Source organism: Megalobrama amblycephala, linkage group LG19, assembly GCF_018812025.1.
Source record: "Megalobrama amblycephala isolate DHTTF-2021 linkage group LG19, ASM1881202v1, whole genome shotgun sequence".
In the NCBI taxonomy this organism is placed as follows: domain Eukaryota; kingdom Metazoa; phylum Chordata; class Actinopteri; order Cypriniformes; family Xenocyprididae; genus Megalobrama; species Megalobrama amblycephala.
In genome coordinates, this window is record NC_063062.1 from 33,098,166 (window position 1) to 33,242,344 (window position 144,179).

The following is a 144,179-nucleotide window of genomic DNA, read 5'->3' on the forward strand; positions in this document are numbered from 1 at the left end:
GCAGCCATTAACACTATCCTCCACTATATTTAAAGGCCTAAAAATACTTTTAAAACCCTTTTAAAGTTTTGGCTTATGTAAATTTCCACAAATGCCAATTTTTATAGGCTGTTAAAATAAAGTTATGTAGCATCATTGACAACTAACATGAACAAACATTAACAATGGACAAAAGGTTTTTTTGTTTGTTTGTTTTTGCCCTTACTCTCTGATCCCCTGAAAGCCGCTGTGTAATTCACACCCTGACTAAGACACGTTGAGGGAAGCATTTCAATATCCCTATAAATGCATATTAAAATGCAGAATCGAATCAAATTAATCGAATCGTATCGCATCGAATTTTAATGTGAATCATCTCGAATCGAATTGTTCTGAATTTGCAAAAATCGTTCTTGAATCGAATCGAACACCTATAAATCGTGAATCGAATTGAATCGCTGTCTACCTAAAGATTCACAGCCCTAGGTTGTAAGAATCTGAAGGATCAGCCTGCAATAGTACATACATTTCAAAATAAGAGTCCTGGTGTATTTCGGGTTTGTTTATAATTAAAAGTCACACGCTAAGTTTTTTTTTTCTTTTTCTTTTGGGCATTATTGGTATTTTGGTTACACAATAAATTGTGTCAAGAGTGGACATTAATCCTGTTATCAGCATGTTCACAGAGGGTTTTTTCACATAGCCTACCTGACTGAAAGAGCTCATTAATATGCAGGTCATTATGCAAATCTTTTGTCTTCTCAGGTGTGAATCACAGCATTATTCATGATGATTCACGCCTCTACGCATACTGTGTTTCTTGACAAAGGACAAAGTGTTGTCTTACAAACTGTAAATCAATATTTTATATTAACGAGTGGGCAGAATAATTTTTACATAATTTTGAAGCAAAAACTCTAGTCTATAACCTCCAGTATGTTTATGCATGAACAACTGAAAAAAGCACAAATGTCAGAGCATGTCAAAACTTCTCCAGGGCCCAAAAATCCTCAGACCCCAGAGGGTTAATGACTCACATGTTGGTGGACATCGAAATATCATAGAATGCATTGTATGTTTGTTATATTTATCAGAGTATAAATGGACACAAACCTACAATCCCAGGCAAATGAACTCACTTTCAAACATGGCTCATTCCCCCGCCAGAGAATGGCACCTTTCTCGTTGGTCAAGCCAAGATTTGAAGGTGTCGACTGTCTGGAGAGTTCAAAAGCCCCCACAAATATCACACTCAGTTAAGTTTAGTTTTAGTGCTTATGGACTTCTAGTTCTTCGCTCTGTTCCTGTTGATACAATGAGGGCCATCCGGCCCGAGCTGGGCTGGTAGGCCTCCATTTCACTTCAAGCCATGCACAACTGCAGTGACCACAAAAGAGTCAAATTAACAGCGCAAAGTTTGTCTTCATTTTCTTCCTCAACACCGAAGATATTGATTACAACTTTCACGCCAGCAAACCAAACCACCAAGGATTTTCTCATGAGCCTGCAGATCCAGACAGCTAAGGCATTTGCAAGTATCGTTTGAACACTAAATGGCAATTTAGTATTAAGATTGTGAACCCCTTTTAACAAAGGTGCTTTATAATATTGAAACTGATGGCTCATCCAGCAATTGTTAATTTACTCTTTCCATTGTTTCATTCCCCTGTTATGACACGGTTCAAAGTCATTTTCCACTCTCTCACTGCGTGAATGGTATGTTTGTGTTTGTTTAGTTTAGTTATGTGTTTGTGATTTAGTTAAATAAAACTTGTGTGCACACTCTTGCGAGTTGATTCTGGTCTGCTTATAAAACCAATGTCCCTGATAACGATTCGATCACAGCTATGTGCTAAGAAAGTGATATTCTGTGGCCACGGAAAATATCCTTTCCATAAGAGTTGATAGACAATTAATAACTAAGATAGAACTAAGTGTTCGCTGGCCGAACAGATTAATTGATTGTAATATTAATTCAGCTACATTAAGTTAATTTGATCAACTGATTAAAATATTTATAATTAATCATAGCGAATTATGATTAATTATTAATATTTCCCCTTTTGAGCTAATAAATAAATATCGTTACATATGTCAGAGCTCGACACTAATATGGAATTACATTTGATCCAAAAATAATGAACGTAACTTTTCAAAAAAACTAATAAAAATATAAATTGAAACTGAATAAAATGTCTTTGAAACTTAAAAAAATAAATCGCAGGCAAAATGTTTGACTTTGTTTTTAATACACTGCATGTTTTGCTAACAGTTTCTTTTCTTTCTTTCACTGATCTTTACTTACAAAAGCATTTCCAGAGTTTTCATTTATGCTTCTGAAGTTTTCATTTACGATCCCAGAGTTTTCGTTCATCTTTCTGGCACAAATCTCTCGCGGGGGCGGGGCCAGCAGTGGTGTGTTCTCATTGGCTACTGATTTTTTGATTGACAGCTTCTTCTTGACCTGGAAGTGAAGACGTCAGTGTTGTGTTTACATGTGTGGAGGTGAGCGTCTGTAAGCGGCTTCTTATTTCATTTTAGTGATGTAAAGATAGGCGTTTTTATTATTTTATCTGTAGCTGCTGCTACTATAGTGAGATGATTTTTTAGGCCTAGCACAGACGAATGATATAATCACCATTATCATCAATCATCGTCGTTATCTGGATACTCGCGGTAAGTCAGTATTTTTTACGTTTTCAAAATCAATATAAGTAACATTACTTGCTTTTGCTTTTTCAGATGGAGAGGTATTTTAGAGCTCATTTAGGGCCCACTTTATACAGAAGTGTTGTCTTGATTTAATTACAGGATCTGGTTATGTACTGTAAATACAGCCTTGGATTAGATCATATTTAAAGGGGAAAAGGGTAGTCTTTAATAATAATACATATAAAGTACTGTGCAAAAGTCTTAGGACACCATTAGATGTTGTTTTAGCAATGGTATAGTGACCATATAATTTTTTTTCAGACTTCTTATTAGAATATGACCAGGAAATACTTTAAATTTGTAAGCATTATTAAAAAACAGAAAAAAAGATTTCTACAGGCTAAAGTGGCAAGTATTTAGTGACCTCTCCTTACACTTGAGAACCTGGCTTTCTCAAACCTAAATGGAATGGAAAATGACTGGAAGGCCAAGAAAACTTTCAATATCTGATCAGAAGTTTCTCCTTTGAAAAAACTGGAAGTCTAGGAGGTCACGTTAAATACTGATTTTTGCTTATAGAATCAATTTTGTTCTGATTTTTTTGTGTGCATATTTCCTGTATTTTCTGTTTGCATTGTAATAAAGACCAAAAAATAAACATGGGTGGTCATTAAAACATTGCTAAAACAACAAAGCTAAGACTTTTGCACAGTACTGTATGGCCAAATGCAAAACCTTATACATGAAAGTAATTATGGCTGAAATTATATATAATTTGTATGAAATAAATATTTTAAGTCTGCATAATTTGTTATGTGTGAATTCAAAGCAGTTTGTATTGTTAGATTATAATACATCTGATTTCTTATTTTCCAGGGAGTGGAGCAACTTTTCCATTAACACAATTCTGATGCTGACCCAGAGGAGGGAGTGGTAGCCCCAGAGATCCACTGTCCCCATCAGACAAGAATCATATTTTGTTCAGACACATCACCTTTGACTGACTGGGATCTTGATCTTCAGACACCTGATATTATGCAAATATTTTAATTTCTTTGGAGCTCTAGATTAAAACAAGACACAGTTCACAAACACAAAAGAGGTTGTACTTTATTCTTATTAGTCCATACTGATCTTGGATTAGCATACCAACAACATATGAATGTTAAAGTGATAGTTCACCCCCAAAAAATTCTCATATATTTTACTCACCCTCATGCCGTCCATGATGCATACTACTTTCTTTCAACAGATAAACATGAATTAGGATGTTTAGGAAAATAATACATGTCTTCGAGTCCTAAAGACACAGTAATCCATGCGACCCCAGTGGATGAATCAATGTCTTCTGAAGTGAAACAATAGATGAGAAAAATACTAATAATTTAAACTGTTTTAATTATTAACAATCGTTTCCCACCAACCATCATACGTGTATGGGTTACAGTCCACTTATGGGCTCACAGAGATGGACTATTTTCTTAAAGATATTTCTGCTTATGTGGAGAATGAAAGTCATACAGTCAAACCAAAATGTATTCAGACAACATGAACATTTCATTCCATTCATTAATACAGTTTATTCACAATATTTAAAAAAAAAAATGGTAATAAAATGAATTTTACACATGTATTCTATAATAGGTGCTTGTGCATTTTTATAGTAATGTACTGTATATCATGAGAATACTGTGCATTACATGAATATGCAGTTAGTGTTTTGTGGATTTTGGTCGTTCCTTTCACAGCATAATTGCATCCAACACTTTCGCTTTGATACCTGTGTGTATGCTGTAGTGACAATAAAGAATTTAAATTTATTTGAATTGATTCATATTTTCATTTACATTTATTCAACTGTTTTTTTTTATACAAGTCACAATTGAAACTGTTGATGATTGTTAAAAAAAATCTACTTTTATATGTTAGATGATAATGTTAACTAAATAAAATAACTAAATAAAATTATTAGAATGATAAAAAATGGCAACAAGATCATTCTTTGTGTGGAGTACTGAAATGCCCTTTGAGGTCTATACCTTCTTACAGCAAGCCACAACTGTTATTTTCATATTGTTTAAATCCTTCAGAATTGAGTGATCATTAATTGTGATGGTGTATGTGCATATGCTAACAATGGGTAGAGTGATGGCCATGGTTGCCAACCTTGATTACCTGGTTGGAGTGAGACTTTCTTGACGGCTGAATATATACATGCATATGATACTAGTATTCTCTTTAAATTGTAACAGCAACCTAATCAGACCCAACAATAGAGAAGAATCATCAGAAATGATCAAATATTCTCCAAACACATTGGACATTATGCAATATCTTCAGTATTATAACCTTTAATGTACAATTAAACCTCAAGACATTCATTTTCTCTCGCGTTTGATCTCTTACGCTCCTAAAAGTTTATGTCGACAAAGTAGAAGCCGCAGATAAATACAGATAAAATTTTTAAAAAAGCTTTAAATGAAATAAGAAGCCGCTTACAGACGCTCACCTCCACACATGTAATTGTAAACACAACGCTGACGTCTTCACTTCCAGGTCAAGAAGAAGCTGTCAATCAAAAACTCAGTAGCCAATGAGAACACACCACTGCTGGCCCTGCCCCCACGAGAGATTTGTGCCAGAAAGACGAACGAAAACTTTGGGATCGTAAGCGAAAACTTCAGAAGCATAAATGAAAACTCTGGAAATGCTTTTGTAAGTAAAGATCAGTGAAAGAAAGAAAAGAAACTGTTAGCAAAACATGCAGTGTATTAAAAACAAAGTCAAACATTTTGCCTGCGATTTATTTTTTTAAGTTTCAAAGACATTTTATTCAGTTTCAATTTATATTTTTATTAGTTTTTTTGAAAAGTTACGTTCATTATTTTTGGATCACATGTAATTCCATACACTAACGCTTGTCAGTTAGTCCGGGATAAGTGGATTTTTTGAAGAGGAAAGTGAAAGAGAATTTTACTTGTCTGGTCGGACAAGGAGCCTGATTAAATCGTCAATAAAAAAACAAACAAACTTGGGAATTACCAAAACACAAGAATGACAGATTTGATTACATTTAGTGTAAGTGGCGATCGATAGTGGATAATAATAGGTTGTATAATGGACTGACGGTTACAAGGTTTCTCACACAGCCTTGTTTTCATTAGCCTGCTGAATGATTCAGTGTTTTGAACGAATCGGTTGAGTCAAGCATCCCAATGTGCATACTATCCGCCCTATCCACCCTAAATAGTATTGAATATTATTTATGTCACATACTATTTAGGATGGATAGAATGCACATTGAGACGCAGGCAATGAGTCATTCATAAACAACTACCTCATTCTTGAATGAATCAGCCATTGGAATGAATCGTTTGAACGAATGACTCAATGACTCACTTATTAAGATAGTTACTTGTCGCCACCTACTGGTGGTTTAGTTTCATTTTTAAAAGTATCACTTTCCCCCAACATTTCTTATTTGAATTTTCAAAAAATATTTAAAACAATCCCATAACATTATCTAATGCAGTTGTATTTTATTTATTTATTTATTTATTTTATTGTAAATGATTTAATTTGATTAGTAACAGCCCTTAGTGTCTTATTCTAATTGAATTTATTGAGCAAATTTAAGAATTTAAAAATAAAAGATGAATCATACATTTTACATTGTTGTGAACAACAGTCAAGATGGCATTCCAGGGACCAGTTTACAACAGGGCCCCTCTCTAACTGCTGGTTTGTAAGAAGATGTGCCACACTGTGATTGGATCTTTGGTGAATGAACATAAACAAATGTTCAGCAACATCAGATAAGATGTTAGGACAACTACCAGACACCTCTTCCAGAGCAGGAAGAGGGACCTTCTGCACACACCAAAACCAAGGAGAGGACTTCTCATTGGACGACACATTGACTCTAACCACCAAACTCATTCCTAAGGTTTAGGCAAGGACTGCCATAAAAATTCCTTCAGGACCTCCTGGATGGAGCAACAGTGACTGAAATAAAGAGAGGCCATAGAGATCTATCTGAATCCATTCATACCTAGGTTTGGAGGCCTTAATTTGATCTAAACTGCGTCACATCCACTCCGTCTTCATGTGAAGCACAGTTTGTTAATGATTACTGACTGTTAAAACAGCAGGTCATGGGACAGACCTGTTAACAAATGATTTAACCATTTCATATCGTGTTTGGTGTCTATCTGTTCCCTACGATGCCTTTAATAATTTGAAAGAGGTTTGGTAAAGAAATAATGCATGGGTAAAAGGTTAAAGACACTATTTTAACACTGTACTTTATGCTATGCAAATGAGTTCCACACTAGGGTGGGCAACACCGGGGCTGCTTCAGATAACAGTAGCCAATCACACTCCAGGATCAGCAAGGTGCCACATTTCAATCTCCTCCTCATCAGAAAGGGAAAAATATGTTCCCCGGGTAGACACACCCTGGTTCTGCATTTCCAGCTCGACGGGGAAGGAGACATTAACAGACACTTCACGTCCTGAGCTTCTGACCTGATGAGGAAAGAGACTACAAAACGGTTAAGGTGAAGCTTTTGCGAGCAAAACCTTTATTTACCATTACTTCCAGCTGCACTCTAGCTGCCAAAAAGGGCCCCAGCATTGAGGGACTTCATCTGACCCTTACGGCTCCTACAGCAGTGCAGCCCAGTCTGCAAAGGACCTCAGCATCGGCAGACATTGCCTGTGCCACACGGCTCCTCAGCGACGCAGCCAGCCTGCAAAGGAACCTGTGAAGATTCATCTGACCCAGCTGCCCAGTCCATCCTAAAGGACCCTCTTGGCGCAACCGAAGTTCAGCATCCTCCAACCCAGCGTGGCACGACTACTGGATCGCAACTCCGCACCCTCCCACTGAACGCAGTGTTGGAAATCTCAGAAGCATAGACCAGGAGACTTTGGGATCTCTTGAAGCAGAAGTTACTCTTTATTGAGAAACACGCTGTGCGTCGCTGTGGTCATCCAAAATCTAACTAAGGCAGTGACTTGGTAGTTCATATACATTCAAGGGGGAGGGATACATAGAGTAGAGGTGTGGACAATCTAAACAAAAGGATGCAAATGCAGTACAGGAATCAGATCATTGCCTACATTTCCCAGCCATGATCTAATCAGCATAACTGTGTCATTCAAATGCATAGGTGCTAATCCAATCAGTCTGGCAGTATCACCTATACCTTTACATTATCATAGAGACAAAAGCACTGCTGTATCTTGAGCTTGTCCTGCCAAATGGTCAGGATGTAGGATCCGCAGATCTTAAACAGATTCTTAAATTTGTAATTCCACAGTTCCCCCTTTGAGAGTTCTAATAACTCTCCCATAATACAAATTTAAACCTTCTTAAATCCCTTCTATAACATATGTTTGTTAACATAAGTTCCATCTTCCAGTCATGCAACTTGTAACAGTTACAGGCACATACATCTTATTCTGTGTCGTGTCCAACATTTACATAAGTGTTGTTCTTTAACTTGAGTATACTGTTGACACACATATACAACGCAGGGTGGTAACATGTTGTATTAACTACATGATGACACAGAAAAACCATGTAGCATAAGCGTGGAAGTCCTAAAAGTCCATGGCGCCTGAATAGCTGTGGAGTCTGTTCCCGGGAGAGTCCATTTCCATGTTTGTCCCAAGATGATTATTTGTCATCGTGCAACTCCAAGTTGCTCTGATGAGTCCGTCATCATGAAGGTTGTTCATGGATATCTGAGGTGATGCTTTACACCAGGTGCTGCTTGTGAGACGTCATGGCATATACACATACCTGCACACAAGAAAACAAAGAGACAGCAGACCAGCAGTATTCATGCATAGACTTTAGTACGTTAGACCTCTGATGATCGTATAGTTTTTTCTGTCTAACTCTGATCATCATAAACTTCTAGTGATCGTATAGTGGTTTTGTTCTTCTTTTTCTTAACCTAGTCTTAATCAATTTGACACCTATAGACCAGTAAGGTGGGGATAAACTGAGAGAGGGGGAAACCTATGAGGAAGTCTTCACCACAGGGTTAACCCCCGAGGCCTTTTGCACTTCGGTTCTTCCCTGGGCTCCTCACTGGTCTGTGTGTCCTATTCTCTCCCTGTAGTTAGTTTGCAAACTTTACTGTGCTACATCTCCATCTTCCATTGAAACATCAGTCATAGCAGACATCATAACCCATTGAGGATGGATAAGTGAATGGAGTGTGCTGTAGCATACATTTAAGGCTGTGAGTGTACTTAACCTGTGTCCCCAAATGGTGGAAGTGATAGTCAACTTTCTTTTGTTCAGAATGAGTCTTTCAGCTTTCTTGTAAATGACTGGGGAAATTAAGCACTCACAGCCCAAATGGTTAGCATGTCAGCAAGCTGCTGCTCCAAGAGTTTGGAGAAGAGGGGAGGGGCAGTTTCAATGTAGCAAGTAGACTGAGTAGGAGCTGAGTAAAGCTGTTCATTTCTTTAAATGTCTTTTTGTTTTTCCTACACTCTTTCATCCAATGTCCAGGTTTACCACAGTAATGACAAGTGCCTTCTCTCTTAGGACATTTACGTTTCTGTCGATTCTCTGTGTTGACCTTAAAGGATGCTGCTGCAATTTTTACTCTTGTCTTGACATCAGAGTCTCTTTCCCAAACAGCTAACCTATTAAAGTTGTTTTGCAGAGTTCCATTGGACCATGTGAGGTCTAAGAAAGGCAATGCATTTCTGTATTCTGATGAGAGCCCATCAAACCACATGCGGACCAGTGGTCCATTATCCTCTAACACCTTCTCTGGAGTGTCAGCTATTCCACTGTATGCTGCAGCTAACTGACAAAATCTTTCAGTGTACTCACTTACAGTTTCATCCTTCGTCTGTACACAACTAGTGATCTTTGACCAGTCTACCTTTGGTCCAACAAGGTTCTGTAACACTCTCAGAACTCCTTCTCTCAATTCACCTTTGCTGGAATGCTGAAACTCAGAACTATTTACAGCACTTTCAAAATCATTGAATTCTGACTCTTTCAGGATTTGTGACATTAGCTGTGTGACTTCAGCTAGGGACATATCATAGAGCTTCATTTTTCTGGACAACTCTGTCCTAAACTCAGAAAAGTTTCTATGCACTGATGGCAAATTCTCAGCAATTCTTTCTATGTCTTCAGGACCTATAGTGGTACTGACTGCTTGTAACTGCAGTATGGGGGTTACAGATGGAACTGTGTCAACCCCTTTTGCCCTACTCTGAGCCTTTTGTCTCACTCCACACACTTCAACTGCATTTACATCTTTATCCATGAATCCAGTATTGCTATTGTCCTCTAGTCTACAGAAAGACTGTATGTCAGGATAGCTTTCATCTGACTGTTGGTCTTTTGAGTCACATTTGGTTGAGGCTTTGTTAAGGCCCAACTTCTGAGTGAGATGAGACACTCGAGTGTGCAACTGTTTGTTCTGCTCTTCTAACTTAGTAATACGTTGGATTTGTTCTTGTGCAATGGATAGAGTAAATTCTCTGTGGCAGCAGATAATGCCCTTCATATTTTTCTTCCGAATACAAGCACCAAGTACCTTTTTGCATTCTTCAATGGACCAAACTTTTTCTGGATGAATCCCAAATTTCTTTGTCAAATCCAATCTGACTGACTCAGTCACTATTGAGTCCATGTGCTTTCCTAACAATGATTTGAAATCACTATCTGTCCATAAAGGGGTAGCTAGTCCACCTTTCTCAGTTGTTGGAATTAGTCTAGCGTTCTTTCTCAACATTTTGCAATGTCTTTCTGGCACAACAATACACTTCAACACTTCCCTGACAGAGCAGAGGTTAACCTAGTTAATACACATCGTAATGTATTCAACCTTCTCTGGTGAGCAGAGTAGAACCAACTTGCTAACACACTGTAACAATTATAACCTTCCCTGAATTAACAGAGGATGAACCTTCTTCTCTAGCAAAGTAGATGATGGCTATTCTGTTAACACACCACCTTCCCTGATAAAACAGAGGACAACACAAATTATTAGCACTTTACACTAATTCTTCCCTGCCTGAACAGAGGATACCTAATTATTAGCATGTGATGCTAAACTTCCCTGCCTAAACAGAGGATAAACTTCATCTCTAAAAGAACATTTTTAGAGGATAACTTAGTTAACCAAACCCTACAGCTGTCTGTTAACTCTTCTCTGACGGCGCAGAGGATAACACATTAGTACTGGTCTTAATGGTTCTTTTGGATAGAGTATCACTCACCAACCCTTGGGTGCACAGGAAAATTCAGCCTGGATCTTCTTTTGGATCAGATCTTTGTTGTGCTTGAAGTTTCAATCTGAATTGAGGTGAGAAGCTCTATCCGGGTCACGGCACCAAAACTGTTGGAAATCTCAGAAGCATAGACCAGGAGACTTTGGGATCTCTTGAAGCAGAAGTTACTCTTTATTGAGAAACACGCTGTGCGTCGCTGTGGTCATCCAAAATCTTACTAAGGCAGTGACTTGGTAGTTCATATACATTCAAGGGGGAGGGATACATAGAGTAGAGGTGTGGACAATCTAAACAAAAGGATGCAAATGCAGTACAGGAATCAGATCATTGCCTACATTTCCCAGCCATGATCTAATCAGCATAACTGTGTCATTCAAATGCATAGGTGCTAATCCAATCAGTCTGGCAGTATCACCTATACCTTTACATTATCATAGAGACAAAAGCACTGCTGTATCTTGAGCTTGTCCTGCCAAATGGTCAGGATGTAGGATCCGCAGATCTTAAACAGATTCTTAAATTTGTAATTCCACAGCAGCCTACATCATCAGTGGAAGGATTGATCACCCGACTGTGTGGAACGTGAATACAAACTTACCAAACCTCTTTTCTAGAGACCTTGGCATTAGTTTATACATGCAGCATATATGTTTTTCCAACCTGTTTAGATGACAGACACTTGAGGTCAGCTTGTGACAAGTAATAGGGATATTATTTGTTGAATGGTAAATAAGCAATTATTTATCACCATTTTACCAGAGCCATTAGGTGGCTTCCATAAGAAGCATTCCCATATCTCTTCCATTCTACATTCAGTTCAACAGCATTGCATTTATCCATTCTGTGTTCACTTCATTTATATTTCTTTGATTTAATTCAGTATTCTCCTTTGCTTATTATTTGACTATCTTTTAGAAGTGCATATTCATTATTTCATTATCTGTTGTTAATAAATTTAATTGATTTTATTATAACTGTGTCTTCCTTGTGTTGATGATCAAAGACTCTTAAGTGACACATGATCAAAAATCACTACGTCACCGGTGAATGGAGTAAAAATTACAACAACATGAATCATACAGGATTGGGTGGGGGGAAATTGACCCTTGTAAAGGTAAAAAAAAAAAAAAAAGCCCTCAGTGTAAATATCTGTATGTAGACTGTATGTAGTCTTAATGGGCTGCATTTCAGACACCATTTCATAGTGTCTGACAACAAAGCAGACTTAATGACATAATGAATATTCTAATCGCCGCATGACTTCATCTATTGACATTTATCGACATTTATTATTTGTTATTCCTTTAATCGCAGCACTAAAACGTCTCCTAAGCAAAGTGGTTGAGACGGACCACGGAGTGAAAACAATGAAAACAGGTGCGCTATTGGCACGGGGGACAGGGGGGTCAGGACCCCCGCAGTTTTGAAAATACAGAAATCGACCCTCGCACTTTTGATAAGGGCTGCTTCAATCATTCACAATATATCATCTTTTAGTTTAGGATATTTTTCAAATGAGACCATTTTCACATTTCTGTGAGCTTTTGTTTGTAAATAATCAACTGTTTTTTCGCAGATGTGAACAGGAAATGCGCACTCGAACGGAGAAACACGCGATCTCCAAGCAATCGATCACAGCGTGCTAACGTTTTAGGACAGGTCGATGGAATATAAATCGCGGCCCAACGTTAGCGTTTGTCAATCAAGCCAAACTGTCCATTTAGAAACCTAGAAATTTGACACTTTAAGATAAGGAGGCTGATCTCTCAGGTTGACGCGCGAGCTGGCTTGTTTTGATTTCGGTAATTACATCTAGAAAGTTAAAAGCATTGATGGCATCTATAAAAGAGATATCTAGCAAAACGAAAGGTATTGCCTCGACCGGCGACACAGTGGGGAGGACGCACGAGAGGAGACCTGTGCATTTAATTGATATATACTGTAATACTGCATTTACAAAGCTTATCAGTGGCATGCACTTTGATCGCGAAAGTGAAAGTGCCGGTCGCATCGCGGTGTCCCCGCGTTCCCATTTTTCTCGATGGGAACCATGAGCTCCAGTCCATTACAATTTAGAGCCCTGGTATACTTCATTTCCCGCATTCCGCTCAGTCTTGCGCGCGAGCCTTTCAAAGAAACTCCTTTGCCCATGAGCGTGGAAAGACGTGTTTGGTATGCACACGTGCACCGTCTGTGGTCATAACAATAACTTGACCCCACTCATGTGTACATTAAATAATAATGTACTGGACATTATTATTTAATGTACACATGAGTGGGGTCAAGTTAAACATTTTAGTTTGAATTTTATTTTATACTGTGCATTGTTGCAATGTGCTAAATGAATATTTGCATAATTTGTAATTGATTTATTCTTTGAAACTTTAATTAATTTATGCAATTGCAATGCCTTGATTTTAGTAAAGTTAGTACACAGTCATAGCCATAAATGCAATGGTACTAATAATTGGCATAATTTCTTTCAGTGTTTCGGTTTTCGGCCTTGGTTCCCTCTTTTTCGGTTTTCGGTTTCGACCAAGAATTTTCATTTCGGTGCATCCCTAATATATATATATATATATATATATATATATATATATATATATATATATATATATATATATATATATATATATGTAACAGAGTTTAAAAATAATGTTAGTTAAATTCAGCTTAAATTGGGAAACTCGCCATTGGCTGTTACGTCACTCGCGTTAGTGCACATGATATTGCTGTAGTCTGATATAATCAGAGTCTAATAGCTCGTCCTGCTGGTAAGTCGCATAAATGTTTGCTCCGTCTTAATAAATTAAGTCTGGATCTTTTTCAGGCCCAAGTTTGAATTATAAACCACACAAAAGGTTACTCATTTTGTCTATCAAGTCCTAGTTGTGTTATTTGTGACTATACGATGAAGAGTGTGTTAATTGGCCTGATTGTAATCTTCAAACTACTGTTTATTTCATTTAAGACGTTGTATGCGACATCGATGTGCTATATGCTGTTTGCTGATGAGCCTTTTGGTGCTGTTTTCCCAGGTATGTGTTTTATTCGAGTTTTTGTCATGTTCTATGTTAAAATATTAGCCCCAGCTGAATGTGTCACGGCACGAAGAAAGACAGAAGGTAGATCCAATAGCAGCAAATATTTAATAAGGGCAATTCCAAAAACGTAGTCCAAGATACAGGCAGGGGTCAGAATCCATAAACAACAGTCCAAACATAAAACAAGAAACAGAAACACGAAAACCGGAGAACCAAACAGGAGGGTGACAATCAACAATGAACCACAAGAACAGACAGAAACAACTCAGATTAAATACACAGACACTAATGACAAAATATACAACAGCTGGGTGCAATGATGAATAGTGATTAGTCCGGGGAGTGTGTTATGGGAAATGTAGTCCATGAAATGGGTGAAACCGAGAGTCCGGGAAGGAGTGCCCTCTAGTGGCTGAAGGGCACTCTCACAGGTGATCGTGACAGAATGTTAGCTTTTAGCACATGTGCTGTGTCGTCTCGCACGTGCTCTCTGCTGTGTGACTGCGCCATCTAAGGGCTGCGTTCTTCTATCCTCATTTCATTTATATAAAATATGTAAAATGATGGTTACTTGAGTTTATATTTTCACTGTATTAATGTGAATTGTCTGTATTCGTGATTTATATTTTATTTTCATGGATGTATGCTTTAAGAATTTTTCCACTATATGTTCACGCTCAATTTGAGAAAATGTATATAATCAGAGTCTAATAGCTCGTCCTGCTGACGTTAAATGCGACATCGATGTGCTATATGCTGTTTGCTGATAAGCCTTTTGGTGCTGTTTTCCCAGTCTTCTTGTCGCAAATACAGTAAAGAAACCCTGAGTGACCATCCACCTGATCTCTGAGTGAATCTATTCCATCTACACACACACACAGTCACATATATATATATATATATATATATATATATATATATATATATATATATATTTATACAACAGTTCTGTCTGGTTCTCGAATCTGATTGGCTGATAGCCATGCGATATTTCAGTGATAACAGCACTCCTACTGCCTTTTCACCGTTTGTATCACTCCGCTTGAAGTGACCGTCATGGCGGCCGATCAAATCAACCGTAATTTTACAAATACTACTTCTTGTACCACGAACTGTAGTTTTAATAGTTTTTTAGGCGAGAATGTAGTTGTTTAGATCTGAAATATGTGACTCATATTTAATAACAGCGCCTATTTTACAATTTGTTTTGACGTTTTTGGAGATGCGATCTCGAGTTCGTCAGCGGCCGTTCAGTGCTTCTGTAACCGCCGAGAACAGCTTCATCTCAGCCAGTGCCTCGGGGATTTGCCGCTGGCTCTTATAGTGGTTAAACACGAGACATAATTCAATTTGAGTACACAAAACGGGCAATCTTTGGTCTTATTAATCTATTATTTGTTCCAGAGCAAGTCGAATTGTGCTATATTAAATTTGATAATAATAAACGTTACGTTACATCTTTATATAGCACATATGACCTTTTTTTTTTTTTTTTTTTTTTTAAATAGTGGGTTATATTTGACTGAACTGTACAATTGTGCTTATTTGTTGTTCAATAAATATTATTTTATATAAATATGTCCATTAAGTAATATGGATTGAGTGAACATTACATTAATACGCCATTAGATGGCGGCAACACTTTACAAGAGAATGAGTCAGTGAAGCACAAGAGACTTTTAAATTGAAAGGAACTTTTGCAAAAGGAAGTTGTTTTAGCGCTGTGGTGTAATGGATGCTATGGAAAATTCCCAAAGCTGTAAAAAAGACAAAGATCGCTTTCCTCAGCGGACATTCAAACGGACTTGTATAAAGGATATAATATTATGGACATCGACTTGAAGAATGAATGTAATGCAGTATATCAGACACAGGTAATAGCCTACTCTCTCTCTCTCTCTCTAATACTGTACAAAATTCAATGTGTTTCAATGAAGCGACTCAACGTTCCTTCGTTACTAGTTCTAAAGTGACGTTTTAGAATTAGTAACGGAGGCTTGGTCCAACTGACAACCTGAGATTTGAATCCGTGGCGGAAGGAAGTAGTGCTGCACAAAAGAGGGTTTTAAAGACACTCCGTTGTTGTTCTTATTTATTTACACACTCGTGCCATCGAACTGTTGTATAAACGCAATATCACACTCGTAGCCGTGCGATATGGCTGTATATCAGCACGCTGTGATTACCTACGGCAATTACCTACGTGCTGATATACAGCCATATCGCACGGCTACGAGTGTGATATTGCTCCAACTGACAACCTGAGATTTGAATCCGTGGCGGAAGGAAGTAGTGCTGCACAAAAGAGGGTTTTAAAGACACTCCGTTGTTGTTCTTATTTATTTACACACTCGTGCCATCGAACTGTTGTATAAACGCAATATCACACTCGTAGCCGTGCGATATGGCTGTATATCAGCACGCTGTGATTACCTACGGCAATTACCTACGTGCTGATATACAGCCATATCGCACGGCTACGAGTGTGATATTGCTCATATATATATATAATATATATATTAGGAATGCACCGATACCATTTTTTAAGGACCAAGCACGAGTACCGATACTTTTCTAGTACCTGTACATTTATTAATTTCTCTCTCTCTCTCTCTTTTTTTTTTTTTGGTGATGTTGCAGTTTTCCAACCACAACACAGTGAGACTAATGAATGTAGGACAGCTTCTTTATTATTACTCTAATGAAAAAAGTAATAATTTTTATGTGCTTAAAATTTGTTCTTTCTTGTGTTATTTTTCTGTCGGAAAGCATTTTGAATTATCCATCTATGTTTTTAAGATTCAATAAATGACGGACGCTTTACAGTTAACACAACCCCTCATTATATGTCGGACTAACTTTTACTTGATATTCTTGAATACTCAATACATTTTGCTCCTTTTGGTCCTGTATATTCATTGTCAACTGTTTGCTATAAATATGTTTGTATTGGCTAATGTTTATTCAGCAAATGTTTCTTGTTTATAATGTGCAATGATCAAATGCAAAGACAGCACGTTACAAATCGAAACCCTTTTTTTCTGTGGGATTTAGTATCATTGTATATTGGAATAATAAATTATTTTAAATGAATCACATGTAAACCCAATGTTTTTACTGTTTTCTAAGGGTTTCTTAATTTTAGACTAGTTGTCATTACAAAACCTGTCTAAACGACTGTCAGGTTAGTCGTAGTATGTAAATCTAGCCTACTTGAAATTTCAAACAAAAAATAATTTTAGTTCATATTAAATAATTGATTCACTTGTGGTTGTCAGTTTGTATAAGCACACATTATGCAATGCAATATTAATCATGAATTTATAAAATGCTTTTGAGCAGGTGTGAAATTTTTGAATTCAAAAAACTTTAACAGTCAAAATTAGATTTACGAAGATAGGTATGTGTAACGAATCATCACTCTGACAGGGATCCATTTGCAGCGTTTATTAAAGATAAGCGTCGTCGTACAAGCAGGGTAAACCAGGGGCAAACAGGAACAGCAGAGGGTAGACAGAATCGTAATCCAGGTACAGGCAGAGGTCAGAACGGGCAGATAACATTCACAGGTCGGTAAACAAAGCAAGGGTCAGAGGTAGGCAGCACAGGATCGTGAAACAGACAACAGGCAGGAACGGTAACACAGGACAGGCAGACAAGGAATAACGCTTAGAAATGACACATTGGGTAATCAAGACTTAGCCCCGAGGTGGTGTGTGTGTGAGTCCTTTATAGTCCTGGTAATGAGTATCAGTTGGGTGTGATGATCAGTGTGGAGTGTGCATGGCTGTATGTGGCAACAGGTGATAGGTGAAATGAGTGCATGTGATTGACAGGGAGGATATTGGGAAATGGAGTCCGGAGTGAACAGGAACAGATGGTGATCGTGACAGGTATGTGTGTGTGTGTATGTGTTTGTGCACGTTTTTGTGACATATCAGGACACAAATTTGTATAATGACATGGGTATGACATAGGTATTACAAGGAGAGGGTGACTTATGAGAACATTACCCCATGTCCCCATTTTTCAAAAGACTTATAAGTGTATAGTGTAGGGGGATAGAAAATACGGTTTGAACAGTATAAAAACCATTATGCCTATGGAATGTCTCCACAATTCAAAAAAACAAACCTGTGTGACTGTGAGTGTGTGTTTTGTGTATTGCATTCTCAAAAATGTGAAAAAAAATATGACAGTGCTTCATTCAAGAATCTGTAACGAAAGCTAGTTATGTACTGGCACATAAAATTATAAAGCACAGCAAGCCTTTTTCGGATGGGGATTTTGTGAAATACTGTATGGTGGAGACTGCTGACATACTTTGTCCTGGTTCTAAAAGTCAGTTTGAGAAAATTAGCTTATCGCGGAAAACAATTACCAGGTGCATAGAAGTGATTGCCGAGGAGCTGCTCTCGGAACTAAAAAAGTACTTACATTAAAAAAAGTGATGAATGTACTGACATCAGAGACACTGCTCAACTTTTAATTTTTGTCAGAGGAATAAACAAAAATTTCAAAATAACAGAGGAACTCCTCGGGATGGAATCAATGATGGGAATGACCAATGGCATGGATTTGTATGACATTGTGTCCGTCTGCATGGAAAAAAATAGCCTGCCGTGGACAAAGCTGACAAGAGTCACAACAGATGGATCGCCAAATCTAACCAGTAAAATCACTGGACTGCTAAGAACTGATATTTCTTCACTATATTATACATCAGGAAGCCTTGTGTAAAAGTGTGTTGAAGCTAGAAAATGTTGTCAAAGTTGTTTTGAAGCTTGTCAACTTTTTTTTACGGGCAAGAGCACCTAACCATCGGCAGTTTATTCAGCTCCTTAACGAAATGGAGGCAGAGCACCATGACCTCTTGTACCATTTAAATGTGCGCTAGCTAAGTCTAGGCAATGTGTTTCACTGTGTCTGGGAACTAAAAGGTGAGATAGCAACGTTTCTCGATGCGGTTGGTAAAACTGTCGACTTCCCTGAATTAACCCTCTGGAGTCTGAGGCTGATTTGGGGCCTGGAGAAGTTTTGACATGCCCTGACATTTGTGCTTTTTTCAGTTGTTCATAAACATATTAATGGAAAAAGTGTCATTACACTGTATTCAGCACAAACTAGGCTACAATAATATGTGAGGAACATGTATGTACATGTTTGTGTTTTTGAAGGAATAACATTTATGCATGGTTATTGAAAAAACAAAAAAACTTAAGTCACTGAAATAAGGCCAAAAAAAGTATAGTAAATCTGTGTTTACAATACTTTAGGGTATTGGAGGTTGTAGACTAGAGTTTTTGCTTCAAAATTATGTAAAAATTATGCTGCCTACTCCTTCATATAAAACAATATATTGATTTAGTTTTTGTAAGACACTTTTTGCCAAGAAACACAGTATGCGTGGAGGCGTGAATCACCACTGAATAATGGGCCATTCTCACCTGAGAAGACAAAAGAATTTCATAGTAATGAGCTGAAATGACTTGCATATTAATGAGGCATTTCAGTCAGGTAGGCTGTGAAAAAAACCTTCTGTGATGTCTCAAGCTCATCATGCTATATGAAACATACAGAAAAATATTATTACAATATAAAGTAATGGTTTTATATTATACTTTAAAATATAATGTATTTCTGTGATGCAAAGAGTCTGAATATAGGCTTTTAGTTTAAAAGCATGCACATTTGGAGAAATATTGGATTCTCATATGCTTATGTCAATTTTCTATACAGAGGAGTTATATTTATTTAATATTCATTGTCATTACTATGAGCGCTGGTGTTTTCAATTCATACTTGAAGTCAGAGGGCGCTCTCTGTGCATTTTTAGTCCACAAATTCATCTAAAAGAAGAAGAGGCTATTCCATGAATGGAGTTTCCAATTCATACTGCAGCCGGAGGGCGCTGAAGAAACAAAAACTCATCTAAAATTCATCTATAGAAGAAAAGAAAACAGGAACTAACTGCATGTCTTCTAGAGCTCCCTAACCATGACTTTTACATCCAGATAAACACTTTTCAAGACAATAAATACACGATTGAGACGATGAATGCATGTATTGACTGAATTTGTGTCTGAATAGCGCTATATATTGCCTCTGAATTTGCGTCTGAATAGTGCTCGCTCCGTGGGCGTGGCCGTGGCCGCATTAGCGGATAATGAGCTGAATCACGGACTTCTGACATGGCTCTCTTTTCATACAGATTACATAAACACAGAAGGTTTGTTTTCGATTTGACTTACATGATTTAAAACCTGACATCTTAACGTTTTTTTAGACATAAGTGTAATTTTTCTGTGATTAGTATTCACTAAGTTACAGTTCATTTTCTGAGAACTATCAGATTGGACTTCGTTCAGAGGGAGAGGAGAAATCACGCATCATGTTAGTTTTCTTTATTTTACAAAAAGCACAACATTTTGTTTTTACTCTGAGTGTATACAAATAAAAGAAGATATTCTATGGTTTCAATTGATTGAAGGAGGAGTTTCAGACATCACCAGTTAACCATTTTTACGCCTCACTGGATGAAAAAAAATATTCCCAAACATAAAAACGCTTGCACAAAGAATGCTTGTTTTATTTGGATCCACATATGTGTGTGAACAAACCTACTCAGTCATGAACTACAACAAATCCCAGCGCAGATCAAATTGTACAAATAGCCACCTGTCAGCTATCCTGAGGATCTCAACATCAAAGATCACTCCAGACTTTGACACCCTTGCAAGGAGAGAGGACCAGGCTCATTGTTCACATTAAGGGTGTACTTACTAGGCACGGTTGCCTTGAACCGAGCCCGAGCGTGATTGCCCCCCCTCCCCTCTCCCCAAATACACTAGAATAACATGAATTGATAAGTGTACTATCATAGTAGTAATAAAGATGTTTGCCGTTGTATTGATGACAGTAGCGCACACAAAAGTAGTAGCTGTTCCATGCTCAGGCACGGTTTGCGCTCACACTGCATGCAAACCGCGCTCAAGCCCAACTGAACCACGCTCTGGCCCACCTCTTCCAAGCGGGCCAGGGCCGGCTAAACGAACCATGCCAGGGCACGGAACGGAGCACTCACACTTGTCAAACGAACCGGGCTTTGAGGGTTAAACGCGCTCTGGCACGGTTCAGAGCACCTAGTGTGAGTACACCCTAACACTTTCATTACCATGACTAACACATAGACTAAGGTTCTCCCTCAGTTTTAATCAGACATAGTTTTATGATGATTAATATGTACATAGCAATTGCAGTCACATGAGATTATATCTGTTGTAAGGTTTAATCAATAATATATATTAAATAAGAATTGTTGTTTATGTGACAGATGCCAGCCATCAGCGCAGTCATGTCTGAGTCTTCGTTGATCAGGATTGCCAATTTAAAGCCTCCAGTTGGTAAGGATGAAACCTTTCAGTCTTCAGCCATCACGGACACCATCACTGTGTTTCCTGGTGTCGTTGACGCAGCAATTGAGGATGCCAAGGCCTCCTATCCACATTGGGGCTTGATAGCTAATTTGGCAGATCCACTTCTGAGAATGGTCAGAACAGCTGATGTACCAAAACCGTTACCGTTGAATATTTCTGCTGACGCTTCTCTGGTTCCTGAGATCATCCCATTTTCCTCTATGCTCCCAGTCATGGCAGTGGCATTTTGGTGTGTTTGGGCGACACTTTAAAAAGTGGCTTTAAACAAGACAGCTGCACCAGCTCTAGAGCATGCTCCAGTCCATGAATTAATTCCAGAGCATGCTCCAGTCCATGAATTATTTCCAGTTTGTTCCAGGCCATGAGGTCATTCTAGAGCCCGCTCCAGTCCATGAATCCTCTCCCGAGCTTACTGTAGTTCATGAAGTCATTGCTGAGCCTGTCTCTGAGCCTGTTCAAGTCTATAAGTCTAAGTCTGTTCCTGAGGCTATGTCTGTTCCTGAGGCTGTTCGAATCTATGAATCTGTTCCTGAGTCTGTTTCTGAGCCTGTTCAAGTATACGAGGCTGTTCCTGAGAGGCTGTTCCTGTCAATGAGTCTATGCACTCTGAACCTGAGCCTGTCCACGAACCTAACACAAAGCCTACTCCTGAGGTCAGTTCAGATCTTGTACTTCCTTTTTAATATTGCCTTGTCTACATTAGCTAACTTTCCCGCCCCCAGATCCGCCTCCGTTCCACCTCCCACCAGTTCTTCTGTGTTGGAGCGTCTGGAAGCTGCTACTTCGAGGAGGGGATGTTACATCTGTCAGCTGTGGTACCCTTAAGTACCAGCAGAGAGCAGCCTCGTCCCTCACTGTTTCCAAAGACTCTGTTATTCCCGGACTTAATTTCCCAGAATCCTCTGCTCATTATTAGTTAACCTGTTTCAGCTGTGTCTTGTTTTCATTTATTACCCTGTCTAATTAAGTGCCTTTTGCCCTGTATTCTTTATGAAGTCTTGTTGGTTTTGGTTGTTGTTTTCTGTTGGCATTTTGAGCAGTTCTGGTGTTCTTTTTGTTATTCCTGAGTTGTGGATTCCTTGTTCCTGTCTGCAGTTCATGGAGTGTATGTACGGACTGATTAAATGTGCTTGACCCTCTGCCTGGTATGGACTAAGGCCTTGGATTATAACTATTATTAAACTGCATTTGGATTCTCACTCCTTCTGCTGTATGCCTTCATTCCACCTCCACCAAAACATTACAAGGTCACTGTACTATAAAAAAATACTGTAAGTTTTAGACCTCAGAAATTCCTCTGCATAAAGAGCACTTGTTGAAATTAAACTGCCGAAATGACTCGTTTTTTTTTTCACTTCCTCTACATTATGATGTCACACTATGGTAGACATTGGCACCTGACTGGCTCTATAACAACAAATTAACAGGTACTTTTCACTTCCGTTGCCCTCCCAGCAGTCAGGTGACAAGGAGCATTGTGCAATTATATTCTGAGAGATGGTCAGAATGAGGGTGGAAAATAATCATGTTTTGCAAATACAAACATTACTAACATTTTGTCTGAACCTGAATGAATGAATGAATGAATGAAAAATTGTTTATTTCAGTTGCATAACATATGAATGTATGATTTACTTACCTAAGCATAAAAATATAAACAGAATCAACCGAAAAGGTGTAGGCTGAAGCCATGGCTTATTACACATACCCTTATTACAGCGTCACATACCCTCCAACTAATATTAGATATGCAATTCCATCATTACAATTAAAAAATTTTTTTTACACATTACCATTCACAACTTAAGCTTCAATCTTATAATTCATATATATTTTGGATGTGAAATTTTTTTTACACTGAAAAATAGTGTTACTTCTCTTAAGGTTGTCAGTTAGACCGTTCCACAAATCGACCCTTTGAACAGAAATACAATTATTTTTTACATTAGTTCTGACCACTGTTTTTTTAAACATATCCTTTCCTCTTAAATCATATTTACCTTCCTTAATTTCAAACAAACACAATATATTTGCTGGCATAATTTGTTTTTTAACTTTGTACATGAACAAAGCTGTGTTAAGACTAAGTCGTAAAATTTTAGTGCTTTAACTTTAAGAAATATGAGTTTAGTTGATTCATTAAACAAGGAATAATTAACAATCCTAATTGCTTTTTTTTTTTTGCAAAGTAAATATAGATTTTGTATTTGACTTATAGCTATACCCCCAAATTTCAATACAATAGGTCATATATGGTACTAAGAGAGAACAATACAAAATATACAATGTAAATATGTTTAGGAAATACTTAATTTTATGTAATATAGCAATGGTTCTTGACATTTTTGACAGTACATGTGTTATGTGCGGTTTCCAGGATAATTTATGATCTATTATTACTCCAATACATTTTATTTCCATTACTCTTTCCAAAACCACATCATCAGTCTTTAAGTTTGTAATATTATGTATTTGTCGATTACCAAATATAATATATTTGGTTTTGGTAATATTTAAAGATGGTTTGTTTGCATCAAACCACATTTAATTTGATGTTTAATTTGAAATAGTTCTCTCGATACATTTGTGAGAAGCTGGTGCAAATTCTCACCAGAACAGTATAAAGTTATGTCGTCCGCATATAAGACACACTTTAGCAAATCAGACACTTTACAAAGCTCATTTATATATAAAATAAACAATTTAGGACCTATCAGAGACCCCTGGGGCACCCCACGTCACCCTACACAATTCAGAGTTATTATTAAAGTGTACATACTGGTACCGATTGTCAAGATAACTCTCTAACCAAGAATAAGCGGCCGCTCTAAAGCCATACCTTTCCAACTTATTCAGTAATATTTTATGATTAATAGTGTCAAAAGCTTTTTTTAAATCAACAAAAACACCCACTGCATATTTTTTATTTTCTATTGAAGAAGCAATATCATCAACTAATTGCATTACTGCCATTGAGGTAGGTCTGCCTGCCCTAAAACCATATTGTTCCTCCTGCAGTAAATTATATTTTTCTATAAAATTATCCATTCTTTTAACAAAAAGTTTTTCTAATATCTTAGAAAATTGAGATCGCAGTGAAATATGCCTATAATTACAAAATAAATGACGGTCTCCACTTTTGAAAATTGGTATAATTTTTGCCATTTTCATATTATTTGGGAATACAACCGTTTTAAAAGACTGATTGAATTAATGAATGTTAATGGTTAATGGTTAATGGTTCGGCAATACACTCAATAGTGTTTTTAACTAATAACATGTGTAACGATGGGAGACTCAGATAGGGATCCAAATGCAGAGCTTTTATTAAAAGTGAGCGTGGTCGTACAGGCAGGGTCAAAACAGGAACAAACAGGAACAGTGAGGAACAGGCAGAGTCGTAGTCAGGGTACAGGCAAAGGATCGAGGCAGGCAGCAATGGGTCGTAAACAGGAATCAGGCAAGAACAGTAACAAACAAGAAGACAGAGAGATAACGCTTAGAATTGCACACTGGGGAAACAAGACTTCGCGGTGAGGTGGTGTGAGTGAAAGTCCTTTATAGTCCTGGTAATGAGCTGCAGCTGGGTGTGGTGATTAGTGTGGAGTGTGTGAATGTGCCTGGCAGAGAGGATGATGGGGAATGTTGTCCGGGAAGAGACAGGAACAGATGGTGATCATAACATAACGCCCCCCTCCCGGAAGGCGTGTCCTCGCGGCGTAAAAGGAACAGCTAGGGAGGGGGGTGGGTGCATTGGAGACCTGCATGCAGACAGGAACGGGGTCCCCAATGCAGATCCAGGAACTCGGGCAGCCACGGAGGGTCAGGTGCCACGGGTGGCCATGGCGGGTCAGTTGCCGTGGGCAGCCAGGGCAGGTCAGTAGTGCCAGGAATCCACGGCGTGTCAGGTGGCCTGGGCAGCCACGGCTGGTCAGGTGGTTCAGGCAACCACAGCAGGTCAGGTGGCTTGGGCAGACACGGCTGGTCAGGTGGTTCAGGCAACCACGGCAGGTCAGGTGGCTTGGGCAGATACAGCAGGTCACGTGTCTCGGGCAGACACGGCAGGTCAGGTGGCTTGGGCAGCCACGGCAGGTCAGGTGGCTCAGGCAGCCACGGCAGGTTAGGTGGTTCGGGCAACCACGGCAGGTCAGGTGGCTTGGGCAACCACGATAGGTCAGGTGGCTTGGGCAACCACGGCAGATCAGGTGCAGTGGCCGGCCCTGACAAAACAGAGTCTGTAGATGACCACGGTGGGTCAGAGTCCATAAATGGCTATAGGGAGTTATAGTCCATAGACGGCCATAGCAGCTCAGAGGCAGTTGCTGGCCACGGCCGTGCAGGGTCCCCACCCGTAGGCTCCCCACCCATAAATTCCCCACCCTCAGGTCTATGCCCCCCCCAAAAAAAGTTCTTGGAGAATTCAATGGAGTTCGTGGCGGGTTCGTGGACAAGGGGATCGGGTGGCGCCGGCAGGGCAAGACGCTTGAGCGGCGCCGGCAGGGCAAGACGCTTGGGCGGCGCCGGCAGGGCAAGACGCTTGGGTGGCGCCGGCAGGGCAAGACGCTTGAGCGGCGCCGGCAGGGCAAGACGCTTAGGTGACACCGGCAGGGCAAGCAGCTTAGGTGATGCCGGCAGGGCAAGATGCTTGGGCGGAGCAAGAAAGACCTCTGGAGTGGTCTCCAGGCCCACAACGGGCTCTGGGAAGGCCTCTGAGCCTTGCAGAATGAAAGAAGCCTTCTTCCTCCTCCTCCTCCTCTTACGTGGATGAGGCAGTGGCTCTGTGTTCACCTCTTCTGTGGACACTGCAGCGAGCTCACGGGCTGAGCGGACTCACTGGCTGGAGCCGGCTCTGGAGCGGACTCAACGGCTGGAACAACCCCTTTGTTCACTGACACTGAAGGGGCGGCCATCTTGCCCATGGGCACTGGCGAAATTGCCATCTTGTCCAACGCATCCAGAGAGCTTGAGTACGTTGCAATCGGCGAACTCGAGTGCGTTGCAACCAGTGAACTCGAGTGCATTGCAACTAGAGTGCATTGCAACCGGCTAACTAGAGTCCGTTGCAACCAAAGAGCTTGAGAGCGAAGCGGCCGACTGGCTTGAGAGCGAAGCGGCCGACTGGCTTGTGTGCGGAGCGGACGGCGGGCTTGAGAGCGAAGCGGCCGGCGGGCTTGAGTGCGAAGTGGCCGGCGGAGGCTTAGGAATGCCAGCCGCTCGTGTTGAAGTCAGCGGTGGATCAGCCACACTGGAACGCAACCCTCTTCGCTCCCGGACAGACCCAGAAACGTGACGTGATTCTAGACGATCAATGGGGACTTGACTTGGCTCAGGAAGATCAGCGAAGACGTGATGAGATTCTGGGCATTCAGCGGTGACTTGACTTTGCTCCTGAAGATCAGCAGTGACTTGACTTTGCTCTGGGCGATCAGCGGAGACGTGGCTTGGCTCACAGAGATTGACTGTGACTTGACTTGATTCAGGATACGCAGTACTGACTTGACTTGGTGTTGTTATTATGGTAGCCGCCATTTTGTGAGTGTCCTCTGGCACGGCAGCCATTACATGACTAGACGAGGTGTTGCATTCCTCCGCGACACCCACAGTAAACGGAGAGCCAACAGACAACAAAGCATAGTCCATAAAGCTGCTAAGTGATGAACAAGGTCCCTCTCGTCTTAATTCATTCTGGAGAGGTTGGTTGACGCAATCACAGAAAAAGTCAATCAGTGCACAGTCAGGCAGATCAGAGAAGTAAGCAATGTCCAAATATTCCTTCACATATTCCTCTAACGATCGTGTGCCCTGCGTACTCCAGTCAAGTCAAGTCAAGTCACCTTTATTTATATAGCGCTTTTTACAATGCAGATTGTATCAAAGCAGCTTTACATTGATAACTGGTACATAATTTTTGCTGCACAGCAGCTCTTCAAGAATAGTGTCAATGCAGGCAGTTCAAAGCACTGTTGAATAAATGTCAAGAATACTGTTGAATATCAAATGTCAAGTCAAATGTCAAGTGTCCCCAACAGAGCAAACCAAAGGCGACAGCGGCAAGGAACCCAAACTCCAACAGGTGACATCAGGTGGCAAATAGGTGTTAAAATGGAGGAAAAAAAAAACCTTGGGAGAAACCAGGCTTAGTCGGGGGGCCAGTTCTCCTCTGGCGAACAGTGCTTTGTTACGAATCAGGTTGCTATCATAAATCTGATAGGATCGCAACATTCAAAGTATTTATTTCAGTTCCATCCAGTTGAGGATCGTATTCATCACGCCGGTATAGACGGTTTGTTGAGGAACTGTGCTACTGGCTGTCGTGTCAATGAGGCCTTCACAGTGGATGATCTAGTCGACTCGATCTCTGCTGATACTTCAGGGCTGCGTTGTGGTCATGTCTAATTGAGGATCGTATTCATCACGCCATTATGGTCTGTTTGTTGAGGAACTGTGGCACTGGCTGTCGTGTTGATGATGTCTTCACAATGGATGATCTAGTCGACTCGATCTCTGCTGATACTTCAGGGTTGCGTTGTGGTCGTGTCAAGGCGCAGGTCCTTGGTCTCACACTCAAAAAAATAACTTGTTGGTCTAACTTAATCAGAGGTGTCAAGTAACGAAGTACAAATACTTCGTTACCTTACTTAAGTAGAAATTTCGGGTATCTATACTTTACTGGAGTAATTATTTTTCAGACAACTTTTTACTTCTACTCCTTACATTTTCACGCAATTATCTGTACTTTCTACTCCTTACATTTTAAAAATAGCCTCGTTACTCCTATTTCATTTCGGCTTGTTTTCATTCCGGCTTGAAAAAAAAAAAAAAAAAAAACAACTATCCAGATAAATCGCGCCATCTGGATTTGATTGTGGTTGGATGAGAATAAACATATACCATTCTGACACCCTATTGGGTTGTAAGCGATCCAGCGCACCTGCACGTCACAAATCACGTCATATCACAAATCACATCACACTCCAGCAAGAACGACAGTGCTGGGGGTCGTTACTCGAAAAAGATTATTTCTTAAAAGTTATTATTTCTCCACTACTGGCTCATTTAGGCTATCAAACGGGTGCTTTCTCTTCGTCCTCCGCAAATTAAGATAGGTAGTTCGGTAGAGAGATGTTTGAATAAATTAGCGTATACACCGGTTTTTAAACTTTTTTTAGCGCGACCCTTTTTATTTATGTGACCCATAGTCATATACAACCATGTAGCTAAACAAGCCAAAACTAATTAATATAAAACGAAACTGAAGGTAAACCTGCGTTGCTCTCATGGTGTTATACCTCTCTTTCAGTGAAGTGGAGCAGTGCTCTTGCTGAATGGCACGGATTGCACTACGGACTATTGTTCCTTTTATATGTTTTTTTTTTTTTAAACTGTATTTTATTTTTTTATAACGAACAAGCTGCGATGTCACGTTTCCAGTGCTTTGTTGTGTGTGCGTGAGGCGCGGGCGCGATCAAACAGCTGTCTTTGCCGGGGACTTGCCTCATCGTCATGGCAACGGTTCGTGGCCAGGTCAGATTACGTCAGGCCCTGCGTTCCATTCGGAGGGGCTCATCCCTATGCCCTAATCCCTTCAAAGGGTTTACCCTCCGGAGTGAGAGCTTTGAAGGGATGAAGGGTGTAGAGGTCCTACACCCTTCACCATTCACTCCTTTTTTGGAACGCACTTCTGCGTCATCTTAATGAGACAGTCAAGGAGGATAGATTGCGCAAGCTGCGCCCTTTGTTTAACGTTAGTTTATTTATTTATTTTTGGTTTATCGCACCATAATGTATATTGTGGCTATGTATTTGAAACATTTGAATGGACTGATAAAGGGAGCTGTAAAGTATTTTTGTTGAAGTACAATGTCGTTTTGACCATATTAATGTACCAAATCTAACTCATATAAATATTACAGTAGTATAGAAAAATACTATACATTCATATATAGGTAAAATCGAACTCCGAGCCTCCTGTACCCATTATGTGACGACAAACAACTGTAATGACTGAGGCAAATCAGACACAATTATTGGTTAGTTAACCAATAGTTTTAAGCTCACTCTGGAGTCTGTCCCCATCCCCCAGGAAGTTTTCAGTTACAAGTTTATTGCGCTGAGGAATGTGGTTGCCGCATGGAGAACAGAGTAGAGACACAGAAAATCTGCATCTTCCCTTCATTTTCCACACAGAACACAGACTCTATGGCATTAATGTATAGACAGACTGTGCTATAAATGATTCCTTCTCAGGAAATGGTATCCATTATTACTGATGTTGTATTGTACTCATTGTATTTACATGTTTGATGATTGTTAAATGTTATGACCTGCACGGTAACTTCAATCATGCCATGTTTAGTGTCTATACGTTCGTAGCGGGAAGATTTAAATGTTTGTGTATGCGGTACATCCATACCTGTGCAACACATCAGTATTAAAAGAATACTTAATAGTTCTGATTCAAGAACTCAGCTTGTTAATCTTTCTGGGTTGTAAAAGCCCTGACAGGAGGGGTGTTGCCACCCAGAATTACAACATCTTCATTGGTCCGGTCAACAACTGAGAGGTGTGACTTTGACCAGAGGTTAAAAACCAGCGAACAGTGCCACTCCCTCTCTTCTTCTTCCTTGCTTCTGGACCGAACAAATCTCCTTGCGGCCGGCCTCTCTAGGCCCGGCCGCAAGGCTGGTAGGCCCCTGGCCTACAACACCCAGCCATGTGCTCATCACCCAACAGACTGGCAACAACTTCAGATGATAACTTCAAGAGTTATCCTCAACCTGCAGATCCGACGCTCTTCAGCCTAAAGGCATCTTGCAAGTATCGTACATTTTAATGCTAAACAGCGATTTAGTATTGATTTGTAAAGACTTTACCTTTGCTATTGCTAAAAGAAACTGATGAGTCCTTTCCAGATTGCCTTTGACATTTCATGTAGCTCTAGTAACAGCATCTCTTCCGGTTCAACACTATCATTACTCATTCTGACTTGCGTGTGTGTGTGTGTGTGTGTGACCCTTTATGTATGTTATGTTATGTGTTTGTTAGTTTAGTTATGTGTTTGTGAGTTAGTTAATAAAGATTGTGCACAATACACGTTTGGTTCTGACTCCGTCTGCTAATGAATTGCCTCTTAAGTGATAGATCCGGACTACGTGAGTAGTACAGTACAATAAGAAATATTATTTTTCCATAACTTGGAAATTGACATTTCTTAGAATTAATAAACAATCAACACTGAGCGTTCACTGGACGAACAGGTTAACAGATTGTAATGTTAATTTTAATGTAGCTACGTCCAGTTAATCTGATTAACGGATTTGCATATTCATAATTAATCATAATTAATAATCATAATGACTTATGAATAATTATTAATATTTCCCCTTTGAGTTAATTTTCGCTACATATTTGGTGGAGAATGCGGGCATCATTTTAAGCAATTGTTTGCAGATGGACCAGTAATCAATTATGTGTTTTGGCATCATTTTTGTTAACATCTTATACATGCACAAACTGGGGGCTTCAATGCACATTCTCTTGAACGGCAGAACGTTCCTCGATGCTATAAGGCATGTTTAAATTGTATGAAGAAGCTAACCTGAAATTATCGAAGAAATCATAATTTCAGTTGCTAAATGAGCGTAAAACTTTTCTGACGACGGAATCGCAGATTAGTAGCGCGTACAAAAGGGTATTGAAAGTAATTAACCTGAATTTGGGCGTAGAAACCCCCACTTTCAGCTTTAAATGCATAAGTCTTTCTGACGATGGAATCTCAGATTAGCAGCACGAACAAATAAACTAACCTGAATCTGGGCGAAGAAATCTCCACTTTCAGCTGTAAATGCATAAGCCTTTTTCTGATGACGGAATTCCAGATTAAGCAGCATAAATTTACCTGTGTGACGAAGAAATCTCACTACAGCGTTTGTAATGGTGTTCTGGGCGAGACTCCCCAGTCACCGATTAAAGGCCTTTTTACTGTTCGTTCCGTCACTGTATTCATATTCATGCGCGGGACCGCACATATGAAACACACGCAACGAACCTGTGGTGTAAATTCTAGCGTAGCTAACTAGCAATCACCACTGTCTGTGAAGTGATGTGCTGTTGTGATTTGTGAGTTATGCGTGACCACACTGGAGTTCTTAATGCGGGCTTGCAACGCGGTTAGAATTCTGCTCCATTCTGATCGTGTTGCGGGCTGGCATTGGTCTCCTGGCAACGCATGACAACAGAGCGTGTAGAGCAGACACCTCTGAAAGTCTGATAGCAGCACACCCACATCACAGACTGTTGTGCAAACAACGAATCACGCGTAGCCGAATCTAGCTCTATAGAAACCCTACGCGTATACCCTACGAGTTAAAACCCTTTACCTCGACTAAAAGCTGCTAGCACCCTGCTAGCACCTAGACATGTGCAAGCATGAAGCATTCAAGCCAAAGACTTTATAGACTTTGGGATTCCCTTTAGGAGGGATTTTGATTTGAACCGCTGATGGGAACACAATGCGTTGTGAAGCTCCGAATCAAATGAATCAATTGCGTCACAAACGATTCACTGTTCGAACCGCTCAAAGCGCCCCTTTGCGAGTCAGAACAGTAAGCGTAGTGAATACTAGAGACACATGAATACGAATAGCGAATATGAGACATCTTTAATAAACCATTCACAAATGTTATCAATTAAATGTGATCAATGAATCATCTAATATCCTTAAACCTGAGGTTTCTGTCAAGACATGATATTTCAGTAAACTGTAGCGCTTATTGAAACACTTTGAAACTGCTAGGACGCATCACAAAGCCTTGTTTACTGAAATCACGTGACTGTGGCAGTTTGACACACGCTCCGAATCACTGATGCAACACAAACGATTCATTTGAGTTCCAAAGCTTCACAAGGCATGCCTCAAAAGGCACCCATCTCTGGTTTAAACCGTTTGTATGTGTGCGCGTGTGTGTGCGTATGTGGCGGCACTCACGTTGTCAAGTCTGAGTACCTCTATTCAGTCAAGTTGAATTTAAATTAAATTTAAAATTTAATTAAATCAATTTGTTTAGTTGCCTATCTCTACTTCATGCTAATACTTTGTTCACCTGACTATCCCTATGCAGCCAAGTTGAATTTGGTTAAAATTTGAAAATTTAATTAAATCAATTTTGTCTGTTTAACTTTCCTTTTAGATTTCTAAATCTACTAGGAAATTCTAATTTTATTTTGTTCAACTTCATTCCTCCTCTACGTGTCATTTTATTTCCTTCACTTTCTTTCTATATCTCTGTTTGGCCAAGTTGGATTTAATTAAACTTAGCATTTAATTAAATCAACCTGGGTATTCACATTCCCTAGGTCTAAAGGGACCTTCTGTTTTTATTTTATTTTTATTTTTTATTTTTTTGTGTTATTCTACTATCACCCTCTTCCCTTTATCTATAGGATTACAGTAGTTCTAGAAACTGTTGTTTCCTTAATGAGGCATAATGAGTTATAGGTTATTACTACGCTAACACCTATCTCTCAGCTCCCCCTCCTCACTCCTTAGTGCTGAGTACATGAAGTACGGCCACCGTCCAGTGCACTTGGGGCTCCGGAAAGGACTAGAAACTCTTCCAGTTGTTTCTTCTCCTTTCGACCTCAAGGCATCTGGTCTTTCTCTGTTAGTCTAGAGATTAGGTCATCACTTGAACCAGTGACACCTGCTTAACCATATCTCCTAGCAAGACTAAATGGGTAAAAAAAACCTCTTTCCTTCCTTTCCCTTTTCTTATTTCATTTTTTTCTCTCTCTCTCCCTCTACCAGTTTGTTCTATTCTTTTACCTTATGGTGATAATTTCTGGAAAGGAATCATCTGTACTCTGAGTAATAGTTTAATGACGTGTACCAGCCCCGTCATCAGTCAACACAGCTTACAGCTGTCATCCAAGATAGTTAAACACCTTAGTCTCATGCTGGCTTCCCCCACTTCAGCTAGTCACTCCCTATACGGCCCACATAGCTGTACGAACTTGCATTTGCCTGTGCTATCTCTTTCTCTCATGTCCCCATAAGTGTGCCTGTCTGCCCAGTACATCCAGCCCTGCCATCCAGGACCCCCTGGAGACCCAGCGGAACAATGTGATGGTTGCCCTTCAGCTAAAGCAGTCAACAACCTGCAACCGCAGAGCAAGGGACAGCGAGATCGGCAGCACCAGCACACACGTGACACCTGACCTGAGCCACAAAGAGCTTCATCCTCTCCTTAGCCCATGCTCATACGGGCTTCCAACAGGAGGTAATTGAACGAACGCTGCAAGTCACTGAGTTCCACAGAGAACCAACCCACTCAGCATGAGAAGACACAGGACAGATGCAAGAACCATGACAGAGCAGAGCAATTGAGGGAGGTCACCAGTCCTCAGGAGGCTCTGACAGCTGTTGAACTTTGCCAGTTAAAGAACGTAAGGAACGTAAGGTTTGAATTTAAAGAGACACTAAAGCTAAGGCCCTTGAAGGCCACCCGCATGCAGAACTGAAAGTCAAACACTGACTCCACAATTCAGCAGCGTGAGAAACAAACACATTGTGGTCCGAAAAGAACTGAAACAGCCCGAACAACTAAGAATGGACCACACAAGGAACTTGCAACCTGATGGACTTTGCAGCAGCAGCAGCGAGAGCTCCCCCAACCCTTCACAAAGGGGGGAGGGGCCAGAGCCTGCAGCTTAGGAGACCACAGCAATGCCAACATAATAGACATTCTCTTTCGTTCCAAAGTCCCTGACTGGTGTGATCCACCAAGACAGGCTCTCTGTTCTGGATCACACCCCACCAGATTCACTATGAGTTTTGACTTAACAGCCAGAAAAACTCCAATTAGACTATCAGCAGCTGAAGCCAGTCTGCATAAAGGATTTCTCAGACCCAGAAGCCTGAATGCAGATTGAGTGCTACCCCGACACCATGCAGGGCAGATCTGAAAGTCCCAAGGTTACTGCCACCGACTCAGACAAACCTGGAATGAATGGAGGACACCAACAGGACCTTTGCCTCCTACAACAGCTAGTCACCCCTTTGGACAGCACAACCTGCCCTCACACAGTACCACTCATGTGACCTGACACAGAAGGCCTGTAACACACAAGGCCCCTCAGCAGGGGGTTCTCAAGACCCCAATGACTTTGAACTGCAAACGCAGTGCTTTACCCATAGCTTCTACAAAGGTTCCTAGGCAGCATAGGGCATAAAGCTTTTAAAGTAGATGAAAATGTGTGTTCGCAGAAATGCAGGAGTCTGCAGTAGGAGTGGAAGGAAACCTTGTGTGAATGTGTAAATCTCAAATGCTCATGACTATCCACGACGAGCTATTTTGAAATATGACACTAGGTTGAGCCGGTTAAGCCAGCATGGCCTAACGCCACTCGCTTAAACCATCGTCCAAGTGTGTTTAATAATTGATAATTCCGACATGACGTTTGACAACGTTGATTCGCATGTAGATCGATGGTGCTGGCTTGTTAGATGCAGATAAAACTATAGCTTGAAGTGACACCTCTGCCGTAACAGAAAGAGTCTTAAGACATTTTAGCATATGTTCAAATGGTATCAGTGTAAAGTTAATCTGATTTTAGCGAAGAAATCCTAATCTCAGTATTAGAGCGTAAGCCTGTGTTGACGAAGGAATCTCAACTCAGCGGCATGTAAACTGTACCAGAATTGATTATTCTGCTTTGGTTGGAGAAATACCAATTGCAGTATTGCTTAACCTGTTTCTGATGAATGAATCTCAGTACAGCGTTATATAAATGTAGATTTGGGTAATGCTCCCCTTTTATAGTTAAGATTGATGTCATTCATCTAAACTTTGGCTGCATCTACAAGCATAGCTACCTCTTGACCAAAACTGTGTTTCACTCGCTGAAAGGAATATCAGTATACCTGCACAAGACGGACTTAACTATATATGCTTAAACAAGCTTGGACTTACAGCAAACTGTGTAATTACCCTTTAAACAAGTACAAGACGTTGTTTAAAGTAGAGAGAAGAGTTTACATGAGTAAAATTTGCAAATGCCAAAACATATTTGCATTTTACTAAATGTAATATCAAGTTTTTGAAAATCTGAAAGTATAAGCGTCACATTTTAACTCTGTACGTAACTAGTTTGAAATGAGCAGACCGTCTTCATGAACTGTTTGAATTGCTGTGGTGTGCATTGGTTCCCATGACAACGACTTGTCACAGGAAGTGCTAACTCATCACCTTGTGATGCCATGGTGTAAACAAACCAGGCTAGGTGGCTAAGCTAACCCCACCTAGCAACCCTTCCGCTCAGGCTAAGCTAACTAATAGCTTCTACAGTTAGCGGTTAGCATCATTTATGTGAAGCCTTTAACTACAGCTTGTGTGTGTGCAGTGTGAACTGATCTAAACCCATTCTGCTGTTTTAGTCACTTCTTTAAATCTTTTTATTGATTTTAATTATAATAGCAGTCAGCTATTAATTTTTACTAGTATTATTTCTTTCATCTTTGTGATTTACTTACATCTTCCTTTTTTTCTTGTGTGGTTTAATTTCCCAATATAACCACAAGCAACTAGACATACTTTCCTTCTTGATTTTGTTAATTTACAACAGTTGTTTCAATTTTATGAGCCAGTTACAAAAGTAATCTGAACGATTGCTATGGCATAATTTTGAGCACCACTAATGAACACAATCCAATGGGAAGCTCTCCTCCTCCTCTCCCTTTCTCTCTTCCATTCGTTCAGAGGTCGAGCCCGTTGTGAGCCATCAGTACGTTCTGATAAATAATTTGACATTAAGAACCATCTTAAGTCATTTATTAAACCTAGCTTTATACACCTGGCTGCTCACTGTGCCTTTAGCCCTAAATTCTGTTTGATCGTGCAGTAGTCTCTTGCCCTTACTCTCACCACAAGCGTGCCTAAATGTTGCAGATGCTCAGCCTAACTGCCCAGATGGCAGACCGAAAGGACTGGCTAGGTGTGGTGAGGAACACCCTCCTAACCAGGGCTGCTGATCCCTTACAGCATCAGAGCCAAAAGCAACTGGACAAAGATGGAAGAGAAGTAAAGGCAGATGACTCAAACCAGGGGTATGATCACGATGATCTGACTGAAGTCAACTTCTTCCTGGCCCACAACCTCACTGGTTTGAAACAGGAGGTGAACACCCTCCAACTCCAGATCACAGAGACTCACAAGGAGCTAATGCATGCTAAAAGCCACATAGACCAGCTAGAGATGGAGGCTCAGGACAGACCCTGACAGAATAGAGGCACAGAAGAAAATCCACAAAACCTCAAAGGCTCTGACAACGAGAGCAGCTGGAAAAGGCAGCCAGAGAGGATTTGGTAAAAGAACTCTGTCACAAATAGTCACTGTTAAAAATAGCAAATTCTGAACTCTAGGACAAAGATGACAGGATCAGGACCTGTGAACGTCCTCTGGATGTGTCCAGACCTGGGACTGAAGCTCTGACCCAGCAGCTGGACAACACCAAAGATGAACTTGACATGGCCCAAAGAGAACTGAGACTCTCTTGCCTGCAGCAGAAGAACCTCCCCCAGCCAAGCACAGAGGTACAGAGAGGGGAGCCAAAGCCTTCTGCTTGACACCTCATCAGCCAATTTCCTGAAATCCTCTAAAGCTACAGAAGGAGAAGGATTAATTCAGACAGACCCAGGCACCAGACCTACCACAGGGAGAAGCCATGGATGGAAACATCCTCTTCCTGCAGACACCGCATGATCTCCAACAGCAGGTAGCACAAGGGCGACTGGACATGCCTGCATCGAACCTGTAGGAGCTTCTAACGCTAGTAAGGAGCCCCATGAACAGTACTTACTTGAGAAGTACTCAGAAGCACAAGCTTCTGACCACTCACACAAGACAACTCAGACCTGCTCAAGTCGGCGCCGCCACCAGAGCAGAGGGACACAGCAAACTTCAGACTCCTTTGGACTGAGAGCAGAGGTAACAAATGCTTCTGTCATCAACCCTAGGTCAGTCTGAAACACTCTTCACACTACAAATCCCATAAACTCTTCCTGCAACCACCTGCTTCATGGGTGTCCGAATGACAGGTGACACTGTCATGGCACCTGCAACCTCGACACCTGCTGAGCAAGCTCAAAGCCCTGAACCTTGCCACCAGCAAACGTCTCGCCCGCACTAACTGACTTTAGGGTGACAGGTGACACACCGTCAAGGCACTGGATGCGTTGATTCCTGCAGCACCAGCTCAGAGAACTTAGCTTGCCCACGGTCTGCATCAACGACCACCACTCCAGGAGACACATACAACCAGGGCCCATCACAGCCTTCCAACCTTGTGTGTCAGTGATGTGTCTGATCTTTCTGCACCTTCAATGTCGCTCACTGTTGCCATAAGAGAGACAACAACGAGCGAAAGGGGGGGAATTATGTAATGACTGAGGCAAATCAGACACAATTATTGGTTAGTTAACCAATAGTTTTAAGCTCACTCTGGAGTCTGTCCCCATCCCCGGGAAGTTTTCAGTTACAAGTTTATTGCGCTGAGGAATGTGGTTGCCGCATGGAGAACAGAGTAGAGACACAGAAAATCTGCATCTTCCCTGCATTTTCCACACAGAACACAGACTCTATGGCATTAATGTATAGACAGACTGTGCTATAAATGATTCCTTCTCAGGAAATGGTATCCATTATTACTGATGTTGTATTGTACTCATTGTATTTACATGTTTGATGATTGTTAAATGTTATGACCTGCACGGTAACTTCAATCATGCCATGTTTAGTGTCTATACGTTCGTAGCGGGAAGATTTAAATGTTTGTGTATGCGGTACATCCATACCTGTGCAACACATCAGTATTAAAAGAATATTTAATAGTTCTGATTCAAGAACTCAGCTTGTTAATCTTTCTGGGTTGTAAAAGCCCTGACAGGAGGGGTGTTGCCACCCAGAATTACAACATCTTCATTGGTCCGGTCAACAACTGAGAGGTGTGACTTTGACCAGAGGTTAAAAACCAGCGAACAGTGCCACTCCCTCTCTTCTTCTTCCTTGCTTCTGGACCGAACAAATCTCCTTGCGGCCGGCCTCTCTAGGCCCGGCCGCAAGGCTGGTAGGCCCCTGGCCTACAACACCCAGCCATGTGCTCATCACCCAAAAGACTGGCAACAACTTCAGATGATAACTTCAAGAGTTATCCTCAACCTGCAGATCCGACGCTCTTCAGCCTAAAGGCATCTTGCAAGTATCGTACATTTTAATGCTAAACAGCGATTTAGTATTGATTTGTAAAGACTTTACCTTTGCTATTGCTAAAAGAAACTGATGAGTCCTTTCCAGATTGCCTTTGACATTTCATGTAGCTCTAGTAACAGCATCTCTTCCGGTTCAACACTATCATTACTCATTCTGACTTGCGTGTGTGTGTGTGTGTGTGTGTGTGTGTGACCCTTTATGTATGTTATGTTATGTGTTGTTAGTTTAGTTATGTGTTTGTGAGTTAGTTAATAAAGATTGTGCACAATACACGTTTGGTTCTGACTCCGTCTGCTAATGAATTGCCTCTTAAGTGATAGATCCGGACTACGTGAGTAGTACAGTACAATAAGAAATATTATTTTTCCATAACTTGGAAATTGACATTTCTTAGAATTAATAAACAATCAACACTGAGCGTTCACTGGACGAACAGGTTAACTGATTGTAATGTTAATTTTAATATAGCTACGTCCAGTTAATCTGATTAACGGATTTGCATATTCATAATTAATCATAATTAATAATCATAATGAGTTATGAATAATTATTAATATTTCCCCTTTGAGTTAATTTTCGCTACAACATTTACTGTAATAGCATCATGGCATTGACATTGTGATTACAGTGTTAATATGTTATACAAGAGTGATTTAGAAGTCTACCCATTTTGAACAGTAATCTCTTTATATTCTGATTGGTTGAATCTGGGGGAGCATTTGCAAATGGAGTTGAGGTATTTCACCTCAGGTGTGTTAACTCAGGTGCTGTGGTTACTGTTTAGTAAAAGAAAATTCAAGTTCCCCTTAATGGTCTGTAATTAATATAGAAGGATGTTACATTTGTCAGCAGGTTTACCTTTTTCTTCCTCTTCATTCTGACTGAACTCCTCTTGCTGCTCCTCATCAGACTCCTCTTTCTCCAAGGCTACGATATAACAGTGAAAACCACTTGGGTAAAACAGGGTTAAAGGCACACCTTAAATCTGCTTTTCACTACTCCCATATTATTTAAAGTAGATTGTTTTGTTTAATAATATAAATTTATTAGGTGGTGAGGATGGCCTTATACTTTTAAAAGTCTCACCAGCATGCACCTAGTATTGATACAAATACTAAAGTTATTTAAATCTAAAGTAATATGTTTTGTCTATTAATACTTAATGTTAAATTCTACTGGAGTTAGACAGCATGTGTCAGGACCCATTCATAGTCGTAATCATACTTTAGATTTAATATTTTCACATGGAATCGATGTTGGTGATGTTGAAATTCTGCAGAAAAGCGACGCAGCAGCTCCATTTAGCCAAAGCTGCAAAACCAACTCCTTGTTACAAATATGGTAGAACTATCACTTCTACCACTAAAGATTGCTTTATAAATAATAGTCATGATTTGTCTCAACTCCTCAGCATATTTTGCAACAAAAACTATAGACCAGGGGTGTCTGGAGGTTCACTGTCCTGCAGAGTTCAGCTCCAACCCCAAATAAACACTGCTGAACCAGCTAATCAAGGTCTTACTAGGCATAGAAACTTCCCAGCAGGTGTGTTGAGGCAAGTTGGAGCTAAACTCTGCAGTACAGTGGCCCTTCAGGACCGAGTGTGGACACCCCTGTTGGAAGAAATCAAAACTAGAGGTATTTTGCAATGCATGGAAGGATAGTGTTTCTGCCTAAAAAGGCCTGAAAAACTGCTAGATCTGCTTACTATTCAACTCTTTTAGAAGAAAACAAAAACACCCCTAGGTATTTATTTGATACAGTGGCTAAATTACCAAGAAATAAAGCTTCAACAAGTTCAGACATTTCCCAACAGCACAGCAGCAATGACTTTATGAATATCTTTACTTACAAGATTGATACTATTAAAGAGAAAAGTATAACCATGCCACCATCTGCTACAGTATTGGATCAGATAGAGCACTGTAGACCCCCTGAGGAACAATTCCAGTCATTCTTTGCTACTTAAAAAGAGGCTTCCAGAAGTCATAGATCCTCTTCTTAATACAAAGTTCTGTTACAAAACTCTAAATAGCACAAGCTGCTAGGTCCTTAACTCAATCTGTTAGTAATTAACTTAAGACTTACTGTAAGATAGGAAGATTCTGTAATACACATTTTTTCTATATGTTTTAAATCAAAAATCAGAGAGATCGAGAGATCTTGAATGTATGCACTGTGTCAAACAATTGCTCAATGAGATTAAATAAGCAGATGGTTAGACAGAATATTTAAGTCACAGAGTAAACCTTAATAGACTTATGGAAGTGAACTAATAATTACACAAGTCAAGCACAAGCTTGATATTTCATGCAAACATAATTCAGAAACTGTACCCTCTTGTCTGTGCAATTTTCTATTGGCTTTCCTTTGCTCTTCTTGCTCTTCTTCCTCTTGACGTTCATGGTCTCTCAGGGCTGCCTTGGAGCCTGCCGTCCAAGCCTCATATGCCAACTGTTGGTGCAAAAGAAAATGACCAGTCGCTGTATTTGCTTCTGTATTGGTCCACTGTACAAAGGCTCTTACGAGTTAATTATTTAATGCACACATGCAGTTACAATTAAATGTTTTAACATTGTTGATGATACTTAAAGACACCTGTGCAAAACATAATGGATTTAGGATCACCCCCTCATTACAAAAAAAAAAGTACCCAGCACGACCACCGGACTGCTCACTCGAGCACGTGGAACATAAGTATCACTTAACCAAATCTTTCCAGAGACCTTGGCATTGTTGTATATTATTAGTATATGATTTTTTAATTTACATTAAATGTTAGCGGCCCCATCAGTACATAAACTGAGACAGTCCTTCCTATTCAGTTTCCCCCACTTTTATTACACTTGTGACCGCAGGAACCGCCCTGCAACATCGAGCCCCGCCCCCTGATACAATATGTTCCTGTGGCTGTGCTTGTTGATAATGCAGCTTGAGGCTCTACAAGTTACAGATATCTCACAAATCCTTCAGATTGGTCAGATGACAATCTCCCTTCAATTTATATAATTTGAATTTAACAATCTTCCTGGATTGTCTTTACTCTCTTTGCCTGGTGCCCTGCAATTAAACAATGAAAGAGTCATCTGACACTCTCACACTTACCTTAAGTGACGAGTGACCAAATCACAAAATATATTTGGTGCCATGTGTGAGAATCCCTATAATGGTGTTAAATGTACTCACTGCAAAATATATGAATTCATATCTATAAATTGTGTTTTGCATTCCTCTCTCTCTCTCTCTGTACCTGAAAAGCAGTTTTCTTCTTAGGTAAAATGTTTTCCTGTGTCCTGTCCTTCACATCCTCTTCCTCTTCCTCACTGTCAGTTTCAAACAAATCATAGCCGCAGTCCCCATCTGAACATACAATCAGACACACACACACAGAGACATCTCAGTAAGCTCTTCACATTAAAGAGATCACAGTCACATTTTACAACATGTTCTCCAGACAATACGCCTATATAGGTCGTTTGTTACTTCCCTGAAATACGACCCATAGGAGCGTTTACTAAAGTTGCGAGAGTTCCCTATCAACAACAGGACACTTTCATTTCAATGCATTGTTCCCTTTTATCTGCGTCATATTTTGGGTTTCGCGTAGCTCAACTGGCAGAGCATTACAATATATAACAATATGCAATCATGTGATCATGTGATCGTGGGTTCAATCCCAGGGAACGCATGTGCTCATAAAGTATATATCCACTATAAATCACTAAGGTTAGGTTTAGGGGTGGGGTAGGTGTAGTCGTTAATAAAAAAATTAGTTTTGCTAAATGGAAATAAGACAAATGGTGTAAAAAGTGCACGCATTGCATTTAAATGAACACACATTTTGATTGGTAACGACAATCATACATCATGACGACAGACGTAACACGACACTGTCATTATTTTTACGCCAGCTAGAGGGCGCATGACTTTAAAATGTAAATACAGGTCATAATAAGGTGCTTGAAAAACGACCTATATACGACCTATTTTTTTTTTTTTTTTTTGGAGGACAGTCTGACACTTTATTATATGATGTTCATTAAATTTTATTCTGAAGTTTGGTGATATTGTGATATGGTCTGGCAGATTAAATAAGCACCAGTGAGAAGATAAATTAACTTATGGTTCATACTGACATGTGGATTTCATCACAACTAAATAATATTAAAATATCTGTTCAAAATACCATTCCGCTTTGGGAAATGTGAGGATTCAGGATGAACAGCAGATGATGTATCTTGCTCATGAGGAGCATTCTTCTGTTTTGACTTGATTTTCTCCATTCTGTGGGACAAGAATGAAACCAGCTTTAAACTAATATACAATATTGACATATTTCATTAATCATTAACAAAAAAAGGTCTCCATACTGTTTCTTCAGAATCTCCACAGATTTTAGCTCCATCTCCAATCTTGCTGCCACCTGTTTCTTCACTTTGGCTTCAAACAACTCTGCACCTCTTAAAATAAAGAAATATTAGAATAACCCTAGATGTTAAGTTATTATTATGTAGGACTACTTTGGTACTGCATTTTGACTTTTTTTTTTGTAATCATTTTTATGTGTACTTGAAATACATGGTAATGTTTATGGGTATATAATAATGATAAAATATGTGATATGTTTAAGGGTTAGATGTTGTCAATACACCCATGTTGTACGCTCCTTTCTCACCTTGAAGCAAGGATCTTAGATGTCTGAAGGTCAGACACGACGTAGAGGAAGTAGTAGCTGAGGAAAACTCTCCTCTGAGCCAACAGCACAGTGAAACAGATCGCATCCCAGACGATACCAGCTTCACCCTCCGGCAATTCACACTGATTGTCAGGCTTGGCTATACAAACACATTCATGTTAATGATATAACACAAATCTGATTGAGGTCTGTCACTGAACCTCTGTAATGCCTCTGGTCAACTGCTTTCCCATTATGCTAAGTTTAAGATTTTAGAACGGATCTAATTCTAATCTCTGCTGCAGAATCTCTTCTCTTCTTGAAAATTAAATCTCCAACATTAACCTGCAGTACATTTAATGTAGATTTACACTTTCTGAAAATGACTTTTTATATACTGTGCTATATATACACACACAACCAATAGCCAGCCAAAATAAATAAACAGAGTAAATAAATCACAGAACCTTATATTGTAATGAAAAGCTGTATTGAGATTCATTACTGCTTGTTTGTAAAGGTTATAAGTCGCTAGAACTTAAGGATAGTATGAAGTCTTCGGTTATTTTTTACAGTTTACAAGAAAAAAACAATTAAAAGCACTAGCTTAATGAACACAAACAACAGTTTACAAACCATTTCCAGACAATAACAGGACTCCAGTAACTAATGTTAGTTTTGGGAACAATAGCTTACACTATGCTGTTCTTACTTAGAATTAAGCAAAATAATTAAAATAGCAAAATAACCTTAAAACAAGCAAAACAATCTGCCAGTGGGGTAAGCAAAATAATCTTGATCCAAACTGAAAACAAGATTATAAAGCTTATTTTTGGTTTGTTATAAGATTATTTTGCTTACCCCATTGGCAGATTTTTTTGCTTGTTTTAAGGAAAAACTCGCTTAATTTTGACTTATTTTTTCTGAAAACAAGAAAATGTTACTTGATTTAAGAACTTTAAGATATTTTGACTAGAAACAAGACAAAAACTCTAAGTAAGAACAGCATTTTTTGCAGTTAAACTGGCATCTGTGTTTCTCATTAACAGCCATGAAATGCCAATACATTGGTATATAGTTTTGTCATCCATCGTGGTTCCTGTATTTATTATACATATGCAATGAATTACTGATGACGAATCATTGAATTATTGAAAATGTATGTACAGCTGAGGTGGTAATGTGGCCACAATGTGAAGCAGAACTGCCATTACACCTCAGGTGTGCATTAATAAATGCAGTTGTCACTCCCAAAACTTTGCAGTGATAAAAGATTTGAAAATATAATGAAATATGACATTTCCAGTGGTGTACTAATGATATATTTGGAATCCTTTTCCATGACATTACTTACGTAACGTGTAGCCTTTGATGGTGCAGAACATGCTAAATGCTTGAATGAGCCAACAGCCGTGCTTTTGTAGACTCTCCAGATAAGCACAAGAGCCAAGCTGATCACACACACATAAACACAATAAGTAGTTGTATTTCAGAGGAATACCAACTATTTTCAGTATACATGCCCCTAGGTAACATTAGAAAACATAAGATTAGTTTCTACTGTTATGGGATGATATTCCATTAAATATTTCAAGACCAGATTTCTAAATTATCCAAGTTGACAGAGTGTGATATAAGATATAAACATGACCTGTAATTTTCTTCTATTAAATTAAGATAAAATAGAGGTATTACTTATTGGATCAAAAACCTGTAAAAAGAATCTCTTAGAATATAATCTGCATCTAGAAGGATGTTCTGTTACTCCATCCTCTACAGTTAAAGACCTGGGTGTTATATTAGACAGCAACTTGTCTTTCGAAAATCATATTTCATATGTTACAAAACAGCCTTCTTCCAAAACATCACCAAGCTATGGGATATGTTACCTGTTTCTGATGCAGAAAAGTTAGTTCATGCATTCATGACCTCTAGACTAGTTGTCCTGCATCCTCAATAAACAAGCTACAATTAGTCCAAAATGCAGCTGCTCGAGATCGTATCGATTACAAAGTCGAAGTGAAGTCCACTATGTTATGGACAGAAGTACGGTAATTATTCTCCATTTGACTTTCTGTTCCTAAAGGTGCGTAGACTTTTTACATCCGCTGTAGTGTGTTTGGTATTTAATAAAACTATTTCTATTCATTAATCTGGTTTTATCTATGCATGGAATTTAATAAGACTTTATAATCTAAAACTACATTTCTGAATCCTTTGTGTTGACCTTGTAAAAATTGCCTTTAAATGGTAGAAATGACAGAATTTCCCTGTGTGAAATTCCCAAAGTGGCACAGTATGTTTATACTTGTCAAACTCTCTTGGTCACAGTATCATCCCATGGGGCGTGACAGAACACTTACTGAGAGCATGTTCTTGAGGCTGATGACCACGCAGGTGTACGCTATGAGACAGTCCCACAGTCTGAGCACATACTGCACTGGCTGCAGCAGTAACGTGCCTCCAAACAGCATGAAGTAGAAACAGGCCATCAGATAACCCAGACAAAAGATGTTAATTCTTGTGGTTCCAGTGATGAAGATGAGACATAAAACCAGCCAGAAAAAATAACTAAACACAAACAGCTTCACCATGTCCAGGTACGACCTGAAGGCACACACATAAAAGCATAACACATCACAACATTGTACATATAACACAACATGTATTTACATTAGCTTTTAGGCTAAAACAAAGCAATAAATGGCATTGCATTTTGCACAAACTGAAAACCTCAATTTTGTTTTCTTCTTCTTTTTGTAATGTTACATGTTGAAAGTTCTAGGTTAAGCTACAAAAGGACAAATGAAAGTCACATTCTAAGCATCAATTCAGTCATTGTGAAACTCCACTGCTTCCATTGGTTACTTGTTTGTCTTTATTCCGCACATTGACAACTGTCATTTACTGTCTGTCTTACATACCCATCCATATTCCTTTAATTTCACCCTGTTTACCCATCTTTGCACCAAATGTATTTTTGCATTTTTACAATGGTGGCTTTTGATTTCTGGGTAAAATAAGGTATGTTATTAACATTACTTGAAAAGAAATTTATATTTTGTTCTACATAAACTGCAGACAGTCAAACATCAAACTTGATAAATACAGACTACAGCTAGTGAAAACACTTACAAATAATTATGAAATAGTTATGATGCAAAAAAAAAAAAAACACAAAAAAAAAAAAACACACAAACAACAACATTTGAATGCATTCCATCTGTCCTCTGAAGTGGAAAATTCCTAGTTCCCAGTAGAAACTTTTAACTGGAATGCCTCCTCAAGTCAGAATAGTGATATGGAAACTCAGGGGAACTGCAACAACCCTGACCTCAAATCCCAATATGGCTGCTCAGTGCATCAACCGTAGTGAAACAGTAATAATATATACTTCATTAGCACTGTGTCTCAAACTCAATGGTGTACACAGTACTATCCAACCTCTATTTGTGGGCATGACTCTTTGGCATTGTCTGTGCAAAATACCGCTATTTATGTGTTTGTATTCAGAAAGAGCAAGCACAACAAAGGTTTGCCTGAACAAGTCCATCTTAGTTTTTTTCGACCTGTGTACTGGAACGTGGTCAACTCGGTGTGTGTAGAGTTTAGAGAAAAGAAGCCACATTTTCAGAAATTGTAAGCAACTGTCAAAAACCGTAACTAATGAGTTATTAAAGGTGCTACAGAGGATGTTTTCGATGACTGAGAAACCAAAGACTGTTACTGAGTTTTTTAAATGAGTGCATGCGTAAGAACAACCCCCCTCCTTCACAGCTCATTTCGAGGGAACGCCTCCCAAAACTCGTGCACGAGTATTGGAACATGAGTGTTTACCACCGGCATTCGCTGTGTCGTGTTAGTGGATTCATTATGTCGGACTCACCGCAGGTAACTCATAATCTGCAGTTGTTACTCCTGACAAAAACATTGCATGTGGCGCCTGTGGACAGTTACTGGAGAGCGCAGCCGCACTCGTCTCTCACAAGGAACATAATGGCAGTGATTGACAAGCCAGAGGGCCAATCGTTTATGCGATGATTGGCTGATGTTTTTAAGGCCCTACCTCATGTGCGGATGATGTATATTGATATTATTCCTTTCAGTGCACCTAATAAATAGTCTTTTATCAGTTAGTAAAGACAGTTTCAAGTAATATTGCAAAAATGTATAAAACAAAACATCCTCTGTAGCACCTTTAACACATACAACAGTTTTATTAAGCTTTTAAAATTGTATTATCTTATACTTTGCTAAGGACCAATTACAGTATACATTGTTTAAAATACATTGTTTTGTTGAGAAAAATGTACACTAATGGAAAACCAACAAATACCGGCAATGAAGGTAGTTGTTGACTGGAGTGTACTGGTTGAGGGCTTGAGGATCCAGATTTCGACTGATCTCCACATTCTCTCCTGCCAGGAGTCTCACGCAAGCCTGATTTTCATCCTCAAAGACCTGCCACTGCAGAGACGCTACCAACAACAGCATGCAGTCATCTGATCGAAAAGAAATGAGAAAATTAGAGTGATACACACATTTCTCTTGGAAGAAAAGCTTATTAAATGAGGTGTGATGAAGTTAATCACAAAGGATGAAGGTGGCGTTGGGTCTCATGGCGTAGTCTGGTAGATACAGCCACTTTATCAGATTAGAGCTCAAAGCCGGAGATGACTTCCTCCAGAGATAATCTAGCAGAGAGTGGAAGTGTTTCATTAGGACACATGCTTTTTGGAAATTGTGCTTTATAAAAAAATTACTTTTGATTCTAGAATGATCCTGGCCCTATTCTTGTATGTTCTCATGATTTCACTCATCAGCTAATTAATAGAGACATTTTTTATCATTAAATCTAATTTTCTCTATATTGTTCTACCACTGGGGTTGCACAAGCCGGTGCTCTCTCAGTGTCAGTCCCAAGCTCAGATTAAATGGGGAGAGTTGTGTCAGGAAGGGCATCAGGTGTAAAACCTGTGCCAAATGAAATGCTGAACATAAACCAGATTTCCATACCAGATCAGTCGAGGCACAGGTTACCAACGACCGCCACCAGAACTGTTGACCAGCAAGGTGCCAGTGGAAACTATGCTACTGTTGGACAAAGGAGAAAGGAGGAGGAGAAGAAGAGGAAGAAGGCATGTCAAGAGACAGCGGAAAAAGGAAGGCTAAGAATGTAGAGGTAAGAGTCTGAAAGACGTTATGGAAAGAGGAATGGTGTAGGGGTAACCCTGTAGGAAGAGTATGTTAAGAGTGTATTGGAGAGGAAGTGTCTGGCAGAATAATGCATTTAGAGCTGGAAATTAAAGGGGTGATGATAAATGTCACCAGTGGATATGGAATGTGAGATGAAGAAGAAAGAAGAAGTCTCCTGGTCAGCAAGTGGCGCCTCTCGCCAGACAACTGCTGAACACTACCACTCATTAAGCTTCATGTGTGACACCTGTGTTTTGCCCTGTATAAGTGGGTTTTTTGCCATGCCTTTTTGTTCAGTTTTGAGACTTTGTTACCTGTTGCCTGCTGAAAAGCTAAGTCTGTTTCATTCTTTGTTTTTGGACCCTCAAATCTATTTTATTTTTCTCTGTCTTGGGAAGTTTGACTTCTTTGTTTTGTTTGTCTTTTTTTTATTATCTTTTGTTGAATACCTACAACTCTATGCTGTTGTTACCTCTGCTCTTGGATTCACTATTGGGGAGTCAGCTCAGTCAGTAAATTAATTGACTTTGAACACAAGAGACCCAGGTTCAATCCCCATCTTGACCAGACCCATTACATATGGTTTATGCCAGAGTATCCAAAGTTTGCTTTGGCAGTGCTGATGACAAAGTATAGAGAAGGCCAGAAAGAGTTGCATTATGTGTTTGTAGACATAGAGAAAGTTAATGACAGGGTGCCAAGAGAAGAATTGTGGTATCGAATAAGCAATTCACGAGTGGCAGAAAAGTACAGCATGTATGAGGGCAGTGAGAGGTGTGCAGTAGGAATTACAGACTGCATCAAGGATCTGCCTTTTCCTGGTTGCAAAGGTGATGGAAAGGATGACAGATGAGATCACGAAGAGTGATGTTCAAAGATGACATTGTGATCTGTAGTGAGAGTATAGAACAGACTGAAACAAGTTCATAGAGGCGGAGTTACACACTGAAGAGAAGGGCAATGAAAGTCAAGAGCAAGACAGAGTACATGATTCATAACACCCTTAGCCAAAGGTTATTCATCAGATTGGTAAATAGTAAGTCACGTCTTCTCATGTGTCTTTTTGTCTGTTTCTCAGTTACACATTTAACACATCTGACACTTTTAGCAGTAAGAAAAATTAAAAACTAGCTAAATTATGGAAGGAACTAGTTAATATAAGCTGATGTTTGTGTTACATGAGCAACCTTGCTGGGTTAAATCCGTAACCCAACCTAATGTTTTTGTTGTGAAACAGCTATTTATACCGTTATACTGTACATTTGTTTGTGTGTAAATTTAACTCCCTGAACATTAAATTCCTCAGCAACAGACCTGCAAATATATGTATTCCTTTTTTACGAGTCTACTTTGCAGTAGTAATGTTGAGTAACTGACCAATGCAGAGTGCTGGTGGAAGGCCAATGCACAGCAGGTACTGCAGCACCATGAAACTTGCGATGAAGCAGCAGTATTTTGGCCACACTTCTCCTATGGCCTTCCTACGACGACGCGCCAGAACAGCCATTAGAGCAAAAGAGTGCAGAAGCGCACAGATATCCATCCGTTGGCCAATGACATTTACTGCTACCACAAAACAAACCTGATACATAAAATAAAGTGGAAAATGTAGTAGATGTATTTCAAAGATGATGCTAGTTTGAAGCCCCATCAGCATCTGATTTGCATTCTCAGCAAAAGCTGGAGCGTAAAATACTGAATGATTATTTTGCTATAAAATTTGAATTCAAAATAGTTATTGATATTGAATCTGTCAAGTTTAAATCAACAGGATTTCGTGGGACTTTTTTTTTCCAGATTTTTGCAGCCTAAAATGTGGTGGCTTATCTCAAAATTTGTGGAATATTTGCACCATTCAAAAATATACAGTGGGTATGGAAAGTATTCAGACCCCCTTAAATTTTTCACTCTTTGTTATATTGCAGCCATTTGCTAAAATCATTTAAGTTCATTTTTTTTAACTCAGGTGCTGTCCATTTCTTCTGATCATCTTTGAAATGGTTCTACACCTTCATTTGAGTCCATCTGTGTTTGATTATACTGATTGGACTTGATTAGGAAAGCCACACACCTGTCTATATAAGACCTTACAGCTCACAGTGCATGTCAGAGCAAATGAGAATCATGAGGTCAAAAGAACTGCCTGAAGAGCTCAGAGACAATTGTGGCAAGGCACAGATCTGGCCAAGATTACAAAAAAATTTCTGCTGCACTTAAGGTTCCTAAGAGCACAGTGGCCTCCATAATCCTTAAATGGAAGATGTTTGGGATGACCAGAACCCTTCCTAGAGCTGGCTGTCCGGCCAAACTGAGCTATCGGGGGAGAAGAGCCTTCATGAGAGAGGTAAAGAAGAACCCAAAGATCACTGTGGCTGAGCTCCAGAGATGCAGTCGGGAGATGGGAGAAAGTTGTAGAAAGTCAACCATCACTGCAGCCCTCCACCAGTCATGGCTTTATGGCAGAGTGGCCCGACGGAAGCCTCTCCTCAGTGCAAGACACATGAAAGCCCGCATGGAGTTTGCCAAGATGGTGAGAAATAAGATTCTCTGGTCTGATGAGACCAAGATAGAACTTTTTGGCCTTAATTCTAAGCGGTGTGTGGGGAGAAAACCAGGCACTGCTCATCACCTGTCCAATACAGTCCCAACAGTGAAGCATGGTGGTGGCAGCATCATGCTGTGGGGGTGTTTTTCAGCTGCAGGGACAGGACGACTGGTTGCAATCGAGGGAAAGATGAATGCGGCCAAGTACAGGGATATCCTGGACGAAAACCTTCTCCAGAGTGCTCAGGACCTTAGACTGGGCCGAAGGTTTACCTTCCAACAAGACAATGACCCTAAGCACACAGCTAAAATAACGAAGGAGTGACTTCACAACAACTCCGTGACTGTTCTTGAATGGCCCAGCCAGAGCCCTGACTTAAACCCAATTGAGCATCTCTGGAGAGACCTAAAAATGGCTGTCCACCAACGTTTACCATCCAACCTGACAGAACTGGAGAGGATCTGCAAGGAGGAATGGCAGAGGATCCCCAAATCCAGGTGTGAAAAACTTATTGCATCTTTCCCAAAAAGACTCATGGCTGTATTAGATCAAAAGGGTGCTTCTACTAAATACTGAGCAAAGGGTCTGAATACTTAGGACCATGTGATACTTCAGTTTTTCTTTTTTAATAAATCTGCAACAATGTCAACAATTCTGTATTTTTCTGTCAATATGGGGCTTTGTGTACATTAATGAGGAAAAAAATGAACTTAAATGATTTAGAAAATGGCTGCAATATAACAAAGAGTGAATAATTTAAGGGGGTCTGAATACTTTCCGTACCCACTGTACCACAGACAACATTCTTTTAACATTTTTATTACGTTTCTCACTTCAAGAAACATTGGGCTCTGTAATTAATAAAAAAAGAACACTGACAAGAAACTTAAGTGTTGTCCTCTTAACTCTATAAATATTACTGTATCATATTTAATGCATTTACATGGCTAATAAAAAGCTAGTAGATTTTTAATATAACAAAAAGAACTTTTGAATAGAAAAGAATACACAAAATGTATAAAGTGTATAAAGGTTAGGTTTAGGGGCAAGGATATGGTTAAAACTAAATTTTCAGACAGGAATATTGTTCCAGGATCAACTAAATATGTTCACCCAGGAAGGCGTCTAACTCTGCAAAATCAAGACGTGCTTATTTCTAATAGAATGTTTGAATTGAACAATAATGAGCAGACACTAAGATAATGCAAAAACTAATTTCAACATGAAAAGACATTACATGGCTCGAACGTAATTATTATGTAATATATGCTATGTACAAGTATTGTATACTAACTTTACGTACCTCCAAACCAAATTTGTAGAAGAAATAGTTAGCAAAATATTTTAGGGAGGGCAGAATGCCTTGGTCCAGATAATGATGCGTCACACCCTGAAATATGGTGCTGCTGTATGATGCTTTAAGGCCATTTTGAAGACGGTGATGCAACTGGTGGCGATGGACAGTCACATCAAACACAAGGAGGCCTAAAATTAACAGGTGATTCTATTGGAATCACCAATGAATAAAAACATTATTCTTCTGTGTGCATATATAGATAATTCAGTTGAAGTCAACAATAAGCACCATTCATAACCAATTTAAATTCTGTATTTAAATAACATATTGCTGATATTTAGATGAGCAATATAAATCTTTTTATTATTCAATAAAAGAAAAAAGGAATGTAATTCATTATTATTTAAAAAATGTTAGCAGAATACCCAGAGACAGGGCAGGATGCGATCCTCACACTTCCTCAGTCCGCCGACCCACATCGCTGGATCTACTGGTGCCACATACAGAACTGAGTTCCTCAATAGCTCTTCTGTGTTACCAGCAGTCCAACTCTCATTAGATGATGACAGGCCCTTTGGAAAAGTTGGACTGTTAAAGAATTTGGACATAAAAATTTGGACATTTAAAAGGACAAAAAATTGTATGGATCACATATTTAACTTTTGGCAACATTAGGAATATGAATAGTTACTGTGTGCATGAAAAATGATCTGTCTATCCCTAACAATGCCAGTCAAATAGCCAGAAATGAATACTGGGCATTCTCTATAAAGAAAATGTTGTACATTTTAATATTAAATGCATCAATCTTTGCACTTTAAAGGCTAAATTGAGCTCCAATCACTCTTCATTGACCATTTTTAGAAAAATACTGTCTTTGCATTGACTTGTACCTGGACTTTTAAAGGTCTCAATCCTCTTTTTAGTTGTGATGGTGCCTTCAGGTTTAGCTTTTTCTTCACCACGACGGTCTAGTACATGACCGCATTACTTCTGCCGCCGCACCTATAAACCTGTCTATATCATGCTCTGACCTACCCACACCTGTGAACAAGACCCAGAGGTACTTAAACTCCTTTACTTAAGGAAGCAACTCACTCTCATACCCAAAGCAGGAAATCCACCTTTTCCAGCTGAGAACTATGACCTTGGATTTGGAGGTGCAGAAGATGACAGCCTGATAAAGCCACAGGACAACATCATCTGCAAAATGCAGAGATACCACCCAAAGATCCCCTGTACCCTATCCTCCTGAAGCGCCCCCCACAAGCGATCCCGGGAACATGGTCATAAACCTTCTCCAAATCCACAAAACACATGTAGATTGGATAAGCAAACTCTCATGCCCCCTTTGAAGTTCTTGTCAGGGTAAAAAGCTGATCCACTTTTCCACGTCCGTGACAAAACCTGCATTGTTATTCCTCCAAACAAGTTTCGACAATTGAACAGATTCTCTTTTCCAGCACTCTTGCATTGACTTTCCCATGCAAGCTGAGGAGTGTGATTCCTCCATAATTGGAGCATACCCTCTGGCCCCCCCTTTTTTTTTTTTTTTTTTTTTTTAAAAATGAAACCACCACATCCACATCTGCCAATTGCCAGGCAATGTCCTGGATTCCCATGTGATGTTGAACAGGCGTGTCAACCAAGACAGCCTGACTACATCCAGGGCCTTCAGCATCTCAGCATCCCCCAGCGCCTTGCCAATTCTGAGCTTTTTAACTACCTCAGAGACTTCTGCCAGGAAAATCGGCCAGGGTTCCCCTGAGTCTTCCAACCCTGCCTCAACTTGTGAAGGCATGTCCTCTGGGTTCAGAAGATCCTCAAAGTGTTGCTTCCATCTCCAGACTACATCACCAGGTGAGGTCATCAAGTCCCCGTCCTGACTTACCACAGCCTGAATCAACCCATGCTTTTCCCACCTAAGCCATTTGATGGTTTTCTAGAACCTCTTTGAAGCTCATCTAAAGTCCTTCTCCATGGCTTCCCCGATCTCCCCCCATACCTGAGTGCTTTCCTCACAATACAGTTTAACCAAATCCAAAAGGCCTCCTTCCGCTTGACGGGCTCCCTCACACCCAGTGTCCACCAGCATGTCCTTGGGTTGCTGCTGTAGTGGCCTAAGGTAGTCTGGTACCAAGTACACTTATGAATCACTTTATGTTCAAACATGGTGTTCGCTATGGCCAATTCAAGACAAACACAGAAGTCCAATAACAGAACACCACTTGGGTTAAGATCAGGGAGGCCGTTCCTCCCAATCAACCCATTCTAGGTTTCTCCATCATCCCCAACATAAGTGTTTAAGTTACCCAGCAGAACTATGTAGTCTCCAGGTGTTAAACATGGAAGCTTGTGTGTGCGTCAAACAAACCTCATTGACATGCACAAGTTTCTGTGGTAACCAAGTGCATATGTATGCGTGTAAAGCCGAATTTAAATATCACCATTTTTTTTTTGATTTTCGGTTCATCATGAAACTGTAGCAAGACAGAATAGACTATGGTGGGCCGCTACGGTCTAAGAAATGAATAGGAAACACTGCGTGTGTGTGCATGTATATAAGAATAGCTGGTGCATTAGTAATATAATAGTAAAATTTTGTTCCTAATGCAGCATTCACATAATTAATACTTACAGCAGTGCAGTTTGAAGAATACTCGGAAGGTTTGATACTTTTTAGCTGGTACATCATTTTACACACAACCATCACACAGGCCCAAACAGAAGATACATTGAAGGCCAAAGGCCTCAGTTTTGGATATGGCAGAGCAAATGTCCACAACACCAAAAACACAAAGTTCATCAGCGATACCTGAAATACACATAGCATGTAAGAGTGTGTGTAACAGCATTTAGGTGCTAGTCAAAGTTGACTGACATGTCCAGCTAATCTAACGTGAGGTTTGTGTAGGATGTACACTGGTTTATGTCTTACCTCCTGCACGCAAACCCAGATGATGCCTGTTGAGACTACTTTGAAGCTGTGAAGCTCCAGTATTCTCCAGCACAGCTCCTGACATCTCCATAACAACAGAACAGCACGCAGGATCAACTCATGCACCCTGTCCACCACCACCAACCACTGGTTCACTGCATCCACTACAATACATGCACACATTCTGCTTATTTCAATATACTGCATTACATAATTTTTTCTTGTACCTGTCTTGTGGATTTTTCCCTCTGCTTGTTCAGTTTACTTAATTTCATTACACCCAATTAATACACAAATTAATTTCATTACTCCTAATCCTTTTCAGTGTGCAATTTTTTTTTCTTTAGACAACTAAAACTGGATAGAGGATTTCATAGGACTGGATCAGGAGAAATTTATATAAGTATTATTTTATGTGTTTTTGTGTAAATGGAAAGACTTTTAATGCTTAATGTTCAGTTATGTTTGCATTTTTGTTGTTACCATTGTGCTGAAGGTTGACGACTGTGGTGTATAGAGTTTTATTCAGTGAGCAATGTACTAATGTCAGTTCTCTGACAGATATCTTCACATTTGCAAATTTGCATTCCATACATTACATAAATAAAGTTAAAGTTTATGTGCTATTGTTGACTAGTAGCTTATATGTGCTAATGTTAGTCTGTAGCAGTTACTTTGTAAATCTAATGTTATTGTCAGATTTATATTCTGTTCTATGGACTTTTATTTTGTATTACCATGTTTTCCTGCATTTCTGTTCCTGTTTCCTTTGTTCCCACTAGATCCCTGCGCAGGACAGATTTTTCAGTCCTGCTCCTGCAAAAATATGTTACCTTCTCCCGCTCCCACCAGCATCATTCATGTTTTGCAAAATCATGCAAAAGCCTGCAGGTAAAAGTTTACCAATTTTTTCAGTGCATCAATGAAAATAATTTCAAGTTACGTGTCGCCTAGCCACAGTTCACACATCCCAGCATAAATGCTCCCAGAAAGCAAAGGCTACTGAATGCGTGATTTGGCATGGCAGAAAGTCTGCAAAGAGCGTTCCCTTTTATAATCACAAAAAAGCTGTTACTCATTTTAGGTAATCGCACTCTGATAAAGTTCCATTATAATCAGAAGCTGTTAACACTGCAGAATAAATTATTTATTTACATTGTTTCTACACTTCATTTGTGATAATGAGAGGATTCGCAAGCATTCAGAACTTAGAACTGAACAAAAACGCCTGCATTTTGACCAGTGAGTGGACTCTAACTTAAACACATCTGATTGGCCACTGCGTTCAAGAAATCAACAGATATGCTTGGGATTGGCTTCAATGCTGCAAAAACATGTTATAAAAAGAAACCTTTGATGCTCTCCAGAGCACAAACACAGATACGCACTGAATCTCTTGCCAAATCTGTTTCGCCAATAAGCTATTATTACGGAGGAAACTGATCCCTCTAAAAGCAATCACAAGCAACAGCAGGCAGGGGAAAGCTAAGCCTTGCCCAGCTTTACAAACACTCTGCCTATGCTTGCGCCTGTAATTCTTTTTATTTTATTTTAGTTGTTCTTGTTGCTTTTGTGCAATAGATGAATAATATTTTTTCTTTTTTGTCGTCATAGTTACTGATTTGGTTTCCCTTGTTATTGATTCCTTTCACCTGTGTCTCATGTAATTTCCTTTCTTAGCACTGTGTATTAATGCTGCCTTCCTGTGCTATCGGAAATTCGCCGTGATTACGATTCAAGTGCTTTGTTGTTGGAAAGAGCAGGAATCATGCAGGACACCGGGTTTACTCTTGCCTATTTATTGGCAAAATCTTATTATAAACAAAATAACATTTAACATCCCAATTACTGACAACCATATACACATTCACTAAAGTTCATGACCTGCCCAACTCGGGAACTTGGGTATGAAAATTATTCCAGAGCTTCTCAGTGGACTTGAGAATGCGTTTATTTCTCCTATTTACGATAATTCTGATAGCATGTGAAGGCAGTTTTAGTCGCTCCTGGTGGGTTCTAGTTTGCATTTTGTATGGCTAGTGGTTTTCTTGTTTCTACTATTTATTCTCCAGCAATCTCCTGTAAGTTTAATTTGTGTGTGTGTGTGTTTTAAATAAAGACTATTTTGGTTTTACACTCCCAGTCTTCTTTGTGCATAGCTTTACTTCAATAATGTTTCTGTTAAAAAAGAACTTCAATTAGTTCAATTTGATTCGCAAAACATCATTTGTTTGAATGCACATTTGTTTGAATTATACTCTCTACAAAATTTTCCACACTAATTGTGCTCATCGAACACATTATTTGAGTGTTGTTGGAGGGAAAAAATGCAGAAGATTTCCAGTAAATGATAGCTTTCTCAGACAGAATGTGTTGCATGGATTACATGTGTGGTTATTTTTTAACCAAATTGTTCAGGTAGGAATTGTACTTACCATCATCATCTAATTCTATTTCTTGATGTTTGTCCAAGGAGGAAGATGAAATATTCATTTGATCACCAGATTTTCCACGGAGCTGCCCTTCCTTCAGCCTTTAATGGAGAAAAGAACACACTATACTAAAGACAGAATCATGTATACCTCTCTGGTGAAATGAGTTGTGATTTTGAAACAATGCAGTTCAATTACAAGCAGTTGCTTGATTTATTCATATGGGAACAGAAAATGTGGTACAGCGCCACTTGGCATTTTCTAACCCCATTTACTGTTGTTAAAAGAGAAAGTGCACCTGGGTCAAAATGTTTTTGGAAAAACAATACATTCTGGAAGGTGAAGGGGGAGATAGTAACATAAAGCAACCTGTAATGTGCTGCAAGTGTCTTTAAAGCACTGTCAGTTTCTGTGACTTGAATAGCTCTCTAATAAACTCTCACTTGAAGTCCTGCAAACCTGAAAGAAGCTCACTCACCATTTTTTGAGTTTCTCAGTGTTTTTCTTTATCCTGCAGTAAATAAAAAACAAAGTCAGAGTTTGTAGTTCTTATAACACTCAACATATGAGGGTGCTTTGGAGAGGAAGGATGAGGAATAACTTTATGAGCAATCATTTTTAATGAAGTAAAAAAAGAACAATTTAAAGCTGCTGCAAGAGGTGAAATACTCACATATCAAAAATCCCCCTCAGTGTTTCCTTCAGATCTTCTTCTCTGAAATTATATATCAATATCATAAGATATAATTTTATTTCAAAGAATGTATCATTGATAGAAGTGTCTTGATTTTGTCTTACTGCACTGGCAGTTTCAACAAGTGGAAAAAATCAGCAGTACAAGACAGTGCCAATGCAGTAATGCAAAATACACTAAAATTAAAGATACATATACACATTTTTTTCCCAAAGACTAGTCTTCAAATCTTGGGCAATGTTGCTTCAAGTAAATTCATTTTGTTTTATTTGGAAAATTGTAAAACTATTTCCTAAGAATACAGTTTTTCAGTGTAAAAGGCAGGTGAATGAGCATTAGACACAAGAGGCTGTTTGTTCAGTTCAGTGCTGATGCAACTGGTTGACAGGAAAATGAAGATAAAATTAAAAGAAATATTTGAATGGAAGCTATGGAGTATGCAGGGGTCTGTGTGGAGTTTTTATTCTGATGGTGTTAGATTTTTATTCTGATGCTGGTATATATATATATATATATATATATATATATATATATATATATAAAATCAGAATATAAATTCCACACAAACTTTATTTATTGAGTTCTAATTACTTTGAGTCCAAAAGACAAATGTGCAATGTGTGTCTGCGTATTTTGACACACCTGTTTGTTCTGTTCTTTGTCGAAACTGTCTGAAGATCAGTTAAAGAGAGGAAGTCACAGTTGAAATAATGCAGCTGAAGAATGCAGGCCAGAAGGAAGAAGGCTGGCCGTAAGATTCGTGCAAATAGTTCAACGGTGTCAAACTGTTCCAGCCCAAGGTCTCGCAACCTGACAGAGCGAACACACAGATTTCATGTCTCATAATCATATGTACATGCTATCAATAAACTAATTTATGAACATTAACAGGGCTTTGGGGCAAAAATGCCACCAAAAATGAATAAGAAATTATCTTCATAGCAGTACTTACCTTTCCTCTGTTATGCCTAAAATCTGTTGGAACAGTTTACAGACACTTTTAAACTGATACACGTAGATCAGGATCAAAACTAGCATTGAATATCCAACCACAACCACCCAGAAATACTTCAATTGACTTCTCCATACTTGATAATGCACCTGGACAAAACAGTTACATCAATTTTCAAGTTAAACATAATTCACAACCCATTTTACTTAGGTAATGTGACATTTCCATAATTAAATTCAATGAGAGAACAAAACTAACCAACAAAAAATATGTAGGGACTTTATTTTATGCATCTGGAAATGATTGGATGGTGAAAAGTGAGCATTCCATTTTCAAAATGTGAAAATTCCAGTCAAATTTGAAAGTGAGTTTGCTCGTTAGAATGGCCAAGGCTGGGTTTCCCAATAATGATGTATCTTAGCTAGTAAGAGCACTCTCTATGTGCAAGGTTATGAACAAAAAATGCACTTAACATGAACACACGCTAGTTAAGAGTTTCTGTCCATTTGTGACGTGCTGAAATATAATCTTATATGGAACAGTATCCTGAATGTTTCACCTAATAACCGTCATCTGATGTGGATTAGCAATCAAGACATGCCTATATAAAGCAACTACCTACAGGCTGAGGCACTGACAAAATGGCTGAAAAAAAAAAAAAAAGATACCTTTCAAAAAGATGAAACAGATGTCCTTCTAGAGGAGGTGGAGCAGAATAAAGATGTTATTTTCACCAGATTTAAAGGACACCATAAAAATAAGGAGAAACAAAAAAACATCTGGGAGGACATTGGTACCAAATTAACAGCAACCAGGGTGGTTAAAAGATCAGGCAAGGAGGTCCACAAGAAGGATTTTGCAAGTCTGGCAGAACGGAAGAGGGCACTGCAGAGGACTCCAATTAATAAAACAGGTGGTGTGATCAATGAGTCCCCCCCCCTTCACACAGCAGAGGAAGAGAAGGCCTTGTCAATACTTGCCACAATACTTGGTATTGACATCCATGGAGGAGTAGGGGTAACTCAACCTGAGCCTGAGCCTGAGCCAGGTCCTTCATGTTCAGAGGAACTATCAGTTTCACCTGCCATCTCCCAGCACCTATCATCTCCTAGTCCTCCAAACAACCCTCCCAGGCCTCAGCCTTCATCTTCAATTGTCCAGACTGCAGACACAACACCTCAGCAGTTTGATAATGTGTGAACTTGTAGTCAGGACTTATTTCAGCTGGAGAGGGAGATACTAGATATCTTGAAAGACATTAGAGAATGCCTTAAAGAAGCCAATGAGAGGGATGACAATTTTCAACAGCAGCTAATTGAGCTCAAGAAGGCCAAGCTGGCCTTAGAAGAGAGGAGACTTGCACTAGAGGAGATGAAGTTTGCAAGGCTGTGCCAATTATCTTGCCAGAAGAGTCAGGTAATGTGATTATTGTTCAGTGGGAATTGATTAAGTTTCTGTCATTTCTTGTGCAATGTGAAATGTTTTCTATTTGTAGTTATGAGTCATTCCAATGTACAATGTCTTTTGCAGGTCCTAGGGATCTGAATAACCCAAAGTAATACAACTCAGAGAAAGACAAAGACAGAGATGATCACAAAGTAGATTGGTGACTTTAAATGCCATCATCAGACAGCATCAAAACCCTGGGATATCCTTGATGGCATGGCTATAATTGGGAGATATTGTCTGCCAAGGGGACAAATAGCCCAACTGATGAATAGCATTGGACCTCTGCTGATGTGTGCCACCAGGAGAAAATTTGCCTTGTCCCCTGAAGTCCAACTCTTAGCCACCTTGAGATTTTATGCAACAGGCAGTTTTCTCCAGGTACTTGGTGATGGGCTTGGACTAAGTAAGGCATCAGTGTCAAGAGCAGTTCAAGCGGTCCCCAATGCATTACTTCCACTTGCTGCGGAACACATTAAATTTCCAGCATCAAGACAGGACATCACAGAAATACAACAGTATTTTTTTAACGTATCATCACATCCCACAGGTCATCGGAGTGATCCATGGTACCTTGATCCCGATCCTTACACTTCTATGGAGGCTGCTTGGGGACAGTGGTTACCCACTGAGGCAATATCTCTTCACCCCTGAGGCTAATCCTATGAATAACAGGGACACTGATTTCAACGAAGCACACCGTGTAGCACGTAGTATTGTGGAACACACAATAGGGAGGTGGAAGCTGTGCTTTCAGGCTATTCACCAGTCCAGCAGTGGTCTTCTCTTTTCTCCACAAAAGTGCTGTGCAGTAATAATAGTAACGGCTATGTTGCACAACATTGAGGTGCAGATGAGAGTGCCCTTACTTAACAGGGAGGAAGATGAAGAGGTGGTGGAGGAGGAGGAGGAGATGGCATGGGACCACATGATGGCCAACCAAAAAATGCCCAATACATGGCTGGTTTTTGTGCACATCAGCAAGTCACTGACAGATTTTTATGAGTTTATCCCTATTTTTCCCAGTCTTTCCAACATTACTTCTTTTATTCATATTTTGTTCAGTCATTTCATTTAGATGTGTATTTATAATTTTTTTTAATATTCAACTTAAAATCGTTATGTTAAGCGAAGCGATGCATTTGTGTACAAAAAAATATCCATATTTAACAAGTTATGAAGTAATCTAGCTTCTGCAAGACCGCCTTCCATATCCTACTTACGAAGAAAGTGTAAAACTCTTGCAGTTCAAAAAGCTTACGTCCTACGCCTTCTGTATTAAACTTATGGAAAAAGTGTAACTGATGCAACACCAGTTTACACTTTCTTTGTAACTTGAATACTGAAGGTGGTCTGGCAGAAGCTAGATATTTTACTTCCTAACTTGTTAAAAATTGATATTTTTCTTACACAAACACATCGATTCGCTTCAGAAGGCCTTTATTAACCCCCCAGAGCCATGTAGAGTATGTTTATGTATATATATTATGTAGACTATAGGGGTGTGACGAGACGGGTATCTCACGAGACGAGACGAGACTCGAGACTGAGTTCACGAGACGAGACGAGACAAGATTTTTACACACTATTTTTAAGAAATCCTCAATGGTGAAATACATGACTAGAAAAAAATATTCTGCAGGTGTATTTGAAATGTTTTAACTAATCATCTTGTAATGAATGTCATTTCAGTTCTACTTTCTGAGTATGAATTATCATATGCAGTAAAAGACAACAATACTCAAGTATTGTAAAAGGTTTTCCACTAACTCAACTGACTGACTTCTCTCCTGTATGATTTCAGTCTCTTCAGATCTTACTGTACATGATTTATGAGCTTCTACAACTTTTGACCTCCTAACTGAACTCCTTTCCACAAACTGATCATAGAAATAAAAACAGTATAAATAAAAATGTTAACACTTTACAATAAGGTCTCATTTTTTAACATTAATGTATTAACCAACATCAACTAACAATGAGCAATATATTTGCTACAGTATTTATTAATCTTTGTTTATGTTAGTTAATAAAAATAGTCATTCATTGTTAGTTCATAGTTTACAGTGCATTAACTTATGTTAACAACTGAAACCTTATTGTTTGTGCTTAATAAGATTAAGAGAAAACTGTTATTCGTTTTCATGGTAACACTTTACATTAAGTGCAACCATAATCGCACTCTCTCAATATTCAAAGTGCAAATAAGACCAACTTTTTCTTTGATAGAGAGCTAAGAGATGGTTACAACTACACTGCCCAGCCTAAGATAGCTTTCATATTGAGAGATATTTGCATTCATCAGGGAGCCGCTTTCAAAATGCGGGGTATTGAAATCGCGTTTGAATGCGCGCTCGCGTTTACTTTCACTTTCAGCGATCGCGCGTAACTCTGTAAATAAAATAGTGATCTTTTAGTGAAGATCACTTGTGTGGTCAAAGTGCAAAAATGCACATATCCCTAGCCTGGATGCGGAGTATATTTGTAGTCAAATGGGGTTCCACAACATTTGTTCATGGGGTCCATGTGCTAATATGTTCATCTGGTCTTTAGCTGGTCTTTAGCATATGTTTCATCTGGTCTTAAAAATAGATAAATACAACCTCAGATTAACTATTTAACAAAAATACAGGAAAAAAATGGAGAAGCCATGTTTGAAAAACTAAGTACACTCTATGATTCAATAGCTTGTAGAACCAGCTTTAGAAGCAATAACTTGAATTAATCATTGTCTTTATGATTTTATCAGTCTCTTACATCGTTATGGAGGAATTTTGGCCCACTATTCTTCACAACGTTGCTTCAGTTCATTGAGCCGTGCTGCCATGTTCTTTTTAGAGAGAAGAGGTTTTCTCCTGGCAACCCTTCCAAACATGCTATACTTGTCCAGTCTTTTTCTAATTGAACTGCCATGAACTTTAAAATTTAACATGCTAACTGAGGCCTGTAGAGTCTGAGATATAGCTCTTGGGTGTTTTGCGATTTTCTCAGAGCATTCCACGGTCTGACCTTGGGGTGAATTTGCTGGGACGTCCACTCCTGGAAAGATTGGCAATTGTCTTGAATGTCTTCCACTTGTGAAAAACTTTCTCACTGTAGAATGGTGGACTTCAAATTGTTTGAAAAATGGCTGTATAACCCTTTCCAGATTGATGACTGCAACGACTGTTTCTCTAAGATCATTGCTGATGTCTTTCCTCTGTGGCATTGTGTTAACACACCTGAATGCTCCAGACCAGCAAGCTGCCAGAACTTCAGCTTTTATAGAGTTGGTCACGCTTGCTGATGGTCCGTTTATCAAACGCATTTGATTAACAGCACCTGACTGCTGCTTACCCTCTTAATTTATATGAAAGCAGTAAGAGTGTACTTAGTTTGTGACCTATGGCTTTTCAATTTTGGCATAGTTTTTCTTAAGTAAATGATACAGTGTAATATGTCATGTGTTGTTGTTCATCTGAGGTTGTATTCACCTAATTTTAGGGGGGTAATGATTTTTATTATGTCCTAATATGTAAAACCATAGAATTAAAAGAGGTTGTACTTTCTTTTTCACATGGCTATATGGCTCTGAAAAGGTTGACACATGGTGTTAACTCACCTCGTACAGAACCACACCGAAAAGGAATAAGCAGATATAGAGAATTTTGTAGACTGCCACTTTGTCAGAAAAACTGACAAAGAAGAACATGAAGCAACAGCAGAAGATCCAGTACTTCACCAAAATGCCTTTTACTAATGCTCCAAACACAGTCATCATTTGAGAGGTTTGATTGTTGTCACCTGTAATAGAAACACACACATTTCCACAATATATGAATTATTTTGCAAGTGAGACATTATATTTTCAAACATGAGCATGAAGGACCTAGATGAAACCTCCACACTGTGTCCTCAACTGTTGCTAACCCATCAGGAAAGCAAAATATGGTAGCCAAAAGATATATAAATGTTCACCATGCTGTACCCAATTACACAACGCATTAAAATTGGTTTGGATATTGTTTGAAGAAAAGTCATAGTAATCTACTCTCCTTTTTAGTCTTAGAAACAGCAGCATTTTTCTATAACTTGACATCAACTGAAATTGAAATAATTAATAAGAATTATGAGAATTAAAAGACTGTAAATTACAGGCTGTAAGTCTAAGACCCTGTTTACACCTTGTATTAAGATGCTAAATACAGGTGTAAACGGGGTCTAGAAAGTTTTGAGCTTGTCCATTTTCGACCACTTCCAGAGGTTGTCGGAAATGCATTCTACCGGATTGCTTTTGTAGTGTAGAGGCATATGTGGTTGAATGCATTCAAAGAACCACAAAACACCACCTACTCTCCACCTACTGACCTAATGAGTAAACATTATGGGAAGCGAGCTAGCCAAATGGGATTTAAACTTTGTTGGCTGAAGACCTAAGTTTGGTTTGAAGATGAAAAACGTACCGAGCCCAATGTTCTCCCACCATTCCTGATTTCTAACCTGCACTCACAGCGTTCGGTGAGGTCTTGCTGCTGTCAAAGCAGAAACAAAAGCTGCTTCCCTCTGTATATTTTTCCGTCATTTCCTTTCGCGTTTATATGTAAATTTCACGCTTATTTCATCCATTAGATAAAAAGATCTGAAAAAGCCCATACATTTACCCATAGACCCTCCCCTTGAAGAATTTAGGACATAAGTGGTCGAAAGTGGACAAAAGAGATGGATTAAAACAGCAAGTGTAAACGGGTATGTGTCTCCCTTGTCAACTTGTGATCTGATCCAATTCGAGGGTAGGTGCCTTGCTCAAAGGGCACCTCAGTCATTTCCTGTCAGTATTGAGAATCCAACCTTCGGGTTTCCAGTCTGACTGTCTAAACATTAGGCAACGACTGCCCCTAATGGTAAGAGGGGTTATGGCTAGGCTGCATTAATTTGAACAACTGGAACTGGGATCGCTTCCCATAAAACCTGATGTTGTCTTATTACATCGAAAGAGGAATGGCATCTACACATATATTAGTCTGTCTGTCTCATTCTTATCCCAAGTTTATCATAGTCAGCCAGATCCAGTCAGTATCCAGACCAGATATTGGACCTGCACCCAGAGACAACCACAACACAGCTCTGAATGTCAGTGAAGACCAGGACAATTCGAAAGGCCCTAAAGACAGATCTCCTGTCTCATAGTTGAAGTTTGCGTCATTACTGTATCTTCCTGTTTATTACAGTGAAGCTGCTTTGAAATAATCTGTACTGTATAAAGCACTCCACTTTAATTAATACTGTATATGGCCTAGGTGTGCATTACATGATTTTAATGCACACCTAGCCCATATTGTTACAACAGAGACACGGAGACTGAAGTAGAAGCAATCCAGTTAAGTATTTATTCACAAGAAGATGAGCACAGAGTGATAACAAGCAGATATAGCGTGATGAGAGATGAATGGGATATAATACTGTCCTTTTAAACTTGCAGATGCTGGATGAGAGATGCAATGGAGGGAGACGATGGAGACACTCACACACACAGGTAGGTTTGCACACGGGGAGACCAGGAAACGAAGGAGATCGCTGGAGCAGGTAGGTAAGTCGTTTGGGAGTCCTTAAGGTAAGCACACATATGTCGTAGTGCGAACGAGACCGGACAGTGAGTGTGTGTGAGTGTGGTGGCTTTATGGTGCTGGTGATTGCAGAGTTAATGACGTGCAGGTGGCGGTGATTAGAAGGCTGGTGATTGAGTGCGTGGGTACTGCAGTGAGGTGGAACCTGACGTGTCTGTGACAGTACCCCCCCTCCCACGGCCCGCTCCTGAGGGCCGCGGACCTCGACGCCGTGGTGGTCGTCCTCTGGGTCGTGGGGCAGGTCTGTCCGGGTGGTTGACGTGGAAGTTCTGTAATAGGATAGGATCAAGGATATCATTCTTGGGCACCCATGAGCGTTCCTCGGGGCCATAACCTTCCCAGTCAACGAGGTATTCGAGCTGACCACCACGGCGCCGGGAATCCAGGATCTCATGAACCACGTAAGCTGTGCCGTCCTCCAGGATGAGTGGAAGGGGGGGCTCGGCGGCTGCCACGTCAGGTTCTGTGGAGGGAACAACAGAAGGGTGGTGAGGTTTTAGCAGAGAAACGTGGAAAGTAGGATGAATTCTACTATACTGTGCAGGGAGTTGGAGACGGTAAGTGACGGGGTTGATCTGCCGAAGGATGGTGAACGGGCCAATGAAGCGGGGACTCAGCTTCTTGCAGGGCAGACGCATCCTGATGTCCCTGGTGGACAGCCAGACCTTCTGCCCCGGTTGATAGACTGGAGCGTCGGAGCGCCGAAGGTCGGCTGTCCTCTTGCGTCTGCGCAGGGCTCTCTGCAGTTGGTGGTGAGCTGAGTCCCATACCCTCTCGCTCTCCCGGAACCAGTAGTCGACTGCAGGGACGTTGGAGGGTTCCCCATCCCAGGGGAACAGCGGGGGTTGGTAGCCGAGTACGCACTGGAAAGGTGTTAGTCCAGTTGTGGCTTGACGGAGGGAGTTCTGTGCGTACTCGGCCCAACCCAGATACTGGTTCCAGGAGTTCTGGTGGCCGTGACAGAAGGTACGCAGGAAGCGGCCAATCTCCTGGATCTTCCTTTCCGTCTGCCCGTTCGACTGAGGATGGTATCCAGATGACAGGCTGACGGTCACACCCAGGAGGGAGAAGAAGGCCTTCCAGACGTGGGAAACGAATTGGGGTCCTCTGTCGGAGACTATATCTTCAGGTATTCCATAATAGCGAAAAACATGGTTGAATAGCATCTCTGCAGTGGCCATAGCGGTAGGTAGACCCTCCAGGGGTATCAAACGGCAGGACTTAGAGAAGCGGTCTACCACCACCAGGATGCACGTGTGACCGTCAGACTCAGGGAGATCGGTGACGAAGTCCACTCCCAGGTGTGACCAGGGTCGCTCAGGAACGGGCAGAGGAAGTAGCTTGCCGGTGGGAAGATGGCGTGGACTTTTGGAGATGGCGCACTCCCTGCAGCCCTGCACGTACCTTCTGACGTCGTTGGCCATGTTGGGCCACCAGAAGCGTTGTTTGAGCAACGAGAGGGTCTCATTGACCCCCGGGTGACCAGTGCCAAGTGATGAGTGGGTATTGTGCAGGAGTGGAGTGCGACGTGCCCGTGTGACGTATTGCAAGCCTTGGGGGCAACCCGGCGGAGTGCGTGTGGAGGCATTGGAGGAGGGAATGGTTTCTTCGGACCACTGGATGGGGTTCACGAAGATGGACTCCGGCAGGATCTTTTCAGGCTCTTCGGGCTTTTTCTCAGGGGAATGGAGACGAGACAGAGCGTCAGCTTTAGTATTCTTAGAACCAGGGCGGTAAGAGATGGAGAAATTGAATCTCGAGAAAAACATGGCCCAGCGAGCTTGGCGAGGGTTGAGTCTTTTGGCAGCCTTCAGATATTCAAGGTTTTTATGGTCAGTGAGAACTTGAAACGGATGAGTAGCCCCCTCCAACCAATGCCTCCACTCCTCGAGGGCAAGCTTGACGGCCAGGAGTTCGCGGTCACCGATGTCATAATTGACCTCCGCCGGGTTGAGCTTGCGGGAGAAGAAGGCGCATGGATGGAGTCTACTTGGCGTCCCCTGCTGCTGTGAAAGGACCGCTCCCACTCCGGTGGTGGAGGCATCCACTTCCACGATGAATGGTAGATCCGGGTTAGGGTGGACGAGGAGGGGAGCGGTGGTGAAGGCTCTTTTCAGGGACTCGAAGGCGTTGGTGGCAAGTTGGGACCAGGACAGAGACTTGGGCTGGTTACGGAGTAAGTTGGTGAGTGGACTGACGATGGTACTGTAATTCTTGATAAATCTGCGGTAGAAGTTGGAGAAACCTAGGAATCGTTGGAGCTCTTTGATAGTTGATGGAGTGGGCCAGGACTGGATAGCGGTGACCTTCCCCTCGTCCATCCGGATGCCACTGTGATCTATGATGTATCCCAGAAACTGGACGGAGGGCTGGTGAAAGGAGCACTTTTCAGCTTTTAGGAAGAGGTGAAACTGCCGTAAGCGTTGAAGGACCTCCGCAACGTGGTGGCGATGTTCGGCCAAGCTCCGGGAGTAGATGAGGATGTCATCAATATATACCAGAACGAACTTGTGGAGAAACTCCCGGAGCACCTCGTGAATGAAATCCTGGAATACGGAGGGGGCGTTGACCAGGCCATACGGCATGACGAGATATTCGTAGTGTCCGGTGGGCGTGACAAAGGCGGTCTTCCACTCGTCCCCCTCACGTATCCGGATGAGGTTGTACGCGCTGCGGAGGTCCAACTTAGTGAACACAGTGGCACCGCGGAGATGTTCCAGGGCCGCTGGGACGAGGGGAAGTGGGTAGCGGAATTTGACGGTGATTTTGTTGAGGGCACGGTAGTCGATGCAGGGCCTCAAGCCTCCGTCCTTCTTTGCCACGAAAAAGAAGCTTGAAGCAGCAGGGGAAGTAGACGGGCGGATGTATCCCTGTTCGAGTGCCTCTTTGATGTATTCCTCCATGGCCTTCTCCTCCGGTAGTGATAGGGGGTAGATACGTCCCCTAGGCACTGGTTCACCCGGTAGCAGATCGATGGCACAGTCCCATGGCCGGTGTGGAGGAAGTTTGGAGGCGCGCTGCGGGCAGAAAACGTCACTGAAGGGGGCGTAGTCCGGGGGGACATCCACGGAGCGTTTCTCGACAGGACTTTCGATAGAGGTGGCGTTCATGGAGAGAGACTTGGAGAGTGGAGACTTTGGAACAGGAAGCGCTGGGAAACAGTCGGGAAAGCAGTGATCGCCCCACTTCAGGACTTCGCCCGTGCGCCAAGAGATGGTGGGATTGTGTTGTTCTAGCCACGGGCGCCCTAGAACCACGTCAGCGGTGGATTCCTCCAGAACCAGCAGATGTACCTTCTCAGAGTGCAGGATGCCGACACAGAGTTGAAGAGGTCCCACATAATGACGGATGTTCTTACGGCTCAGGGGTTTGCCCGTGATGGAGTGGATTTGATAGCTAGTCGGAGACGGGGAGACTTTGAGGTTGAGTTGTCGGCAGAGGGCACCAGAGATGAAATTTCCTGCTGACCCTGAGTCGAGGAGCGCCACCACTGGAACAGAGGTGTTTGCAGCAGTAAGGATTACAACAGTAGTGAGTGGTTTCATTTTTTGGATAGAGGGAAAAATTGCACTCACCACGGGCCGAGGAGGACGGGTTGGGCATGTGGAGATGACATGCCCCGGTAATCCACAATATAAACATAAGTTCAGGGTCAGCCTTCTTTGTCTTTCATTTGTGGTGAGGCGAGAATGATCAATCTGCATGGGTTCGGTGGCTGGTTCTGGAGGGCTGACGGGTTCGGACCGACGGAGGAGATTGGTGATGGTTGACTGGCCCTGGTGCTCTAGGAGACACGACTGCATACGGGACCCCACGCGGATGGCGAGTTGGATAAAGCGTTCAAGTCCAATGGAGTCCTCGTATGCAGCGAGATGCAGCCGCATATTGGGTTCCAACCCCTGACGGAATGATGTGATGAGAGCTTGTTCATTCCATCCGCTGGTGGCGGCTAGCGTTCGGAACTGCAAGGCATATTCGTTAACAGAGAGATTACGTTGTTTTAGATTGTAGAGTTTCTCACCAGTCGATGAATCCGTCAGAGGTCTCCCGAAGACCTCCCGGAAGTGAGAGACGAACGCCGAGTATGATCTGACCACAGGGCCTTTTTGAGTCCACAGAGAGTCTGCCCATTGCAGGGCCTTACCTTGCAATTGCGAGATGATGAACGCTATTTTAGCCGTGTCGGTGGTGTAGAATTGCGGCTGCATCTCCAGGACCAGTTCGCATTGGAGAAGGAATCCGCTGCATTCCTCCGCCGATCCAGAGTAGGGCGCCGGTTTGGCCATGGGACTGGCGGTGAATGCTGGTGAGGAAGCGGTGCTGGCTGGTGCTGGAGTGGAAGCGTTGCTGGAGGAAGATGACGATAGCTGTGGTGTGAGTGCTCGGCGCAGCGTGTCCACGAGCTCTTGAAACGGGTCGTTGGTGCTCATACTGTGAAGTTGTTATGGTCCGGTCTTCTGTTACAACAGAGACACGGAGACTGAAGTAGAAGCAATCCAGTTAAGTATTTATTCACAAGAAGATGAGCACAGAGTGATAACAAGCAGATATAGCGTGATGAGAGATGAATGGGATATAATACTGTCCTTTTAAACTTGCAGATGCTGGATGAGAGATGCAATGGAGGGAGACGATGGAGACACTCACACACACAGGTAGGTTTGCACACGGGGAGACCAGGAGACGAAGGAGATGAAGGAGATCGCTGGAGCAGGTAGGTAAGTCGTTTGGGAGTCCTTAAGGTAAGCACACATATGTCGTAGTGCGAACGAGACCGGACAGTGAGTGTGTGTGAGTGTGGTGGCTTTATGGTGCTGGTGATTGCAGAGTTAATGACGTGCAGGTGGCGGTGATTAGAAGGCTGGTGATTGAGTGCGTGGGTACTGCAGTGAGGTGGAACCTGACGTGTCTGTGACACATATATGGTATTAGTTAATAAATGGAAAGTCACATGACATAATTAAATCAGGCAAGGGAGCCAATCAATGTAAGAAGCCTAATATATATTTAAGTATTAGCATCTGCATCCATACTGTTTGCACAGAAAACAGTCAGTGAGTGTAGGACTCATGGAAGGCAGCCTTTGTTTTGTGGCCTTCAGTTGGCATATTTTGATGCATGCATCAAGTGTATACATTGTGTTCTCCAATCACCCACAATCCTTTCCAATGCAAAACAATCACACCTTACATTTTCTGTATATCATGCACAAATTCTGTTAAAACATTTTTTTAATTAAAAGATCAAAAAGATATCCATACATGCTTGAACTTTGACTTCCATTAAATCATCCGTGCTCTGCAGTTCCTCATTTTTTTCTTTCAGCCGTTGCCTAAGTAAAATCCAGAAACTAAACGAATAAGTAACCTGCAAAGAAATAATTTGATTTTAAAACAGATATGGGAAGTTACGCATTGGTCTATAACAGCTAATAAAAATACAGTATCAAACAATGTTCAAGATTTAATTCTTTAATTGATATAAAACAGGTTTTCACAAGGAGTAATCTAATTAGATTAACAGGATATACACGTTACACCTATAATTACGATATATATTTTAGAATGGTCACGACGGATTTCACAGCTGTGGGTAGCATGAAGATCTCATGTGTTGTTATGATGCATGCAGTTGTATTTTTTTTTTTAACCATTAGAGGTCAAAAGTTATGTCAGCACTTTGTGCAGTGTCTTTGTACAGACACAAACTTTTATACAGTGACTTTGTTAAATTATCTCAAGATTTAGGTTTCATACCTTTGCAGCAAGGTGCACACAGGGCACTGGATAACCATAGACATCAAAGTCCATCAAGACAAGTTTTGGTAAAGTAGGGAAAATGTCAATATGGTTAAGATGGAGTTGACTGATGAACGTAACCACTAGCAGAAATGTCCCATAGACAGCAAGAAATGGAGCACTAAGCATAGCGAACCGCCGCCGATCCTTCAACATCCAGATCACACATGACCACACCAGTAATATTAATGTAAGCCATGAGTTATAGCTGATGCTCCATACCTGCACACATATAAGAAGACAAGCATGTAATTTGACGGACCTCCGTAAAGAAGAAGAGCATGTTCCCTCAATTTCATTGAAACAAGGCTTGAAACTTGTGGACGTATCTTCCAATTTGGAAAGTATGCACAATGTATTTAGGTTCCAATAAGAAAATATTATTTATAAGAAAGAATAAAAAAAAGATGTTTTTTGGTTCTTCTACAGTCTGTTATAAATAATAAAAAAAATTAAAAAATAAAAAAATAAAAAATTCAAAAAGTACTATAAACTACACTGCAATCATGAAGAAACATATATTAGGGCCATTCTGCCTACAAACACGGTTACCATTGTGATGATGAGAGCAATTATATAGCTCTGTTTCATGATGAACTGTCCAAACAGGATCAACGCGCTGGGTCCAGGCCGATCAGTGGAAGATAGAGGGTCCACGTCATTAAATATTTCATTGCCTCCGGAGCTTTCATTCTCCACAGTATATTCTGTGAATGCATTTCACACACAATCACACACAGATTCTTAAATGTTAACAAAATAAACTTAATAGATGTGAACAGAGTGACAGTGTATATAGTATATATATTTAAGAGTTTTATTTTAAGAGTTTAGCTTTTGCAAGCCATTACCTGCTTATGTTTCTGTGACTGTTGCAATGACAAAACTATATCTAGATTTGCAATAGTTCAGATTTTTCTCAGCTCAGTCTGCACTCGCCACCAACCCACCTCCTTCCCAGCTCCTCTATTCATTGGTTTTATCGTCTAGCCTTTAGTCATAGCTGACCTTGTTCTCATACTCTCTTCTGTCTCATTATTTTGTGTGTATTTGGATTTGCGCAAATATGCACAAGAATATTGTAGACTTTCTATATTAATTACTTTTTGAGGTACAATAAGAAATCTTCTGTGTGTATGAAGACAAAGCCAAGCAATTTGGGAAGTCATCCTCTAAAATCAGGGAATTCACCCCAGAATCTTCGTGGTCTTGCCATGTCCTCTTCCACACCAACACCATATCCTAAAAAAATGGCAACAACAACACAGAAATATTAAGTTTAAATAATGGTAACTTAAACTGTCTTTACTTAACTTAACTTAAACTATCTTTGAGTTTAACCCTCTGGGGTCTGAGGGGGTTTTGGGGCCCTGGAGAAATGTTGACATGCCTTGACATTTTTTACTTTAAGTTGCTTATAAACATATTAATGGCTAAAGTCTCATTACACTGTATTCAGCACATGGATAAAATAAAGTTTATGCATTTGTTAAAAACAAAAAAGATCCACAAGACTTTTGAGTACTGGATCTTGTAGAATAGAGTTTTTGCTTCAAAATGATGTGAAAATCATCCTGCCTGTTTGTGTTAACATTATAACATTATATCATGTTTGCAATTGTGCTGATATTTGACAGCCCTCTTTCTTGTGATATTGCTTAAAGGTGCTACAGAGGATGTTTTCAATGACTGAGAAACCAAAGAGCATTATTGAGTTTTTGAAATGAGCGCATGTGTAAGAACAACCCCCCTCCTTCACAGCTCATTTCGAGGGAACGCCTCCCAAAACTCGTGCACGAGTATTGGAACACGAGTGTTTGTTTACCACTGGCATTCGCTGTGTCGTGTTAGGGTGCTTTCACATCTCTAGTTTGGTTCATTTGGTCCGAACCAAGAGTAAACAATTATAGATTGTAGCATTTTTCTGCTTTTTTGGTCCCTTTTCACACCACACTGATTGCTTTGGTCTGAACCAGTTGAAACAAACCAAAATGCAGTCACGTGACAACATCCACATCACTCATTGGCCATGGCGTATTTGCTAAACTGCTTTTCGATTGGTCAGGATTGTGCGGGAAAATCACAACATAAGAGGAAAAGCCAGCAAACAATACGGAGACAACACAACACAACTATGGAGAGAAGACTGCGCGGGCTGGTTTTGTCCCTGGCCATAATCTATTACATTGTTTGTATACACCACAATATGCAAACAATACAATTTTATAATGGAGCGCGGATGCGGCTTGAAAACAACGTTCTAATGCACTGCAAACGGCGAGCGCGCATCGCTCGTCACTTCAAGCGGAGGCGTGCATTAATTCTTCTTGGCTCTGACATACTCATCCTCCAAAAATATTACCAACGATCTATCAGGTAATGTCATGCCCTCTCTTTCTCTTTGAAATAGTTTTCTGTGAGTTCTCATTAAACATTCTCACTATGCTGTTTTGGGGCCTGGAAGTCCTTGAATTTGATGTTGTGTGGTAACCTTGTTGCTATGTGTTTTTTGATAAGCAAGCAGAAGGTTTTGATATCGATCCATATTACAGGTCTATGTTAAAGCATTTTGATATTTTAATAGCAAAAATAACATTGCCCTAATTCATCTAACAATATCAATGAAATCAGTTTACATTAGGGATGGGCAACGATTAATCGTTTGCAAAATAAAAGTCTGTGTTTACGTAATATATGTGTGTGTTCTGTTTATAATAGTTATGTATATATACATAACTATACATAATACAGACACATACATGTATATATTTAAGAAAAATGTTAGATTTATATATAAAATATTTATATTTACATGTACTATAAAATATATGTAAATATATATTTATTTAAACATGCATATATTTCTTAAATTTATACACGTGTGTGTATTTATACATAATTATTATACACAGACCACACACATATATTACATAAACACAGACCTTTATTTTGCTAACGATTAATCGCGATTAATCGTTGCCCATCCCTAGTTTACATATGATAATAACAATGTAAATTAAGAGATAATTTCCTGAAAGTTTTCATAATGACTAGATGATTAATTTCATATTTCTGTTAAACACAGGAGGATTTGGACATGCCCACGAAGTGATAGTTGGTGGCCCCACATCAACACCACCTGGACAGACGAAGACTGGCTGAAAAACTTCCGAATGCGACGAGGCAGCTTCAGACTCCTTTGTGACATTCTCCGGCCCTGGCTGACCCGACAAAACACAAAATATAGACAGGCAGTGCCTGTTGATGCTCGAGTTGCAATTTGTGTTTGGAGATTAGCCACAAACCTGGAGTACCGGTCTATCTCACAACTGTTTGGTGTTGGGTTATCAACATGTTGCACTATCACCCAGGAGGTTGTGACTGCCATAAATGTGGTAATGAAGCCTCTGTATATCAAGCATCCCTCAGCAGCAGAGTTCAGGCAGATAATACAGGGATTTCGAGACAAATGGAGATTCCCTCAGGTGGCAGGTGCGATTGATGGAAGCCATATTAAGATCAGAGCTCCTCCTGACAACTCATCTTGTTATTACAACCGGAAGGGAGACTATTCCATCATTCTGCAAGGTGTGGTGGACCATAGGATGAGATTTTGGGATATTAATGTTGGGCGACCAGGCAAGATACACGATGCCCGTGTTTTCTCCCTATCATCATTGTATGAGCGTGGCAGTGCAGGCACTCTTTTACCTCATTGGACTGAAGCGTTTGAGGGGGTCGATGTGCCTCTTTTTCTTTTGGGTGATTCGGCTTACCCTCTACTAACTTGGCTCATGAAACCTTACCCAGAAGGAGGAGCAGTAACACCACAGCAGCTCAACTTCAACAACAGATTAAGCCAAGCCCGTATGACAGTTGAGCGTGCCTTTGGGTGCCTCAAAGGACGCTGGCGTTGCCTTCTTAAAGAAAATGAGGCCCACATAACTTTTGTAAGCCGCATTGTGTCTGCTTGCTGTGTGCTGCATAATTTCTGTGAGGTACAGAAGGAGGAATTTGTGGAGGGAGAAAGAGTTGCAGAGGAAGAGGGACCTGTACATGATGAGCAGGGGCATGTACAGCAGCAACACGATGTTAGAAATGCACTGTGTAGCTACTTTGCTACAGTATGAATGACCAAAGCCTGCAAATACTCAGTTCAGTATTCAGTATGTTTTAAAAAAATGGGTAACACTTTAGATTACAGCCCGGAAAGTACTGCGTAATTACAATGAATTTACAGCATAACTTTCAATAATTATAGTGTAACTATACAGTAAGTATGTGTAAGTATAGGGGAACCATATGTAAAGTATTGGGAATAAAGGGGTAACAACCAGGAAAATAACAAATTATTTATACTGTAAATTATTTTATAACTAAGGGGTACTTATGACATATAACTAAGGGGTAAATATGACATTACGGGCCGTAAATTAAAGTGGAGCTTGTTACCCTCTTATTTCATGTAGTTACAGGGTAAGTAATTAATAAAATGCAAACAATCTGATATCACTGACTGAAACCTTTATTTGAAAAACAACTTTATTAAAAACAGGTCTACAACACTTATTATTCATTTTTTTAAATCAACTTTTCATTTCAAACTCTAAAGTCCTGACAGAAAGTAACAAGTTTTGTCCATTTTTTGGTTGTTGTTGTTTCTCGCTTGGCTTCCTCCTGCTCTTGTTTCTCAGCTGATGAATCTTAAGAAGGAATCCCGTTGCTATTCTGTATTATAAGAAAATACAGTACACCCAGAAATTCATGGTTTAGGCTATTCATCTTTTCGCTTCCGACCAGCTGTCACCAGCGCCTGCATGAGAGTCGACTTCACGTTCGATGAAGCACATTGAAATGAGCAACGTGAAGCTTTCATGACGTTCTCGCGGGAGATTCGTGTGAAACTCGCGCGAGAACTGCCGTCTCTGTTATTCTGTCTTGTTTGTTTCTCATTCTCATTATCTGTTATTCTGTGTATTTTGTTGTGAGCAAAAAAATAAAATTAAAAACTAAAAAAAAATAAAAAAAATAAAAAAACTGACGGCATCCAACATCTGCGTGAGTTTACGCTACGTCACGCTTCAAGTTACGTCAAGCATGAACTCTCAACCCTCGCATGCACGCGCAGAAGACAGCTGGTCGAAAGTTTAAAAAATATTAAAATATATGGTATTTTTCTTACAAATACGTATCGTTTCACTTCAGAAGACATCGATTCATCCATTAGGGTCGTATGGATTACTGTAGTTATTACTGTTTGTGCTGTTTGATGCTTCGACTTTTAGGAACACGTGAGCTTGCATTATAAAGCGTTCCCAGATGATTTATTTTTTTTCCTAAAATCCTTTTTATGTTCATCTTAAGAAGGAAAGTCGTATACATCTCAGATGGCATGAGGGTAAAACATGAGTAAACGGTGAGCACATTTCCGGGTGTACTGTATTTTCTTATAATACAGAATAGCAAATGGGATTCCCTCTTAAGATTCATCACTGGAAAGAAAGAAAAAGAGGAACAAGAGGAGGAGGAAGCCAAGCAAGAGAAACGAATAAGAAGTGTTGTAACTTTAAATCTGTTTTGAAATAAGTTGTTTTTCAAATAAAGTTTTCCAAGTGATATGACTGTTTGCGTTTTTATTTATTTATTTATTTTTTATTAATTACTTACCCTGTAACTACATGAAACAAGAGTGTAACAAGCTCCACTTTAATTTACGGCCCGTAATGTCATACTTACCCTGTAACTACATGAAACAAGAGTGTAACAAGCTCCACTTTAATTTACGGCCCGTAATGTCATACTTACCCTGTAACTACATGAAACAAGAGGGTAACAAGCTCCACTTTAATTTACGGCCCGTAATGTCATACTTACCCTGTAACTACATGAAATAAGAGGGTAACAAGCTCCACTTTAATTTACGGCCCGTAATGTCATACTTACCCCTTAGTTATAAAATATTTACAGTATAAAATAATTTGTTATTTTCCTGGTTGTTACCCCTTTATTCCCAATACTTCACATATTGTTCCCCTATACTTACACATATAGTTACTGTATAGTTGTATACACTTACACTTACTGTATAGTTACACTATAATTATTGAAAGTTACGCTGTAAATTTGTTGTAATTACGCAGTACTTTCCGGGCTGTAATCTAAAGTGTTACCAAAAAATGTTATGCTGTTATCTCTCGATGAGTTCATCTTCAGTTATTCACAGCATTTATGTTCATATACTAGTATAGGGAACCACCATATATAAACTTATTTTGTTTGATTTAAAATTAATGGAATGGAAACACTTTTGCTTTAAAAGGTTTTATTTTCTGTTTTATTTGTAACAAATGTAAAGTTGACATGTCTGAACACCTTTTTTCCATTTTGAAATTAAAATGTCTTTTTTCAACAGTGCTATGTGTCTGGTACATTGTCTGAAATTACAATAAAAATGAAATGAAAATTAGGTAACAGTGCTTGTAATTTGAACCTCGATCTCCCATGCGAAAGACCACACATAAACAGTAAGCTAAAGGCACTATGCCATTATTTAGGGCTGGACGATTATGGCCTAAAATCAAAACCTCGATTAATTGAACATTTTACCTCGATTACGATTAATGAACAATTATTTTATTTCTGATTTTTTTTTTTTTTTTTTTGCCCTCATAGTTCACTGACAAGGTTTGTACTGTAAATAGCCTATGATTGACTATTAAGGTGGGATATTTTTTTTCCTGTTGAAAGAGTGCTCTGACATCATAGCTCACTATCAGCAGTTATTTTATCTATGGTTTGTAACATTTCTTACAGGTTTTTGCTCGTTGTAAATCAGATAAAGATTAATTAGCACAGTACCAGTAGTGATTGCGTGTGTGAATTAGTCATACCGTCTCTCTATTAATTGTGAAGCTGTGGGTTGTAAATAGTTCCATCAAAAGTAGAAAAAATAGATGCTATAACTCTTGAGTTTCTAAGCTATTTTAGTGATAAATCACAGGACAGCACTGACAACAAGTTTCTGCGTTCCTCTGTGTGCGCGCGATCTTCACGTTTTGCGCAGCTGTTTGTATGAGTGTTCGTGCCCCATTCAGCTGCGCGAGCGCGGCATAGCTATATGTATATATCTATGCGAGCGCGGTAGCTCGATATAATAATACACATCCGATCGTCTAATCGCTTGAATGTCCAAACCATAAAACAAATACAACTGACAAAGTTTAGTCAAGACGCAAGGCTCACCGCTCGCGCGCCATCACTATGTGTTGAACCGGCGTTCACCTCCGTGTTTTGCTTTTATGCCACTGACTGGACTGGGCGGAGTCACGTGGCTACACACGAAGTTATGTTTTTAAGGGGGAAGTATTAACAGGATTAAAAAACCGAAATAACCGACATGGGAAAATTACGTCGGTTAGAGGTTCTGAATTTCGGTTTCGATTACTTTTCGATTAATCGTCCAGCCCTACCATTATTTCAGTGCGTAAGTGGTGGTCTTAGGGAGCTTTGCCTCCAGCTAGTCCTTCAACTGCCTGCTAACAGTTTCTAGGCCACTGGACTAGCCATGTTACACATGTAAACACAATCACAGATCTTAAAAAAAATAGAACATTCTTAACACCAAACTTGCCTGTTTAACTTCAGACAAATGCAACTTTGCCATAAATGTTGGCTACAAAAACATTGATTAGAAAAAAAACAGTCCTCTTTTTACTTTAAATTATATATCCTCCTCGTGTACTCCAGAGGTAATGAAAATGAGGTAGCATATTTCTGGGAAATGTAAACACAACACAGGGTAGTCATTTCTGCTTAAGTATATTCTTCAGAACACTAAACAGAACATTAATTTCTTCCAGAACAATTCAAAAAGCAAAATGACTGCACATTAAAGGCCTACACGAACAAAGCCTTTCCTAGATTGCAAAAACAACCCCCCGCCCCAAAAAAAACTACATCTTGTAGTAGTATGTACTATTAATGTCATGTATAATGGATGAAGTGCTAGGATGTTCTTCTTGGGTGGATGGAGATTCTGATTGCCGGTGGTGATGTGGATCATTCATTGGCAGCAGGGCAGTTGGCTGAAACAGGTGGGGCAAGGACCAAGCACTAGGGATTGATGTTGGTGGGGGTGTCGTGGTCCAGGCTGGCATTGTTGAGGAATGAGGTGGAGGCTGACCAGGATTCAGTGCACTTGCTAGAGTGCCCATTAGTTGCAGAAACATCTGGTTAGTGGCCTGTTGCTGTGCCTGCATCACCTGGAACCTTCTCTCCTCAGCCTCCTGTTGTGCCTTCAATATTCTCTCAAAACAGGCAGCCTCTTGAGCCACCTGGCTCTGTTCAGCTCTATGCGGTTCTGTCAGCATCGTTTTGTTGTCCATCATATATGCCTGGATGTCAACATCAGCTTTGCAAGACTTTATCTTTCTTTTTCGAGCTTTGGCTCCAGGAATGGGCAGTCTTTCTCCTATGATGCCTTCTTCATTGGCACTGCTCTCTGTACTTGGATCATCAGACACTCCTGCATCAGCAACGGTGTTTGTGACATCTACATCAGTGGATATGTTGCTTGAATCTCCCACTGTTTAGTGAAAAAAACAGTATCTTTGTTACTTATGACATTTTAATGCAGATTTAAATATAAAAATATATTTAAATGCATATTGCAATGTAAGCAATGCAGTGTGTGTGAAACAAAGAATGTCCCATAAATATACACACATACATACATACATACATACATATATACACACACACTATATGACGGCAAGTTATGTCACTCCACATTAACCAGAAGCAGTATATATATATATATATATATATATATATATATATATATAAAAACTGCTTCTGGTTAATGTGAAGTAACATAACTTGCCGTCATATTAGGCATGGCAAAGAATAATCTACGCCTAAAGTTACACCATAATTTCTTAAGTAAGTGCTTTGTATTGGCAAGTGCAAAAACGAAATAAACTCACCGTCAACATCGGTATTAGATGCGGTAGCTTGGTCAACAGTGCTAGCATCAATAGCATCACTGGAAGCGGACGATGTTGAACTTTCATGGGACTCAACAACATCCACCGGATCGACGTCGGGTTTTGTCCCAAGTATATTATCGAGGTCATCATACCAGGGGAACTTGTCTTTCTCCTTACCCGAGCTGCCCGTTTTATTAAGTGCATCCCGCACTTGGATGTACTGCTGGCGGAGCTTCTTTACCTTAACCCGGCACTGTTCCACAGATCTATCAAACCCCCTTTCCCTGAGTTCCTCTTCAAGGAGGTCTTGGTACGCTTATTTGGTCCGCTTTTGGTGCGCACCCGAGTGCGATTGCTGCTTTCACACCTGCCCAAACGAACCGCACCAAAGGGGGAAACGAACTCTAGTACGATTCAACCGAACTAAATGAGGCAGGTGTGAAAGCACCCTTAGTGGATACATTATGTCGGACTCACCGCAGGTATCTCATAATCTGCAATTGATACTCCTGACAAAAACATTGTAAGTGGCGCCTGTGGAAAGTTACTGGAGCGGGCACGTCTCTCACAAGGAACGTAATGGCAGTGATTGACAAGCCAGACAAGCCAGAGGGCCAATCGTTTACGCGATTGGCTGATGTTTTTAAGGCCCTACCTCGTGCACAGATGATGTATATTAATATTATTCCTTTCAGTGCACCTAATAAATAGTCTTTTATCAGATAGTAAAGACAGTTTCTAATAATATTGCAAAAATGTATAAAACAAAACATCCTCTGTAGCACCTTTAATTATATCATATGTTACAATATAAATATAAAGATCTTATACAAGTACTTTTATGCAATCATATCTTGAATTATGTGGGCATTTGTATTAATTTTGGTGACATTTGGTGACAATGCCTTGTTGATTTCTGATCCAGCACAACAGTGACAAAATAAATGAAATTAGAAATAAGTTATTGATTGCCTTTGAAGCAGGAAATTTTACATCCAATCACATTAATGAAGTTAACAAAGAAATCAGACAATGCAATGGCAATTTAGCGATATCCCCGCAGTTGTGGTCTTGACCAGTCTTGAAATAAAATCCTGAGTCCTTTTAGTCTGAGACCAAGACCTGTCTCAAGAACTACAACACTATTAAAAAGTGAGGTAGGCTACTGGGAACCCTTTGCAAATGATTGTGTGCTCTCTGACTAGAATTCTGTGACTTTGTTCACTTGTGTTATGTATAGTCTGTTTCTTGTGGTCTTGTGTAATCATTCAATTTGCATTTTACCTTCTGTCGGTGAGTCTCATGTTTCACAGTTTATTCAAGCCAAGTCATTGTCTGTATTTTTTTTTTTTTTTTTGTAAAACAAAACAAAAAAAACTTCTGTATTAAAACTGATTGATTTATACTTGATTTGCCTACAGTTCGCTTTATATTTCAGGTTGTTTTATAAACAAAACAAAAAAAAATGCCTCACAAGCTTGTGAGACAGTATAGTACAGACTCCAGAAGGGGTTATGTCAACTCTGACTGCCACGTAGCAAGGGAACCACAAAGGCACGAGAAAGTAACAAACCTTCCTTGATTTATTAACCATGTAAAAAAAAAGGGTCTATCTTGTGATCATCACTTAATGGCAGTGTTTCTCATCGCTAGTCCTGGAGCCTGTCCTGTGAATATATTGGTGAGTGCACATTTTGCTGTATTTTATCTTACCTCTTTTCTTTCAGGGGAGAAGCTTGATGGGATGCTGGAGTCTTCAGCATAGTTTTCAATATTTTCCTGAGCATGGTATATATTTGGGTTACAAATGCAGATAAATAGATAAACATGAACACAACTGCACTCCATAGGTTTACTCAATGGCATTAAGTAGTAACGCCTAGCAATAGTAACTGAAGTAATATAACAAAAAGATTAGATTACAGGATTGCCAGGAGTTAAAACAATTTAGGTAACAGCATTTTGAATAGGCTAGGGCAGTGGTTCCCAACCCTGGTCTTGGAGAACCCCCAGCACTGGACATTTTAGATGTCTCCCTAATCAAACACACCTGTGTAGTGAACAGCACATTTCAGTGTCCAGATTTATGGTGAGGCCCCTTCTTTGACTGCAACCGTGGAGAAAGGTTTGCTACATTTAATTTGGATTGTCCAACACAATTAGATAAGAATGCTAGGACAACTGACAGACACCTCAAGCACTGTAAGGACAGGACTTCTCATTGGTCCACAGGCAGTTTCTGCACTGCACCCATCTTGAGACTAATCCGTAAGGTTTACACCTGTAGTGATCAGCAAGCAGACATGAGGGCAGACTCTCCTCATTACCTCATCTGCCATGATGAAAAGCACAGGACTCCAAAACTCACACCTCCAAGAGAAGCAAACAAGGAAATAGATAGGCTAGCAGATAAGCCTCCAAAGACAATCACCCTGACCATTTATTAAGGGAAGGATGACATTAGCATGTCATTGAGCAGATAATCCTATCACCATTTTACCCGTTGTTCACCCCCGTCCCTCAGTCCTAAGATCTGAGGTGTGAACTTCCACTCCCCAAACAGGTTTGCCATTTGACTTGGAGCCACGAAAGACACAAAATGGACACACAATGGACAAAATGGAGCAAATCTTCTCCATCTCTATTAACAGAACTGTATATACTTAATAAGTGCTGTTTGTGTACATGCAAAATATACAAACTTACCTATTAAGGTATACATGAATGCATAAGTAAAGGTTCAACATAACTCAATGATGGACCTTGGGTCTTTATATTTTCAGCACGATGCTTAGGTTAATCTGAAATTGGTTTGGAATTATGCATAGGAAAAAACTTAAGGACATTGTTCTTAACGAACTTTAAGCTATGCAAATGAACCTCATGCAAAAGACATGCACCCCTGACAGCATAAGCCAATCAATCTCCCTCCTTCTCAGGACCGATTAAAAGACTTTTCTTTGAGACAGAGAATTGTTCCAGTTTCCGGGTTGCTGCAGTTTCCCATTCTGGTTCCAGGCTCCGGTTCCTGTTCCAGTCCTGGTTCAAGATTCCTGTCCCAAGATGTGCTAAGCTAAGTCCAACTCTACAGAGTTGTGAAGTTGCTCTCTCAAGACTCTGAAGCTCTAAAGAGAGAAACAAGGAAGTTCTGCAAGAAGTGAATTTGGGAGTTTGAAAACTGCACAGAAACAATGAGAACTAGCTTAGCCCCCGTTTTCAAAATATCTTCTGCACCAACTTCAAAATCCTCTCATCAGAGATCCTCCAGATCTGCATGTTCCAGACTGCCTGGATCTGCACTGACTTCAGAATCTAAAGATCCTTCCGACTGCGTGTTCCAGAGAACAAGGATCGTCTGCACAGACATCAGAACCTTCAAGGTTTCTTCAAGGCCTCTTCTTCTGCATGTTCCAGGAAAATGACCTTCTCTGTGCTTCAGGAGTTCAATGTTGTAGCAAATTAGCTCAAAATAAATATGAATAATTAATCATAACTAGTTATAATTAATTATTAATATTTTAATCAGTTAATAAAATTAACTTAATGTAATAAAATTAATATTACCATCAATTAACCTGGTGTTCAATGAACACACAGTGTTAATTGTTTATTAATTCTAAGAAATGTTCATTTCCAGGTTATGGGAAATAACAATCTTATTCTACTAAAAGCCTGTAGTCAGGACCGACATGAATAGGGACTCCCGTATATGAGCGCAAAACACGGACAACCTTACGTGTGACATGAACAAGACTTTATTAACTAGACTAAACACTTAAACTACTCTAACATTCACACACATACATGCATACAGTTTACCAAGAGAGAGAGAGCTAAAGCAGAGTACAGGAAGCAAGAGGTTACAGCATTGTTGGACATTTCAGCAGATCAACAGCCTTGAGCAAACCACCAGTTTAGTTTTAACAGGCCCTTCTTTAAAAGGGGTAAGGATACTCAATGTATCCGATAATGAGACTAAGTTTGATACTTGCATGTCTCTCCAAGTTGAATTAAAACGGTCCTGATGCAATTTGTGGAGGCTCCCGTTGAATCTTTGCTGATATTGTCTTGATGAAAGAGAACCAGTTGGATTCAGAGGATCTTTGGTGAATGGAAGGTCTAGGCCGAGGCCTGGAACAAGCTTGGGGTTCCTTAGAAGCTTCTAGCTTCTTACAGCATCATCTTGACATCAGCATTTGTCAGTAAAAAAAGAAGAAGAGGAGGAAGAGCAGGAAGAGAGAGCTTGGTCTTGTGATCAGTGAATATAAGGGGTGAAGATGTCACACCCTCTTAAGGTGTCTGAGCCAATAAGGAGTTGCCCCCTCGGAGGGAAGTTTTACGAGTCTTTGTTCTGTAGCAAGATATTAGCATAAGACACTGGATTGGATGTTTGAGAGAAGAACCCTCTAGATTCTTATAATACTAATGTGTCACAGAGTTAGTAACATGTAACATAAATTACCAAATAGGAAATGAAAGTTGGAGTCCGTAGATACCAAACATGCTGCCAATGTGATCTCAGTCAACTATACATTTACAACTATGGAACATTAATACCAAAATAGTAGAGAATTAATACATAGAATAAAGCCTATAAAAGGAAAGTCATGAGATGGGAAAATTGGATACGTGTTTGTACATTTCCCAAGTTGTTATATAGAGAATACATAGGATTAAGAGAGTTTATTTGTCCTTCTCAGAAAGAATGAGTCACTGGTCTCTGCAAAATTGTTCCTGATCGTAAAAGGTCCAAGTATCTGTAACAGGACACCTAGTTCTTCCTGTAGTTTAGCTAGTTTGGGATGCTAGTTGCAGTTTTAGGGGGATGGGTTCACAGAGCTTTGATAAAGTGAGTTCATAGGTAATTCATTAACTATATTGAATAATTTTGTGTGCCTGATTAGTCCAGACGCTACAATGTTCACAAGCACTTCATGTTCAAGGCTGTGAAACGGATTCCAACTCCTTTCTTCACACTGCAACGCTGCTCAGCTCAACAAGTGGAAGATGTCACCCTCAGATTCAGCTTTCCAGAGACCTTGGCATTTGTGTATATTGTCAGTATATGGTTATCTAAGTTGCATTAATTCTTGCATAGCTGAAATCAGTTAATCTCTCGGTTTATTTGTTGAATTCAGAATAAGGTTTACCTTATTTCACCAAGAGAAACTACAGTTTATCTTTCCATAAGATTAATGTGTAACTGCCATAGTAACATCTTACTCATTTACTTGCATTTATCAATATTTTTGCACTTTATCCATTCAGCAGTTGTTAGTTACTCTCGTCTATCCTTTTGTTAATAAAATCTATTTATTACACTTGTGTCTTCCTTGTGTTGATAATACAGTAATGGGCTCTACAAGTAAATGATATCTCACAAATCCTTCAGATTGATCAGATGATGAACTTCCTCCAATTTATATAATTGTAATTCCGTCAACAATCTTCCATGATTGTTCTTTATTTTCAAGGTGAGAGTCCTTGACTGGCGCCCCCGAAATATTGGAAGGAGTCATCTGACTCAATATTAATTTTAATACAAAATATTAATATTTAAGACCATAAATATCTACATTAAAATTCCCATAAAAAATCATTTTGGGAACAGCATTGGTGGCTGAAAGAAAGAGAAGCCACAAGACTCCATCCAAATCCATTCATAACCATGTTTAGAATCCTTAAAACTGATGTATTCTGGAGGTGGTTTGGAAAGTGAGAAATGCACTGGTAAAAATTTAAAGACACTGATTTAACAGACATCAGAGATTCCATACTCTGAGTCTACAGCTTATGAAGCATCAACAGATAAAACCACATTTTGAGTCTCCAGTCTGAGAGGAAAGAGACATTAACAAACTCAAGTGAGACAATAACAGCTCATCCCGAGTCTCCATGCCAGAGAGACCAAAGAAGATTTACCAAGTTCTGAGTCTCTGAGCAAGGGGTCATCTCACACATTAAGTGGTGTGACCACCTGTGAAAGTCCAACATAACTGGTATCTTGTGTGAGGTTAGGTAAAACTGCTACACCTGATTCAACTCATCAGCTCGTTAAATACTCCAAGACCTCAAACGAGTGTGTCAGATAAGAGAGACATCAAACATATGCAATGTTGGGTGTACTCCAGGACCAGGGTTTGGAACCACTGTGTTAAGCCGGGTGCACACTGTGCGATTTATAATAGTCCTTTAAGATTATTCCTTGTCAGACTGTATGAACATGATCCTCATGTCACACTGTGGGATCTCAGCTGTCATTTATGTCAAACTGTACGACAGTCAAGACGTGTTAAAAAACGGACGCCCGCATGAAATCTTGTCCGGAGTTTTACATTATCAATCCACACACATTCAGTGACTGTGAGCTGCATTACACGCGGGACTGAAATGGTGGCTAACAAAGACATCTTTTTCATTAATTTTGATCACGGCTTGTCTTGAAAAGCGAAGACAATTTTTGTCTTTTTTTGGGTATTCTGGAAACGTTTGTCGTAGGAGAAGTCACACTGGAGGATTGTGCACCAAATCTTCTGACACTGCCAGAATTTCGTCGGAGGTCAAATCTGATCACAAGAGTCATTAACCGGCTGTCAGTGAACATGTCAAACTAGCAATCAAAGACTACAGATTTTAAGATAGGATTATAGGAATCTTTTAGGATTTGCAAAATTTGTCTAAGACGACCAAATCGTGGCCAAAATCACACAGTGTGAACCAGCCTTTAGAGGAGTTCAATCATGCTGTAGAAGGGCCACTTTCCTGCAGAGTTCAACTTCAGCTTGCCCCACCACACCTGAATAGAAGTTTCTAGTAATCCTGAATCTCTTGATTAGTTGGTTCAGATGTGTTTAATGAAGGTTGGAGATAAACGCTCCTGACAGCTGTGTCATCACCTTGAGGACTTAGCAGCAGCTGATTAGCACTGTAACTACATGAGGTAGGAGGAGGGGTAATATATGGCGTATGCAGTTATCTGTTGTTAATCTCTGCAGATGATGAAGGTGGCCCTCCAGAAGCAGGTTTGGACACCCTGCCACATTTTTTTTTTTTTTTTGTAGCCTCATGTCTGTGCATGTGTGAAATGCATTACAGTACCTCCTCATTAGAATGATTCCACTTGTGTAGTAGACTCATGACTGAGAAATACAGCAGTAGGAGCACCAGTGGGTTCATTATTGCAGGCCAACTACCATCTTCATGCAGAGCCAGTCTATACGGTTCTGACATGTTGGTCTGGATGAGCGCTGTCAAACCAAACAACCTGGTAAACAGACAGAAATGTTAGATGCAAACAGATGCTGAACATGTTTTTGTAAGGTGTTGGACCATCACATGCTGCCACAACAACTTCAATGTGCCTTGACTCTGCAAGTCTCTGGAAATCTACTGGATGCATCAAAGTCACTTTCCCGCCGGAACGCGCTTCCTCAGCTGGACTGAGTGGTAAAAGAACCTGCTGCGACTGGATTTAATAGGGGAAACTGCGAAAACGTGAGTAAAACAAACGAATTACACTAAAGGTTTGACTCAAAAGTGTTTCTTACAACTTGTCAAATAAACCTAATCCATGGATATTGACATGCAGCCAGGAGTCGGTGTTTCCTGACATTTATATGTGCCTGATTTCGACACCGGGGAAACACATAAAGCAAATCTGCCTGTTAATATTTCATATAACTACAATATAGGTAGGTTTAAATCCACATAATCACTTATATCAATGTTATATCGTCATATTGTCCAGCCCTAAAACATATAACGTTTTATAGCATAGTTTTTGTCAGAGTTTATTTTAAAACACAATTATGCAGAATATAAGATGGAAAATATTTAATTGATGATTTGTCAACATAATATATAACAATACAATATATACGGTATGATTTTACCTCAAAATCCAACAATTTGACACAAAATAATAACTGCAAATCCATGTTTCTCTGCTGGAGTCGAGTTGTTTCTGTGAATTGCAGTGATCCATTTGCTTCTTTTTTCTGTAGCTTTCGGCAGTCTTTAAATATATGCCTCAGGTTTTGTGTCAAAGCTATTTGTACAGTCAGTCGCAAAGCTCTTTCCCATTTTGGATGTGTTTTGTGTGTTTTTCGCAGCATGCATGCTGAAAACCAATGCTACCGCTCAGTCTTTTGCCACTCAGCGGGCGTGACCGCAGTCATAACGGTCGACGGTGACGTCACATGCATACCCTCTATAACATCCTGTGGTGTTTTGATGATGGTGGTGGAGAACGCAGTCTAACATGTCAGTCCAAAATCTCCCATGTGGTAATGTGTACTTGCGCCCTGTAATCTTTTAATCAAAATCATTGATGTCTCCTCCCCATCATAACAACATTTCTTATCTGATGACATGTACACTGGTGTGAGGGCTGGGCAATGAAGTTGTCTAATAGCCAGACAAATTTGGCTATTGAACTTGTTCAAGAAGCAGTTAAAAACAATTAAATCCAACCTTGATCAACTACTAGCGTTAGCTAGTGTTAATAACAATGGAGTAGGTTTAATTAAAACAATTTTTCTTGCTACAAGTTCATGCATTAATACGCATTAACATAATCAGAATGAAAGAATAATAGAATTTTAAAATATTATCACAAATCAAAATAAAAATTACCGACTTTGAGGGTAGACACAAGTGTGGGAATGACTCAATGAATGATTCATTTAATTTGGTAATGTTAGGCAGTATTGATTTATATGCTGTTTAATGTTGATGATCGCGTTGTTTACATATGCATCTGCTTACATATGCTATCACTGCTTCTTCACCTGTATTTAGATCAGGAGGTTCTGTGCTCTTTCAGAAGATGTGCAATAGTACCCCCTACCATATAACAGAGAAAACACGAATAGCCAGAAAATTCTGTCCATGGCAGAAAAAGTTTCTCATAATAAATGATGGAAAATTCCATCAGGGAAAGAGTTAAATATTAGTTCAGTTCATAAGACAGATTCATCCCCTAGAGTTCTATGGATTACTGTTGTGTTTGCTTTGCATTGTTCTTGGAGTATCAACTTTGAGGGACAGATTCTCTTGTATTACATGAATTCATAAAGATGGATTATTTTTCAAAACATGAGGGTAAATAAATGATGAGAGAAATGTCATTTTTTGGGTTGAATATCCCTTTAAGCTGAGATTGTTGCATTCCAATTACCTTGGAGGCAATTGTAACAAGCTTTGTCAGCCTATTTTTACTATTGAGTGTTATGCTATTCAGTGACATATGGTGAACATAACCTGTATTACAAAATAGAACCATTTAGCCATCATATTGGCTTCTACCTATCTGGGTATCGTTAACCAAACCTCTTTCCAGAGAACCTGCCATTAGCGTACAGTACAGTCAGTATATAATAAAATAACTATTTTGTTATTTGTTGAATTATTAATAAGCTTCATTTGTTTAAAAATCAATTATATTATAAACAATATAAGTTGTCACTCTGATATTGCATCATCAAAATTAATCTTATCGTCATGATCACCATTTGGAGTGTCCTGGTTAGCCACCAGAGGGCACTCCACCCCGGACACTGTCTCACCATTTCAGACTCCATTTCCCATAACCCTTTGTCCCAGACTCATCATCATGTCTTCATTGCACTCAGCTGTTTTCACTCATGTCATTTAGTTCTGCCTATTTATACACTGTTTGTTTCTGTCATCTTCATTGAGGTTTAAACTGTTGTCACCTGCAATTCTGAGCACCTGGTCTTGTTTTTGGACTGTTTCTATGGATTTTGCCTGGCTGTGTGGATCAGTGTGAACGGGGATCATTTTGAAAATGTTGTTGTCTGTACTTGAAAAACACAAAGGAAAAACTTTTCTGTTTTTAGTACATCGTTATCATATAAATGTACCCTTAGTTTGTTAAGTCATGTTTCATGAGCTCACACTTCCATATAATTAGATATAGTATAAAATGTATATTTGGCATGCTGTCTGAAGCGAGGGCTCCAAGCTCGGAATTTGGCCCCGAACCAGAGCACTCTGGAAGAAAAGAAAGGGTTGACAGCGGCCGGTAGATGGAAAAACCCCAAAATTCCCAACATTTATAAAGCAGTACTTAGCATTGTAATGGCACATCGGCAATTGTTTTAATGTAAGTACACAAGCCACCAAATCCAGAACAAAGTTCTTGAGGGTTTAGCTGAGATGGTACAAAGTGAAATAATAAGAAGTAAAGGAAAGTGAAGTTTTTAGTGTAATTGTAGATGAAACTGAAGATTTAAAGAAAAAAGAACAAATGTCTTTAGTTGTGAGGTACTAATACAACAGGGCCATCAACAAATGTTTTTTCACACTTTCAGTCAGCAAAAAGCTTAGATGCAACAGGCCTCACAAAATGATAATAGACTGACTTGAAAAACATTGCCTGGACAACAGAAATAAACTTGTGGGCACAGCTATGACGGTGCATCCATCATGAGAGGAAAGTTTTCTGGTGTGTCTACGCAGATAAAAAAGATTTGCATTTTATGTGCACTGTAATGCACTTTAAAAAAAAAATTGGCTCTTGTCGATGCTGTAAAATCAGTGCCTGAGGAAGTTAACTTTTTGCTCTCCTGCCGAAGATTTATAACTTTATCAAGTTATAAAAAATATAATTTGCTATAATCTTCAATCTTCTCCCATCTGATGCACTAATTTCCAGGCAGTGAAACTGCATCTGAATTTGTGTCAAGTTTTTAACATGTGATTTCCAAATCAATTATTTTTTTTATTTTTTTTTTTTATTTTTTTTTTAGTAAGACCTTAAGTAAGATAAAAATAATTTACCCTATTAGCACAAAGTCAGTTATACATGACGGCACCCTAAAAAGGTCAAAGGTCAGATATAGAAAACTTAATTTTGGAAAATGATTTAGTCTTAAATATATATAAAATATAAAGTCATTTATTTTTTCTAGCTGTTATTTCACAATTAGTCCCATAGAGGGTTAGTGTGTAATAATGACGCCAATCCTACAGTGGGAGTCAGGAATTGGAGTTGACTTTGAAAACCCCAGAATCGAACATCCCTAATTTATCCTCAGATTGTTCTTATCAACTTTCCAGTTATTTTAGCTGCACGAAAACAACATGTTCCTAGCTCCTAAAAAATTCTTCTGATCAAACAAACAAAAACTAGTATTATACACGTGATCAAAATTCAATACACAGGCACTAATTGTCATCTTGTGTGAAGATCTCTACAGCAGTTTTAAATCCCTGGACAATTTAACAAGACAATAAAGACCATAAGCTTTGAAAGAGGTGAAGGAGGAAGCCATTAAAAGTAGATTGGTATAATAGAAAGAAAAAGGGAATTAAATATGACCATAATTGTGTGTAATGTGACTTGTTGATGATGCTTCTTCATAACAAAACATACTTTTACAGCATGCTTGATGTGAATAACATTGGGTTTTACTGAATGATTTTGGTTTATTTAGTAGAGATCTGAACTGCACCTGGCAAAGTCATCCTGAGGAGGAATGAACTGTTGGAAGAGAGGCAGCTGGTAGAGGTAGATGATAAGAACGTGTCCTCCACTGAAGATGGTCATCATTACACACAGAGAGCTGTAGTGCAGCAGAGAGATGGTGTAGTCCAACACCCAGCTCCACACAAGGCCAAGAAACACCATGAAATACAGCGCCGAGGTCAGAGAGGGAAACGTTATACCTGCCAAAATATGTAACATCATTGACTGCATCTACAGATCATTTTCCAGAATGCATGCACACATGTATATGCATTACCTGCCAGCCCTAACAGAACAGTGACCAAAACTTTTCCAGCAGTGTTCATTGCTGAAGACACGAGAAGTCTCAGTCCAGTCATAAATATGATGAGTTTCTGCAGAACGTCAGGAGAGGAGGCAGGAGAGCTGCGGCTCTGAACAGAGGTGTCAAAGGAGGAACCTTCAGACGTCCCACTGTCCCTATCACATTCTGAGTCTGAAATCTCTTCATCCGAACCCTATTAAATATGGAAACAGGACAAAAGCAGCCAACACTAAAAATGTAAATGCAATAAATACAGCAAAAATGTATTCCTTATAATGAACCTTCCTGCAAAGTTTAGTTCCAGCCATGCTTACATTTCCAAGTAAACCCAGAGTCTTTGATCAACGTCCCCAGGTGTGTTTGATTTGATTTACAGAAAGGTGGTCTGAGCAGCCCTGCTCTACAATAACAAGACTAGATGCTCATTACCTCAGTCTCATAGAGCTGACTGCAGTTTTCACTGTGAGGTGGGATCCTGGCCTTGCACCAACGGATGATGAACAGTGTAGACAGGAAGACACCAAAATCTGGTATTAGCAGACGTATTATGTTAAGTGTGTCCACATCACTAAACCTGGAAAGAGTTTAAAAAAATGTTTTGCTAAGAAAAGCAAAGATACTGGAATCATTGAGACAGTTTTAGCAGAAAAAAACGTCACTCTGGACAGATGAGACAGAACTGGAACTTTTTGGCAAGGCACAGCAGCTCTGTGTTCACAGATGGGAAAAAATAAGCTTTCAGAAAACAGAAAAACTGTGAAACACGGAGGAGACTTGGTTATGTTTTGGGGCTGATTTGCTGCATCTGGCACAGGGTACCTTGAATCTATGCAGGACTCAATAACATATCAACACTATCAAGGCATTCTAGAGTGAAATGCACTGTAATGTCCTGTGAGTGTAATGTCCTCCAACAGGATAATGACCCAAAACATACAGCTAAAAACACCCAAGAATGGCTGAGAACAAAACACTGGACTGTTCTGAAGTGGCCTTCTTTGAGCCCTGATCTGAATCCCATCAAACATCTACTGTCTGTGCAAAGATATGCCTGTCTTTGAACAGTGTCTATTACACTGGATTGATTGTTGATGTGACTCTGAGGGCAAAAAAAAAAAAAAAAGGTAACAGTTTTTATGGAGACCATGCTTATAATGATTTATAGGCACGTTTATAAGTATTACTATTCTATAAATATATTTATAAAGACTCATTAAGACCTATACTGCATTATAAAAACAGTTATAGATACATTTATATTATTTTTATAATTACTTATGAGCCATGGATTTGCTTTTTCAATGTGCATGTTCATAATCCATTATACACTGATTTATAAATAATCATATATAAAATATTTCCATAGACTCTTGTTTGCTGGACCAATTAGTTAATAATCTTGTCTTTAATGGCTAATGTTTTCATTAGAGGTCATGAATTTTGTTAAAATCTATATCTCCGCCATATGCATGGTATTGCTAATAGCAGTTTGGAATTATACTTTAAAAATATTTTTGCAGTGTCTTAATGATTTCTGTTTATTATTATTATTATTATTATTACAGGAATTATTGTTCATTAGTTACATTTACAAGTAAGCAACTTAAAATGTATAATGAGCACATATTCGTGATTTCTTAACATTTGATTTAGGAAAATTGCATCCTATGTTTTCACTTTACTTAAAGCCATCAATGATGCATTTATAGAGAGTAGTAACTATTATTACTCACAATAAGTATTGATAAGAACATGGCTATTAATAACAATATATTCACTTATTTGTCAGAAATGAATCTGAATTACTAAAAAGTAATTGTAACTATAATATAATAACATTATAGCAATGCAGGCATGTTGCGTCTTTATAAATACATTCGTGGAACCATACGACTGACTAATTAATCAGTGTATAATGGATTATGAGCATTAGCATTGAAAAAGCAAATGCATGACTTATAGTTATAATTAATTATATAAATAATATAAATATAACTGTTCTTATAATGTGATATAGGTCTTAATAAACATGTTTAAAAAATAATAATACTTGCTTATAAATAAGTATAAATGGAGCTATAATTCGTTATAAGCATGGTCTTCCAGAAAAGCATGCAAGGTTTCCAATGTCCCAACTGAACGAGAGCCCGTTCTACAAGAGGTATGGCTCCCTTTTTGGGCAGAATCTAATGGTGTTCAACACCACTTTATATATAATTTGTGCCAAGTAAGGCAGCTTAAACATCATTGGCCAAATGTTTGCTACTGACACAATGTCTTGTTCCCTTCATCTCAGGAAACCGAGGTTTCATGCATAACCGGAGATGTTTCCTACCTTTTAAAAAAAAAATGTTCATAATGTTTCAAAATGTTTCATATTTTAGCTGGTTTTGAATAATCATATTATAATTAGCACAGTGATTTAGAATGTTGAATTCCAGATTCAGTTAAATAAAACAGATTCAAAATGAAAAGAATTTATATATTTCATACCTGACAATGCCAAGGTGAAACAAAATGTTGTCCCATGGCCCAGACACTGAAGAACAAAAAGCATACATTAATATCCATGGCTAATTTAGGATAAAAAAGAAAGCTGCTGAATATACAAGTCCTTTCCCACCTCAGAGTAAGTAAGGTGATTAGGAACTCTGAATTACAGATAAGCGTCATTTAACAAAATATAACATTACGTGGCATAGTTTTGAATTAGAATTTTATAAACTCAAATTTTAAAACTCAAAAAACAAAAAATCAGATCGTACAGAAAGTGGGGTAGAGGTCCAGCTTCTGGGCTCCACAGGGAAGAGTAGAGAGTCTAGGAAAAGTCGAATGTTGCATTTTGGCCAATTACAGAGTTGCAATATTTTTGTCAATATTATAATCAATTATATATTTTTATATATATATATATGCAAAACATGCAAAAAACAGAACAGACAGGTCACTAGGGGTATCACATACAATTATGTTGTTCATATACAGTTAACTTCATATCAGGGGTTGCTCTCCCAGTAAACTCGGAAGAGCGAGAAAGAGAAGAGGAAGAAAAAAACATCCACGAGGAGAATATTTGTCCATAGAAGGTTCAAGGTCCTCTCATAAAACGTACAACAAAAAACACACACATTGCAGTACACTTACAATATCTCACTATGTTCTATCCACACTCCTATACTTTAACCATTTTGACCAGTACTTGTCAAATTGATCCATGTTTAATCTTAGAGAGAAAGTCAGTTTCTCCATATCATACATGTCTTTTACAATCATTATCCATTCTTCTTTTGTTGGTGGATTCTCATGCAGCCATTTCTTAGTTAATGCTTTTTTACTAACAACCAATAATAATTTAAGTAGGCACTTGTCTTGAGTATTAAAATCAGTTGGTATGTTTCCTAAATATACGGTACTGAAGCTGCTCTCAATTTCGAATCCCAATATCAGTTTTATTTCAGTGATTACCTCTAACCAATAAGATTGAATTGCTGGACACTTCCAAAATATGTGAAAGTAATCAGCCATAGAGTTAATTACATTGTCTCCAACAGAGTGCAGATTCCGGATTACCATCCTGTAAATATTTTCTTTTTGGCGTAATAAAAAATCGTATTATATTCTTCCATGAGAATTCTGACCTGACCTGGTGGTAGTATACTGTGTTTTACAAATGTTTAACCATTCTTCATCATTCTTCATTATAGTTTTCCACTTAAAATTATATTTATTGCGTATGTTCTCCTGTGGTGAATAATTAAAAGAGAAGGTCTGAGTTTAATCTGTATCCCGAGTACGACCCAAACTGTTCAAGGCATGACATAAGTTTAGGTAAAGTGGAGTCCGGGTCGGAGATTGTCATAAGAATATCATTTACATAAAAAAATATATATTTTGTGTTCATTTCCTTGGAATCCTGATATATCTACATCTTCTCTAATTGCTTGAGCAAGAGGCTCTATGAATAGTGCAAAAAGTGTGGGACTTCCCTGGCGACATCCCCGTTCCAATGTAATTGAACTGGAAACATTACCATTTATTTTAACCTTGGCTGTCGTTAAATGAAATAGTGGTTTAAGACATCCTATAACCTCTTTATTGAAGCCAAAATGCTGCAATACCAGATACAACAACTCCCATTGCACGCTTTTCGGCATCGAGGCTAATTACCAAAGATTTAGAATTATTTTGGCTCATGCTATCAATCAGAAATAATGCTCATCTCACATTATCTTGTGTCTGTCTGTTTTTCACAAATCCTGTTTGGTCAGTATCAGTCAACTCAGGATGGAATTATATTTTCTAATCTTTTTGCAATTATCGAAGCATATAATCTATAATCTATAAGCTATAATCTATATTTAAAACAGAAATAGGTCTGTATGACCCACACTCTGTCTTATCTTTTCCAGCTTTTGGTATCACTGATATAATAGCTTGTTTCCAAGATATTAGGGTCTCTAACCTCTACATGGTTAAAATATTTTAAGAGCATAAATGTTCCCTAAATGTTTTGTACCACTCTGCTAGATCCCCATCTCCCCTGGTACTTTGTCTTTAAATTTGATATGGCCCCATCAATTTCTGTTTCTGTAATTTCTTTTGTTACCATTTTTTTTTTTTTTTAGTTAACAGGGACATTGCACATTAATAAAACATTTCTGTAAATGCACCAGAATTAGCCGAAGGCTATTTTTCATCTGTAGTCCCTGGACAGAATGTTACAAGTCACCCTAGAAAGAAATATGTGGTTAAAATACATAACACACTACATAAAAACCATCTCTCAATATAAACAACTCTTCTTGAGTTGAACATCCAAATGTAGTCTCAAATACAGTCCTGCAAGATCTGAAACATCTCTAGTTTTCTCTATTTTTCATGCTTAGTTTGTATTAGGTGAGTCTCCTGCCAAAAAATAATTTGCTGGTTATCTCTTTTCATCTTAGTTATAAGTTTACATTGTTTGATAGGATTTTGCAACCCATTCAGTGAAATAATATAATCTATAATAATAAGTGAAATAATAATCTATATTGACATTTATCTGAAGATATACTATCAAATTGTTACTCCTAAGTGACCTTACCATTGTAACACAAGTAATGCAGAACAAAGAAGTAAAAAAAAGAAAAAAAGCATAGTAAAAGTAACTTCTATTTGGATTACCGAAGGGCCTCCCCTGTGCTAACTGATATTATAAATCAGTGCAGGCTTTCCCCTCAACTCCCAGACATCACCGTTGTTCATATATGGGTCAGTCAAGCCATAACGTAAATCAACCATAATAAAACTAATGTAACTAATGTACTCCAAAATCAAAACTTTGGGCATGAACAAATATTGAAATAAAGTTACAGAACTCTTATGAAAATTAGCCTTGTTATATTAAACTGCTATTTTAGTAATGTTGATATCGAATGTGACAGTTTTACTGGTAATCTACCCTGAGTGTGAGTCAAACAGTCTCTCCCGTGTCCCGGCGGAAATACTGAAGTCTTTTCTGCGCATTCTGCTGATGTCCCTCTCGGTCGCGTTGCGGTTTTGCGCCCGCTGTTTCCCAGGAGATTTTACTCAGCCTCTCCATTGAAGCCGATGCGGCAGCGTCATCTTCTCTGATGTTGGCCGTGGTCAATCCTTTCTTTTTTTAGGTCCTCCATCGCTTCTGTTGCATTATTATAAACAATGGGACATCTTCAATAAATACCCAAAGTTTGGCTGGGGGTGGTGTCTGGAAACGGAGACCCTTTTCTTTGAGTAGTTTCCTTACAGGAGTGTATGTCTTCCTCTTCTTTTGGGTCTCGGGGTAATCCTGGTCGAAGTACACTCGTCTCCCTTTCAGGTAAACTTCCCTCTTTTTCCATGCTGAATGGAGGACCAGCTCTTTAATCCTATATTCAAGACAGTAAATGACAACCGATCGGGGATTCGCATTTGGTGGTGGCTTGGAGCCGAGCGCCCTGTGACAACGCTGTATCCCAAGTTCAGCATCGGGGAGGGACAATTCCGTCTTGATGAATCTTTCAATACACTCTTGTATGTTGTCTCCTTCGGCCTCCTCCGGGATTCCGTATAAATATATATTGTTTCACCATGATCTTGCTTCGAGGTCTGTCAGCTTAGTTTGCATTTTTTGTTGAATGTCAAGGGTTTGGAATAGCACGTCTCTAGCCTCCACTCTTCCAAATCCGCCACCCGGTGTTCGGCCTCCTCCACTTTATTCACAGAATCTCTCAGATCTTTGGCAATTTCATTAAGTTTAAGATTAATGTCCGTTTTCAGGCTTGCCAAGTCAGTTTTCTAATCTCTGGTGAAAGTCTCTTGAAAGTGGTTTAGTTCACGTCAGATCTGATAGCCTTAATTTCAGAATATATAGCACTGATGCAAGCTTTCATTGTATCTGCGGCCTCTTGCTCGCCAGTGTTGCACTCGTCGTCATTTTCCGTTGTTTGTCTCTCAGTTTTCTCAGGTCTTTGGGATGAATTGCCTCTAGCTTTTTGTTGTTTCTCCTCCTCCATCTTTGTTAATCAATTACAAGGCGTAAAATTAACTTAAACTGACGAGTATAACTGACTTGTCTGGGAGATCTCAATTTACACTGCCACTCGCCACAATGCAATAATTCTAAACACACATGAGATGTTTGTCTAAGTGGTATTTGCTCTGGTATTTTTTTATTTGTAAAATTCAGGAAACCACCAAGAAACAAGAGGAACAAAGCATTGCTGGTGCTGGCGTCTTTATTCCACGTGGAGCATCTTTCTCCATCGTGGTGGACCACATCTCGTTCAGAAAGAGGTTTCAGTTGCCAAGCTCCCTTGTCATAATATTCTTTCTGTTTCATTTTCTGATGTTGCATCACATTCAATGTCAAACTTTTGTTTTCCTTTTTTAGGGACAATTTTGGCAAAGTGTCACGCAGTTTACGATTCATCAGTAATTCTGCAGGAGAAAATCCACAACCAAGTGGGGAGGCATGGTAACTCAACAGAGCCAGATATTCATCTGAATTGCTTGCAGCTGCTTTTTTCAACAGTCTTTTTACAATTTGTACCCCTTTTTCTGCTTTTCCATTTTTTCCAGGGGGCTAGACGTTGTATGCTTAAAAGCCATACTGTTCTGCAAACAATCTGAATTCACGACTACTATACTGAGGACCGTTATCACTTTGCACAATGAGGGGAATTCCATGTCTTGCAAAAATACATTTCATGTGATGAATCACATCATTCGTTGTTGTATAACGGAGCTGTTCAATTTCAGGATAATTTGAATAGTAATCAACCACCAAAAAATCCTTGCCATTCAACTGGAATAGATCAGTTCCTACTTTTTGCCATGGTTGAGTAGGCACATCAGCTATCAGCATTGGTTCTTTAGCCAGTTTATAATGATGACTCAAACAGACGTCACACCTGCTGATCAATTCCTCAATGTGCATATTAATTCTAGGCCAATAAAGCTTGTCTTGCTCTTCACTTGCATTTTTCAATGTCAAGATGCCCTTCATGTATGCAACGAAGCATGTCTTGATGGATGGACACTGGAATGACAATTTGTTTGTTTCGCAGCAACATGCCATGATCAAAAAAATACAAGGACAGGTTCAGTAGTCAAGATCTCTTTTTTCTTCCATTCTTGATCATGTAAGGAAGACCACAAATACTTTTTTGTCATTTTATAACAACGTTCTCATATGTGTGGTTTTGGCTGATAAATTTGGCAGAAATTTTCAGAGAAAAGTTATCATACCCAAGGCACACAAAACCCCCTTGTCACTAAGTGGAGGCATATCCAATAAGGCTTGTATTTTAGCTGGATCTGGTTCCACACCTTTGTCTGAGAGCTTGTCACCTAAGAAAGTTATTTCTGTGACTCCAAACTGACACTTTTTCTCGTTTAACTTTAAATCATGTACTTGAATTCTTTCCATCAGTTTTAATAGTCGCTGATTATGCTGTTCAAGGGTAGACCCCCACACCACAGGATCATCAGTATATACACGAACGCCCTCAAGACCTTCAATCAGGGTTTCCATGGCTCGATGAAAAATGTCAGGAGCTGACTTGATCCCAGAAGGAAGACTGAGAAAACAATATCTTCCAAAGGGAGTATTAAAGGTACAATATTTGCTACTCTCAGAATTCAATCAGATCTGCCAGAAACCATCCAATTTACTAAAAAAATTGAGCACCGGACATTTTACTAAGAATCTCTTCATGTGTGGGTATCTGATAGTGTTCTCTTTTGATGTTATCATTAAGGTCTTTGGGATCTAAGCACACTCTTAATTCACCATTAGGCTTTTTCACACAAGTGATGGAGTTTACCCAATCTGCTGGTTCTTCAATCCTTTGTATGACTCCTTATTGGGTCATGCGATCCAATTCCTGCTTAAAAGGCTCTCGCAGAGGGACAGGAACCCACCTAGGGGCATGGATGACTGGTGTAGTATCTTCCTTCAGTTGTATTTTGTAAGTAAAGAGCAACATACCTTGACCTTCAAAAACATCTGGAAATCGATTCACAATATCAGTAACAAGATCGTTGTCAAGAACGTTTTCTTTGTCTCCTAGAAGGGATTCATGGCCATATGGAACCACAACAAACATAAAATTGTGTGTCTTTCCTTTGCCTTGTACTTTCAGTCTACAAACCCCTTGTGTTTCAATTGGTTGTCCATTATAGGCTTTAAGAGGAACTGTGTGTTTTTTAATCAGGGGTCTTTCTTTCAATGCTTTCACATCTCGAATGTTAATCAAGTTAACTTTGGCACCAGTGTCCAATTTAAAAGGTACTACTGTCCCATTAGCCACAAGAGGAACAATCCATTTAGATGACTGCACAGAATCCATGTTGGATGCACATTTTACCTCAGAAATTGCATCATCCTCCAAAACCATCTGAACGTAAAAGGAATCACTCAAGGTATCACTGTCATCTGTATCTTCCACTACATGCACTTTGTGTTCTGTTTTATATTCTTTTGAAAAACACATTTTTGCAAAATGGTTCAGGCCATTACATTTACCAAATGCTGGGCACTGTCTGAACTTATGTTTAGTCCCACAACGTTTGTAAAGAAATGTCTCATTGTCAGTGACTCTACTACTTCTTGCATTACCTTGTTTCTTGTCTCTGAAAGAAATGGCATCTACTGCTGCAGATGCATTCTGAGAGGACGTTGCTGCAGAAGCATCAAACTGCATCACTTTCTGTCTCACCAACTCACTGGACTGGCACAATTCAACAGCATGATCCAAGGTGAGTTCAGATTTTCTCAGCAATCTTTCCCGTAATTTCTAATCACAGGTACCAAAAACTCCATCTATCTGATCTCAAATCATGGAATCTTTCAATTCATTAAAATGATCTTGATCTTGAGGTCAGTAAGAAAGCAAGCAAAAGCCTCTCCTTCATGCTGCATTCGAGTTCTAAATACATATCGTTCATATGTCTCATTCTTCTTTGACAACCAATGAGCATCAAATTTTTCCAATACCTTGTCCAGTTTCTTCTTGTCTGCCTCGGCTTAAAAGATAAAGGTGTTGTAAACTTCCACAGCATCTACTCCAGCAATAGTAAGCAACAATAGCAATCTTTCTTTCATCTGTAGCTTCCGGTTGTCCAATGGCTGCAACATACAGCTCAAAGTGTTGTTTGAAAGTCCTCCAGTTTGCATCAACATTTCCACACAACGTCAGTGAACCAGGTGGTTTAATTGCGTCCATGGCATCCTTCAGACCCCACTCCTGGTACCATGTAAAATTCAAGAAACCACCAAGAAACAAGAGGAACGAAGCATTGCTTGTGCTGGTGTCTTTTCTTCCACGTGGAACATCCATCATATACAAATTACCACACCACTCTTTAACAAATGCACTTAACTTTATACTCCCCATTACTGCCACCTAGTGGACTAAATAACATCCCACTCATTACACATTAGGCCTATAAAGTATATTCAGTACAGAAGTGATTAGCATGCATAATTATCACACATAATTCTATAATTAATATACATTTCTGCTTCATTCTGTGATTTGAAACATGAGATCCAGGTCCAATGTTATTTCAAACACTCACTTGGATTTTGAGCTCAAGACATGAACATCACAAATGATCATTCAGATATGTGTAACATAGCAGGTGTGATAATATCATAATAATATCTTACAAATTGTAGGCTTATTGTAAGGCATTTAAAGGTGAATTCAACAAACAAATGCCACAAACACAATTGGATGACTGTTGTGTTCACACGGAGACTGCCACTCCCCGCAAAACACATTAAAAACCACTGAACCAGTAATGAACCATTTTAAGATTGCACAAGGTAAAATTATTCTGCTTCACTTGTGAATGTGTTTACAGGACAGTGAAGTTGTCAGATCAGTTCAAATGGTTATGTCATATTTCTGACTCCATAAGTGTCTCTTTAGTAAAGTAAAAAAAAATAGTTCTGATGTTTATTATTATTAGATTTGGTACAGATAGGTTACAGTCTATGAAATGTTAGGCATGGCTGCTTTACAAGCAAGTTTATCTGGCTTTGAGGATGTTTAGATATTTTTACAGAAAAACAAGACTCATTAAAATTCATTTTTCAGACTCATTAACATTTTTCCACACATTGCATTGCAAATAAAATTGAACAATCAGCTTTGCATCCTGAACCTCGACACCCAGACATTCACATGAAAAAAGTGGTGAGAACTACATTCTCTCACTGGTACTGACTCTTGAAATCAGCTGATCAGCTGATTGTAAACAATGCAGCACAGAACATATCCATTGCTTGTTCAGAATTCGCATATAGTGTAAGAATTGAAGATCAGAATTATGTGGTTTTTGCATGGGTGGAACAAGAACATTACATAAATATTTAAAATACATGTGACAGTTCATTTGAATGATAAAGTGGCCCTCTATAACTTAACGCTGTTAAAACAATGTATGAAGCAAACTGTTTGCTGTAATATCCACAAAATGACCAACACTGAAATAAGAGCGTGTAGTTTATCTGTCACTCAGATGCACGTTCATTATTAAAAGCAACACTTGTCCTCATAATTAGTGTTCTCCGTGAATTATGTTTATGTACTCTGATACTGCCTCCTTTTAATCATTAGTTACCTTTAACTTATTACATTAATTCATTAATAGAAGTCAATATGAAACTGTGTCTTCTGCGCATTGATTGAAAGCTCCGTACACTGCAGGTGGTTAATAAGCTTGAATTTGTGGCTGTTCAGCACACTGTCTGAGTGGACTTTAATCAGCCAGTCATCTAAATAATTTACTATGCACATTCCACTCACAGAGCCACATTTCATGACTGTGCATGTGACCAGTGACAGGCCAAATGACCATGAATTTATACTCTGTGCCCTTGATAGACAACTAAAAAAAAAAAGAAATGAAATAAAAGCTAATGAAAAAATATTAAATACTATAATAACTTTTTTCTGTTCACAGTTTGACTTTATTTCTTATTTTAAACTTTCACAATTACCTTCATACTTTTAACTGTGATCTACTTTTAAGCAATTATAACAATAATAGTTAAACAAATAAGAAAAGATCTTACCATCCTTGGGAATATATGTGAAGGTGATTTGCATCCCACACTGCAATGCCAAAAATATTACTCCAGTGGAGCAAATAGCCCGAAGAAACCCGCCTGTTTTCCCTGCATATACAAACACATACAATTTTGCATCAGTCAATTCATTGCATTTACATTTTCACATATGATCTTAAATCTTTTAGTTGTTAGGTTCCCTCAATGCTGTGTCTGTAGTAGATGCTCAAATTCATTGGCTACATCACCGGTGCCTCAAAATGATGCATAATTTTCGCCTCAGATTTCTCTTTTAGAAAGAAATTTTATCTAGCCTGTGCTTGATAGTTGTAACTATCCTGGCCTCATTGAACTGACAAGTTACAGAAATTAAAGGGGGATTACTTCTGCAAAATACCCAGAGAAGAATATAGTGTGTTTCAAGAATCAAAAAAAAAAAAAAAAAAAAAGGTATATTCAACTTTTTACAATACTTGCATAAGAAAATGGCACGTCACACAATAATGGCCACAAGGCAAACAATCCCAGACGGTGAATGTAGTGTAGTGTGAGAGTGTGCTGGGGAGTGACATAATGGCAGGTACAGGAGATGCTTAATGGCATTTATTCCTGCAAAATAAAAGGATGAAAACTTGTGCTTTGTGAATAAGAGGATTGAGTGAATGTAAGTAATAGTTGTGGTGGATGAAGGGCCCCTCAAGAGGTAAAGCCCAGGGGCCTCTGATAGTCTAAATGCTCATTTATTTATTATTTATAATTCATATAAAATATTAATATAATTATGACAATTAATATTAAAATTTGATATAAATAATATAAATATATACATATAAATACAACCTTTATTATGTAAAGCTTTTAAAATTAAGCTTGCATGTTTTCTTTTATCTTTTTGAGCCTTCATAAATTATTGAAATTCAGTTGAATCACTTGCATTGATACAGCTGCCTTCTCAAACTCGCGCTGCAGCAGCAGTTTATTCCTGCCTTGTAAATGAATTTAAATGTCATGATATTTTTTTCATTACGACCTCTTAATCTTCAGCAGAATTACATTGTCTTTCTCACGAGAAGTGAATCGAACTGACGCTCTCCATGTTCCATGTGATTGGCTGTTCGCTGCACATGACACATGGACCAAACCTTGAGCTGACAGAGAATGTTTAAACAGAGCATTGTGAGCCCGCTAAACCTGGTTGAACTTTTATGGTTTTGTAATTGTGTTTTGTCAACTCTAAACCTACTTGCAACATCCCACAGATGTTTTATAAAAAAAATGAATTCTTAGGGACCATGCCCCTGAACCCATCGATTAGATTTTAATTTTTTGTCACATTTTTCACCCCAGATGAGTTTGCATCCCTGACTCATGCTCCATGTTAGCCATTGGAGCACATTTGCCATGTGTACTGTAAAACTGAACAGTGAAATTAATGAAATGAAATGAGTTCATTTCACTCATATAATAAAGTTCAATAGAAAAAAAAAGTTGTGCTCAAAATTTGATTGTAGTAAGCTGAACTTAATATGATTGAGTTGAAGCAGATTTCTAATTCCCAGCATTGTTTGCGTCAGATTGTATAAGGAAAATAAATGTTGAAATTAAGTTTTATTTTTTTTGTGTTTATGCACAAGATTAACATAGGGAGCCATGAGTTAATGTTTACCATTATCATTGTGGTGAAGAGTAGAGCCTGTGGTTAGGTTGAGGATGGGCTGCAAAACTTTTAAGACCACATATACTGTATGTTCTTTGATTATATACATGCAAGTATATAATGACAGTCTCTTTGATAGTTATAATAGCGTGTGTTATTTGTCACTTCTCACCAAAAAATTAAGTTGTACTAACTTAAAAAAAATGAGTTGGTATACTTAAATGTTCCATGTATCATTCGTTCAGATGGGTTTTTTTTTATATTGAAAGTCGAAAAATGAGAAAATGGCTGTTTTTTTTTCATAGGTAGAAAAACGAATAAACAGCTTGAATATTCGATTTCTACACATTCGATTTTCTGGCGGGAATTGAACGCCCCTTTCTGCTGATTGGTCAGCAGAAGATCAAACCATGCCATCATCAGTTCTTCCTCTGCTGCAGTTGTACGAATTATTAACGCATTTATTGCAAATACATTTAATCTTTTTCTCATCAAACAACCAGACTAACGATGAAATTAAATATTTGTACACATTAATACAAAAAGGAAAGAATAATGCATCGATTTGGGTTTGGGTATATTAAATTAACATTCACACAAGAACTGTCATTCTGACTATCTGACATCCAGAGAACAACAGAGAGATTAAAATTCATACTCTTCTAAGTTTTATCTTTTTTTTTTATTAAAATGTATTATAATTGATATCTCCTAAGCACAATTATAAATGTAATAAAAGTTATAAATGTAATAACTTGCCATTTCAGTTTGTTCAGATTTGCATCCACTTAAAAAAAAGCGAAAGTCATTTTCTGACATTAAATAGGCAAGTGCGAGCAGGACAATCAAGCACAGACCAGTACTGAAGTGTACATGAAATATGCAGCAGTCATAACTTTGTTTTTGCTATTGAGTATTACTATTATATATTTTTAATCCCTTTAAAACTTCAGTGCAACCTTTGTGAAATGGGAATACTGCTAATTCTGTTAGCTAATTCCCCACAGCATATTTAACATCATTATTCCTTGTAAAAAGAATGGGAAATGAGAAAGCTGTATCATCTTGGTTTCATAAAGTGTTAGATTTTGATTATTTAGCAATAAATCAATTATATTTGTGAAAACACTTAGCTGATGCAGCAAATGTATTACTGATTTCCTGATTTTTACTAAAAGCTTTGTCATCTTTTTCCAGAGACCTTATAGAATCACACCATCCTTAACTTACATTTGCAGTAAACACTGTGTGCGCGCGTGTGTGTGCGCATGAGGCTAAATTAGTTTAAAGCAAGGACAGAGGAAATATATGGAAATATGTGAGAAAATGTCTGACAGGATTATATGGATCTATAAAGCACTCAACCAAATGTCCACTTGAAGGTAATCTCTGCAGCTTGACTCTGCTGACAGCACAACTCTCTCTAATTATTGTAATGCATCATTGATGAGATGGCTAGAACTTTAACAGTGTTTGCTGAATTGAGAAGAGTAACAAACAAAAATCAAAAATACACTGTGTGCCACCACTGCAACAAACACTAATGTGTATATCCCTTTAATCCTTTACTCATTTCTCCAACAGATACTCTTTTGTCTTCTCTCTAAGAAAAGCTTTGCAAAATATTACATTACTATAACATTAACTTATAGGCAAAGCATTACTCGCTCTTACTTACCCTTCATAGTAGCCAAGTTTGGACTGGGCAACAGCGGTACAGACAGAAGAAAGAGAAGATAAACGACTGATAGCCCATTGTACCTCAGTGATATTGCTGTGGGGGGGAAAGAAATTACAGTATAAGTAAAGAAAAAGAGTATAAGAGACACAAGAATACATGAGTTATCATTTGGCATAATTTTATTTATTTATGCTATACTATGCTATCATGTTTTTCCAGTGGCAAAATTATTCCTACTCTAAAAATATTTCTTCATTAAATATTTACCAGGGATAATCTCCAGATGTAAGTTATTTATCCGCAAGAGCATATTTTAACCAGACAGGAATGGAAACGGCATGCAATCTGATATTTTAATGATATATTTTCTTATTGAAAATATTTGCTCAAATTATGAACAAAATTTAAAGATATATTAAACCTATTCACTTGAAAGGGGAAAGATCAACATTTGACTGAAAGACATATTATTGAAACATCTATAACATATGACAAAAGAAATGGTCATTCATTCAGTCGCTGTACTATGTAAATCTTGCACAGTTATACTTCAAACATGAATTATGAATTTTAAAACTTAAATTTATTCAGTTCTTTAAAACCACAGGTTGCTAATAAGCTCCAACAGACATTTTTAATACACACACCAGATTCAAACGTCCAAAACATTTGAAAAAAAGTGAGAAAAAGAATTCCACTAAAGACTGGAATAACCATTTTCCTCTTGTGATAAGTCATTCCAAAAATCATAGCAACGGATTTTGGTAGGTTTACGTATATCCCAGCCACTGCACTAGCCATTATTTCTAACCCTTTAAGACCTGAAGGCATTTTTAGAATTTTTTTTTTCTTTCTTTTTCTGAGTGACACACACAAAAGTAAAGATTAATAACTCCAAAACTATAGCAAGGAGAGTCAAAAGGTAGGTATCGTTTGATAGAACACTTTTTACATTTTTAGAAATTGAAAACATACATTACATTTGGACATTTTCATGCTGAGAAACTGCTGATAAAATACAAAATACATATGTTTTTTTTTTGTTTGTTTTTTAACTTTATTATGAATACACACAGAACAAAAAGAAAGACAAAAACACATGAACATTGTCCTGAGAGTGGGCTTCATACATTATTTACAATCAGAAACATAAACAAATTAAGGCATAGATTGTGTCCTATTTCAGAAAGTCAATAGCTGGACCCCATCTTCTTTCAAAAGCTGCGACTTTTAATTGCAGTTGTGCAGTCAACCGTTCCATTAAATAAACTTGTCTTAACTTTTGTATCCATTGCATAACAGTAGGTGGCTCAGGCTTTAGCCAACAGATTGTTATCATTTTCCTAGCCGTCATTAAGAAGAGACGGAGAAGAAATGCTTGATCTTGTGAAAGGTTGTCTGGAAAGATGTCCAATAAAAAAGTCAAAAGATATGTTCACTTTTAGTAGATTTTCCACAACGCCCTTAATGTCCCTCCAAAAGCAATGTATAATGGGGCAGTCCCAAAAGATATGAGTTTGATCACCGACCAATCCACATTTCCTCCAACATTTGTCACTCATACTACTCTTGATGAAGAAAGATTTCAACAGAGTCCTGAAAAATCTGATTTTCGTCTTCCAATCAAATTCCCTCCAGATCTGACTGCCCACACCCTTATGACAACCAGAACAAATATTAACCCAAACATCGTCATCCAAGGTAACATTCATCTCCATTTCCCATCGTTGTTTTATATGTTTTGTATTATCTGACGTGTCAATCAACAATTTTTTGTACAACAAGGACATTTGTTTTTTTCATTACACCACCATTTTCAATCAAATTAATAAAATGTTTCTCTATATTTGTAGGCTCACTTCTTATCAGGTCCCAATCATTATGTTTTGTGACATAGCTCCTTATTTGAAAATACTTATATAGATCACTTGGGGGTAACTTAAATTTCGCTCTTAGTTGGGCAAAGGCTTTAAATACATTTCCATCAAACAACTGATTCACTGTGAGGAGACCTCTCTCAGCCCATCCCTGAAAACCGCTACTGTCTGATAAGGATGGGAGGAACTCAATATTTCTATCATTGGTCATAGCTCGAGATAAAGCAGTCTTTCCCTTCAACAGCTTTTGGACCTTATTCCAAATCTTTAAAGTATGTTTGACCCATAAATTCGAAATTTTTATTTTTTTCTGAGACTGCAGGTTGAGAAATGGGAGCTGAGAGAGAGAGATTCCCGGCACCGAATATTCCTAATGATCCATGCCACCACAGCTTTTATTTGGGCAGCCCAATAATACATCTTGAAGTTTGGTAGATTTAAGCCCCCATTTTCCTTAGACGACATTAAAATTTTTAGGCGCACTCTTGGTCTTTTGTTCTGCCATATAAATTTTGGCAATAGCTTCTAATAGATTGTGGTACAACAACAGGTAGGTTTTGGAATAGAAATAATAGTCTTGGAAGAATATTCATTCTTATACATTCAATTCTACCCAAAAGAGAAAGCAGTAGTACATCCCATCTGTTTAAATCAGATCTGATTTCCTTTAACAATTTATCATAATTAGATGAAAACAACTGCTTAGTCCTGGGGGTAAGAATTACTCCAAGATATCTAAACCCCTGCTTGGAGTGTCTAAATGAAACAAGATTATCCAGCTGCAATGGCCAAGTCCCCACAATCATTAAGGCTTCGGATTTGTTTGTATTCATTTTATAACCTGATACCATACTGTATTCCTTAAGACTGTGAAGCAAAGCTGGAACAGAAGTAATAGGGTTTTCCAGAAATAATAAAATATCATCAGCGAAAAATTTATGTTGAACATTTGATTCATCTCTTATTCCCTGTATAAGAGGATTGGATCTCATCAGTTCAGCTAATGGTTCTATACTCAAAGCAAATAGAGAGGGTGAAAGAACCTCACCCTGCCTAGTACCGCGTCCCAGTGGGAAAAATTTTGAACAGTGCCCATTGACCCTTACTCGTGACTTTGGATTCTTATAGAAAGTTTGGACCCACTTTATAAACGTCTCATTGAAGCCCATGTGCCTCAATGCCTGTTGTAGAAAGCCCCAATCCACCCGATCAAAAGCCTTCTCAGCATCCAAGCTGAGAAGCATTGATGGGGTATTCCTTTTCTGTGCCACTATTTGGAGGTTTAAAGCTCTTCGAACATTGTCGGTCCCCTGTCTACTGGCGATAAAGCCAGTCTGATCGGGTTTCACAAGTTTTCTCATATATTTTTGCATTCTGCACTGCGCAGACCCATCAGCGTATGACACTAAAGTACTGTGAGAGCGACTGGAGAGCAGACGACTCCTTTTGCTTTTGAATCGCTCTCTTTGATGTCATGCACCGATGCATCTCGAACAAGCCTATTTGCATCTGACCACCTTCAACTTTAAAAAATGATTTATATTTCTGAATGATTCCCTTAGGATGCATTTACTTACACTGTGTAATGAAAGATTATTATATTATATTTCTGTCTTATTCTTTTGTCTTTTTATATATTATGTCTTATTGATTTATCTAATTAACAAAATATGAAATTAAATGTTCAAGCAAAGCTGATGAGCGAAACTGCTGATGAGGGGTGGATTTAACAGAAACGCACAGCTGCATCTCTTTTTCACAGACATTGCTGGAAAGTTTGTAGTTCAGTCGGATGTGTCAATAGCAAAAAAGTAAAAGGAGGAACATAACTAAAGTTAACTGATAGTAAAGATTCTCCTTTCTTTCATTACATAGTGTAGGTAAATGCATGAACATTTGCATATTTTGTATTTAACGTGTAATTCTGTTTGTATATTGTTCGTTGTTTGATTCACTGGGAAAAAACAAATAGATTGAGACATATAAATGTGAAAATTTAATTACAAAGACCGTTTGAGATATCTATGCATTTTCAGATTAAATAATTAATTAAAGAGAGTATTTACGTGTTATTTAGAATTGTTTGTACTAGTCTGGTTAAAAAAAACAAGTGGATTTCCAGATATTTCTAAAATGCCATACAATATGTATTAATTAATTGATGTATTATTGTTTATAAATAAATAACTAAAGATTGTATATTATTAACAGCTTATGTTACCTATTGTTACATATGTGTGAAATGAAGAGAGAAGGCCATTGATGCTGTTTTGGAAAGTTTGTCAATCGTTACGAAAAGATTCCACAAAGTTTGCAGTGGGGAAGCTTCAGCGAGATTTGTGATTTCGTCGTATGGGATACACAGATGCATAAATACCAGAGGAGTTAAACATGAACAATCCTACAGTGGGTACTGTTTTAAAGGCATGTGGATTTAGATTTAATTTCTTTAAATCCAGTTCCTGGGGATCTACCTCCAACCCTGATCAAACACACCTGAACCAGCCAATTAAGATCTTCCGGAGCACTTGATAATTACAGACAGGTGAGTTGAATAAGGGCTGAAGGTAAAGGGGTTAAAAGGCATCTGGCCGGATATGTGGGATCCATCAGAATTAACATTCCTGTTCTCTGTAGGCATGATTCATAAATATCAGCAATGGTGGGAAGATCATATTATGCCTCTAATCTGACTCCACTGCTGAGCTCCCTGTGGAACTGCAGCTGAACCACTCTGTGAATGAAAACATTGACATGCTTTCCATCACTGCGCTATAAAAATTGAACATACACCAAACATTTTAAGCTCTCTTAAGAAGAAAAGCCTATAATGTTACTAAGATTATGATCCCATTTAAAACGATGCAGAGAGAATAATCCAAGAAACGTGAAGCTATGTGTGCATTCAATATCCTGACCATTGATGGGTAATTTACAGATACTGTATGATGTAATTGTGCATGTATGTATGAATGAAGGAAGTATGCAGTTTCCCACTGTTTCTAAAATATAAATTATTTTAGGCTTATTGTAGTGATTTGGTTTAAGTCAAAAACAAGGTTTGGAAGATGGATTGATTATGTACCTTTCTCATTATTCAAATTTAGTACAAAAAGGTTACATAATTTAAACAATTTTAAAATATACTCAAACAAAATATATTATAAAAGAAAAATGACTAATTCTGCCTCTTTCAATGGAAGAGTGACTAAACCGCCAGCTCTAGTGAGAGTGGATAGTGAAGGAAAAGCCTACTTCATTTCCAAGGATTTTTTCATTTTATGACCAGTTTCCAGGCCTGGGCTGTGTTTCCCAAATGCACCAAAAACATAAGTATATGATATAAACAAACTGAACAAATCATTTTAGAAATATGAGCTAAATTCCTAAAAGCATTGCAACTTAAATGCTACTTGAAAATGATTGTAGATGTACCAGTGGTCTGGAGTAAGTGTAGAGTGATGAAGTGTATTGGAAAGGCCAATTCACACTGTAACGACACACGTCGTTCAAACATGAAAATCACCAAATCACAGTGTGTCACTTCTCAGACATCCCATGTGAGAAACAGTGATAGTACACTTATTTGATTGAACATCTTTCAGTTTGTGAAAATAAGTGCTGATCAACACCAACAGACACCGACAGGGGTAACTGACTGAAGTGCCTTTTTTGGAGGGAATTTAAGATATGAGGACAAATCGGTGAAAGCTGGCAAAAGTAAAAGCTTTCCAACCCACGGGTCAAAATACTATGTGAGACCCCCAATCAACTTGTTTACTTGCTACCTAAAGTAAAACAATGCAGATCACAGTCAGAGATGTCAAATGATGGCTTTTTTCTCCCTGATTCCTTTCCTCAAGTGTGAATGATCATAATTTCTTAGAACCTAAAGGAAAAGCATGGTTGGTCATGTGGCTTAAAGCCACAAGGAAAGGATGGACCTTCACATGCATAGCTTACTTCTATTATACAAAATGGACAAAAAGGGAGGACACAAAACTGTATACACTTAATAAGTGCTGTTTGTGACACAATAATGAATACTATCTTATCTACTAGGGAATACATGAATGCATGTGTGAAAGTTCAACATTACAAATGATCGAGAACTAAATCCTGATGTGGGACCCGCAGGTAATCTTTGAGGTAATTTAGTACCTTCACTCCCTGTATTCTCAAAAGGGGCCAGAGATGTGGTCATACATTTTATAAACACCTGAGAAGCCAAATCCAGGTTGAAAGGAAGAATGAAAAACATGTTTGAATGTTTGAGACAAAACTTGAGAATTTCTCGGCTTGTTACCGGAGCCTCCCATGCCGATATGTTCATTCACACATTTTTGACCTCAAGACGAGATGATTGTAATGCATGAGTGAGTGGATGTCTGGCAGGTTTATAAAAATAAATTTCAACTGGTCAAAATGAAGCAGGTAGAGTGCTTACGAGAGCCAAAAAGTATGATCATATCAGCCCGGTTCTGTCAACACTGCCTATTAAGTATTGTATACATTTTAAAGTGTTGCTAATTACTTCTAAAGCGCTGTATGGATTAGCTCCTCAGTGCTTAACTCTTTCCAGCCATTGAAGAGATTTTATGCCATTTATGACAACGCTTCCATGCCATTGACAGGTTTTTCCAGCAATCTGTGTTTCACTGTTACTCTAATGACGGGTGCTGTTATGGATCTTCTGAAATAGTAATGCATCTCTGGAGTCAAAAACAAGCGAAGAAGTGCATAAACCAGAAGGAGCATATAGAAGTAGTTTACGCAGCTACGTGATCACCAAACAGCTTACATTACAGAAAAAAAATTTAAATGCAACAAGAAGAAATGACTGTGCAAGCACTGAGGGTGTTGATGGACTAATCTGTTTTCTTTCTGAATTTGATACGGACAAAGTCTTTTCTCAGCTTTAACCAAGCATACAAATAACAATTCATAGTTCATAGAGTTTTTCAACTCAAATTATTTAAGTGATTGTTATGCTGCATTAATTAGATCAACCGGAACACTAGGCCAACACTTCCCATAACACCCAATGTACTCTGTTACATCGAAAGAGGAATGACATCTACATTTACATTAGTCAGTCTCACCGTTATCCGGTGGTTAACAAAGTCAGCCGGATACAGTTCATCCAAGACACTGACAACTAGACAAACCCTCTGTACAGAATCCCAATGGTCAGCTACAGCAAGAACGCATTATGCTAGGGCCAAAACCCACTAGCACAGTGTTATATATTTTGTTGACTTGTTGACAATGTTTAAATCTAGAGAAATTCGCAATTTTAACATATATCAATGACATCATATATTAATGACATCATATATCAATGACACCATATAAAGATTCTGTCGCCAGAGAAACATAAACATACAGGTGAATCAAATGACCCAAGAACACTTTTGGACAAGGGGAGAAATAAAAGAGGATAATATCGGTGTGGCATTTCCTAGATGGCAAGAGCATCGCCACAAACTTTGACAAAACAAAAATACCAGACTTGGATGTGATTTTTTTTTTTTTTTTTTTTTTTTTTTTTTTTTTTTTAGCAAGAGTTTGGATAGTCTCTCGTAGCCAGACCTTCTGCCGTCAGTCTAAAGGTCTGGCTATGCAAGACTATCTAAACTGACTTGCTAACTTTGGAAATTGTGCTGTAATGCCTGGAAGAACCACTCATTTTAATCATGCCACCTGGGCTCATTAAATATTTTAATTTCCAGAGTATTGGTGTTTACCACACCTTCTCAACTTGCATTATACTCTTGTTACATTAATCAAAATTAATGGCACACAAACATGCTGTCCCTTTGATTATGCAAATAAACTGCAAATAACCTTTGCTTTGTCCAGGAGACGGCACATTTGTGTCAGTGGGGCCTTGGGTAGTCAAGTGACTTGTAATTCCTATTTTTCTTGGTTTATTTTTCATTACACAAACATGAACTAGCAATAATTTTAAAGCAATTTTAAATATCTTTATTTTAATATTAAAAGGAGCTATAGCCAATGACAGTATGTGGCTTTGAAACTTTAGTAAATCAGTTTTCAGTTCAGTGATCAGCAATTCTTTACATTTTTCTTTTTTTAGGTGTACTAAAGTACTTTGTAATCTGGTAACTTAAGTAAAAAAAAAATCATTGCTACAGTCTCTGCAACATTTTAGCCTCCTAAATGCATATAAAATATTCTTTGAAATGCTGACATACTTTCATATTTATCTTTACTCTCATATTTACTCTAGGAATGTATAAATAAATTTGATTGTAATGTTATACGTTCTGTCTACATCTTTCCAGCCAATGCTGTCCTGAAGTCGTTCATTGTTGAACTTGAGTTTTTTTTTTTTTTTTTTTTTTTTTTTAACTGCTGCGTTTTTTTTGTTTGTTTGTTTGTTTTGTTTAATAAAAACGTTTCCACAGTCAGTGAGTGCTAAATAATCATGATCTCAATATTGCTCGAAGTAATTGTGATTATGATTTTTGTCATAATCAAGCAACCCTAATGCTAGATGTGCAAAACAAAATGTTACCCAGATAAGTTATAATTATAAAAAAGGGCAGATGTGATTTACATTGAGTGTAAAAAGTGGTAGAGACTGTATGTCTAGAAAATAACACCGGCTTCCAGTTATTGGTACAGAAATGCAGAACTACCATAAAAATATTTCTATTGTGCAGAGATATTTCAATCTTTTTACCTGCAACATGAACATAGGCCATAAGATTTTGTACGGACAGCAGAATATTTTCCCATTTTACTAAGAATGGGCTACATTATTATGGAATAACATGCCAAAGATTGTTTCAACAAGACAACTGATTTCAAACTACCTACAAGAAAGCTTTAAACAGAACTTACCGGTCAGTAGTAAAAAAGGTAATAGTAAATTAAATAGTGTCCCCACTATGACATCTCCTGGCATTTCACCCAGACTCTGTGCACTCATGATGGAGTTTTGCTGTGACTGCGCTGACAGCACATTAAATTACTGCTGGACACCACATCATCTTCAGGAAGTCAACACCCACACGTACACAACACATGAGTATTCATAAAAACAAGAATATCAGTGATAGAAAGGTGTAGATGTTTAACTTAAATGCAGATGCCCATTTAGACATATTTGAACCTAAACATGCAGATCACATACAGTATGCATGCAACACACACATTTAACAACACACACTAATTTATTCTGATGTCACTGTAATCTAGAACGCACAGAATTTTCAGTCTGTTGTGTTTTTCCTCAATTATTTTTGTAATGAAATTTGAAATGTTCATGAATCAATGAAAACAGTATATTCTCACATAAGAGGAGCATTAGTGCAGAGGTTAATTTGAAAAGCATGGATTGTATTCCTGTAAAACAGGAATAAAATGTGCCAGCATCATAAGGGCTCTTACTTATTTATTTACTTATTTATTTAGTCACAGTACAACACTCTCTCCCTCTGGAGAACACAACCCAAGGTTGAATACATTATGAAATGTATTAATAAACAGGTTATCCTCTGCTTTGTCAAAGACATTATTAGTATATAATTTGTTTTGCCAGGGAAGTTTAACAATTGTAGTTAACAAATCAGTTTATCCTCTGCTTGTCAGGGAGGTGTTGGAAGTGTCCTGTTGAGTCAGAATGACATTACACAATGTATAAAGAATGTTACACTAATTCAAACAACTGAAAATGGTGGGCTAGGAGAGCACATTGACTCAATAGTGATGACAAAGTCAGTCAGAATATATTCAACAAAGAAATTTGGTATTCATCTCAAAGAAGTTTGGACAGTTGAAGAATGTATAAAAGTACTTAGAGTTGAGGTGGTTCAGATATTCCCCACAAATAGTGATACCAGAAATCTATCTGGTGGCGTAATTTTTTTTGGTCCCCATGAGGAAATCTTCTATGGAAAGTCCCCATAAAATATGGAAACCCAACGTGTGTGTGTGTGTGTGTGTGTGTGTGTGTGTGTGTGTTTTTATTGTCCAGGAGGTTCTGAATTTTGGAAGCAGTATAGCTGCAGCCATCAGCTATAGTTCCTTCATGACCTCTCCAAAGCGTTTCTGGATTCCTTCTTCTAGTGTCTTATAGAAGGGTTCATAGACTTTACAGGTTGACTCAAGCCTCTTCAGATTTCCCTGCAATTGATAAAGTGTTGGCAGCAGAAAACCCATATGGATAAATGATTAATTACCTTTGCCCTTCATTACTGCAGTGTACACAGCCAAAAATCCAATTCAGACTGCACCACACGGGGCACCAGTTGTGTAGGGGTTCTCACATATGGTGTGTGGTCCCTTCCGTCCAAGGCATCCTCCCATAACCCTACTTGCACAGACTCTCCACATTCGAGCAGAACATACATGCATCATGTGACGGGGAGCTCCATTTGTTTCACTGCATTTGCAACACTCCTTAATTGACATACTTATTTAACTCATAGTGTAGCTACACAATGACAAGAGACTGACTGGAAAGGCAAAGGGCTCTCTTTACTCGTGAAGACAGGTCATGAATCATAAAGATACAGTTCTTCTTGTGACATGGAACATACTGTAAACTTCTACATTCGAGCTAGTTCTAGCTATCTGGATTTTTGTATGAATGCAAGACGTAATAAATGCTGCTCAGTTTGTATAATTTATTTGTTTCAGGTAAGTGTAGATAATGTGTGAATGTTCATTTCAGAACAGATGTCTATACAAAACTATGTACATAAAAATGTTTTATGTGTCAGAAGAAGTCTCGGAGTCAAATGCAAGTTCACAATGTTTATTTAGAAGAGCTAGAGAGAGGGTCAGGCAAAGCACAACAGTCACAGTTCAGAAGAGAGTCCACCCGCGGCGTCCAGCGATATAATCCACTCTGGTCGGTGACCGGAGAGAAATCCTCTCACGATAGATGACTGAAGATAATCCACAAAGAAAAGCGAGAGCTCACCGGAACCCGGAGGAAACTGGATCTCGCCTAAAGACAAAGCGCACCAGCTTCACCGGGAAAACAGGGCAGGGTCACTCGAGAGCGATATCACGCACAAACACAGGCGTGTGAACTCCGGACAAAGACAATCCTCCAGATGCCGACGGCTGAACCTGAGAACACGACTAAGAAAATATAAGTGACTGGACAAGACAACGACTGTGACAAACCAAGACAATGAGCGCGCAACGAGGGACAGGACAGCGTGCTACATAAAGAGAAACAACTAATGAGACACAACAGGTGAACACTTACCGAAACGAGTGGGAGGGACCAGTGCACACGCGAGGGACCGCCACCAACAGGTAAGTAAATAAACATACACACACACACGCACCATCAATCACCCAGGAGTCATGACATTATGTTAAAAAAATGTTTTGGTGGTCTTACTTTAGACACATTTTTTTTAGGTGAAATGTGTACATGGCAGTGTTTCTCCAATTCTGTTTCTTGAAAAACCCTGACATTACACCTTTTCGATGTTTCCCTTATCCATCATTCCTGATTCAAATCATCAGCTTATTATAAGGGTATCAAACAAGAAATCAAATGAATGACAAGCAAATTTATAGATTCAATTGTTTAATATTATTACAAAGCATTGTTATATTACAGCCTTATTCCAAAATGGATTAAATTAATTATTTTCGTCAAAATTCTACAAACAATACCCCATAATGACATTGTGTACCACTTCTTAGTATAAGGCACATGACAGCCTGCCTGGAGTTTTCCAAAAGGCACCTGAAGGACTTTCAGACCATGAGAAACAGACCAGACCAGACCAGACCAGAGAATTTGGTCTGATGAAACCAGACACCGCTCATCACCTGGCCAATACCATCATTACAGTGAAGATGGTGGTGGCAGCATCATGCAGTGCGGATGATTTTCAGCGGCAGGACTGGGAGACTAGTCAGGATCAAGGGAAAGTTGAATACAGCAATGTACAGAGACATCCTTGATGAAAACCTGCACCAGAGCTCTCTGGACCTTAGATTGGGGCGAAGGTTCATCTACCAACAGGACCATGACCCTAAGCACACAGCCAAGATAACAAAAGAGTGGCTATGGGACAACTCTGTGAATGTCCTCGAGTGGCCCAGCCAGAGCTCAGACCTGAACCCGATTGAACATCTCTGGAGAGATCTGAAAATGGCTGTGCACCGACGCTCCCCATCCAACCTGATGGAGCTTGAGAGGTCCTACAAAGAAGAATGGGAGAAACTGTGCCAAGCTTGTAGCATCATACTCAAAAAGACTTAAGGCTGTAATTGGTGCCAAAGATGCTTCAACAAAGTATTGAGCAAAGGCTGTGAATACTTATGTATATATGATTTTTTTTTTCCTTTTTTTTTTTTTTTAACACTCAGGGATCAGTGGTCCTGCCGGTGATACCACCTTGGTTTTTTTTCTTACCTGTGCAAAAGAGACTCAAAATACTCTGGCAATTTTGGACTTACAAATAATGAGGAATGTCTTCTTTTATTTGAGTACACTCACAGTAAAAACAAAATGTTGTGCTTTTTGCAAAATAAAGAAAATGTCTCCAATTATGCATGCAACCATGATTCCCTAAGAAGGGAACGAGACGGTGCGTCGCCATGATGACACTTTGGGGAATCCCTTCAGCGCAAGCTCTCCTGAAGGTGTGTGCAACTATTTCAATTTTGATTGGTGCAACGTCATCCCGTGACGTATGCCAGCAGAACACGGAAGTTATAAAAGGAGCTGGCAAACACAGCTGTTTCAGCCTACTGATCTGAAGCAAGCAGCTCCCAGGCATGCAGGAAGTATGGCAAGGGGGCGCAGTATCTCATTCCCTTCTCAGGAACCATCTCATGGTTACATGTGCAACCTGAGACGTTCCCTTTCAAGGGAACTCACGCTGAGTCGCCATGACGACACTTTGGAGAATTATATTCCCACGTTGCCACACTGACAAAATGCCTGTCCTGGTGTGAAGCAAATTAAGGCACCACTCAGGACATGAGCACTTGAGAACCTGGTGTGGCCAGCAGGTCCAAACTATAGAACCTGATGAAGGTGTATGGGGAGGACCATCCTGCCACATCACAGATATCTTGGAGGGAGGCCCCCAACAATAAAGCAGTAGATGATGCCATACTTCATGTGGAATGGGCTTTGAAGGGCAGAGGTGAAGGCAGGCCACATGCCTCATATGCTGAAGAAATAGCCTCTAAATTCCACCTGCTTACTGTATAGTAAGTTTGGTAGCTGGGCAGCCCTTCTTAGGGGGCCCGAAGCATTCCAGAAGTTGATCAGATTTTCTCCATTTAGATGTTTTCCTCACTTATATCTCAAAGGCCCTGACAGCGCAGAGCAACCGTAGCTTCTCACGTTCAGCCGACACTTGAGGAGGATGAAAGGCCTGAAGGATTATAGGCCGGGCCACATTAGTGGGTACTTTGGGTACATAACCCGGTCTTGGGTGCAAAATAGCTTTTACATCACCCAGAGCAACTGACAAGAATGTAATTGCTAATAAGAGCGCCATCTTTAGAGCGATACACTTGTCAGAAGCTGAGTCCAGAGGCTCGAAGGGTGCTAAAGATAACCCTTCCAAAACCACTGTCAGGTCACTGACACAAATCTCTCGCGGGGGCGGGGCCAGCAGTGGTGTGTTCTCATTGGCTTACTGAGTTTTTGATTGACAGCTTCTTCTTGACCTGGAAGTGAAGACGTCAGCGTTGTGTTTACAATTACATGTGTCGAGGTGAGCGTCTGTAAGCGGCTTCTTATTTCATTTTAGTGATGTAAAGATAGGAGTTTTTATTATTTTATCTGTAGCTGCTGCTACTATGGTGAGATGATTTCTTAGGCCTAGCACAGACGAATGATATAATCATCATTATCATCAGTCATCGTCGTTATCTGGATACTCGCGGTAAGTCAGTATTTTTTACGTTTACAAAATCAATATAAGTAACATTACTTGCTTTTTCAGATGGAGAGGTATTTTAGAGCTCATTTAGAGCCCACTTTATACAGCAGTGTTGTGTTGATTTAACAACATTACAGGATCTGGTTATGTACTGTACATACAGCCTTGGATTAGATCATATTTAAAGGGGAAAAGGTAGTCTTTAATAATAATACATATAAAGTACTGTGCAAAAGTCTTAGGACACTATTAGATGTTGTTTTAGCAATGGTATAGTGACCATATAATTTTTTTTTCAGTCTTCTTATTAGAATATGACCAGGAAATACTTTAAATTTGTAAGCATTATTAAAAAACAGGAAAAAAAAGATTTCTACAGGCTAAAGTGGCAAGTATTTAGTGACCTCTCCTTACACTTGAGTAATAGTGAGAACCTGGCTCTCTCAAACCTAAATGGAATGGAAAATGACTGGAAGGCCAGGAAAACTTTCAAAATCTGATCACAAGTTTCTCCTTTGAAAAAACTGGAAGTCTAGAAGGTCACATTAAATACTGATTTTTGCTTATAGAATCCATTTTGTTCACATGGATGGTCATTAAAACATTGCTAAAACAACAAAGCTAAGACTTTTGCACAGTAGGCCTACTGTATGGCTAAATGCAAAACCTAATACATGAAAGTAATTATGGCTGAAATTATATATAATTTGTTTGAAATAAATATTTTAAGTCTGCATAATTTGTTATGTGGGAATTCAAAGCAGTTTGTATTGTTAGATTATAATACATCTGATTTCTTATTTTCCAGGGAGTGGAGCAACTTTTCCATTAACAACATTCTGATGCTGACCCAGAGAAGGGAGTGGTAGCCCCAGAGATCCACTGTCCCCATCAGACAAGAATCATATTTTGTTCAGACACATTACCTTTGACTGACTGGGATCTTGATCTTCAGACACCTGATATTATGCAAATATTTTATTTTTTTTGGAGCTCTAGATTAAAACAAGACACAGTTCACAAACACACAAGAGGTTGTACTTTATTCTTATTAGTCCATACTGATCTTAGATTAGCATACCAACAACATATGAATGTTAAAGTGATAGTTCACCCCAAAAAAATTCTCATATATTTTACTCACCCTCATGCCGTCCAAGATGCGTATTACTTTCTTTCTACAGATAAACATGAATTAGGATTTTTAGGAAAATAATACATGTCTTCGAGTCCTAAAGACACATTAATCCAAGCGACCCCAGTGGATGAATCAATGTCTTCTGAAGTGAAACAATAGATGAGAAAAATACTAATAATTTAAACTGTTTTAATTATTAACAATCGTTTCCCACCAACCATCATACGTGTATGGGTTACAGTCCACTTATGAGATGGACACAGAGATGGACTATTTTCTTAAAGATATTTGTGCTTATGTGGAGAAAGAAAGTCATACAGTCAAACCAAAAATGTATTCAGACAACATGAACATTTCATTCCATTCATTAAGTTTATTCACTATAGTTTAAAAAATGGTAATAAAATGAATTTTATGAATTTTACACATGTATTCTATAATAGGTGCTTGTGCATTTTTATAGTAATGTACTGTATATCATGAGAATACTGTGCATTACATGAATATGCAGTTAGTGTTTTGTGGATTCTGGTCGTTCCTTTCACAACATAATTGCATCCAACACTTTCACTTTTATACTTGTGTGTATGCTGTAGTGACAATAAAGAATTTAAATTTATTTGAATTGATTCATATTTTCATTTATTCAACTGTTATATATATATATATATATATATATATATATATATATATATATATATATACAGTCGTGGCCAAAAGTTTTGAGAATTACATAAATATTGGAAATTGGAAAAGTTGCTGCTTAAGTTTTTATAATAGCAATTTGCATATACTCCAGAATGTTATGAAGAGTGATCAGATGAATTGCATAGTCCTTCTTTGCCATGAAAATTAACTTAATCCCAAAAAAACCTTTCCACTGCATTTCATTGCTGTCATTAAAGGACCTGCTGAGATCATTTCAGTAATCATCTTGTTAACTCAGGTGAGAATGTTGACGAGCACAAGGCTGGAGATCATTATGTCAGGCTGATTGGGTTAGAATGGCAGACTTGACATGTTAAAAGGAGGGTGATGCTTGAAATCATTGTTCTTCCATTGTTAACCATGGTGACCTGCAAAGAAACGCGTGCAGCCATCATTGCATTGCATAAAAATGGCTTCACAGGCAAGGATATTGTGGCTACTAAGATTGCACCTAAATCAACAATTTATAGGTTCATCAAGAACTTCAAGGAAAGAGGTTCAATTCTTGTAAAGAAGGCTTCAGGGCGTCCAAGAAAGTCCAGCAAGCGCCAGGATCGTCTCCTAAAGAGGATTCAGCTGCGGGATCGGAGTGCCACCAGTGCAGAGCTTGCTCAGGAATGGCAGCAGGCAGGTGTGAGCGCATCTGCACACACAGTGAGGCGAAGACTTTTGGAAGATGGCCTGGTGTCAAGAAGGGCAGCAAAGAAGCCACTTCTCTAAAAAAAAAACATCAGGGACAGATTGATCTTCTGCAGAAAGTATAGTGAATGGACTGCTGAGGACTGGGGCAAAGTCATATTCTCCGATGAAGCCCCTTTCCGATTGTTTGGGGCATCTGGAAAAAGGCTTGTCCGGAGAAGAAAAGGTGAGCGCTACCATCAGTCCTGTGTCATGCCAACAGTAAAGCATCCTGACACCATTCATGCGTGGGGTTGCTTCTCATCCAAGGGAGTGGGCTCACTCACAATTCTGCCCAAAAACACAGCCATGAATAAAGAATGGTACCAAAACACCCTCCAACAGCAACTTCTTCCAACAATCCAACAACAGTTTGGTGAAGAACAATGCATTTTCCAGCACGATGGAGCACCGTGCCATAAGGCAAAAGTGATAACTAAGTGGCTCGGGGACCAGAATGTTGAAATTTTGGGTCCATGGCCTGGAAACTCCCCAGATCTTAATCCCATTGAGAACTTGTGGTCAATCCTCAAGAGGCAGGTGGACAAACAAAAACCCACTAATTCTGACAAACTCCAAGAAGTTATTATGAAAGAATGGGTTGCTATCAGTCAGGATTTGGCCCAGAAGTTGATTGAGAGCATGCCCAGTCGAATTGCAGAGGTCCTGAAAAAGAAGGGCCAACACTGCAAATACTGACTCTTTGCATAAATGTCATGTAATTGTCGATAAAAGCCTTTGAAACGTATGAAGTGCTTGTAATTATATTTCAGTACATCACAGAAACAACTGAAACAAAGATCTAAAAGCAGTTTAGCAACAAACTTTTTGAAAACTAATATTTATGTAATTCTCAAAACTTTTGGCCACGACTATATATATATATATATATATATATATATATATATATATATATATATATATGTCACAATTGAAACTGTTGATGATTGTTAAAAAAAAATCTACTTTTATATGTTAGATGAAATCAATTTAAATATGGTACTCCACTTTGGCAAAAGAAAGCAGTAAGAAAATGGCAAAAGCAAGCGGCAAGAAACGAAACTTTCCAGAAAGTGAATTGGAGGTGCTACTATCGGAGGTAGAAACAAGAAAAAATATTTTATTTGGAACTTTGTCCTCCGGAATTTATAACAAAAGGAAAAAATATGAGTGGGAGAGTTTGACTGACGCCATCAAAGTGGTGGGATCTGAAAATCACACTGTAAATGATCTTAAAAAGAAATGGTCTGATGTAAAGGTGGATGTTAAACAGAGAACTGTTGCACACCGACAAAGTGTGCGCAGAACAGGCAGTGGTAAAGGGGTCGATGAACTCACACCCTTTAAGCAGAGAGTTGACTCTGGAGTAGTATCTGTTGCTGTGGGAGACTCGGATTTACTACAGGACTGCCACGAAGGTAACTAATTTCTCATTTGTTTTTACTTTGGTACACATAGCTTATCTATTTAATTTTCAAATACATGCAATGTAGCTGACCAAAACTACACCAGAGATTTTACGTATCCATTGCATTTATGGCAAATGCGTGTACCCATTAATAAGGAACAGACTCAAATCACAGTTAACTTGTGCCTGTGTTTATTTAGACTCATATGGTGCAACAGCCGGAACATCCACTGGCACGCACTTGGAATCCGCCCCTCCTGAGCAGCCAGTGCCCACTGTGACCAGCGTCTCCAGTGTTTCTGGCATTTCCAGTGCTCCCCCCAGTGCTGAGGCCCATCTGTCTGGCCGTGTCTTGATGCATGATGTTCTGGAGTCACAACAGCAAATCGTTACAGTCACCTGAAAAATATCACTGACGCACTCACAGACATAAGCCACTCATTAAAGAATTTGGTCAAAAAATGAACTTTGTCTCCGATTACCATTTATATTGTCGCAATCACATGTTGATGGACCTGAATGGCTTGTTGGTTGGTGTTACGATATTCGGCATCTGTCTTGTTTTATGTGTGGAGTTTTGTTTTTTCCCTTTCAAATGTCTGTGCAGGGATTGGCTGCTGGGAACAGATAGTCATTGGCTGAGCTTGCGGCTGCTCCGTTTAAAAGGGCGGCGCTCTCGGAAGATGGGGAGCTCATTCTGGCGTTGGCCTGCTGGCGTGAGGAGCTCCGGATTCCTTCTCCCGTCGGCAGATCGCGAACCACAGTTCCTGTTTTGTTTAAAGTGCTTCAATTATGTTTTTGTTTATGCTTTAGGAGCGTAGGGGTGTCCTGCCATTTATTTTGACTTTCTTTGCGATTTGTTTATGTTAGGGAGTTAGGGAAGTTGACTGTATTTTTGTTTCTTTTGTTAGGGTAATTATTTATTTTATTTTTAAGCTGTTATGTTTATTGTTTTGGCCTTGGGGCACCCTGAAGCCATGGCTCCTTTTATTTGATTCTTTTGTGTTCCACCTTAATAAATTTTGTGTGGATCTTAGTTTGTTGTCTGCGGTGATCTGTCGGCTGGAGTCGGTTTCCCTGATATCCAACAAACTCACGCCAGCCCCTTCGTTTAATAGAACGGGGCGTAACAAATGGGGGCTCGTCCGCTCCTAAGGAATTGGGACGCGTTCGATGGTAATATGTTCGTCGTATGGTATGTATAATTTTTTTTTCTTCGTTTTGCTGGTGTTTGCGTTTGATTGGCAGTTTTTTCTTGAGTATCGGGGAAAAGGATATAGAATAATGGAATTTAGTATTGAGGCGTTTCGACAAAAGCCTTCGCATGAAGCATTAGAATTATGTCGTAAGGAGGATTTGTATTTGATTGCTGATTATTATGAAATTTCTGTAGTAAAATCAGCTCGTAAGAAAGAAATGCGGGACGTAATACAAGCTGCATTGATTCGACAGGGTGTGTTAGCAGCAGTTCAAAACGTTGAAAGTGGGGAGACAGGGGAAAGTGCAAGTGATGAAGAGCATGTTCCGAGCAGTGATCCGGTGCTTCGTTCTTTGAGTGGGGTAGGTACGGAGGATTTGAAACTAGCTATCCAATTGAAACAACTCGATTTGGAAATTAAACGTCAAGAACACACTACCCAACTTTTACGCTTTAGACAATGTGAATTGGAGTCACATGCTGGTCACCGATTGCCCAGTGAGTCTAAAGCAGAAACTATACCTGCTATTGGTCGAACCAGTCAGAGCTTGCAACATGTTTCTGATTCATCGTTGCCTATGCCTTCTGTAACCTCTCTGGATTTTGATATTAGTAGACAGATCAACCTCGTCCCACTGTTTCGGGAGGCCGAGGTTGACTCATATTTTGGAGCGTTTGAACGCATTGCTGCTGCGTTGAGTTGGCCGAAGGAAGTTTGGCCTCTTTTGTTGCAATGTCGCTTAACTGGAAAAGCCCAGGAAGTTTGTTCCGCTTTGTCCCTTACTGATAGTCTCGATTATGAAAAAGTGAAGGCCGCTGTGTTAAGAGCCTATGAGCTTGTCCCCGAGGCTTATCGCCAAAGGTTCCGTTTGCATGTGAAAAATGCCAATCAAACGTTTGTTGAGTATGCGCGTGAGAAAAGCGTGCTCTTTGATAAGTGGTGTCAGGCCAGCAAAGCGACGAATTTTGAGCAGCTTCGTGAACTTGTTTTGATTGAAGAATTTAAGAATTCGTTACCGGATAAAATTGTGGTGTACCTGAATGAGCAAAAAGTTTTGACTCTTGCTGAGGCTGCTGTGTGTGCTGACGAATTTGTACTAACGCACAAAAATGTATTCGTGGCACCCGCTCGCCGAGAGTCATCAAACTTTGTGAGTTCTGAGAGAACTTCAAAATCATCTAAACTTTTGAAATCTTCGGTGCAATCTGATGTTCGTGAGTGTTTTTATTGTCACGAAGCTGGCCATTTAATTGCGGCGTGTCCCGTTTTGAAAAAAAAAATAAGGCTAAACCAAAAGGAGTTGGTTTTGTACGAACTGTTACCAAACAATTGAAGCCAGAAATAGATGCAGTTTTTGAACCTTTCATTCGGCAGGGAATGATTTCTTTAACTGATTTGGAAAATGATCGAGTGTCTGTTACCATGTTGCGTGACACTGGTACCGCGCAGTCATTTATTTTAGGAAGTGCGTTGCCGTTCTCGGAGAAAACGTATTGTGGTTTTGATGTGCTAGTCCAAGGAATTGAAATGGGAGTAGAAAAGGTTCCTTTGCACAAAATATATATTCGATCTGAGTGGGTAACTGGTTTCGTAAAAGTGGCCGTTCGTTCACAATTACCTATAAATGGAGTAACTCTGATTATCGGAAATGACCTGGCAGGTGGGAAAGTTTTCCCTCTCCCTGAAGTTATCGAAAATCCACTTTACGAAGCTTCTGCTGTGTGTAAGGAAGAAGCAAATTTGTCGGTGTTTCCCGCTTGTGTCATTACTCGAGCTCAATCTCAAAAAATTACGGCCGTGATTGATCTCTCTGATAGTTTTCTCGTTAATAAGAACGTGACTGAATCGGGTACGTTACAGTCAGATGTGTCCGCCAAGAAGCACCAACCTGAGATGCCCGCGTCTACGCCGCTGTCCGCTAGCAGTGGTGCTGAAGTTGATTGCGCTGATATGTTACTATCTGTAGATCGTACGTTATTGGCAGCCGAGCAAAGGCAAGACCAGTCGCTTGAATTCTGTCGAGAGTTAGCTGTAAATAAAAAAGAAATTATGAGCAAGCCAATTGGTTATTTCTTTGAGGATGGAGTGTTAATGCGGAAATGGACACCTTCAGTGTCGGATAATTCAGGTTGGGACACATTGTACCAGGTTGTTGTTCCCACTTGCTTTCGAGAACAAGTGTTAAGCGTGGCGCATGATAATGTGGCTGGCCATTTAGGTGTGGCTAAAACTCTTTATCGTGTTCTGCGTCATTTCTTTTGGCCTAAGATTAAATCGGATGTTACAAAATACTGCAGATCATGCCATGTTTGCCAAATGGTTGGGAAACCCAACCAGGTTATTTCTCCAGCACCTCTCAAGCCGATTCCTGCTATCGGAGAACCATTTGAGCGCATCATATTAGATTGTGTGGGGCCTCTACCGAAAACGAAAGCAGGGCATACTTATTTGCTTACGCTTATGTGCACAGCAACTCGTTACCCCGAAGCAATTCCACTTCGTTCGTTGAGAGCTAAAGCAATTGTGAAAGCCCTCACTGTGTTTTTCTCTACTTTTGGACTTCCAAGGGTCGTTCAGACAGATCAGGGAACGAATTTTATGTCCCGGTTGTTCAATCAAGTCCTGTCCCAGTTGCATGTTAAACATGTCGTTTCCAGTGCCTATCACCCTGAATCTCAGGGAGCACTGGAACGATTCCATCAAACAGTGAAGACTATGTTACAAACTTACTGTGTTGATTCAGAAAAAGAGTGGGACGAAGGATTACCGTTGCTGTTGTTCGCTGTGCGTGAAAGTGTTCAGGATTCTCTGGGATTTAGCCCCGCGGAGTTAGTTTTTGGGCATGTGGTGCGCGGTCCACTTAAGCTGCTAAAAGAGAATTGGTTGTCTGAAGAAAAGCCCACTTGTAATCTTTTAGATTATGTTAGCTCATTTAGAGAACGCTTATATAAAGCTCGAGATCTTGCTCAGTCCGCTTTATTAAACACTCAGGTGAAGATGAAGGAGCGTTTTGATAAAAATGCAATTGCACGTACTTTTGTGAAGGGAGACAGAGTTTTAGTTTTACTACCACTCCCTGGCTCTGCTCTGCAAGCAAAATTTTCTGGACCCTATGTGGTGGAGCGAAAGCTCAGCGATACTGACTATATTATCTGTACTCATGATCGACAAAGAAAGACCCGTGTGTGCCACATCAATATGTTGAAGCGTTATGTTGCTCGGGGTGAACAAGTGGAGTTAAAGAGCTCTACTGTTCCAGTTGCTTCTCTTTCGGTGGTACCACCTTCCTGTGGGAATGAAGATTGTTTAAACCTACGGAGTATGCCAGTATCTGGTGTCAGACTGAATAATTCTGAAATTTTGTCAGATCTTAATTCTCATTTGTCTCATTTAATTGAGAATCAGCGAGCTGACATTGGGAATTTGATCCAGTCTTTTCTTGGACTGTTTTCGGATGTGCCTACCCGGACAAACGTCATTCAACATGATATTGAGGTGAACGACCATCCACCTATTAAGCAACATGCGTATCGTGTCAATCCAGCTAAACGAAAAATCATTGACTCTGAAGTTAAGTATCTAGTGGATAATTGTTTGGCTGTTCCGAGCTCAAGTGCTTGGAGCTCGCCCTGTTTACTTGTTCCGAAGCCGGATGGTACCTACCGATTCTGTACGGATTACCGTAAGGTAAATGCGATCACAAAGCCTGATTCATTTCCTTTACCGTTAATGGAAGATTGTGTGGATAATGTGGGGTCGGCTCAGTTCGTTACAAAACTCGATCTTTTAAAGGGATATTGGCAAGTTCCCTTAACTGAACGTGCAGCCGAAATCTCTGCTTTTGTCACCCCAGACAATTTTCTAAATTATACTGTGATGGCTTTCGGGCTTCGGAACGCACCAGCAACGTTCCAGCGTTTAATGAACACCATACTGGCTGATGTTAAGAACTGTAAAGCTTACTTGGATGACATCGTGGTGTATTCGTCTAGCTGGAACGAACATATAGACACTCTAACCACTGTTTTTACGCGTTTGCTTAATGCTTCCCTCACGTTGAACTTGGCTAAGTGTGAATTTGCCAAGGCAACCGTCATGTACTTGGGAAAGCGAGTTGGACAGGGACAAGTGCGTCCTGTCGCCCAGAAAGTAAAAGCAATTGTTGATTTTCCTGTACCTCAAACCAAGCGTGATCTTCGCCGTTTTTTAGGAATGGCAGGTTATTATAGAGCCTTCTGCCGAAATTTCTCTGATGTGGCTCTGCCATTAACTAATCTTCTCCGTGCCTCGCAAAAATTCCTATGGACTGATGACTGTCAACACGCATTTGAAGCCGTGAAAAGTTTGTTATGTAGTACTCCAGTGTTATCTGCACCGGATTATTCACGTGCGTTTAAACTTGACATTGATGCTAGTGCTACTGGAGCTGGAGCAGTTCTTTTGCAAGATGACATCTATGGAGTTGAGCATCCCGTAGCGTACTTCTCAAAAAAGTTTCTGAAACATCAGTTACACTATAGTGTTATCGAAAAAGAAGCTCTTGCTTTATTATTGGCGTTACAACATTTTGAAGTGTACGTGGGATCAAGTTCTATTCCGGTGTTCGTCTTTACTGATCACAATCCACTGGTATTCTTGTCTCGAATGCGCAATGCAAATCAGCGAATTATGCGCTGGTCCTTGTTTATTCAAGATTTCAATCTTGAGATTCGTTATAAAAAGGGCAAGGACAATGTATTAGCAGATGCCTTATCTCGTTCTTTCAGTTTTGTTTAAAATTAATTTGTATTGATTTTTCTTTATGTGTGGGGGTGTTACGATATTCGGCATCTGTCTTGTTTTATGTGTGGAGTTTTGTTTTTTCCCTTTCAAATGTCTGTGCAGGGATTGGCTGCTGGGAACAGATAGTCATTGGCTGAGCTTGCGGCTGCTCCGTTTAAAAGGGCGGCGCTCTCGGAAGATGGGGAGCTCATTCTGGCGTTGGCCTGCTGGCGTGAGGAGCTCCGGATTCCTTCTCCCGTCGGCAGATCGCGAACCACAGTTCCTGTTTTGTTTAAAGTGCTTCAATTATGTTTTTGTTTATGCTTTAGGAGCGTAGGGGTGTCCTGCCATTTATTTTGACTTTCTTTGCGATTTGTTTATGTTAGGGAGTTAGGGAAGTTGACTGTATTTTTGTTTCTTTTGTTAGGGTAATTATTTATTTTATTTTTAAGCTGTTATGTTTATTGTTTTGGCCTTGGGGCACCCTGAAGCCATGGCTCCTTTTATTTGATTCTTTTGTGTTCCACCTTAATAAATTTTGTGTGGATCTTAGTTTGTTGTCTGTGGTGATCTGTCGGCTGGAGTCGGTTTCCCTGATATCCAACAAACTCACGCCAGCCCCTTCGTTTAATAGAACGGGGCGTAACAGTTGGGCTGCACATACATTGGTCCTGGGTCAGGGTCATCTCACCAAGTGGTATGCCATGCCTGTGTGCGACACTGTGCAGCACACCACAGGCCAGCACAATGCGGCATACCTTGTCAGGGCGGTATAACTGCATCCCCCCAGTCCTGTCAAGGCAGTACCCCGACATTTCAGCTGCCCAATCGCCCGCTCTACAACTGACCGAGTGTGAAAATGGGCATCATTGTATTTGCACTCTCGGTCAATTTGTGGGGTGGTGAGGGGGGTTAACAGCCACGTCTTTAGTGGATAACCGCGTGGAGCCTCATCCCAACCATGCTGTTTGTAAGGATGTATGAATCATGGGTTGACCCAGCCCACCTTGCCACAATATTTGTTAGGCGCATTTGTGCATCACATATTATCTGTACATTTATTGAATGGAAATGTTTCCAATTCACATATGCAAATTCTTCAGATAGCGCCCTTATAGCAATGTGTGTGCAGTCGATCACTCTGATTACATTAGGAAAAACGGCTATCGCTGCAAATTGCGTTTTAATGTTTGGCTGATCAACTGCATCATACGGGAACCTTATATACCTGGTAGACATACTGATGCCGTCGCATACAGCTGGCATTGCGCGTCTCAAAGACAACTGGCTTATTCCTGAGCGGTCTGCCAGTTCCCTTTGGAAAGAACCAGTTGCCAGGAAACGAAATGTTGTCAGGGAACGGGTATTGCGTGGCTCCTCGCTGTCTCTCTCTCTCTCTCTAGATTCAGACCTGACTCAGCACAGAGCTCCAAGAGGATAGCCCTTGGAAATCTGAAACGGCTGATAAGCCAGTCATCATCCTGGGCCAGAAAATCATTGTGGTCCCTAAAAACTCGTTCTCTTCGGATTCTGCCATTAGCAATGTCCTCTAATAAGGCCAAAGCTGCCATTGCCATAGACTAAGGGTTGTATCAATTCGCATATGCTTTTATTTACACGTTGTTTAAAGAAATGTTTAGCCAGCCATGTAGAACAGCAGCAGAAATTCCCTGTCTCACGGTAAGTCGGTCTCAGATGTAGAAGTAGGCAGGCAGGCTTTCCTGGCATCAACTGCGTCATAAACGACCTCTTCGCAGCTTTCATCCACAAGTTTCTGTCTTATAGCGGCCAGTTGCTCCACTATGTACATTTCATCTCTGAGTTCACACAAGACAGTCTCGACAGAGCCCTGAATTCTCTGTAGATGAGGTGTTAAACCGCCCAGAGGAAAAACTATTTGCTCATTGGTTGCTTTTTCTAAGCTCAGGAGACATAGTTGTGATTCTCCTATGTTTCTTGATTAAGTGTCAGCTGTTTATCAGATGTTTCTCCTAAAATTCCTTACGAGAAACAAATATAGACGCAAATGAGAGATGTCTAAGAGAGTCAAAACTGAGATTGTGGTGAGAGAAGCTTGAATTATCTCTTTATTGTCTAAATTAGGTGTCAGCTTTGTCTTCCCATGTTTCTCCTAAAATCCATTAGGAGAAATAAGAGTAGACACAACTGAGACATGAGAAATATCTGAGACTTAATTGAGATTCTTATTTAGCTCTTGTTTTAGTATCAGCAGTGTCTCAGATGTTTCTCCTAAAATCCATTAGGAGAAATAAGAGTAGACACAACGGAGACATGAGAAATATCTGAGACTTAATTGAGATTCTTATTTAGCTCTTGTTGTAGTATCAGCAGTGTCTCAGATGTTTCTCCTAAAACTCTCTTTATTGTCTTGCTGTAATCTCTTTCAAGACTAATTAGAGAAAGTGTTTTCACTCAGAGATTGCTCTTACTAAGCTCAGCATTTATGGTTGTGATTCTCATCTGTTTCCACTTTAGGTTTCAGATTTGACTTCACATTTTCCTCATAAAATTGCCCAGGGAACATACAAATAGACATAAATGAGACTAAAGTAAATTTGGAGAAGACAAGACATCCATGAGACTGTATTAAAATGAAGATGGGAGAGCTCTTTAGTGTCTTGCAGAAAGTTTTATTGCTCAGACGTTAGGCTGCTTTTACTGTGCTCAGTATGAGGTTAACATTTTCTTTACTCATGTAGGTTTCAAGTTTCATTTTACATGCTTAATACAATGGCAAGAAAATACAATATGGAAATCTTTTACAAGGCACTTCAAATAAAAAAAAGAAATTAAATAGTGTTAGATACTGCACATGAGTTATGTTTATACTTTGCAATCTCTGTAAAGACACAGATTTTAATCTTAGAGAAACAAGTTTTCTACAATATCAAACTAAAATATATATTGTTTCTTTTTTTACACTTTATAAGCAGCATTTAAAAAAAAAAAAAAAAAAAAAATTCTAGACTGCAGCACAGCTACATATAGATACTTAAATACAGAAACAGCAAAATAAAAGACCAGTAAATGACACAACATCATTGATGTAACACTACAATTACATAAACATTTAAGTTGATCTCATGCGACACTTGTTTATAAGGGCTTTCTTCAGCTTTGACTTTTCAACTGGTTTCCATCCATGACATTTGCCGCAGCTCATGACATAAGCTACAATTGGGGAAAAAGGGAAAATGTTACATGAACTGGTCAAGGGAAATACTGCAATTATACTTTTAATCCCATTGTGCCTATAACATGACCAAACATTAGATTAAATGTATGGAACATGAAGTTGACACATTTGATAAAAAGGATTTAGGAACTTACTTAGTATTCCATTTACTTTACTTTTATCCAAATTGTCTTGCCCTCTGGGACTTTGCCATGCTTTCCAAATGCTACAGAGTTTGAACATTCTTCATGAGTGAAGAACTGATCAAACAGTAGATGGAAAAGACAAAGACAGTCCTTCTTTGACTCTTGGTGAATAGCTGCTAGTTTGGTAGAGGACAAGAGCAGCCCACTGTCTGGGTAAAGTTCTTGTTGGCCAGGTCTGGTTTGAGGCATCAGCACCCCACTTTCACGTGATTTGTAGTCTTCCATCTTGTCTATAAAGTCTCTGAGTGCCTGTAGGTGTTCAAGATCTGAAACAGAAAAGGTAGGAGTAAAAGCTTTTACAGTGGTTGAGGAATTATTAATGAATCAGAAATGTCCCTTTACATGCAATCATTTTACTTACTCATGCTGGAAAGCACATCTTTCATCATCTTATTCTCTTTAAGTAATGCCTGTACCTCCAGCTTGCATGTTTCACATGGCTCCCATTGTTCATTTTCATAGGAAGCATTCTGTGATCTGACTGTGGGATCTTCATACTCCTCCTCAGGCTCTAACCCAAGCTGGTCATCCTGAATTGTAACTTCAGCTGAGGGGTGAGGTATAGACGGGTTATACAGAAGCCCCAAAAATGTTTCTTTTGGGGTTGAATTATGTGTAATGGTTTGTCTTTGATGTTCATCTAAACCTAATAAACCTGGCTGGTCTTGATTACAATACTCAGATGGTGTCATGGTCTGTGGATTAAAAGGCTTAACAGAGCATGGTAATTGCACAGATTGATGTTGGGTTGGTGGCAATCCTGGAGATGGAGGCTGGGTTAGTGCAGAGGAAGGACCATGTTCAGCTGGTGCAGAAGCGACCCGATTCTGGTTATAAAATGATTCAGCAGATGCATAATTTCTTTTTATGTCCTTCTTTGCACCCTTTCTCTGGTCCTGCTTTTGGTCACAGAACCCAATGTGATCTACAGTGGCATTATAAAATTTGTTGTCTGACCATCTTGAAAGAACTCGAGCTCCTGGAATGAGTCCCTCAAAGCTAGTAATTGGCGACTCCTTTTCTGTAAGTATGTTGCAGGTCTTACAAATTCTTGCAGTATATCCATCTTCAAATGTTAGAAAGTCCTGTAATTGTAAGAATAAATCCAAAGTCAATAAACAGTCACTAGGAATACAACATTGAAGCTTTTTGATTCATAATAAACCCCAATACATTGCACATTACATTTAACATCCAACCACCACAAATTTCCCAAACACTGTAAGCAAGCATATAGCTTAATTGGCAGTGTCAGCAATTCAAAAAGTCATGGGTTCAAGGCAAGCCTAAGGGACACACAAAGGCTTATTGATGTACAGACTTAATTTAAATGAAGCCTTTAATACAATTGACTGTCAAAACTATTAAACTTATTTACCTTCTCGTTCTTCATTTTGTAGGGGCTGGCTCACTGACTTTTGTTTTTTTTGATTGGGTTACGGATTCTTTTAGGTATCTCCATCACACTGATCCCTGTTCTGTGGATAAGACCAAATTATAATAAACAAATTCTCAGTACCATAAACTATGCCTAATAAAAAGATCTTTGTGAGCTACTTACCTTCTCTTTCTGCTTCCCTCACTGTTTAGTGCCATTACACTTGGTGGTAAAATGCCAGTTTTTACAATGGGCAATATAAATGTTGTGTTTATGGTTATTTGTATCTATGGTTTGAACCATCTCCTACTTGTTTAAGTGCACCATGACATTCATGGCAATCATTGCTCACAGGTGAACTGCACACCTGATGTAATCAGTGCAACACCTATACTGCCAAGTGAGGCAAAATACTTTAGCTAACAATGTCAGATGTGTTTGGCTAATTTATAAAAGAAGCAGTGTAAATAAATTTGCCACAGTATTGTTTGATTTAATTTTTTAAGCAAGTTATTTGGTTGAGTAGTACAGTATATACTCTTGAGTCACAAGAGAAAGGATGGCGCAAATAACCATTAATCAGTCTCGTTGGAGAAGGAAAATTAAGGACCAATCAAAAATCAAAAGATATAGAAGAAAAATCATCAAAGTGAGAATTTATTGTTTTTGTTTGTTTGTTTGTTTTTTGAAAGTTTGCACACTTTGGTGTTTGTTCTTTTCTTGCAGCAAAAAAAAAACACTGCAACCTTAGGAGACATGTCAATCCACAGAGCAGGGGTCTCATTTATAAAGCGTGCGTACGCATAAAACGGGGCTGGAAACGTGCGTACGCCAGTTCCCACGCAAAGGTTGTGATCTATAAAAACAAACTTGACGGGAGAATGTGCGCACCTTTAAGCAAACTTTGAGCCGTGCGTACGCACAATCTGGAGACAAAAGTGACATGAATTGAGCACAATAATTCCTCTTTAAACTAAACTGCAGATGTTATGACAAAATATTTTTTCGAGAATGACGATCAGTGATGCACACTTAACTTCGATATTATGGAAGACACCGCTGGATTCGGTGGTCGAACGGTCCGTTGTCCAGTTTGAATAGGTCCAATAATATCTTACTGTACAACCACAGCTGCAGGAGGTGTTGATGTCGTGTGAAGGATCTTCAAACAATTACCATTTGAAGGATATAATTTGAGGAAAACAGTAAGATTTGCATGTTTTCTTTTTAAAATAATGTTTCAGTGACGCGCCGAGTCAGACAATTGTATTTACACTGCAATAAATAAGTAGTCCAATCTGTTTCCACTAAAAATAGCCTATAAACATCCTAAAAGATATGTTCACCTTATCAGCAAAACTGCATAAATTTGATTTGAATTGTTTAAAACTATTAAAATACTATCTGGCCAGTGGAAATGAATGAATCAACTCTATTCTAAAACCTTTATCTGAAGTATTTTATACAATTTTGTTTTTATTGATATTTTGATATATTTATTCTAAAACATAAAGAGGATATTGGATGATCTTTATCAATATAATGTGTGGCACAAATTGCATTTATAGTCCATATCTAATATTTTCCAATGTCTTGTACCTTTGACGGTGTTAACCGTGGTGTCACGTGGATGGGAATATGTATGGAAATGATATGCAGATGAGGTTATGCATAGTAAAACTAGGCATCGTAAGCTCCATATATGGTGATTTCGGGGAGGAGACAGGGTGGAGATGCACGTACGCACAATTTTCCGCTGAGTGGGATTTATAAAGGGATTTGTGCACAGGTTCTGGCATACGCATGGTTTTATAAATCTGATTTTTTTTTGTGCGTACGCAGAATCTAGCTTTTGCGCGTACGTACAATTTTAGTAGGGATCCTACGCACAGTTTTATAAATGAGACCCCAGATGATTGCTCTGCAGAAGTGCTTGGAGTGGACAATGGCATTTCTCAGACAGAGGGATCTTCTATGATGTACGGACCTGGGGTCTCATTTATAAAGCGTGCGTACGCACAAAACGGGGCTGGAAGCGTGCGTACGCCAGTTCCCGCGCAAAGGTTGTGATCTATAAAAACAAACTTGACGGGAGAATGTGCGCACCTTTAAGCAAACTTTGAGCCGTGCGTACGCACATTCTGGAGACAAAAGTGATATGAATTGAGATAGTAGATGTGCTACTTTCGATCACTTTTCCAGTGACACGCTGTTTTATGACAGCGAGGAGCACTGGAAGCACAATAATTCCTCTTTAAACTAAACTGCAGATGTTATGACAAAATATTTTTTTTGACGATCAGTGATGCACACTTAACTTCGATATTATGGAAGACACTGCTGGATTCGGTGGTCGAACGGTCCGTTGTCCAGTTTGAATAGGTCCAATGATATCTTACTGTACAGCCACATCTGCAGGAGGTGTTGATGTCGTGTAGGATCTTCAAACAATTACCATTTGAAGGATATAATTTGAGGAAAACGGTAAGATTTGCATTTTCTTTTTAAAATCCTTTGTCAGTGACGCGCCGAGTCAGACAATTGTATTTACACTGCAATAAATAAGTAGGCCGATCTGTTTCCACTAAAAATAGCCTATAAACTTCCTAAAAGATATGTTCACCTCATCAGCAAAACTGCATACATTTGATTTGAATTGTTTAAAACTATTCAAATACTATTTGGCCAGTGGAAATGAATGAATCAACTCTATTCTAAAACCTTTATCTGAAGTATTTTATACAATTTTGTTTTTATGGATATTTTGATATATTTATTCTAAAACATAAAGAGGATACTGGATGATCTTTATCAATATAATGTGTGGCACAAATGGCATTTATAGTCCATATCTAATCTTGTACCTTTGACGGTGTTAACCATGGTGTCACGTGGTTGGGAACGTGTATGGAAATGATATGCAGATGAGGTTATGCATAGTAAAACTAGGCGTCGTAAGCTCCATATATGGTGATTTCGGGGAGGAGACAGGGTGGAGATGCACGTACGCACAATCTTCCGCTGACTGGGATTTATAAAGGGATTTGTGCGCAGGTTCTGGCGTACGCATGGTTTTATAAATCTGATTTTTTTTGTGCGTACGCAGAATCTAGCTTTTGCGCGTACGTACACTTTTAGTAGGGATCCTACGCACAGTTTTATAAATGAGACCCCTGAACTTTGTAATGTTAATGAAGAGTTTTATACAAAACAAGACTACAGAGGTATCAACTTCATATTTCATTGAAGTTCCAATTTAATCTCAAAATAAGGCATTGTTCGCAAAAAAAGGTTTTGAGGAAAAGTTAAAATTTAGATTCATTAGACAAAAAAAAGGGCCAGTGCAATGTAGAGGATATATATGATGGACAAGTATATCAGAAGTTTTTGGCAGGTGGTGGGTTACTTAGTGATTCCCACAATATTTCCTTACTCTGGAACACAGATGGCATTCCTGTTTTCAAGTCCTCTAAATTCTCAGTGTGGCCTTTTTATTGTATCATAAATGAACTAAATTTTGTTGAGCGTACAAACAGAGAAAACATGATTCTTGCAGGTCTTTGGTTTGGTGAGTCAAAACCATCTATGCTGACTTTCCTTAAACCGCTGTGTGACACTCTTAATAATATACAAAGAGATGGAGTCCTTGTTAAATTTTATGAATCAGATAGTCCCTTTATTTGCAGAGTATTAACCATTGCAGGTACTTGTGATTTACCCGCAAAAGCTTTAGTGTTAAATACTATTCAGTACAATGGACATTTTGGATGTTTAAAATGTGAACAGCCTGGCAAGACAATTAAAACAGGAGAAAGGGGACATGTGCATACTTTCCCCTTTCAAACTGAAGATCCAAAGGGTCCTGCACGTACTCATACGAGATTTGTGGAAGATGCCAAGTTGTCATTTAAATCAGAAACCATAGTGCGTGGAGTTAAGGGTCCCACATACCTCAGCACAGTAAATAGCTTTGATTTGATCTTAGGCACAGGTGTTGATTACATGCATTCTATGCTTCTTGGTGTAATGCGACTTTTGATGCATTTGTGGTTTTCCACAGAATTCTCACGCTGTTCTTTTAGCATTGTCAGATCAATTAGTGAAGTAGACAAACGCATGAGTGAAATTCAACCACCATTTAAAACACATTTCCCTCGCTCTGTTTCTGTCCACAGAATGTACTATAAAGCTTCAGAGTACCGGTGTATGTTGTTGTTCTTTGGGCCAGTAGTTTTTTGAGGTATTCTTGCAAACCTGTACTACAATCACTTTCTGCTGCTAAGTGAAGCAATGTTCATTCTTCTTTTGGATTCCATAACCTTTGCACAAATAGATCACGCTGAGAAACTTCTGTGGAAGTTTTGTTCTCAGATGAATGAGCTTTATGGTGACAGATACCTGACAGCCAATGTTCACTTATTAGTTCATTTAGCAGACAGTGTTAGAGCTCTTGGACCTTTGTGGACCCATTCTTGCTTTCACTTTGAGGACAAAAATGGACATTTGCTTCGTCTCATTCATGGAACTCAAAATATTCCTCTACAAATGGTAAATGCAGTGAAACTTATTCAGTGTCTCCCAAATATTGCTCAAACCACCAAAATTGGTAATACCACTGCTGATTTCATTGCCAAGATGACAAATGACACAAGTCATTTTTGTTTTTCAAACACAGGTGCTTTTAGAGTGAAAGAAATGGGTGTTCCCTTCAATCTTTTGCTGGATTGCGCAGACATGTCTACATTAGAAATGTTTTTAGGACATAGCTTACATAGTAATGTTGTGAAGGCATTTAGCAGAGTTCAGATAGGCCGAACTGTCTATTCCTCAAAGCAGTATGTCAGAGCCAAAAGAAGAAACAATTGCACCATGACATTTCATGATGGAAATGAAGTATGTTATGGTCAAATTGACTTCTTTTTCTTTTATAAAGATGGAGACAATTTTTCAAATGAGAGACATCTTGCTTTTGTGAATGAATTGTCATGCACAGGACTAGATCTCCAGCAGGACATTGTAACAGGAGCAACTTGTTTTCACATTGTAAGCTTACTTGAGAATCCTATAAAAAGAAAAGTTCTAGTTCTTGAAAATATTTTAAGCAAACTAATGTTTTTAAATTTGTCTTCAATGCCAGGCATTGCATATGCATCACATTTCCCAAACACATTGGAAAGGGATTGATTGATTGAATGAATGCATAACCACAACAAGAATTTGTTGTAATTGTAGATGAATAATGGTATGGTATACAATTGTATACAATTTCTTTATGGTTGCTACATAACATTTTTCTTTGTTTAATATATTTGTAGTAAAATCAATGGATTTTATTATCATGTATGTATGTAATTTGATTGTGAGTTTAAAATAAAATTGAAAAATTAACTCTCTAGCTAAGAATAATAGCCACCTTTACGGAAAGAAAATATATATTTCCTAATATATGAAGGATAAATATATTTAAATTAAATAATTGTAAATTAAAAATACAGAATAATATCTTTTATTATGTGTGCACGTGGCAGTCGTCCATGAGGGGCTTACCGCATTACTTTCAGTTTGTTTATTTATTTGGATTAAAGTCTTTAAATCTTCGCCGGTTCCTGCCTTCTTCTTCCCAACTCTACGAACTGTTGCATACATGTTTTATATTTTCGAACATATATAGTTTAAAATAGCACACCTGCTTATACTAAAGCACTTAGGGAATCACTGTAAGAAGTGCCCAGCCATTATTTTTTAAACATATCATATCTTACAAGTGTTTGTCCAATCGTTATTCTATATACAGGCTCTACTCTTCAGCACCACGGTAACTCCTTGAATATACACACACCACAAACCCTTCTAAAATTCAAAGTAATACAACAATAAATACTAGCAGATCTCCCCCTATATTCATATTCATGCAAATCATGCAAGGAACCAGAAATCTGCTTTGACTCATTCCATGAATAAGTCTATATATACGTATGTGTATAAATTAATTCACATTTATGTGGAAACCTCTATATGCAATTTACCCAATAAAAGATCAAATCTGAGATTTATTTTAGTCTTTGATTCTAAATATATTTATATGTTCAATACATACTATATTGTCAATGTATATATTGATGTATAGTGAAAATATTAGCACCGGTTATAATATTTGGAGATGTATTATGTAATATGTCACATTATATATTTTTCAATATATTCCCATATATTATTGTTTCGTAAGGGCTGAGCACGGTGCAAGATGTTACCAAGATCTCTTATGAAGCTTTAGAGGAGATAAATGTGAGAATGTGAGTGTCTCTATCTAAGCAGAATAATCTGAGCACAGTGAGTGATGTAGCTGAGATCTCTTATGAAGCTTTAGAGGAGATAAATGTGAGAGTGTGAGTGTCTCTATCTAAGGAGAATAATCTGAGCACAGTGAGTGATGTTACCGAGATCTCTTATGAAGCTTTAGAGGAGATAAATTTGAGAATGTGAGTGTCTCTGGTTAAGGAGAATAATCTGAGCACAGTGAGTGATGTACCTGAGATCTCTTATGAAGCTTTAGAGGAGATAAATGTGAGAATGTGAGTGTCTCTATCTAAGCAGAATAATCTGAGCACAGTGAGTGATGTACCTGAGATCTCTTATGAAGCTTTAGAGGAGATAAATGTGAGAGTGTGAGTGTCTCTATCTAAGGAGAATAATCTGAGCACAGTGAGTAATGTTGCCGAGATCTCTTATGAAGCTTTAGAGGAGATAAATGTGAGAATGTGAGTGTCTCTGGTTAAGGAGAATAATCTGAGCACAGTGAGTGATGTAGCTGAGATCTCTAATGAAGCTTTAGAGGAGTTAAATGTGAGAATGTGAGTGTCTCTATCTAAGGAGAATAATCTGAGCACAGTGAGTGATGTAGCTGAGATCTCTTATGAAGCTTTAGAGGAGATAAATGTGAGAATGTGAGTGTCTCTGGTTATGGAGAATAATCTGAGCACAGTGAGTGATGTTACCGAGATCTCTTATGAAGCTTTAGAGGAGATAAATGTGAGAATGTGAGTGTCTCTGGTTAAGGAGAATAATCTGAGCACAGTGAGTGATGTACCTGAGATCTCTTATGAAGCTTTAGAGGAGATAAATATGAGAATGTGAGTTTCTCTGGTTATGGAGAATAATCTGAGCACAGTGAGTGAGTGATGTTGCCGAGATCTCTTATGAAGCTTTAGAGGAGATAAATGTGAGAATGTGAGTGTCTCTGGTTAAGGAGAATAATCTGAGCACAGTGAGTGATGTACCTGAGATCTCTTATGAAGCTTTAGAGGAGATAAATGTGAGAATGTGAGTTTCTCTGGTTATGGAGAATAATCTGAGCACAGTGAGTGATGTTACCGAGATCTCTTATGAAGCTTTAGAGGAGATAAATATGAGAATGTGAGTTTCTCTGGTTATGGAGAATAATCTGAGCACAGTGAGTGAGTGATGTTGCCGAGATCTCTTATGAAGCTTTAGAGGAGATAAATGTGAGAATGTGAGTGTCTCTGGTTAAGGAGAATAATCTGAGCACATTGAGTGATGTAGCTGAGATCTCTTATGAAGCTTTAGAGGAGATAAATGTGAGAATGTGAGTGTCTCTGGTTAAGGAGAATAATCTGAGCACAGTGAGTGATGTAGCTGAGATCTCTTATGAAGCTTTAGAGGAGATAAATGTGAGAATGTGAGTGTCTCTGGTTATGGAGAATAATCTGAGCACAGTGAGTGATGTAGCTGAGATCTCTTATGAAGCTTTAGAGGAGATAAATGTGAGAATGTGAGTGTC

The 144,179-nt window shown here is 39.1% G+C and overlaps 2 protein-coding genes across 2 annotated transcripts; both read right to left on the minus strand.

Annotated features, from left to right (window-relative positions):
• Positions 1-36,779: 36,779 nt before the first annotated feature.
• Positions 36,780-117,134, minus strand: LOC125253933 (piezo-type mechanosensitive ion channel component 2-like). Its single transcript, XM_048168191.1, has 35 exons — positions 116,677-117,134; positions 107,927-108,022; positions 104,598-104,699; positions 95,504-95,549; positions 93,440-93,584; positions 92,984-93,203; positions 92,693-92,906; positions 88,314-88,479; positions 82,929-82,994; positions 73,332-73,470; positions 72,781-72,935; positions 72,187-72,450; positions 71,692-71,797; positions 64,429-64,610; positions 59,382-59,530; positions 59,072-59,239; positions 58,409-58,450; positions 58,214-58,246; positions 57,739-57,836; positions 55,304-55,467; positions 55,004-55,180; positions 52,791-52,937; positions 52,372-52,572; positions 49,901-50,105; positions 47,920-48,021; positions 47,664-47,829; positions 45,691-45,934; positions 44,682-44,778; positions 43,328-43,487; positions 43,023-43,112; positions 42,839-42,936; positions 41,903-42,012; positions 40,989-41,106; positions 39,511-39,579; positions 36,780-37,045 (listed from the first exon to the last, which is right to left on the minus strand). The coding sequence occupies exons 1-35, from the start codon at positions 116,762-116,764 to the stop codon at positions 36,780-36,782; spliced, it is 4,893 nt and encodes a 1,630-aa protein (XP_048024148.1). The 5' UTR covers positions 116,765-117,134.
• Positions 117,135-130,087: 12,953 nt separating this feature from the next.
• On the minus strand, positions 130,088-135,695 carry LOC125253934. Its single transcript, XM_048168192.1, has 4 exons — positions 135,365-135,695; positions 134,974-135,269; positions 133,281-133,459; positions 130,088-130,127 (listed from the first exon to the last, which is right to left on the minus strand). Exons 1-4 carry the CDS (start codon positions 135,693-135,695, stop codon positions 130,088-130,090), a joined length of 846 nt encoding a protein of 281 aa, XP_048024149.1.
• Positions 135,696-144,179: the final 8,484 nt, after the last annotated feature.

Bases quoted from the DNA above. Each gene is read 5' to 3' on its own strand.
- LOC125253933 (XM_048168191.1), bottom strand. From the start codon at position 116,764: ATGAGTGCACAGAGTCTGGGTGAAATGCCAGGAGATGTCATAGTGGGG. The intron at 64,611-71,691 runs GTATGGATATCT...TTTCTATTACAG, and splicing joins GGAAGTCAAAGTTCAAGCAT to GTGACAACAATCAAACCTCT. The intron at 41,107-41,902 runs GTACAGAGAGAG...TTGCACCAACAG, and splicing joins AGAAGAAAACTGCTTTTCAG to TTGGCATATGAGGCTTGGAC.
- LOC125253934 (XM_048168192.1), bottom strand. From the start codon at position 135,695: ATGACACCATCTGAGTATTGTAATCAAGACCAGCCAGGTTTATTAGGT. The intron at 133,460-134,973 runs GTAAAGTAAATG...CCTCATCTACAG, and splicing joins GCAAGACAATTTGGATAAAA to AGAATTCAGGGCTCTGTCGA. The intron at 130,128-133,280 runs GTGAGACAGGGA...TCATTCCCACAG, and splicing joins ACATCTGAGACCGACTTACC to GAAGGTGGTACCACCGAAAG.